At 39.2% G+C, this 102,866-nt stretch overlaps 1 protein-coding gene and 1 non-coding gene across 2 annotated transcripts; one reads left to right on the top strand and one right to left on the bottom strand.

Annotated features, from left to right (window-relative positions):
* Nucleotides 1–365: 365 nt before the first annotated feature.
* GIPC2 (GIPC PDZ domain containing family member 2) lies at nt 366–83,193 on the top strand. The gene is made up of 6 exons (XM_032302201.1): nt 366–698; nt 35,854–36,039; nt 47,002–47,182; nt 65,870–65,976; nt 72,726–72,807; nt 81,621–83,193. Exons 1-6 carry the CDS (start codon nt 459–461, stop codon nt 81,764–81,766), a joined length of 942 nt encoding a protein of 313 aa, XP_032158092.1. The 5' UTR covers nt 366–458; the 3' UTR covers nt 81,767–83,193.
* LOC116568355 lies at nt 39,134–39,240 on the bottom strand. Its single transcript, XR_004276573.1, has one exon. It is a non-coding gene; the product is annotated as a U6 spliceosomal RNA (small nuclear RNA).
* Nucleotides 83,194–102,866: the final 19,673 nt, after the last annotated feature.

The raw sequence follows: 102,866 nt of genomic DNA, 5'->3' as shown, positions 1-102,866 counted from the left end.
TTGACTTCTCCTTAAATTCCTATCCCCAGTGGCCCCATCCTTGTGATTCGTGAAAAGCCCCGAAAGCCCACCGTGTTTGTATTCTAAGACGTGTTCTGTAGCTTCAGCATCTTGAGGCTTTTACGGAAATAGAGCCCTTTTTTTTCTCCTTTCTTCTTCTTTTTTTAAGGCAAGGAGAGAAGCCGGGGAGATGAGATGCGGGTACGGGCCCAACTTTTCCTCTTTGCAGGTCTCCCCGGAGGGAGGGCAGGTGGCCGCTGCTGTCCAGGTGCCCCTCCTCGGGGCGGCGGAGGGGGCCCGGACCTGGCGCGGCCGGGCGGAAGCACCTCTGCCATTGGCCCAGCGGCGGCTTTTACCTGCGCGGCGCCCGGGGGCCCGAGCTCAAAGTCCGCGACATCCTGCGGGAGAGGCAGCCGCGGTTGGCAGTGCAGGTGGGCCCCCGCCCTCGGCCAGGCAAGATGCCCCTGGGGTTCCGGAGAAAGGTGAAAGCCAAGTCCAAGGAGGCCGCCCAGCTGGTGAAGGTCGAGGAGGTGGGCGCGGGCGGCGGCGGCCTCCCGGACCCCCCGCCTCCCACACGCAAGCTGGTTTTCTACACGCAGCTGGCCCACGGCAGCGCCACCGGCCGAGTGGAGAATTTCACCTGCATCCAGGAGCTCTACGCCAAGATCGCGGGAGTGTTCGGGATCTCGGCGTCCGAGGTAAGGGCTGGGCGCCCAGGCGGACGCGCGCGCCCCCCGCCCCTCCCACGTGCCGCGCCGGCTTAACCCGGCCGGGGCTGGAGGGGCGGCGCGGCGTCTGCCTGCAGCGCCCGCGGCGAAGTGAGGAGCTGAAAGGTAAGTCCGGGACCGCAGAAAGTTGCATTTCCTGGGCTCGTGACTTCTGGGAAGCCGGGCGACTTTTCTTCCCATGCAAATGAGTATGCTTCCCTTGTCCTGGAGTTCCTAGACGTTCCGGGCAGGAGCGCCTCCGCGGAGTGGAGAGCTGACTGGGCAAGGTAACACCCTCCGCTTCGCCTGGACGTCCCTTTCCTGCCTCTGCTGGGGGTAGCACCTCCCGGGTTAAGGAAGGGAGAGAAAAGGGCCTGCTGGGTGATAGCACAGCGAGGTCCCCTTAGCCCCTCAGGTGTGATGTCTGGCGCCCAACACCAGAGCCCCTTTGGTAGGGTCCCCAAGAATTTGATTATACCAAGGGTGCATAACGGAAGAGAATTAGAGCTCACTCCATGGGATGAGTTAACGACACGGTCCGAGGGGAAAGCGGCTCTAAATTTTACACCCTGTCCTTTAAAAGAGGCTGAACCTCGCCGTAGTTAGATTGACTGCATGCGTGCCCGGAACCGAAGTTTGCTACGGTTCGATGTGGAAAGCACTGGTGTGCGGATGTTCTCGGGACTGCTCTGTGCTTACCCCAGCGAACTGCAGATGCAGGAGAAGCTAGCCCAAGGAAGTCTTTTGTCCACACTGGAGGAAAAGCATAGGGTGTTGCCCCGGACTCCAGGAGTGTAGAGAGCTGCCTTGGAACGACACAGAGCTGCACTTGGATTTCTGTTCTTTAATGCTGTTTATCAGGTCTGCTCAAGTAAAACTGAGGAGGAGGTGAGAGAGAGCTTGAAGTGTAACCTTTTGTTCTTTCAGGGTTCCTCGGCACTGAGGGGCAAATCACAAACCCATTTTGTGAATGATTTGTGTTGACCTGGAGTAGTAACAGTATTTCACGCTCCTGTAGGACATTTCAGTTCAAAAGGCACTTTCATGGGACGAATGAATGTCCTTTTCTCTAGGAGAAGCAGGTGCATGTAGGTCATTGGGTAGCTAAAGGACAGGATTTGGAGACACCTAAGCCTGGATGTGAGTCCAAGTTCTACTACTTACTGGCTGAGTCGCCTTGAACAAGTTTAACTTTCTTCACTTTCAGCCATGTATAAAACAGATGAGAAGGGGGGTGCCTGGCTGGCTCGGTTGGTAGAGCCTGTGACTCTTGATCTCTGGTTGGTGAGTTCAAGCCCCACATTGGGTGTGGAGATTACTTAAACTTGAAATATAAATTCTTGAAAAACAACAACAAAAACAAAACCCAAATGAGAACGTCTGCCTTGAAGGGTTGTAAAGACTGGAGCTCATGAATAAACTTAAGAGATTGCATGGTGCATGGTCCATGCTTAACAAATTGTAACTAGTATTACCGATACCTAACAGTTAAGTGAGGAGCTGAGGTACAAAGTAATTGGGTCTTGGCCAAGGTCACATAATTAGCAAGAAAAAATCTGGAATGTTATTTAAACTTGAATATTCTGCTTTCTAAGCTAAGTGAGCTTGTTAACACACTTAACTGACAACTTTAAATGTCTCTTCCATAACCAGGGACTCCAGATTTAGTTGCTTCGTGTTAATAGCCCTCCTCATTATTCTGAGTTCAAGGTGCATGACTTTATTCAATCCACTTAATACAGGAAAAAAATATTATCAATATCACTGCTTCAGAGAGGAAACAGGCTTTGAGGTTCACAAACTTTTCAAAGTTATACATAGTAAGTAGCAGAACCTGGGTTTAAACTCAGGTGTGTTTGTTTTTTGTTTTCTGACTCCAAATTCCATGAACTTCTCTTCTGTATTGCTTCCCAAGTTCTCCATGGTCTCTGGGATAGCTGGGCAACCATTTTCAGTGTTTTCACTTTCCAACACACTGAATTAGGAGATAAAATTCTGAGATAATGTAATCCTGCTATATCAAAGTTCATATATTTTTATAACTCCAAATATATGTATTGGTATACTTATGCATGTAACCAACATTAACACAAGTTTTCTATTTGGATTAAGAATATTTAAGCATAAAAAAAAGAATATTTAAGCATATCCAAGATAAAGTATTGGTCATCATAGTATAGTATGTCCTAAATATTTCAATAGTCATTTTGAAACAAGTAACTTATTAAAACCATTTCTCGTGTCATTCCCCCAGCAAGGGGAATTATGGTATAAACTTTTGAGCTGTCAGTGGGAACAAAACAAATTTCCCCTCTTTAATAGTTTCAGTAGAGTATTAGCTCAGAATTCCTGCCTTTTTTTAGAGCAGTGGCTTTAGGATTATAAATAGCTCTGTATAGAATTGAACCTTCTTTCCTAAGGGGGAGAGGAAAAGGGAAGGGCTTGGCCTGATCTGATTTCAGGTGGGACAGATATACTGGGAGTTCATAATGTGCCCATGACTGTACTAGGCATGTAAGTAAGTCTGCAGCATGGTCATTCCATCCTCACCATAGCACCGAGGCTGGGGTTCTTTTCACTTTATAAAGCTAAGTGAGGCTCTGAGAAGTTAAGAAGCTTGCCCAGAGTCACTGAGCAGGTATGGGGCAGGGTCAGAATTTGAATGCAGGTTTCCTGGTTCCAAGTCCATTACATTGCAGCTATTAGGTTCTAAGTAACTGCATTCAAATTTCAAATACAAACCCAGGAAAACTTTTTTAAAACAAAGGGTCTCTTCAATTAAAGCCTCAGACCCCACTACAAAAATATTGCCTCAAAAAATGCTGTTGTGAAACTAATGCAGATTTCACCTATTTCAAGGTCCCTGAAGGAGGAAACTAAGGAAACTGAATCTAGGCTCTGAATTACTTTCAGGGTGCAGCCTGTGATCATTACATTGAAACAGATGGCCAATTATGCAGAAATCCCTTTGAGCTGGTACTTTTTTCTAAACCACTAAATGAGCAATTCAGCAAAAAGAACAAAGTAAATCTTGGTTAAAAGAGCGGTTAATTTCTGTAAGTGCAGGGACACTTTTACAAAAGTTTGATACCATTTTTTAAAATATTCAGGTTATACAAGGGAATTGAGCATTACACTCTTTGAGCTTTAGTGGTAACATTTACTGAAGGGGCATTCTGAATATGTGACCACTGTGATTGACAGTAGATGGTGCCATGACATGTTTTCTTAGTTCTTTATTATGTGGAAGGACTGTAGAAAAGAGTCATTCAAACAAGCTTTTAAGAAAATGAGTTTTGTAGTTCGATACCTCACATGTATGAAAGCTCAGTGTCTTTAAAGATTTAAGAAATTATTGGGATTCCTGGGTGACTCAGTTGGTTAAGTGTCTGACTTTGGCTCAGGTCATGATCCCAGGACCCTGGGATGGAATCCCACATTGGGCTCCTTGCTCGTCGGGGATCCTGCCTCTCCCCCTGCTTGTGCATGCTTGTGTGCTCACTCTCTCTGACAAATAAAATCCTTAAAATTTCCTTTGACTTGGTTGTATTCGTTCATATATGTGTAATACTAGTTCATTGACTGAATGGTTCAAGCAAATGTAGCCTCTTCTTTCTCAATACGTAAAGCAGTCCAAAAAAACCAGTATTCTTGGGAAGATCAGATTTTAATTTTGAGAACTGTGATTTTTTTTTTTTTAAGATTTTATTTATTTATTTGACAGACAGAGATTACAAGTAAGCAGAGAGGCAGGCAGAGAGAGAGGAGGAAGCAGGCTCCCTGCTGAGCAGAGAGCCTGATATGGGGCTCGATCCCAGGACGCTGGGATCATGACCTGAGCCGAAGGCAGAGGCTTTAACCCACTGAGCCACCCAGGCGCCCGAGAACTGTGATTTTTAATTTCAAGCTTTATATACAGTAGTTTATAAATAAGGTATGCTCTGATTTCTCTCAACAAAACAGCTCTTCCCTTTTCACCTGCTCCATCTCCTGCTCTTTCTCTTTTTTCTAGCAAAACTCACAAGTTGCTGTCTCCACTGAGACCTATCCTGTATCTTTTCTATCTGATCAGAACTCTCTAATAGCTCTCCATCTCACTTACAGCAAAAGCCAAAATCTTACAATGGGCTACAGGCCATGTTGCCTCTCTAATACCCTTATTCCTCCTGTTCCAGCCAGTCTGGCCTCCTAGCCATTCCTTGAACTCTGGAGCCCTGGGGCTGTTGTCTTTACCAGAACTTCTTCCTGAAGAATGCAGTTCCTTCTTTAAGACTACTTGAATATTGGGGCGCCTGGGTGGCTCAGTGGGTTGGGCCTCTGCCTTTGGCTCGGGTCATGGTCTCAGGTCCTGGGATCGAGCCCCACATCGGGCTCTCTGCTAAGTGGGGAGCCTGCTTTCCCTGCTTCTCTGCCTGCCTCTCTGCCTACTTGTGATCTCTCTCTGTCAAATAAGTGAAGGGGATCTTTAAAGAAAAAAAAAAAAAAAAAAGAAAAGAAAAAAAGAAAAGAAAAAAAGAAAGACTACTTGAATATCACCTTCTCCGGCTGGTACTGATCATCCCATTTAAAATTCCCCTCCTCACTTAATTTTCCTGCATAGCATACTCACATCCTATGTATATGTAACTGATTTGTCTTTTTCTTCTCCCATGTAGTAGAATATAAGCTCCACAAAGGCAAGGATTTTGTCTTTTTTTTTTTTTTTTTTTACTGATACAGCCCCAAAAGGTCTAGAACTCTACCTAAAACTTGATTGGAGCTCAAGTATTCATTGAATTAAAAAAATCTTCACACAGTAGTTAAAATCCTGTAGCTTCAGTATGCAGCTTTAGTACCAGTTAAAGATTTTTTTTAAAAGATTTTATTTATTTATTTATTTGTTTTTAAAAATTTTATTTATTTATTTGACAGAGATCACAAGTAGGCAGAGAGGCAGGCAGAGAAGCAGGCAGAGAGGGAGAAGCAGGCTCCCCGCTGAGCAGGGAGCCGATGCGGGGCTCTATCCCAGAAACCTGAGATCATGTCCTGAGCTGAAGGCAAAGGCTTAACCTACTGAGACACCCAGGTGCCCCACAATAATGATATCTTTTGTAGATGTTAACTTTTCCTACTGCTGTGTGAAGAAAGACTAGCTTTTGATGGTGGTAGGAATGAGAAGCATCATTTGTACTTTGAAGGGATGGGGAGTAAGAGGGTGAAGTATGGACACTGACTAGAAAGTATGGAAATGAAGATTTTTATGCATTTCTTGTATCTCTAAAAATTGCAGAAATTATGAAGTTGGAGACTCTGTTTACAAGCAGAATTGCTTCCTAGCTGAAATAGTGTACGGGGAGCTGCCTTGTAAAAGTTCCCAGAAACTGCTTCATTTTGTTTCCAAGTTGCTGGCATCTGCACTGAGCTCTTGTGAAAGTCAATATTCTGTACTTATGTGGCACTTCTGGAGAACATGAACTGCACTGTGGACTTTATCATTTCCCAGCAATGCAGCTAACTGGCTAGTGGAACCATGCCTTTCTGCTTCACAAATGTGAAATCCAGGAAGACTAGAGCAAAATGAGCTTCACTGACTTGCATATGGTCCCTCTCAGGAACAACAACAAACATACCAAATGAAGGAATTTGGGAATCCAGTGTGAATTTTTACCATTGAGCTATGAGAACTGTGAAACAAGCCCAAAAGAACTGAATAAAAGAGTGTAAGAGTGAGAAAAGCAGCCCCGGCCATCTGGGAGCTGGTTGACACTCATAGGTAGAAGTCGGCGTTCTCCTTTTGGGCATAAATGGTATCACAAAACATCAAAATCAGATAAGATCACTCTTTGACTGATGGGGCAGGTCAAAAGTAAGACTACCCTGGGGGTGCCTGGCTGGCTCAATTGGAAGAGCATGTGACTCTTGATCTTGAGGCTGTAAGTTCAAGCCCCAAGTTGTGTGTAAAGATTACTTTAAAAGAAAATCTTGGGGTACCTGGCTGGCTCAGTTCGAAGAGCATGTGACTCTTGATCTCAGGACTGTGAGTCTGAGCTCCACATTGAGATTACCTAAATAAAACTTAAAAATCTTTAAACAGAAACCAAAAACATCACTCTGGAATCCTGTCTGGACAGAAACCAAAACATGAATATTGTTCACACCTCAAAAATGGCCAGATTCGCACCCCTTTTCCCCCAGACCAGGTGACTGATAAAATCACTGCTGTTCCTTCCATAATCCTAGCATTTAGCTTTGATAACTTCTCCCACCTTACTAAGATAGTCCTAGAATTGCCCCACCTCCTGATGCTAACCTATCCAGGGCAAACCCATGTTTCCTTGCACGTACTCCCAAATCCTTTCTTTCTTTTTTTTTCCCCCCAAGTCCTTTCTAGCATCCCCTTACTCAGACCCCTCTGTGGTTCTCCATGACATGCTGTCTCCCTTGATGCTAGGAACAGTAAGCTAGAGGTGAGAAATCCTGGTGATCCTTGGCTGGAGGGCGTTGACAGTTGTTATTGTTGGATTATTACAATGTTGGATTATTACTGATGTGATTTTCCTGATCCTGCCCATCTTCTATTTTAATATTTTGATGGTCTGAGCAAACCTATTAGAAACCTTCAGAGCTCCCAATTACTTCCGGTCTTATTCCTTGTTGGCTGCTATAACAAAATCACTGTCTGGATAGCTTTTAAACAACACAAATTTATTGCTAACATTTCTAGAGCCTGGTGCATGATCACCTTCTGGTAATGCCCTTTCCTGGTTCATTGTTGGCACCTTCTTGCTGTGTCCCCACATGGTGGGGAGGGGCTGGTAATCTCTCTGGAACTTCTGGTAAGGCACTGATTCCATTCACAGGATCTACCCTTTGGCTTAAGCAACTTCCAAAGGCCCTACCTAATAATGCTGTCACCTGTGGGGATTCAACATTTGATTTTGGAAGGAAACACAAATATTCAGACAAAAGAACTTAACAAATAACCCCCAGTAGCTAAACAATGTCTTCTGTTCCTCCCTCTTGAGTTCTGTCCTGTGCCTGCTCCTCCGATCTCCTTTTCTAACCATTCCCTCTTTCTCTGTGCCTTTTCTCATACATTCTAACCATCCCCTCTTTCTCTGTGCCCTTTCTCATACTGTTCTCATTTTTTTAAAGTAGGCTCCATGCTGGGTGTGGGCTTGAACTCATGACCCCGAGTTCAAGACTTGAGATTGAGTTGGATGTTTAACTGACTAAGCCTTCTCATTTCTGGTAGCTCCTGTTCACCTTTCCAGTCTTAACTGCCACCTCTTCCAAGAAGCCTTCCTTGTGAATCTCTCAGTCTAGATTAGTTATAATATCCACTGTTGCATGATTTTAGCCTAGCATTAGCACACCGAGTTGAATTTAGTTATTCCTCTCTTCTGTCTCCCAGGATGGTTGGGGGAGGGAGGGCTTGGACTTTTTCTTTTCTTAAGTCCTGTCTTTACAGTAACTAGATGGTTTAGCTGCCCCATGGAAGTCTGATAAATAAATGACTGAATGGTGGATACAGTAGGAGCTGAAGATGGAGATGGTGAGACTATAAACATCCTTGAAGCTGTATAGATTTTGTTCTGTAAGCAATGAAAAGAACTCAAATGTTTTTCAGCAGTGGAATGATCACTGACTTCTGTTTATATAAAGCAGAAATACAATTTACCATTCATTTGCTATGTTTGTCTTACAAATGTTTGTAAGTTGAAAATGATAGTATTTTCTGGAATTGTAAAGTACCATCTGACGAATTCTAATATTATGATCATTATGTTTGCTATCCCTCATGGGCATCAGTTTTTTTTTTTTAAAGCTTCATTTTTAGATTAAAAACTGGAAACAAAAATCACTAACTTATCTTGAGAAGTGGGAGAGTCTAAGCAGCTGCCTTGTAGACCTCATTGCTATAAGGAAGATAAGAAATGAATAAAACTGTTGACTTTTGCTGGAAATCCCCTGAAGTTAGCATGTGAACAATCCTAGAGTAAAGTCTGAAACCCTGGGCAGAGGCCAACCACTCCTAGCGTGCTATGTCAGAGGCTGATAGCTAGCCTCTGCCTTCTTTCACTCCCTCCCACCACTCCCATTCTGAGTGGACATGGAAGGCTCTTGCAGATTGTAAGAGATGGAACACTCAGATTACCTTAGGCAATTTGAATGTATGTGTTTGTATCAGGATGTATAGGAAGGCAAAGAAGCTCAGGACAGCTTCTGTAGGTGGGTAGTCCCTTTCCATGCACAACTGTAGGATCATTCATGCTGTCCAGGTGAAAGCAGTAGCTTTAGACTTTGAAGAACCAAGAGCAAGTCTGTTTGTCCTTCACCTTCCATTTCAGCTTCTCTTTCTCTCTCCCTCTCCCCCCACAACTCTTCTTGACTGATGAATGCCTCTTATCCTTTTGATTTTGCTCCTTTTTATGTCCTGTTGTCTCATCTGTGTCTTTGTTTTGTTACTGCTCTACTTTCTGTGCCCCATTGTATCTCAAATTCAGACTCCCTGAGAGTGAGTCTCTGTGTTGGCAAGTCTGTGTACAGAACAGGTAGGACAGGACCTGGTGAGCCTGTGGATCAGGGGCTCATCTCTGGTCCAGCCTGTAAGGCATGTGGAACAAAAGCAGGTGAGCGGTACTTAAGGAGTTACACTGGAGAGGATTGTGGGCATGACAGGTATTCCGAAGACTACTTTAATTAGGGGAATGGTAGATCTCTTCCATGGCCTGTCCAGACTATCAAACTATTTTCAGTTCCCTCTGACTTTTTTAGTGCATTTTATTTTTTTAATTAAGCTTTACACCCAGCATGGGGCTCGAACTCACAACCCCAAGATCAAGAGTTGGAAGATCAGGAATGTTCCCAGCTGAGCCAGCCAGGGCCCCCCCCACCCCAAACCCTCCTCCCTTGATATTTATGCATTGTTTTTCTGGGTACCTGGGAATCTTTCCCTTCTCCTTCCCTATTAACTGCATTAAAAGATGAACTGAGGTATATTAAAAATCTTAAGGGTTTACTTGAGCAAAATCTATAGGAATTGAGCAGTGCCAAACCAGAAGTGATTAGAAGTGTTCCACAGACAGGAACTAGGGGCAGGGTTTTTGTAGAGGAGATGTGGAAACTAATGTTTGCATTACTGTAATTGGTTGTCTCTAGGTTTTTTTATTCTTAACCCAGAGGCATTTAGAGGCTTAGATTTTGGTTTGTTTACATAGGCTGCTGAGGTATTAGAACCACTTCAGTCTAAGAACCTCCTTGTTTAATTAAAGGACTTTTACTTATACTCAGGAGTTGCTACCTCAAGCTCCCCCCAAACCCGTCCGCCCCCATCTGCACCCCCCCACTCAAGGTTTCTTGTCTCTCCTCTGAGCTTCCATAACTCTTATAAACTGAATGATAACTGTTGACTTACTGTCTGTCTTTTCCATAAGGTGAGAGCTGCTCTAGGCAGGTACTAGTATGTATGAAGTAAATTTTTTTTTCATTTTAAAATTTTTATTATGGAGAAACTTAAATAAATGCAAAAGAAAAGAATGCGATACCTCCCAGGTGTCCAGCTTCAACAGTTATCAGCACTTGACAATATATTTTTTTTTTAAAGATTTTATTTATTTGTTTGACAGACAGCACAAGTCGGCAGAGAGGCAGGCAGAGAGAGAGGAGGAAGCAGGCTCCCTGCTGAGCAGAGAGCTCAATGTGGGGCTCAATCCCAGGACCCAGGGATCATGACCTGAGCCAGAGCCAGTTTAACCCACTAAGCCATCCAGGCGCCCCTTGACAATATTTTTTTAAATCTTCATTTAAATTTTTATTAAATATAGAACAGGTAGATAAAGGCATATAAAACAAATGTACAACTTCATGGATAAGTTGAACATCCTTGTAACCACACTCATGTCAGAAGATAGTCCTTGCCAGCCAACCCAGAACCTTCTAAATACCTCCTCCTATCTGTCCCCAACAAGTAATCACTATCCTTACTTATGGTAATTATCCCTTAAAAAAAGTTTTATCCCCTAGTGCTTTCCTAAACACCATAATCTAATTTTGGCTGCTTTTAAATGTCGTGTGAGTCTATTTTAAATATATGGTTCCTTTCATTCTCTATTTTCCCCTTCCAATGTATTTGTTGAAGAAGCCAAATAATTTATTCTGTGTAATTTTTCGGCTTGTATTTTGCTGATTGCGCCCTGTGGTATAGCTTCTCATCCGGTCATTTTGTTTCTTATAAATTGATAGTTGTATCTTAGGACTTAAGCAGATGATGTTTGATTCCCCGTCCTCCACCCCAAACCATGAGACCACCATATAAAAAGCATAGTTAAAATTTTTACTGGTTAAATTAATGAAACCCATAGGGAAAATAAATAAATTTCTATCTTTGCGGATGGCCTCAATATTTCTCCTGGAATAGAATCTAGTCTATTTTGAAAAGCCGCTTCTATGTTCTGTTTCTGTTGTCTGTACAGTGAAGCAATGGTGTCTTTCTACAATCGTTTGAATATATGGCTAGAACTATTTGGGTGCCCTTTATCTCAGATAAATCTTGCTAGCAGTGCACTTGGCAGAGCCAGATGGATTCCTTCCCACATTGGAATGCTAGCAAGGATTTTAATTCTTCAAAAGAAACCTCTGGGGAGGTATTCTTCCTGCTATTGTATAGAGAACCGAGTACTTTGGTTGATGCCCTTTAATGAGAGGTGTTTCTCATATAAAAATGCATATTTCCCTCATTTGTATATGTTATGAATTTATAGCAAGAGAGTATAATAGTTTTAAAATAGAAGATATACGTATTAGGACTGTCCAGTTTGATTAGAAGGCTTTTTGATTATTGACTTTGCCAGTCACTCCTCCAGATCTTGATATATATCGGTGAACAAAAGCAGGTCATAATCCCTACCCTTATGGAGTTGATAGTCCAGTCCTCCTGCCTATGAGATGGATACCTCTTGAGTCCATGACCAATACCAGCCAGACTGAGTACATTGGGCATTTGTTGGCCTATTCTCCGAGTTCTTACAAAGTAGGGTTCTTTTTTACATCCGTATTTCTTGCATTTTAAAAAAAGGGGACCTAGAAGCTTTGCTAAGGAGGATGAAAATATAAGCATGTGTATACTTTTTTCTGGACAACCCTCTGTGAGGTGGCTACTCTTCACTCCTCTGTGCTTGTACTCTTAAACTCTCCCTTGTCTAGAAGCATTGAATGCCCATATAGCTCAGTGTTTGGGAGTGCCACTTATTATCTGTGAGACTTTGGGCAAATTACTGGTTGCTCTGTTTCCCTTCCTCCCCTGTAAAATAGTGTTGATAGGAGTCAGCATAAAAGATTGTAAGGTATAAATGAAATAATTTTTGTGAACATACAGATCAATGGCAGGTATATATCAGATGCTTTTATAATTATGGAGTTGAGTGGGGTTTCATTGTATTCCAACTTTTTAACTTCTTTACCAACTAAACAACACATGCCTGATTACTTTTAACCAATATTTGCTGAAGGAGTCCATCTACCTGAGCACTTACTATGAGTCCAGTATTGTGTTTGACCTTGGAACATAAAGGCCTTTCTCCAGTTGAGTTCAGTTCAAAGATAAGAAACTTATCTAGTTTTTGGTTGAGCTAGAATTTTCTAAAATGTGTTCCAAGGAATACTAATCTCTTAAAAATTATTTTACAGAGCCTCAGCTTTTGCATAACTGGGAAATGTTATCTTGTAGACTTGTAATTTTATGTTAAAGGCCCTAAGAAGTCCACTAAAAATTTAAAAAGTTTGGTGTTTTTCATTCCTTACATTTATTTGACTGTGGAACCCCCCCTTTTCTTTTACCTGCACAATATCCTTTAGGCCAATATTCTAAGGTACATATTTAAAAAAAACCCTTACATATGTTTTAAAAAAGCTATTTGTCAGTTGTTATGTTCAGTGATAGAAAGGTTCTCTGATGATGATCTAGTTAATGCTTATCTTTTATTTCATTCTGAAGAACTTGGCCAGATAGTATCCATTTCATCATTGTCCTCTGCTGATCTTTTTGCTGTTCTGTTCACTTTGCTATTCAATGTTGGGGAAGTCTTCCATCTCATTGGGCTATAGTTTCTTCATATGTAATGTGGACTGGGTAGACTAGACCAGAGATTCCTAAACCTGGTTGCATCCCAGAATCACCTGGCAACCTTTTTAAAAGAACCCTGGTTTCTAGGCTCCACTTCTATAAATTTGGGCTAGGACCTGAATATTATGATTTTTGCGGTTCCCTGATATCCTTGGGCAGCTGACCTGTCATGTATTATTGGTAGATACGTGTTTGGGAACCATTGGGTTAAATGAGGAGATCCAAAGTGCTTTTCAGCTTGAATGTTTCTCCAGAGCTTGTGTACTCAAAAAGATTTACCCCAAAGATACAGATGTGAAAAGAGGGGCACATGCACCCCAATGTTCATAGCAGCAATGTCCACAATAGCCAAACTGCTGAAGGAGTCGAGATGTCCTTCCATAGATGAATAAAGATGTAGTTCATATATACAGTGGAATATTACTCAGCCATCAGAAAGGATGAATACTCTTGATTTGCATTGACATGGGTGGAACTGGAGGGAATTATGCTAAGTGAAATAAGCAGAGAAACACAATTATCATATGTTTTCACTCATATGTGGAACATAAAGAATGGCACAGAAGACCACAGGGTAAGGGAGGAAAAAATGGGAAGAAATCAGAGAGGGAGACAAACCATGAGAAACTCTGTGCTCTGGGAAACAGACTGAGGGTTACAGAAGGGAGCAGGTGGGAATATGGGGTATTAAGGGGGGCATGTGTTGTGATGAGCACTGGGTGTTAAATGCAACTAATGAGTCATTGAGCACTACATCAAAAACTAATGATGTGCTATATGCTGGCTAACTAAACATAATAAGAGTGTTCTCTTTATGTACAAAGTATTAAAATACACACAAAGGTTACTAAGTGCCATTTCCTGGAGCTAACAATGTACAGGTGTGGTGGTAACAAGGTCAACTAAGACAAGTATACATATGCTGATAATGCAAGGTAGAGAATGAAGAATGTTGCCAGAGACACCAAATATACAGATGGGGATAAGGTAGGTGGAGATCAAAGAAAGGGGAGCTGGAATGTGGCTGAGAAAGTTATGGTAAAGCCTCAGAGTATTGAGTCATGTGTATATTTACTGCTTAATGTATATACCTAGCATGCCATTTTGATTCCACAAATGCAAAACTGTAACTATATAGCAAAGTGTACTAATGAAACAATAAACAAGACTTCAAGCAAGAGGCTTTTTCTTTCTTTCTTTCTTTACATTTTTAAAATTCTAAACAAAACAGCAAAAGTTCTGTCTGCTTTGCAAGTGGTTGCACTATAGAATCCTAGAAATTGAAGAGACACTGGTGTATTTAAATGACCATTTAGAGACCATTTCCTTCTTGTTAAAGAAGTTCTGGAAGAGAGCACAAGACAGAAACACTAACAGTGCTCCCTTTTAGATAAATAAATAAAAAATGAAAGTGTTTTGAACTCCATTTCAGAAAATAGAATCCCATGTATATGATTCAGTAAGGTGCAGTAATATAAACTTAAAATTTTAGAATTTAGGGTATATTTTTTGGTTTCGTGGCCTCAAATATATTGCTTGGAAATTTGGGATGGTGACATCACACAAGTTCTTTTGTAGTTGCCTCAGACTGTTTGGATATAAGCAGGATAGTTATGATCAATTTGTACCATTTATTTCTAATACAGTGTGTCTAGTCTTGCCTTCCTCTTACTGTTATTAATCACACCCTACCTCTTAGGTCCTCCTTTTCCTAACTCTACATGTTGGCTCTCAGTTAAGAGTATCCATAATATTTGACCAAAGGGAAGTGGTCTCTTTTAATTTTGTTTCATTCTTTCACTGAATCTACTAGCAGAAATTATTCTCTGTAAAGCAGAAGTCCACAGGGGAGCTACATAGTAAATACTGTTATTTAAAACCAGTTTTTACAGGTGCCTGACTGGCTCAGTCAGTAGAGCATGCAACTCTTTATCTTGTGGTTGTGGGTTTGAGTCCCACATTGGGTGTAGAAACTACTTTAAAAACGGACTTTATTTTTTTAAAGATTTTTTTGTTTACTTGAAAAATAATAGATGCACGTGATAAAGATAAGGCAGGGGCAGGGAGGGGAAGTGGGTCACCCAGAGCCACCATTCCGTAGTCTTCTTCCCCAGAAGCATCTGTTGTGGACACTTTCTTGACTATCTTTACAGAAAAATACTCTATGAATTTGTGTGTGTATGTGTGAAAGTACATGCATATCTGTGAGTATAAGCCTTTCCTTTGACTTTTATTTATTTTTGAGAGCAAGAGTGCACTTGGGCACACCCATGTGAGTAGGGGAGGGGAAGAGAGAGAATCTTGAGCAGGCTCCATGTACAGTGCAAGCCTGGATCTCACAACCCTGAGATAATGGCCTGAACTGAAATCAAAAGTCTGACACTTGACTGACTGAGCCACCCACGTGCCCCCAAATAATAGAATTACTATTTATTTATTGATTGATTGATTTATAGTAGGCTTCACGCTGGGCATGACTAATAGCAAGGAGGTCATGTGGCTACTAGAGATAAGTGAAAGGCCAGAAGGGATCTTAGACCTTATCAATGATAGAATATTTGTTTTTAGAAATCTATGGCCATCCATAAGTGGTGGTTAAGAGACTCAAGAACTCAAGCATTTAAAAAGTGTTTTTGTTATTCTATTAAAAAAAATTCCCTGGAAATAAAGAACATGTAGAGAACAGTTTCAACTGTTTCTCTCTCTTTTAACTACTACTACTGTTTTCATTTTATTAAGTAAACTCTACCTCCATCATGGGGCTTGAACTCATGACCCCCAAGATTGAGTCACTTGCTCTACAGGCTGAGACAGCTGTGTACCCCTCAACTCTTTTTTTTTAATGGCTAAAATCCAGGATAATCTTGTAGATCATCTCCATCTATAAAAGTCACAGATTCTTAAAATGTAGTGTTAAATTTACGAGGCCTTAAAGGGATATACAGTAACAAGGCTGAGGAAATCATAATTTTGTTTCTATTCTTGAGACAACTCACCTATCCACATACTGCATTAATATAGTAGTAGTTTCTGTGATTGGCATTAACACTATGTCCTTGATGACCCAGGGCCAGAATCTTAATTTAACTTCTTGTGGCTTCTCACATTTGGTACTAACAGTTTGTTCTGGGTGTGGCTGGGTATTAGGGGCTGGTCATGATTCCTGTTACTTTCTTCTGTTTTCTTTATACTTCCCCATTCCTGTCTTAATTTTCCTGTCTTTATGTGGAGGTGTGTGGGGGAAAGGGAAATATATCTTGAACTGAGAAGGGAATTTTTGTTGAATATCAAAACTTAACCCATGCCATCCTATGGGAAATGACAGTTCCTATCCAAAGCCTTAGAGATGGCTACAATCCGTAGATGAGGCAACTGGAGCTCAGAGCAAAAGTAAACTATTCAAGTCATGCAGTCTAAAGGGATGTCTTTGATCTTAGGTTTGTCTGGCCCCAAAGCCCATACCTTTTCCTTTTATATGGTGGTTCTTAACCTTGTTGGACTTGAAGTAACACCCTTTTTATTACTCTGAAATAAAATTTTACCAACCTATACACATAATTGAAAAAATTATATTAAATCTAATATTTATTTTTAGAGTGAGCATGCACACATGCCTGTAGGGGATGGGGAGGGGCAGAGGGGGAGAGAGAGACTCTCCAGCAGACTCCCCACCAAGTGTGGAGCCCCATGCAGGGTTTGATCTCATGACCCCGAGATCATGACCTGAGTGAGCCAAAATCAAGAATCAGATGCTTAACCAACTGAGCCACCCTGGTGCCCCTTAACTCTAATATTAGAAACAAATATGGGGACACCTGGGTGGCTCAGTGTGTTAAGCCGCTGCCTTCGGCTCAGGTCATGATCTCAGGGTCCTGGGATCGAGCCTCGCATCGGGCTCTCTGCTCAGCAGGGAGCCTGCTTCCTCCTCTCTCTCTCTGCCTGCCTCTATGCCTACTTGTGATCTCTGTCTGTCAAATAAATAAATAAAATCTTTAAAAAAAAAAAAAGAAACAAATATGGATTTCAGTATGGGCAAAACTACCATAGAAGACCTAATGGGGCAGTTAGGTGCTTGTATCTACTTGTAGTGAATAAGTTTGGATTTAAAGAATAAGACAATATTCAACTGAATGTTTTGACTTTCTTTATATAATGTGTAAAGAAATAAGGGGTAAATGATATTTGTTGATGTTTGTAGAATTACTGTAATGTAACAATGGGAATAGAATGATATTTGAATTTTTAACATAAAAATGTGAATAGCATTGTTGTGAGTGCCTTGGTTTTCTAAAATGATAAACCGTGCTTGGTAAATTTTAGCACAAACAGGTTAAGTCTTTTCTTTGATTTACATGTTAATTATAGTCCAGGAAAGTGATAACCAAAAATACTTCAGCTGTAACACACCTAGGGTTTAGGCTTAAATAAATCTTTGTTTGTATTCCTCTCCCCAAAGTGAATGTCTGGAGGACATTTAAAAATCACGTGGAATGCCAAACAGTTCTTAACTGAGCTGGGCGTCTGTGTTAGAGTTCATACAGTATCCCTACATCAGCCTCTGTCTCCCAGATGCCAGCAGGGTCACACAATCATTTTAGCAACCAAAAAGGCCTCCACAAAATTTCAGATTGTTTCATTAGGGGCCAAAATCCCCCCTTCCCACCAGCAACATTGCTTTATAACCAGTTGCTTGAGATAAAGTACTTGCTTTACGTGTGAAATTAGGTGCTAAAGGCGAAAAAGGTGGGAAAGAAAGAAGGGAAAAACCAGCAGAAAGACCTGTTGGTTTTATATATTCAGTTTTAGGATTAATCTTATAGGGTTGTAATTATGTAGAGTGGAGAGTGGTTTCTTAGATTTGTGACATTTTAGGCTTTTATATCTTATCTTTTTTTCAAAGATTATTTATTTATTTATTTATTTGACAGACAGATCACAAGCAGGCAGAGAGGCAGCAGAGAGAGAGGAAAGGAAGCAGGCTCCCCAGAGAGAGCTCAATGTGGGCTTGATCCCAGGACTCCAGGACCATGACCTGAGCCGAAGGCAGAGACTTTAACCCACTGAGCCAACCAGGTGCCCCTAAGCTTTTATATCTTAAAGCAACATATGTTACTGTGGCTTTTTGAAGGGTTCATGGCATCCTTTGAGAGACAGGGAGTCAAGGTGGCATGATAGAAAAGCTTTCAGGACCATACAGTGGGGGGTGGGCTTCAGGGTGGTGTGGTGTGCCCTGGGTTTGACTCCTGGAGATGCCACCTTCTAGCCTAAATTTTCTCTCTGGCAAAATGTACCTGGCAAAAAAATGTCACTGGCAAAATAATACCTGCTTTTTGTGATTTGTTGTAACAGTTGAATGAAATAGCAGGTTAGGTATCTTCTTTTCCTTAAACAAGATACATTTTTTTTTTTTACAACTCTTTGGATACTTTTTTTAATTTTTAAATTTTTCTCTTCTAGACCTATACATTAAAAAAATATTTTTATTAACATATAACGTACTATTTGCCCCAGGGGTACAGGTCTGTGAATCATTAGGTTTCCACATTTCACAGCACTCACCATAGCACATACCCTCCCCAATGTCCATAACCCAACCAGCCTCTCCCTAGCCCCCCACCCCCAGCAACCCTCAGTTTGTTTCCTGAGATTAAGAATCTCTTATGGTTTTTATCCCTCCTGATCCTGTCTTGTTTCATTTTTTCCTTCCCTACCCACTAAACCCCCTGCCCTGCCTCTCAAATTACTCATATCAGAGAGATCATATAATTGTCTTTCTCTGATTGACTTATTTTGCTCAGCATAATACCCTCTAGTTCCATCCACTTCATTGCAAATGGCTAGATTTCATTTCTTTTGATGGCTGTGTAGTATTCCATTGTGTATATGTACTACATCTTCTTTTTCCATTCATCTGTTGATGGACATAGGTTCTTTCCATAGTTTGGCTATTTTGGACATTGCTGCTATAAACTTTCTGGTACACATGCCCCTTCAGATCACTACATTTGTATCTTTAGGATAAATACCCAGTAGTGCGATTGCTGGGTCATAGGGTAGCTCTATTTTCAACTCTTTGAGGAACCTCCATGCTGTTTTCCAGAGTGGTTGTACCAGCTTGCATTCCCACCAACAGTGCAGGAAGTTCCCCTTTCTCTGCATCCTCAGCAACATCTGTGGTATCTCATTGTGGTTTTGATTTGTATTTCCCTGATGCCGAGTGATGCTGAGCACTTTTTCATGTGTCTGTTGGCCATCTGGATGTCTTCTTTGCAGAAATATCTGTTCATGTTTTCTGCCCATTTCTTGATTGGATTGTTTGTTTGTTTGTTTGTTTGGATTATTTGTTCTTTGGGTGTTGAGTTTGATAAGTTATTTATAGATTTTGGATATAAGTCCTTCATCTGATATGTCATTTGCAAGTATCTTCTCCCATTCTGTCAATTGTCTTTTTGTTTCGTTGACTATTTACTTTGCTGTGCAAAAGCTTTTGATCTTGATGAAGTCCCAGTAGTTCATTTTTGCCCTTGCTTCCCTTGCCTTTGGTGGTGTTTCTAGAAAGAAGTTGCTGCAACTGAGATCAAAGAGGTTTCTGCTCTGTGTTCTTCTCAAGGATTTTGATGGATTGCTGTCTCACATTGAGATCTTTCATCCATTTTCAGTCTATTTTTGTGTGTGGTGTAAAGAAATGGTCCAGTTTCATTTTCTGAATGTGGATGTCCAATTTTTCCCAACACCATTTGTTGGAAAGGCTGTCTTTTTTCCATTGGATGTTTTTTCCTGCTTTGTTGAAGATTAGTTGAGCATAGAGTTGAGGGTCCATTTCTGAGCTCTCTCTTCTGTTCCATTGATCTATGTGTCTGTTTTTGTGCCAGTACCATACTTTCTTGATGACAGCTTTGTAATAGAGCTCGAAGTCTGGAATTGTGATGCCACCAACTTTGGCTTTCCTTTTCAACATTCCTCTGGCTATTCAAGGTCTTTTCTGGTTCCATATAAATTTGAGGATTATTTGTTACATTTCTTTGAAAAACATTGATGGTATTTTGATAGGGATTGCATTAAATGTGTAGATTGCTTTTGTTCTTTTTTTTTTTTTTTAAAGATTTTATTTATTTATTTGACAGAGAGAGAGATCACAAATAGGCAGAGAGACAGACAGAGAGAGAGATGAGGAGAAGCAGGCTCCCTGCTGAGCAGAGAGCCCCATGCGGGACTCGATCCCAGGCCCCTGGGATCATGACCTGAGCTGAAGGTAGAGGCTTAACCCACTGAGCCACCCAGGCGCCCCTAGATTGCTTTTGATAGCATAGACATTTTTACAGTATGTGTTCTTCCATTCCATGGGTATGGAACGTTTTTCCATTTCTTTGTGTCTTCCTCAATTTCTTTCATGAGTACATTATAGTTTTCTGAGTACAAATTCTTTGCCTCTTTGGTTATGTTTATTCCTAGGTATCTTATGGCTTTGGATGCAGTTGTAAACAGGATTGCTGTTGGTGTGTAGAAAGACAACTGATTTCTGTGCATTGATTTTATATCCTGAGACTTTACTGAATTCCTGTATGAGTTCTAGCAGTTTTGTAGTGGATGGAGCCTTTTGGGTTTTCCACATAAAGCATCACATCATCTGCAAAGAGTGAGAGTTTGACTTCTTCTTTGCCAATTTGGATGCCTTTTATTTCTTTTTGTTGTCTGATTGCTGAAGCTAGGATTTCTAGTACTATGTGGAATAGCAGTGGAGATTGTGGGCATCCCTGCTGTGTTCCTGACCTTAGGCGAAAAGCTCTCAGTTTTTCCCCATTGAGAATGATATTCGCTGTGGGTTTTTCATAGATGACTTTGATGATATTGAGGTATGTACCCTTTATCCCTATATTTTGAAGAGTTTTGATCAAGAAAAGATGCTGTACTTTGTCAAATGCTTTTTCAGCATCTATTGAGAGTATCATATGGTTCTTGTTCTTTATTTTATTAATGTATTGTATCACATTGATTGATTTATGGATGTTGAACCAAGCTTGCAGCCCAGGAATAAATCCCACTTGGTCGTGGTGAATAATCCTTTTAATGTACTGTTGGATCCTATTGGCTAGTATTTTGGTGAGAATTTTCACATCTGGGTTCATCAGGGATATTGGTAATTCTCCTTTTTGGTGAGGTCTTTTTCTGGTTTTGGGATCAAGGTAATGCTGGCTTCATAAAATGAGTTTGAAAGTTTTCCTTCCATTTCTATTTTTTGGAACAGTTTCAGAAGAGTACGTATTAATTCTTTTTTAAATGTTTGGTAGAATTCCCCTGTAAGCTGTCTGGCCCTGGGCTCTTGTTTGTTGGGAGATTTTTTATGACTGCTTCAATCTTCTTGCTGGTTATGGGTCTCTTCAGGTTTTCTATTTCTTCCGGGTTCAATTTTGGTAGATTTTATTTCTCTAGGAATGCATCCATTTCTTCCAGATTGTCAAATTTGCTGGCGTATAGTTGCTCATAATATGTTCTTCTAATTGTTTGTATTTCCTTGGTGTTGGTTGTGATCTCTTCTCTTTCATTCATGATTTTATTAATTTGGGTCCTTTCTCTTTTTGATAAATCTGTCTAGGGGTTTATCAATTTTATTAATTCTTTCAGAGAACCAGCTCCTGGTTTTGTTCATTTGTTCTATTGTTCTTTTGGTTTCTATTCTATTGATTTCTGCTCTGATCTTTATGATTCTCTTCCCCTCCTGGGTTTAGGCTTTATTTGCTGTTCTTTCTCCAGCTCCGTTAGGTATAGGGTTAGGTTGTGTACTTGAGATCTTTCTTGTTTCTTTCTTTCTTTTTTTTTTTTTTTTTTAAAGATTTTATTTATTTATTTGACAGAGAGAGATCACAAGTAGGCAGAGAGGCAGGCAGAGAGAGAGAGATGGAAGCGGGCTCCCTGCTGAGCAGAGAGCCCGATGCAGGACTTGATCCCCTGACCTGAGATCATGACCTGAGCCGAAGGCAATGGCTTAATCCACTGAGCCACCCAGGCGCCCACCTTTCTTGTTTCTTGAGAAAGGCTTGTATCGCTATATACTTTCCTCTCAGGACTGCCTTTGCTGTGTCCCAAAGATTTTGATTAGTTGTATTTTCATTATCATTTGTTTCCATGAATTTTTTCAATTCTTCTTTAATTTCCTGGCTGACCCATTCATTCTTTAGTAGGAGGCTGTTTAGTCTCCATGTATTTGGGTTCTTTCCAAATTTCTGTCTCCTACTCCTCTGCCATGTTGCTTCCACCTAGCTCTGTACCTTTTTCATTCTCCTGTCCTTGGCCAAATCCCCCCAGATAAGGAAGGCTCATCTAAAGGTATATCCCTATACATGATCCTCAAACTAAGTTATCTCAGTGTGGAAATCTGTGTTATAGTAACTAATCTGGACCTTTCTGATGAGGGCTTCTTCTAAAAGCTTAGTATAAACATAATAAATGATGTTCATTTATTACTTCAACAAAGTTGAAGATCTCAGTTAAACTTGAGAAATAGTAAATATACCAGTTAATTCAGGATTGCTCTGGCAATGTTTCTCATGTGCCAAAAATAACTCTTTAATAATATCTGTATTTCTTTGTGTCCTATGCATAGAGCATACCTGTAGCAGAATTTGTCTCAGCATATAATTATATTTTACCCTTTTCTCTCACCGAACACATAGAGCTCAACTCTCCGCACATGCAAGTCTCCTAGGATCTTAATTGTGTGCAAGTCCTAGATGCTGATATTTTCCTTCCAAGTAGCTTCTAGGAAAGATTACTTAGATGTTAAAGGATAGAGGAATAACTCTACCACTGCTGTTCTTCAACATCCAAATTTATCTTTTTCCTTTTATTCCATGCTGTCTTTACTCATGCCATTCTGAAATGGGAATATGCTTATTTGATCAGCTTAATAGGAGATGTATTATAAATAGATGGCCAAAAAATTTATATTCCAAATCCAGGCACTTCAGAGGGTGACAGGGATGATAGTAAGAATTACTGTGATGGGTGGTGGTGGGGGTGTTGCTGGCTTAGTTGCTAGAGCATGAGACTCTTGATCATAGGGTCTTGAGTTCAAGCCTCACACTGGGCATGCAGCCTACTTATAAAATAAAAAAAATTACTCTGGGACAATAGTAGTAAACTGGGACCTGCAGTCTGCCTAATTGTAACCAAATTGACTACTAGAAAAGGAGAAAGAAGAAAAATGTAAGAACATTTCATACATTTGCCAATTAAGCACCAACAATAAACATGCCAGTTTCCTAGGCAGTAAGGAAGTTTTTGAATTATAGGCATTCGGAGAGGGGGTGGGGAGAGGATAGTGTGGTTATAAAAATAGAAGCCGAGAGTGAGGGCGCAGTGTCAGCAGCAAGCCTGGAGCCGGGAGATGCTGGTACTCCTCGTCCTGGCTCTGACTGGGTGACACATTCCTGGGAGTCGAGGAGAGAACCCTGTGGTAGCTTGCCAGCTTCTTCGGGAAGCCTCTGGACACTGCTGGGTTCTCCTCCCCTCTTAAACTGTTCTGCCTGCTCTAGTCCCAGGAGTTTTATAGGCCAGAATGGCAGTAATGTTGGCAAGCAGAGGGTGGGAAGGAGCTGCTTAGAGCAGGGGAGTAGGAACTACTCATAAACTAATCCAAGCAGAGGGGAGAGTTTTCCAGCTAGGGTTGTGCCTAAGTGTCTCTGAGTCTGTGACATAATTCTACTCTTGGCAATGCCTTTCCACTTTTTCCCAGTCTCTGTTCTTGGGACTCTCATTCCCTGGGTGGGAGATGGTTCAGGATTAAGCAAGCTGAGCCTAGAAGAAGCTTCATGCCCACTATGTGTACACATGCACGCACAAACACACTCTCACACATATACTCAGTTCTTCTAAATTTAAGACTGTACATACTTGTGTCACACTGACCCTACCCGTGGAGGTTTTTCTTTTGTTTTGTTCTGTCCACCCCGCCATGTTTCTCCAACTTGCTAATGAACAATTTAAGTGTCTGAGGTCGTCATTGGATTTGTCTTCCCCCAATCCTTTGTTACTTCTCATCTAGGGAACCCTGTAGTACATTTTCTTCTGTCACCTTTCACCCTATCACCTTGTACAATTTCCTGTCTTTCTAGGTGTCCTACTTTAGAATAAAAATCAGTTTCAGTCTCTCTCAAGATGTTTATAGTTTTTCAAATGGCCCACTTTTTACATAAAGTGCTCATCTCTTTCAGAATTTCTGTCCTAGGAAATAGTAGGGAATAGACCACCTTCCCTTGTCCCTCCCACTTGATACCTCCTTGGCTCACCGTGCTTGCTTTCCAGTTTCCCATGATTTATATGGGTGTCTTCTATTTTAGTGCTTTTTTTTTTTAAAGATTTTATTTATTTATTTGACAGACATAGACCACAAGTAGGCAGAAAGGCAGAGAGAGAGGGGGAAGCAGGCTCCCCACTGAGCAGAGAGCCTGATGCGGCGCTCGATCCCAGGACCCTGAGATCATGACCTGAACCGAAGGCAGAGGCTTAACCCACTGAGCCACCCAGGTGCCCCTTTTAGTACTTTTTAAAAGTAAGCTGCACTCAACATAGGGCTCAAACTCATAGCCCTGAGACCGAGAGTTGCTTGCTCTACTGACTGAACCAACCAGGCATCCCCATTTAGGTGGTATGTTTGTATATATATATTTATTTAAATTAACTAATTAAAAAGATTTAACTTATTTATTTGATAGAGAGTGGCATAGTGAGAGAGGGAACACAAGCAGGGAAAGTGGGTGAGGGAGAAGCCGGTTTCCCGCTGAGCAGGGAGCCCGATGCGGGCTCAATCCCAGGACCCTGGGATCATTACCTGAGCCTGAGGCAGATGCCTAATGACTGAGCCACATAGATACCCCTATTTAGGGTTTTTTTAAATATAACATGCTTGTAGTCATTTCATTGTAAGGGTTGTAAGTCTGCTGCCTGGGTTAATATGAACATAGTGTTACATGAGCATTCTGCCAAACACATCTTACAATTTTGATTAGGGTTCCTTTTGAGATATAATGGCCATCTTTTATAAATTACGTTTTGTATTTGATAAACTGGAAAGCTTAACCATAAATCTCTTTATTAATGTAATTTATAATATTTTACAAGCCACCTTACTACATTGTTCTTAGATATAAAATGTCTCCTTGTTATAGTCTTTGTCTTTTTATGTTCTTTTCCATTTCATGTGTCAAATAAGAGGAGGCTTTTAAGAAGATAAGTAGGTTTAGGAAGCTGGAAAATTTGAGACAGCACCTGACCAGGGGAATAGCAGTGATTTATGATGTCTTTAAAATTGGCACGTAACCTTGCAGCATTAATAGACTAGGATAAAGTTCTGTCTGGAAGAATATTGTGGAAAAGGATGATATATATAGCCATACACATTTGATTTATCTTACTCAGTTTAGTATTTCTGTAATGTCCACAAAGGCAAGACTAAAACCTCTCCTTATCCTTTTAAACTTATGTTTCAAGAATTGCTTTGAGATTTTTGACTTTTTTGGTCACATAGTTGCTTCGGTTAGCTTTCATTAGCAAAAGAAAATGTTCTTTTGGTTACTGTGGGAAGTCATTTGGTAGATTAACAAATATAAATCTGTTTTTCTTTTTTTGGATAAAATTATTTTTGTGCTATTATTTTGCTGGCTAAGAAGAAGAAGAGTACAAAGGATGATTCACCTTTTATTTAGGACTTGCCACTGCTGACCCAGGGCAGCTAATTTAGAAGTGAATCATTTATAGAAAGTTCTACACAGTTCGAGGCAGGGCTTTGTACAATATCCTCATGAAGGTCTAAATAGAGCATACAGTATCAGGTTTCTAAATATCTGTCTTGTTGCCAATTTTATCTTTTGCAAATGCTGGAACTTGTTTCTAGATGACTATAGCCATTGACGAGGTGAAGGTAGGGGCACTATATATATAAAATCAAATATATTTTAAAAACAAATCTTAGAAATTTAGTACATATGTTATGCTGGGAAAATAATAAGTTTGAGATTTTAAATGCCTATTTATAGTACAAAGAAACAAATGTAACTAGTCAGTTTCAAAATTATCTGGAAGAAATAATTTTAAACTTACAGTAAATCAAATCAAACAATGTGTTAGTATTTTGATATTTACTGATCATCTAATATTTGATTTTTAAAGTCCAATTACAAATAGTTCCTTTTTGCAATCTATTTTAACTCCTTTTAGGAAGTGGGTGGTTTATTAGATAAATGGTATTATTTGGCTCTATATAGAACACAAAATATATAGTTTCTGCCTTTGTTTTAAATTCAAAGCTGAATTTATGTTTATATTAGTTATAGTATCATGGGTTAGAAAAAGCCAGAAGTTTGAATTCTTGTTTTGTCATTCATTAGCTATGTGACCTTAGATAAATCACTTAATGGGTCTGAGCTGGTTTTCTCCTCTGCACAGGGTGTAGTGATACCTGCCCCCATGACCTGACTCACAAGGATTAGTTGAGCTAATGCCTTGGGAAGTGATCAGTAACTTTGGTGTCTCTCTGCAGATATCAGATGTCAAGTGAGGTAACATTGCAGGGAAAATAACTCAGACATCCAGGGTTGGAATCTCATTTGTACCACATAGTACTGATGTGACCCTATAAGCCTTTTCTTTATTTTATTTTATTTTTTTTGAGATATAATTGGCAGATAATATTATTAGTTTCAGGTATCTAATGATTCAATATTTATATATATGACAAAATTATCACCACAATATCTAGTTAATATCCATCAACACAAATAGTTATGATTTCTAGTGATGAGAGCTTTTAAGATCTCTCTTAGCAACTTCCAAATATACAATGCTGTATTAGCTATAGTTGCTATACTGTATATCACATCCTGATGACTTGTTAATTTTATCACTAGAAGCTTGTAACTTTTGACTACCTTCACCTGTTTTGCCTTCCTTTACCTATCCCTATTGCTGGCAACCATTAGTTTGTTCTGTATCTTTGAAGTTTGTTTTTTTTTTTTTTAGATTTTATGCATATGTGTGATCATACAGTATTTGTCTTTCTTGGTCAGATTTATTTCACTTAGTGTAAGGCCCCCAAGTTCCATCCATATTGTTGCAAATGGTGCCATTTCTAAGCCTTTATTTTTTAGTCCATATATATATATGGTGGTAATATAATACCTCTCACCTAGAATTACCATAGGGAATAAAGGAAGTAATTTATGAAAGTGCCTGGTGCATGTAATGTTTCTTGGGCCTTGAATTTTGATTTTATTTTCCATTCTTCCAGAGCTATCTCCTCAGTTACTTCACTTTCCAAGTGTTTTTCTGGAAGCGAAGTCAGTATCCAATCTGTACAGTTAAGAGGGGATGAACAGGTGGCCCAGTTTAGGACTATAATTGAAGAATGGAATTTTAGAAGTTATTTGATACAGTACATTTACCACATATTTTTGGGGTACCATAAGACACCTGTCAGAGCTTTTGAAAGTTTTTGGTTTTTAGTAGGCTCCGTGCATGCCTAATGTGGGGCTTGAACTCACAACCCTGAGATCAAGAGTCTCATGCTATACTGACTGAGATAGGCACGCACCCTGGAAGAGTAATGAGTAACAATTTGTCACGGGCTTGGTTAGAGCTACTCCCTTCTGTTCAAGGACTCAGGGTAATTGGGTAACGCTCTTCCCTCCTCTCCATAATTATTTTGTTCTTAGTTTGATCTTAATTCCTGCTATTTTAAGGATAATTAACTAATGGAGGTATAATAATTTTTTTTGATTGTATATTTTGTTTAATACTTGCATTTTTAAAAATTTTTTTTTAATTGATGAAAAAGTCTTTGAGACTTAGATAATGAGAACAGCCCAGAGAAAACCATAGTCATTAACACAGGAAATAATCCAAGTGGTGTTCTTATGGATAAAGACAAGATATTAACTCCTGATGGAAGTATGGCCAAGTTGGGGTGCCTGGCTGGCTCAGTCCGTAGAGCATATGACCCCTAATCTTAGAGTCATGAGTTTGAGCCCCATATTGGCTGCAGAGATTACTTAAGAAAACTTTTTTAAATTTATGGTTTAATTATTAGATTTGTCATTATGTACTTTCTCTTTATTTTCTATAATATTGGTATTTCTATAATGCTTATTTTAGAAAGTATGTAAAAAGTAGCAAGATTCTTGGGATAGATTGAGATGTAGGAAAGTAGTTGTATTAAAATATTAATACTGCTACTTTAGATAAACTTTAAGAGGTTACAGTTCCAGTTACTTACTAAAATCACATCCACTAGTAATGTAATGCCAGCTACACAAGCCCATAACTTCTTCCAGAGGTTTTTGGAACATGTGGGATCTTTGGCCAGCTCAGTTCCTGTTTAAGGAAGGCATCAAACAAAAGAAAGTTGGAAATGGGCTTCCTGGATTAAAAAAAAAAAAAAAAAAAAAAAGGTGGGAGGTGGCATTTAATGTGTTTTTAGAGATATCTGTGGTAATAGAAACATCAATGACAAATGATTTATTTAACCTTACATAAAGCACATTGTAAAGTATATAATGGAGAGAAAAGACAATATTTAATTTATATTAATGATTCTATATAGTTGTTCAGACTTATCATCCTAGCCGAGTTTTAAGGGTGAATGATAATAACCACATGGTAAGAACAGGAGGATAACAGTTCAGATATTATGCATGGTAAGAACACTGTCCATGAGTTACTCTTCAACAACAAAGTTGAGGGATAATGTAATTTATGGGAGAAAAAGAAATCCCTCCTGGTGATGACATTAAAAAGGAGCATAATCTGATCTCCTCAGGAAAACTTATGCAATATAAGCAGCTTGTAAGCTGCTTGTAAGTGTAAATATTACTGTTCAAGAAGCACTTATATTCCAGGAATAATAACCTTAAAAATAGGCTTTTAGTTTAAAAAGTATATATAGTGTCTTATTGAGTTTTTTTTTTTTTTTTTTTTAAATAACAACTGCATGATGTAGACCGAGCTTTAATGATGCTGTGATGTACCTGAGGACTATGGAGGTCAAATAACAGCTCACTGAGTACAGAAGTGGGACTAGATTCAAGTCTCTTACATCTTTTTTTTTTTTTTTAAAGCTTATTAAAAAAAATTACACACAATGTGGGGCTCAAACTTACGACCCTGAGATCAAAAGTTGCATGTTCTTCTGACGAAGCCAGACAGGCACCCCAAGTTGCTTACCCCTTAATCCATTGGTTGTTTTTTGTTTGTTTGTTTGTTTCTGGTTTTGTTTCGAGACACCTGCCTACGGGTGGCGCTCGCATGTGCGCGCGCGAGCACACGATTATGGGTGGGGAGGGGCAGAGGGAGAAGTTTTTTTTTTTTAAGATTTTATTTATTGGACAGCGCTAGAAAGGGAACACAAGTAGGCGGAGTGGTAGAGGGAGAAGCAGGCTTCCTACTAAGCAGAGAGCGGGATGTGGGACTCAATCCCAGGTCCCTGGGACCATGACCTCAGCCAAAGGTAGAGGCTTAACGATTAAGCCTCCCAGGCACCTGGGAGAGAGAATCTTTTTTTTTTTTTTTTTTTTAAAGATTATTTATTTATTTATTTATTTGACAGAGATCACAAGCAGGCAGAGAGGCCGCGGAGAGAGAGGAGGAAGCAGGCTCCCCGCTGAGCAGAGAACCTGATGCGGGGCTTGATCCCAGCACCCTGGGATCATGACCTGAGCTGAAGGCAGAGGCTCAGCCCACTGAGCCATCCAGGTGCCCCTGGGAGAGAGAATCTTAAAGCAGGTTCCACACCCAGCATGGAGCCCAGTCTCACAACCCTGAAATCATGATCTGAGCCCAAATCAAGAGTCTGTTACTTAACCAATTGAACCACCTAGGTGTGCCCCTCCCTGCCTTAAAATTTTTTTTTTTTTGCTTCTATTGGAAGGGGGAACAACTTTTCTGTGCCTGAAATTTCTTCTTCTTCTTTTTTTTTTTTTAATATTTTATTTGTCAGAGGGTGTGCAGAAGCAGCAGGGAACTGCAGGCAGAGGGAGAAGCAGTCTCCCTGCTGAGGAAGGAGCCTGATGTGGTACTCGATTCCAGGACGCCAGAATCATGACCTAAGCTGAAGTGAAGACAGTTAACCAACTGAGCCACCCAGGTGTCCATGTGCCTAAAATTTTTGATAGGGGGAATAGGATGTGAAATTACTATAAGGATGCATACAGTCAATGTATTAAACACAATTTACCATCTACTTTACTGAGTTTAAGGATAAAATGAGATAATAGTAGGTAGAACTTTTAAACTGAAGAATTATAAAGATAAAAAATATAATGAATGATTCTAGAGTTTAGTTGGAAACAACAAAATCTAATCTAGAATGGGTTGGTGAAATTATTGGTTTGTGTAACTAAATATTCTGAGAGAGGACTATGTATCAGACAGCTGTTGATCTTGGAGTCATGAGTTAGAGCCCCCCATTGGATGTAGACTTTACTTCAAAATCTTTAAAAAAAAAAAAAAAGTTAGCCTAGGATAATAATAATAGAAAATGTAGCAGACTTTATTGGATGGGAATGATTTTGACATATACTGGATTTAGAAGTTGGGTTTTGGCTATGTCATTTTTGGTTAAGGAAATGCCATGTGCAGATACAGGGAGATGGGGAAAATACAAAGTATAAAATTGATGAAGACAGGATATTTTAGAACTGAGCTGCCCCATGTGGTAGCTAGTAGCAAACTATAGATCCTGGACACTCTGGCTAGTTCAAATTGAGTAAGATCTTAAAAATTTAAAAAATGTAAGCTATCTCAATTTTTGTATTATCTATTTGAAACAATGTATTAGATATATGGATTATATAATTAATAAACATCTATTAATAAGTTAATAAATTAACATCTGTTTTTACTTTTGTTAATGCAGCTATGAGAAAATTTAAAATTCTGTGGCTTGTTACATATCTGTTGGTCAGTGCTGCTTTAGGAAATGAAATTGTCATGAGTATTCCATTTATCTTTTTTTCCTTTAAACCCAATGTATTTATTTACTACAATGGCTCAATCTTAAGGGCTTAATTTAAAAAACAAAAACAAGTGGTGCCTGGGTGGCTCAGATGGTTAAGCCTTTGCCTTTGGCTCAGGTCATGAAATCAGGGTCCTTGGATCGAGCCCTGCTTTGGGTTCCCTGCTCAGCAGAGAGTCTGCTTCTCCCTCTCCCTCTGCCCCTCCCCACTGCTTGTGTGCTTTCTCTCTCTCAAATGAATAAATAAAATCTTTAAAAACAAAACAAAAATGACACCACAGCTTAAGATGCAGAGTTTTAGATAGGAATGAAGACCATCTAAAGAAAAACTAAAAAGACAACACAAGGAGAGAGGCTAGGCAGTCAGGGATCTTGATGGAGACCTGCTTTGAATAGGTTCTTTGCAGATACTTCTTAAAGGCTGTGGGGTTTTTCCAGAGTTCAGCAGCACATGTGTTCAAAGGTCTATCAATGTTAAGTTCTTCTAGCAGGCTTAGGATGGACAGGAGGATGGTCCTGACATCATACAGGATAGACCACTGTCCTTCAGGATGTCCAGGCAGAAATTAGCCTGGGTGTTGTGCTGGGGTGGTAGTGGGGTGTGAGGAGTTTCACCATATGGGTCATTGTAAGGGTAGTCACTGGTGAACTCCAGGGAGAACGTGTACCTCAGGTGTTCATATACTGTGCCAGCTACTCCATGATGGTCCCCACCCATTTGAAGAGGTGGTCTGATTCAGGGAAGGTAGAAAAAAGGGTCATAAGTGTCATCAGCTTTTGATGCAGCTTCTTGCCCATGGGGTCCAATGTAGTGTCCCCACTGGGCTTGACTCCTTTGTGGGTAGCGGTGGCTGGCAGCAGTAGGGTGGCACTCCTGGGAGGCCATCTGGTATCTGCTCAGGGAGCCAGGAACTTAGAGAGTTCAACTGCAAAACTAGAATATTCCATTTATTTAATGAAAATGGACAATGGTAGTAAAGCACTAAATGCGGATACCTCAGAAGACATTAAGGATTTCATTTTACAGTTAAAAAAAAAAACCCACCAGAAATCTTTTTATCTAATGGATGACTCACCTTATAATATGATACCTTGCCCTGAGTTTACTTTCTTTTGATTTAGTTTAGTTTGTTCACGAGAAGGTATAGAATACACTAAATACTTACTGTCTTACTGTCTTTTATCTAGTATACTTACAGTGGAAGCAGTATTTCTTAAAGGAACAGAGATATGACTTGAACAGTGCATCATTTTTTTTTTCTATCCTAACAATAAACGTTTATTAGCTGTGTTCATTGGATAAAATCACAATTTTCTTATCTGCAAAATGAGGACAATAAAACCTGGTATACATGTATATTATATCAAATGAGGTAAATGAATGTATGCTGTCAATGCCATTCAGATACAAAGGGAGTGGGGTGCTTGTTAGCTATTGTAGGAGAAAGAAGACAAGACAAGATCTCTCAGGGTGAGGATGACAAATACATGTGTTAAAGCAGCAAGAATCCAAGGCAAGGTGACTTAGACTGTTGAATGAGTTACTAGATTGAAATGATGTGAGCAAAGTGGAAAGATTGATTCCATCTGGGCAGTTACATTTGAGCAGAGTCTCAATAGGTAAGGGTATTATAGGGGTGGAATGGGTGCCTGCATTTTAGATTTTGGATTGAGGGAAATATATGAATGAAATAGGAAACCTCAAGATATGTATTTGAGTTTCTTTTTGGCTTAAAATATTCATAGCTTTTGCTCTCTTTCAGTTGAATCATGTTGCCTTACTATACCTCAGTGCAGTATATGAGCCTGGGATTTCCTGGTATAGGGACTGCGTGTCTTTACATACATAGTGTGCAATTTTGTGTGGTTTTAAGAAGTGAATCTATTAATGTGTTCACAGTGGATCCCAAACACCATTAATATAAAAGCAAGTTATCAGTTAGGAAATAAAACACTAAAATCTAAATGATGGGGAGCACCTGGGTGGCTCAGTCAGTTAAATGTCTGCCTTCAGCTCAGGTCATGATCTCAGGGTCCTGGGATTGAGCCCCATGGGCTCCCCACTCAGCAGGGAGTCTGCTTCTCCCTCTCCCTCTACTTTCCCCAGAATCTGGGGAAAAGCAGGTATTTAATCGATGATTGGTGGGTGGATGAATAAGCAAGAATTTTGCAGCATTCAGAAAGCACTATATCACTTATTTTTCAGCGAGGATGTGTTTGAATTTCTAACCCTTTATCACATACTTACAGATATATGTGCTGATGGTTGTGTGTTGAGATCCTATGAGTGTTAGGTTTTTATTCTCCCACAGAGATCTGACCTGAAGTTAGGGCGTTTTTTTACTTGCTGTTGTAGAGGGCTTGCACTCTCCCTCTCAGTGACCGTTACTTTCCTGCAGGTTTTCAGCACAGCCTCTTGTGGAGCTCTGTTCTGTGAAGGATGTAGCTGGCTCCACTTCTTCCGGGGGAAGGGGGGAAGATACCTTGCCTGCAAACTTTTGGCTGTCTGGAATGGAACGTTCTTCTGCAAGGGAGGAAGCACGGTGAAAGGGATCATACCTACAGGAAATCTAATATTTGCTTTGCAGTGAAATGTGAAAAATTGAAAGAAAGGAAGCAACATAGTGACTAGAAGTCCACTCTGTGTGGGATTTCCTTTTTGGGGCTTTTCTCCTACCCTGTTACATCATCATTGTGTGTGTGTGTGTGTGTGTGTGTGTGTGTGTGTGTTTTAAGATTTTACTATTTGACAGAGAAAGGGAGCAGAGGGAGAGTGCGAGCAGGAGAAAGTAGAGGGAGAGGGAGAAGCAGACTCCCTGCTGAGTGGGGAGCCCATGGGGCTCAATCCCAGGACCCTGAGATCATGACCTGAGCTGAAGGCAGACATTTAACTGACTGAGCCACCCAGGTGCTCCCCATCATTTAGATTTTAGTGTTTTATTTCCTAACTGATAACTTGCTTTTATATTAATGGTGTTTGGGATCCACTGTGAACACATTAATAGATTCACTTCTTAAAACCACACAAAACAAAACTGTTTCTTCACCTTCCCATCATTGTTTGAGAAAGGAAATCAGAATAGCTGTTTACTCTGCATATTCCCTTGGCCATTTACCCACACTATTCATGATTTTTGTAAGTGGACTAATTATACATTGATTTCACAGTTAGAATAATAATAGGGGCCATTCTTTTTTTTTAATTCATTTAAGATTTTATAGATTTCACAGAGAGAGGGAGAAAGGGAGGGAACACAAGCAGAGGGAGTGGGAGAGGGAGAGGGAGAAGCAGGCTTCTCAGTGAGCAGGGAGCCTGATGCAGGTGTGGGGCTCGGTGCGAGGCTCAGTCCCAGGACCCTGGGCTCACGTTCTGATCGCCAAATATATTACGCCCTGCCCAGGAACACAAAGGGTTAAATCAAACATCCATCAGTTAGCACAACTCACCACAGATGAAAAAGGGAAAGGGTGGGGACACCAGTTTTTCTTTGTAAGCCTTTATTCTTTGGTACCCAGTTGCCTCTTGTCCTCATCACTAGCTCCTTTCATACACTTCTCAGATTTGATCAGAGTTTTGCTGACCATGCTGGACCTTTTGGCCGTGTGACAGAACTCTTCCTACTCAGACACATTCTGATATAGCTTAAAGGGCCATTTGATAAGTAGTAGTTGCACCATTTCTGAACCTTATGAGGCTTATGGACGTGTTAAGGCTTAAGTTCGAGTGGGAATCAGGAATGGTGTGAAACCCAGGGATACAGGGAAAGGGTTGAAAGGGAGGACTGAAGCAAGGCTCAGGTTTGGAGGAAGGGCTGGAAACATCTGTGGCAAAATTACTTGACAGTAAAAAAGAAAAAAAAATTCCATTTAGCCATTTTGATATAACACACCTGTATAAAAAAATAAAAAATTAAAATGTTTTCCTTTGGGACATATGTACTCAGGAAATGTTTATTGAACTTAATTTTTGAACCAATGACATGTTTTCAACCCCCTTTCTCCTACTGTTCTGTAATTTTATATTTGGGCCCCAGACCATGGTGAACAAACTTTGAGCTGCCCTGCAGATTTTAGTAAAATGAATCCTGTTTTTGAAGGAAAATGAGCTTCAATAAAGACATGGTGACATGAGTCGCTTTAGAATCTCTACACCACTTTTTACTATTCCAGTTCTTCATGCTGTTTCTACCATTACATGAATTTTTTTTTAAAAGATTTTATTTATTTGCCAGAGAGAGAGAGAGTACACTGAAGCAGGCAGAAAGGCAGGCAGAGGCAGCGAGAGAAGCAGGCTCCTTGCTGAGCAAGGAGCCCCATGCGGGACTCGATCCCAGGACCCTGGGATCATGACCTGACCTGAAGGCAGTGGCTTAACCAACTCAGCCACCAAGGTGTCCCTACCATCATGTGGATTTGACCAAACTGCATTCATCTCTCCATACTTCAGTTCCTTTATTTTGAAAATTAAGGAACTGGATTTGTGGTCTTTAAGGTCTGTTTTAGACCTCTTCATTTTAGTACCTCATTCATTACTTTTCTCAAGCACTATAATGTGATAAATAATTTTCCTCATTAAAAAAAAATCACCAGTTTTCAGAAACAGTCTTGCTTATATTTTCATTGTGGTAAACATGTCATGGCCTTGCCTTTGAGAACACAACTTTTGGTTTTAGCATTGTAAATGACAGGTAATGTAGGTGTTAAATCACTATGATCCGAACTCAGAATTTGGCTCTTGACAAACACAGGCTTTGTGACCTTAGGCAAATTACTTTCTTTCAGTAGCCTAAAATTCATCCTCTATAATTTGGAGGTGATAATGTATTTCTAAAGTCAATGTGAGGATTAAATAAGATAAGATCATGGCTGTCAATTGTTTAGAACACAGCCTTGCCTATAGGAAGGACTCCGTATATATTATCTGAGGTTAATGATGTAACTTCTTAGATCATAAATCGAGGACTGGTTCACTCAAATATTGTATCTAATGATCAGAATGCTTTGTGATGGAAACTGAGCTAACCTATTTTTCTTTCTTACAGATCTTATATTGCACTTTAAACACACCTAAAGTTGATATGGAAAATCTCTTAGGATCGTATGTAGGCCTTGAAGATTTCATATTTGCCCATGTGAAAGGGAACCAAAAAGAAGTGAATGTATATAAATCTGAGGACTCACTTGGTCTCACCATTACAGAAAATGGAACTGGCTATGCTTTTATAAAGGTGAGTCTTAAAAAATAACTATGTGACTTAACCGAGGGTAATATTTAAGAAAATCTACCAGGTCAAAGAAATCTTCAGATTGGAAAGCTAGCTTAGCAGGGATGTTTTGATAAGGTTTCATTTAAAAAAGCTTGCAAAGACCTCATTTTTTGTTTACCCTTTGCTTGAATTTCTTATTTTCAGTTTAAACTTCCTCTAGAATTTAGAACTTAATGAAAAGGAAAGCCAGATCTTGGTGCCCATTCATCCATATGAGCTCTTGTAGGTCTGTAGCTCATTAATATCTGATGACTTCTGTGTTGATTTCCAGTAGTTTTTTTAGGGTAATTTCCAAGTGTGAGAGAGAGAGAGAGTGAGAGAATACTTTTTTTTTTTTTTTTAAAGTAATCTCTAGGGGCGCCTGGGTGGCTCAGTGAGTTAAAGCCTCTGCCTTCGGCTCAGGTCATGATCCCAGGGTCCTGGGATTGAACCCTGTGTTGGAGTTCTCTGCTTGGCAGGGAGCCTGCTTCTCTTTCTCTCTCTCTGCCTGCCTCTCTGCCTGCTTGTGATCTCTGTGTGTCAAATAAATAGATAAAATCTTTAAAAAAATGTAATCTCTAGATGCAGTGTGGGGCTCAGACTCACAACCCTGAGATCAAGAGTTGAATGCTCTACCAGCTGAGCCAGGCAGGCACCCTAAGTGTAAACATATTTTTAAAAAATATTTTATTTATTTCTTTGAAAGAGAGAAAGAGAGAGCATGTTAGAGTGTGAGGGTATGTAATTTCTTTATTTAGGCACAAGGAGAGCAATATAGAGCTGCAAAGATGAGAGAAGGTTTGAGATAGTATGAAAAAACTAAGAACTGAGGAATAGTAAAAAGGAAAGTAGATTTATCTTTTTTTGTTTTGTTTTTGGTTTTTTATTTTTTTATTTTTTTAATAGAGAAAGCGAGCAGGGGGTGGGGCAGAGGGAGAAGCAGACTTCCACTGAGCAGGGAGTCTAATGTGGGACTTGATCCCAGGATGCTGGGATTATGACCTGAACCGAAGGTAGATGCTTAACTAACTGAGCCACTCAGACACCCAGGCTCATTTCTTAAATCCTTCTATTAAATAGTTGCAAAACAGCTGACTTCTATTGAATGCTTATCATGTACTATGCACTTTATGTACTTTTTCTCAATTCTCACAGTTCAATTTGATACTATGTTTTTTCTTATTAATGTACAACAAATTTTTAATGTATAGCTTACTGTACTCATACCTGTGTAACCACCACCTAGATCAAGGGAAACTTCATTTCTACCACCCAGAAGTCTCCCTGGTGACTTCCTAGTCACTCTGCTTCCCTGCCAAAGGCAGCCACTATTCTGACTTCTAATGCCATAGTTTTGCTTTTTCTTGAACTTCATTAAGTAGAATCCTATGCTTTATTGTTTCTGGCTTCTTTTTTTCAATATGGTATCTGGGAGATTGACCTGTGGGTAGGCAGTATTATTAACCTCTGTTTTAAAAATACAGAACCAGGATCAGGGAGGTTAAGTAGCTTACTTCAAAGTCATGTAGCTGAAAAACTCAGGATTTGAATTCAAGAGATCTGGTTCCAGAGCTGACTGACATTCCTATCCACTTCACTAAGAATTAGTTATAAATTTCATAAGCAAAACATATTTCATGTTTTTATTTTGCCCAAATCTTTGCTGACGCATTGTCATCATTAAGAAAAAGTCTTAAGGAAGCTATCTTTTTAACTGTAAATAGTACTTTATTTAACTTCCCATTTAATAGAGTGGTTATTTTTAGCTCTGCAAAAGATAGGACTGTGCCGAAGGTTGAGTGGGTGACCAAATGGAAAATCGTGAGTCGGGCAAGTCATGTGGGATTATCTGGGGGAAGCTTAGGACATGAAGCACATGCAGCAATGCCTTTCTAATGTCAGCAGGGAAGGGCTTAAAAGTTTTGCAAGCACGTGTGGATTTTTTAGATCTTAACCTCTGATGTTCAGAGCTTGTGTTCTTTATTTTTTTAATGCCTCTTTGAACATGTGCCTGCCTCTGTACTTGTTACTAGTCATGTGAGAAAGTACGTGATGGCAAAGAGAAAGTGGAGCATAAGCCAACTACTGACATATAATTCAACTTAGAGAAATGAATATCTTACTGTGTATATGGTTAATATGACTTTAAAAATCGAGGGGGGTGGTAATTTAAAACTTACTGTTTTAAAGATTGTAAGACTTCCATAATACCCTTGACACATTTCTTCAGTTTTTTACCATGTGCCATATTTGCTGTTTTGTTCTTTCATATGCATGTGTATATGTATATTAAATTCAAATACATACAATTTTTCTGAACTACTTGAAAAAGTGGATTGTATGTATTACGCCTATTTTGCCCTTACTGTTTTAAGAATATACTTACTAAGCGCAGGGTTTTTCCTCTATATAGCTATAGTATCATAGTGAAATTCAGAAAATCTAATATTGATAAAACTACAGTATGGACATTAGTTTAAAATTATTTTATCAGTTGCCCAATATCCCATTTAAATGAAATGTACATATATAAACAAAGTATTCTTTTTTTTTTTTTAAAGATTTTATTTATTTATTTGTTAGAGAGAGAGCGTGTGCAAACACAGGCAGAGTGGCAGAAAGAGGCAGAGGGAGAAGCAGGCTCCCTGCCAAGCAAGGAGCCTGATGTGGGACTTGATCCCAGGACACTGGGATCATGACCTGAGCTGAAAGCAGCCACTTAACCAACTCCACCACCCAGGCGTCCCTAAACAAAGTATTGTATTCAGAGGTTACTTGGAATAGGTGCTTTCCTGCCCCTTTTCCCACTAGGTAATTGTTATTTATTTGAAATGCTGTTGAATCCATTTGCTTCTCTTTGAATTGGACTTCACCCCCCATCCTTGTTTTTTTTCTGAATACATAAAATATTAACATGATTCAAAAGTTAAAACTATACTAAAAGACATTCAGAGATCTGTCACTCTTTCCCCTAACCCTCTATCCCATTACTCATTTCTCCCACTCCTTTTAAGTGATCATTTTCATTAATTTTTGGCTCACCCTTTCAGTGTTTATTTTTGCCAAGATAAGTAAAAAAATAATGAAACATTCCAAGAGTTTGTATGTCATTCTCATTCAGGGACTGTGTTAAACTTTTCTGTATGGTTCCAATTTTAGTGTATGTGCTGCTGAAGTGAGTACATGATATCCTTTCAGTAGTGGCTAGAAATCAGTAGGTTAGAGTAGGACGGTGTGGTATAGATTCAGAAAAGGGTAAGGAGGAAGAATTCCATGACTAGGAGGCAGTGTATTGTGATGCATGGGAACATGGGCTTTAGAATGACACAGGCCTAGGGCGCCTGGGTGGCTCAGTTAGTTGGGCATCTGATTCTTGATTTTGGCTTAGGTTGTGATTTCAGGATCCTGGGATTAAGCCCTGTGTTGGGCTCCATGCCTTTTTCCCCCCTAAAGATTTTTTTGAGAAAGACGATGAATGAATGAGAGCACAAGCAGGGGGAGGGTCAGAGAGAAGGGGAGAAGCAGATTGTCTGCTAAGCAGGGAGTTGGATGCAGGGCTGGATCCCAGGACCCTAGGGTCGTGACCTGAGATAAAGGCAGGGACTTAACCCATTGAATCAGCCAGGTGCCCCCAAAAAGCAGTTTTAAGAGGGAAGTTCATAGAGATAAATGCTTACCTCAAGAAACAAGTTTCAACCTAATTTTATACCTCAAGGAACTAGAAAAAGAACAAATGAAGCCCAAAGTTAGTAGAAAGAAGGGAATAACAATGATTAGAGCAAAAATACAGATTGGGAATATCCAGAGGCACTGGATAGCTCCTGGGTAGCTCAGTTGGTTAAGCATCTGCCTATTGATGTCGGTTTAGGTTATGACTGCAGGGTTGTGAGATCAACCCACATGTTGGGGGGATTGTTGCTTGGGATTTTGTCTCTTGTCTGTCCCCTCCCAAAAGAAAGAGTCTGAGAAGACAATAGAGAAGATCAATGAAACTAAGTGTTGGTTCTTTGAAAAACATTTGACAGGCCTTTAGCTAGATTTACCAAAAAGGACTCAAAACCAGAACTGAAAGATGTTACACTGGTTACCAGAGAAATGCAGATGATCATAAGTGACTATTATGAACAGTTACACCTAACCTATTGGACAGCATATAAGGAATGGATAAATTCCTAGAAACCTACAACCCACAAAGACTGATAAAGAAATAAATCTGAACAGATGGATTTAATCTCCTTTATAGTAGTGAAAAAATTCCCAACAACAAAAGTTTAGGACTGGATGCCTTCACTGGCAAATTCTACCAAATATTCAGAGAGAAGAATTAATACCAATTCTTCTCAAATTCTTCTAAAAATTAGAAGAGTGAACTCTTCCAAACTCACTTTATTAAGTCAGCATCACCTTGCTACCAAAACCAGAAAAGAATGATACAAGAAGAGCCAGTATTTGTAATAACATAAATGCAAAAATCCTCAACAAAACATTAGCAATCATATTCAATACATTCAATACATTAAAAGGATCCTACCTCATGACCAAATGGGGTTTATTCCAGGGATGGTTCACCATCCACAAATCAATGTAGATACCACATTAACAAAGTGAAGGATAAAAATTATCTCAGTAGATGAGAAAAAATATTTGACAGAATTCAACATCTGTTTATGGTGAAAACTCAGCAAAGTGCATATAGAGGAAACATACCTCAATGTGATAAGGGTCCTATAGGACAAGCCAACAGCTAACATCACACTTAGGGGAAAAGCTTTGAGCTTTTCACCACTAAGAATAGGAACAAGGCAAGGATGCCCACTCTTGCCAATTCTATTCAACACAGTATTGGAAGTTCTAGTCAGAGCATTTAGGCAAGGAAAAGATATAAAAGGTGTCCCTGTTGGAGAGGAAGAAGTAAAATGGTCACTGTTTGGAGATGGTATATACACAAAACTCAAGATTGTATCCAGAAAACTGTTAGAACTAATACATTCAGTAAAGTTGCAGGATATAAAATTGGTATGCTAAAATGTTACATTTCTATATGCTAATAATGAAATATCAGAAAAATTAAAAAATAATTCCATTTATAGTTGCATCAAAAAGAATAAAGTACCAAGGAATAAATTTAACCAAGGAAGATAATAGCATATTGAAAACTACAAGATGTCAGTGTAAGAAATTGAAGACAAATAAATGAAAACCTATTCCATGCTCATGGATTGGAAGAATTAATATTGTTAAAATGTCTGTACTACCCAAAGTAATATTACAGAGTCAGTGCCATCCCTATCAAAATTCCAATGACACTTTTCATGCAAATAGAACAAGTAGTCCTAAAACTTATGTGGAACCAACCATAGAAGACCCTGAGTAGCCAAGCAAGGTTTAGAAAGAAGAACAAAGCTGGAGGCAGCACACTCCCTGATTTCAAGGTATATTACAAAGCTATGGTAATTAAAACAGTGTGGTATTGGCATAAAAACAAACCTTGATCAATGGGGCAGAATAGAAAGCCCAGAAATAAAACTCTTGCATATATGACCAATTTATAACAGAGGAGCTAAGAGTATACAAAGGAGGAGGGGACACTCTATTTTGTTTATTTATTTACTCTGGGATACTCTTTAATAAATGGTGTGGGAAATATGAGATTGCCAATAATGGGAAAATTGGACAGCCACATGCAACAGAATGAAACTGGATCATTATCTCACATGATATACAAAAATTAATCCAGAATGGATTAAAGAATTGACTTAAAACCTGAAACCACAAAATAGAAGAAAACATAGGCAGTAAGCTCTCTGACATAGGTTTTGGTGATGATTTTTGAACCTGAAAACAGAAGCAACAGAAGGAAAAATAAAAAGTGGGACTATCTAACTAAAATACAGTTGGATTTAAAAAAATGGGCAGAAGATCTGAATAGACATTTGTCCAAAGAAGATCTACAGGTACATGAAAAGATGTTTTAGGGCATTAATCATCAGGGAAATGCAAATCAAAACCACAGTGAGATACCACCTTGCACCTGTTAGAATGGCTATTCTCAAAAGGGCTAGAAATAACAAATGTTGGTGAGGATGTGGAAAAAAGGGAACCCTTGTGCACTGTTGGTAGGAATGTAAATTGGTACAACCACTATGGAAAACAATATGGTGTTTTCTCAAAAAAATTAAAACTGTAACTACCATACAATTGAACAGTTCCATTTCTCAATATTTTAGGAGGAGAATGAAAATGCTAATTCAGAAAGCTAAATGAACAGGAATGCTTTGGTGGCTCAGTTGGTTAAGATCTAACTCTTGATTTTGGCTCAGGTCATGATCTCAGTGTGGTGGGATCAAGTCCTGCATCTGGCTCTGTGCTTCATCTGCTTGTCCCTCTGTCTCTGCTCCTCCCTCTGCACACTTTCTCTCTCTAAAATAAATAAAATCATAAAGACAAATGTACCATGCATTTGTGTATGGTGTTCACTGCAGTATTACTTATAGTAGTCAGGATGTGAAAGCAACCTACATGCCTATCCACTGATGAATGGATAAAGATGTGTACACACACACACACACACACACACACACACACACACACACACACACAATGGAGTATTAGCTGAATAAGAGAATGAAATCCTCCCATTTGTGGCAATATGGATGGATCTCAAGGGCATTATCCTAAGTGAAATGTCGGAGAAACACCTATACCGTATGATCTATCTTCTATGTAGAATCTATTTGTCTGTGTTTTTTTTTTTTTTAAATTGAATTAAAAGACAGTAATGCATGGTTCTCACAGAACCATCTTTACAGATGAAAAGACAACAGACTTAAACATTTGTGATTTTAGATTTTGCAAGACTCAATTTCCCAGAATCAGTATATAAATAACCTAATCAGAAGATTCAGAGTATACTTTTTAACAAAATCCGAAATTCCTAGAGTGGTTTAAGATGAGTTGGCAAACATTTATATAAAGGGACAGATGGTAACTATTTTAGACCTTGTTATAATTCAGGGTTATGTAGTCTTTTGGTACCACCTCTGTTTGAATCCCAATTCTGTCGTTTGTTGTGTTCTTTTGATCAGGCCATGTAATCACTGTACCTTGATATTCTCCTCTGTTAATGGAATGAGGCTTGCTTTGAAGGCTAAATGAACGAGCTATTTGCAGTTATGAATGTTTATTAGAACATCATTTGAGGACAGTGTTGGGAGGATCAGCAGCACAGATCTCAGGGCTGCTGACCATGGCAGTAAGGCATGCAGCTCAGACAACCTTGAATCTGATACCTAGGCTGTGCGGAGGGTGGGATGATGCCCTTGAGTTCTGCTGCTGTCTGTGATGAACAGACATTTCTGTAAGTGTATGCAGTGAAATAATGGAAAATACTATCATAATGGTCTGACATGATTGGGAACCTCTGAGTTTAAGAAGCTTGTGACTCCCATCTTTTAAAAAATATTTGTCTTCTCTGCATTTTGCAATATCAAGCTCTTAAGCTAGATGAGACAAAGTTCTAAGTGTCATAGAGAAATATACTCAGTGACTCTGTAAATATAAGCGTAGAACTAACACCTTTCTTTTCCAGTTCTTTGTGTTTGAGTAGCACTTTTAGCAATGTTATTCTCTTTCATGTTAAGATTTTCAAAGCATAGAGTTTACTTATTTATGTAAGAGAGAGTGTATGCATGGGAGAGAGAGAATCTGAAGCAGACACTGCACTGAGCCCAGAGCCTAAGGTGGGGCTTGATCCCACAACCCTGGAAGCATGACCTGAGCCGAAATCAAGAGTCAGATGTTTAATCAACTGAGCCACACAGGCATCCCTTTGCTTCTGGATTTTATTTCCCTCATGGTGTTCTTCAAGTTTCTTACAGCATTTTCCCCATCTCTTTATCCCAGATCCTCATCTGCTACCTCTGATGATTACCCATGCTTTGATGTTTTTCTTGCCCACCTGGGTTCTTACCCAGCTACTTTCTCTGACTTCTGACTTCTGGTGACGGCCTTTCCTCCTTCGGTCTTGACAGTCTTCTAGTCACCTCTGTGGCTCCTCACAGGTCCAGCACAGCCTAGATTTTTGTTACTCTGACCTTTAATTTACTGGTAAGATTTATATGTGTCTGTAAAGTTTTACATTTTAAAAAAAGTTTTATTTATTTAATCTCTGCATTCCACATGGGGGCTCGAACTCATAACTCTGAGATTAAGCATTTCTTGCTTTTCTGACTGAGCCAGCCATGTGCCCTGTAAAGTCTTTCATTTAATTAATTTTATATGCTGCTTACTTTTAATAAAATTGTGACAAGTCTTAAAAATAAGAGGTGGAACACTGAAATTTATATGGTGTTGTTGATCAAAGGAAAAAAAATAAGTTGAGAAGTCATTAAGAGAAATTAGAATAAAAATCAAGGAAGTGAGAGTTATATTTAGATTTTCACATTCTCGAATGGCTTTTTTTTTTTTTAAAGATTTTATTTATTTATTTGACAGACAGAGATCACAAGTAGGAAGAGAGACAGGCAAAGAGAGAGAGAGAGAAGAGAAAGCAGGCTCCCTGGTGAGCAGAGAGCCCAATGTAGGGGTCGATCCCAGGGGCTTGATCCCAGGACCCTGGGATCATGACCTGAGCCAAAGGCAGAAGCTTTAACCCACTGAGCCACCCAGGCACCCTGAATGGCTTGTTTTTAAAAAGATTTTATTTTGTTAATTTGAAAGAGAGAACATGAGAGAGAGAGCATGAGAGGGGAGAAGGTCAGAGGGAGAATCAGACGCCCCATGGAGCTGGGAGGCCGATGTAGGACTTGATTCCTGGACTCTGGGATCATGACCTCAGCTGAATGCAGTTGCTTAACCAACCCAGCCACCCAGATGCGCACATTCTAGAATGGCTTAAGAATGGGTAGATGTGGCGCGCTTGGGTGGCTCAGTGGGTTAAGCTTCTGCCTTTGACTCGGGTCATGATCTCTGGGTCCTGGGACCGAGCCCCTTGTTGGGCTCTCTGCTCGGTGGGGAGCCTGCTTCCTCCTCTCTCTTTGCCTGCCTCTCTGCCTACTTGTGATCTATCTCTGTCAAATAAATAAATAAATAAAATCTTAAAAAAAAAAGAGAGAGATCTTTAAGAGATCTTAAGATCTTTAAGAGATCTTAAAAAACAAAGATGAGGGGCGCCTGGGTGGCTCAGTGGGTTAAGCCACTGCCTTCGGCTCAGGTCATGATCTCAGGGTCCTGGGATTGAGCCCTACATCGGGCTCTCTGCTCAGCAGGGAGCCTGCTTCCTCCTCTCTCTCTGTCTGCCTCTCTGCCTGCTTGTGATCTCTCTGTCAAATAAATAAAATCTTAAAAAAAAAAAAAACAAAGATGATAGGCTATTTAATAGTCTTTTTGTTTGGTTTTTTAGACTCTAGTTTTCTTTTAAATCTTGCTTATTTTTCTGTAACCCTTTAGAAAACCCAGTTGCACTTGGTTGTATGTTGTAGTAACTCTTAATTCTGTTATAATGGTAATATCAAATCCTAATAAAACAGTATCAGATTATGAAACTTTTTCATTTTTTTATATTTCACTTTTGTAATGATAATGAGCTCTGAATTGACATTATTTCACTTGCATAAAGCATATTAATAGTTACTATTTTAATGAAAATAGGAATGTTCTTAAAATTTGGGGGTAAAAAAGAAACTGAGTTTTGGTATAGCAATTAAACTTAAAACTTCAAGTCCAACCTTCCTAGAAGAGTCTTTTACAGTTTTCTTTATTCCGTTGATATTATGGAGATGCTAGGGTACGTGAGATCAGTTTTCCTCTTAACTCTTAGATGCAGTGGTTACCCTACTGATTCAGAAGATGTTATTCTCCCACCTGGGGAATGGCACAGGCTTTTGTTATACATCTAGTAGCCTCTCATATTTCTATCCTGTCTGCCCACATGAAAGATTTGACTCCTGAGGCAGACTGCGGCTTTTCTTTTGCCCTATTCCTCACAACTGTGGAAGAAGTGAACTGTGCAGGGCTGTTACCTGTGCAGTTTTTTCTGGGCCTCTTATCCCTAGAATTGTTCCATAAAATCTTAGTACTATCTTAGGGAGTGTTAGGTCTCCTTTTGATACTCTGCACTATAGATTTATTGTATAGAAGTAAAATAGATTTAAGAAAGACCGATTTAAAGTTTTCCTGTGAGTCCTAAGTTCTCCTTATCTAAAATGTATAAATGAAAAATGATAGTATAAAATCACTCTTACTGGCTTCCTAAATGGTAACCACATCTGTGTCTTATTAGTTATCAATGTTATTAGCTGAGGTTGTACCAGTTCTTGAATCACTACATTTGTTACTAAGGTTTAAAAAATGTAGCCAGTAAGCAAACAAACAAACACCTTAAGGTCTATTCTCATGTATTGGGTTTCATTTTGAAATGATTCAACAACCATTTTTGGAGGGATTTTTCTGTGTAGTACTGTGTTAGACACAGAGCATATAATGGTGAATAACACCATCTCTGTCTCCAAGGATATTACAGTTTTGGTAATGGAGATTGAGAAGTGAATGAACAATTGCTCTATAGTATGCTGAACTGGCAAATTATTTGATCTTCCCAAGCTTCAATTTTTCTGATCTATGACATGAGACTCTCATAAAGGTTGTTAAAATTAAATGAGATGGCAGCTTAGAGCTCAGAATATGTAGCAAGACCCACTTTAGAGCATGAGAGTGACATCGTGACCATTCTTGGGGGTGTCCCCCCCAGGGGATGTCAGAAATTTCTCGGAGAAGTTGTTGATCACTGATGGAGCATAATTCTGAATGAGGTAAGATGGTTGTCCTTTATTGTTTGGTCTTTCATCTTTAACTGAGCATTAAGCTGTGTTGTTAATATGTCAACATATATAAGTAATGTTATGCAGTTCCATTTTGTGTTATGTGTTATCCTTAATTTTCTTCCAGAGAATTAAAGATGGTAGCCTAATTGACGCAGTTAAAACCATCTGTGTGGGGGATCATATTGAATCCATAAATGGAGAAAATATCACTGGGTGGCGTCATTATGATGTTGCAAAAAAATTAAAGGAATTAAAAAAAGGTGAATCCTTTACCTTGAAGTTAATAGAGCCTAAGAAGGCATTTGGTAAGTTGGGTGTGGGTGTGTATGAGTATAAAGTGTTCCCTTCCGTGCCTTTCTTTCTTTCTTTTTTTTTTTTTTAAAGATTTTATTTATTTATTTGACAGAGAGAGATCACAAGTAGGCAGAGAGGCAGGCAGAGAGAGAGAGAGGAGGAAGCAGGCTCCCTGCTGAGCAGAGAGCCCGATGTGGGACTCGATCCCAGGGCCCTGAGATCATTACCTGAGCTGAAGGCAGTGGCTTAACCCACTGAGCCACCCAGGCGCCCCCGTGCCTTGTCTTTCTAAAGGTAGTAAGTTCTGAGGTGTGATGCCATGTGATACAGCGTGTCCATTGAGACTGTAGAGAATAGCAGCACTACTGACAAGGGGAACAACAATTCAAGGAGAAAAAAGTTGTGTAAAAGGACAATTTCTGAAAGACCTTTGGAGTTACAAAGTCTCACGTCCAGTGACTTTGTGGCTGTTCCAAACACCAAGAGGAGCACATTGTATTACATTTATCTTACTGAGCAATAAAATTCTTGATTGAGCTCTCTAAGCCATAATAACTGTTGGTTCATGGACCTCAACAGCAAAAACTTCAGTTACACACAGAATTGGTATTTAAAATAGTTATCTAGTCTATTTTAAAGGCTTCCTTCAATACTTTTCCTCTGTTGGCATTTTGGATTTGGCAACTCGGATGGTATGAAATTGCTTCCACTTTGGTGACATCTGTACTCGCTTGGTTTTAGCCACGGCAGCTGTGTCCCAACTGTTCAAACCCCAAGGGGCATCTCATCTACAGGAAAATGTGCCAGCTTCTCTCTCACTACCCAGCACTATTTTAATAAGCCAAATGACGGCCTAGTGTTCATCAGTGTTGAAATATCTTCAGCAGAATCCTTCTAGGCTGCCCTTACTCATCCATGACCCCACCCAACTTATGTTCTTTCCTTTGCTCACAGTACATAAATATTCCTTATAGTTTGTCTCTAATGAATGTTTTTTCAGGGCAGGTAATAAAAATGATGGGGGAAAACAATGGATCTGGGCAATTACATTTTTCCCTCCCTTAGCAAGTAAGGGACAGATACTAACCATATGGAAATGTAAATTCTCCTCTGCTTCCAAGGGTTTCTGTGCCATTTAATAGAAATACAGTGTAGATTATATGACTTGGGGGAGAAAGAGTTCCATAGAAGGTGTAAGAAAAGAATGCTTTGCACTGAGCTATGTATAGATTTGTTGAATCCCTGTATTGCATGCCTGAAGCTAATAGAACACTGTATGTTAACTATACTGGATTATACTGGAATTAAAATAAGAAAGCAACCCCAAAAAGAGAACACGGGGTGGCAGGGGATCGGGGGAGGGAGAATGCCTTATGCCAGTGCTGTTCCTGGAGGGGATCAATCTAGGAGACCGGACTACAGAAACTGTGATTCTGCATGGAGTACAGCCCAGCTTCTGAGCTCGCTTGTCACAGAGTTCTGTCTATGCTCCTTTTGAAGTGGTTGTTTTGCTAACCAACTCCCTGATTATTGTATAAACTGATAGGATGTAAGCAGTTTGAGCTATTTTTATTTGATTTAGACTCTTTGTAAATCAGTCATTCTCAATACAACTCGAGTATAATTTTTTTCCACCTTTATTTCTACCACTTAGTCTATTTTTCAAAGCTAATCTTTTTCTATTTTTTTCTTAATCTCTGCATCTAAATCTTGTGGTCCCTGTATCTTGATAGAAAGTTGCTGGTATACTTTAACTTGGATGCTTTGTTGATATTAGTCTTGGCCGTTACAGAGATAATTGTATTTGGCTATTATTGCTCCATGATTAGATTTTTTTCCTTCAGTACCTGAGACACGTGTAGATGGTTGGGGTGCTGCTCTGCCTTATGTGCCTGACTACTATTGAACCTGCTCTCTGTTGCCCCATAGGAATTCCATACATTTGAGAAGGACACTGGGTAGGATTTTCTTAGTGGGGGTATATTATTTTAGCATCCCAAATCCTGGTGGTGCTGTGGGTTAGGATATGTGCAAATTGATTTTGGAGCAATGATAGGTTTTTATCTTCTGAAGTTCCTCTGATAGCTTAACTCAGCCCAACTTAAATCTGCTGGGCCATATGCATTTTCCATTCTGGGTTGGAACTTGACTTTGGGCCATAGCTTGGGGATTTCCCTCTTAGAAGTAGGCCTTGCTGCTCTGCCCATACTTCTGCCTCAGTTTTGCTGATTTTTGCCTTGGGATAAAGGCAATGCTAGTTTGTTTTTCATCCTTTGACTTCATCCCAGTGCTTCATGCTTTTCTTGGAAGGGAGTATACATTAAAGGTACTCGAGGGATTTAGCTTCCCCCAGTTCTCTTGGTTCTAATCTTATTTTTTTCTGTTTCCTTCCTTCCTGTGTTTTCTAGCATTATCATGAATGAACTGATTCAAATTCCTAGTCCTTCATGATTATCTGTCTCTCATTGCCTTGGATTCCTAGAGGAGAAAAGGACCAATGTAGGTGAGGCTGAATGTTCTGGTCTCTGTGATCAGACAGGCCATCTAGGCTGAAGTGAAGTCAATTCTAGGATTTTACCAAAAGCTGTTGAAATAGCCATACACTCTAGTAGCTTGTCATTTCCTTACCAACTTCCCTAAAGATTTCACCTGGGGAGTCATGTGGACTGTGTCCTAAAATACAAGTAGTAGTATGGTTGGTTGCTTTGGAATGGTATAACAAGGATGATGAACACAACTTTCAGCCGTGGAAAGGGAAATCTTTACAGCCTGCTCCTATTTGCATATTTTTGGTCCACCACCAGTCACATTCCACTTCCAGGAGCCATTATGTGAGCTAAGATTCTTTGAGAGGTATAGAATAAACGCTTCCCAGGTTAATGAAAGGGCATTTTTTTTGGGTAGACTATCAAGTAGGTCTCAGAAACAAAGACTGTGTCAGTCATGCCTTGGGAAGGTCAGGAATAAAGGCCATTTCAGGAATGTATGAACCAGGCACCTTTCATGGCCCTGGCCTGATTAACTCCTTCCCGTTATTTCCTATCTTTATATCACTTCACTTAGGATTCAAATTTCTGGGAGAGCAGGGTAAACTGATTAGGTCATGTCCTATCTTGATAGTGGGAAGGCAGGCATGGTTAATAGGGCCACCAAAATCATGCAGAACAGTGAGGGAGAAGTTTCCTTTTGGGTAGGAAAAAAGTAGCAGATGTCTTTTTTTGACATTTCTCCTAAGTTAATATACCTTGTTTAGTGGAGTGTGTTGGTTTTCTCTTGACTTTGAGTCTGGCTGTATGCATGCATGATACTGTCAGTCTGGATATATCAGAATGGATCTGGAGGGAGGCAGGGTATTGTCAGCTGGCTTTGGGTGTCTGGTCTTACAGAATTTTTTTTCCTGTTTGTGTTGGGTGCTGCGTAAATGGCATTTTGGCAATGGACTCTCTGGAGGTACTGATAGCATTAAGTTTTTAAAAGATTTTATGTAATCTCTACACCCAACATGGGACTTGAACTTACAACTCTGAGATCAAGAGTTACATATTCTACTGACAGAGCCAGCCAGGCTGTATCAGGCTTTCTTTAAGGCAGAGTAAAAGCCAAGTTTTCTTGGTGCTGGCCACCAGATTTGGAAAGGACAACAATCCAGATTGGGACTGTACTCCTGGGATGGTCTTTCATTTATATCTCCCTCAAGAAGATTCTTGAGAAGCTTCTGTGTTCCATGTGCTCCATTAGGCCCAGTGGATACTAAGAAAGAAGACTATGCCATAGCTACTGCCTTTTGAGGAGCTCACAGTTTAGCAGAAGGCTGTTATTGACTGAATTGTGCCCTCCTAAAATTCATGTGTTGAAGTCCTAATCTCCACTACCTCAGAATGTGACTGTATTTGGAGATAAGTTCTTTAAGGAGGCATGAAGTTAAAATGAGATCATTAGGGTGGGCCCCGATCCAATGAGACTGATCTAAGAGGAGAAAATTTGGATACACATACACATAGCAGGAGAATGCCATGTGACCATGTAGACCTCTATAGACCAAGGAGAGAGGTCTTAGAAGAAAGCAACCCTCGGGATGACTGGATCTCTAGAACAGAGGAAATAGATTTCTTTTGTTTAAGCCATGTGGTCCTTTGTGGCAGCCCTAGGAAACTAACATAGAGGCCATCAGGCTTAAAGAAAAATCACAGTATAAATTCTTTGACTGTGGCAGTATGAAGGTCCCTAATAATCTAGAAGGTATAGATGGAATGTCTTAGCTGTCCTTGGCCTTGGGTATATGGCAGGAACATACTGATGTTTTCATTGAATAAATATTTGAGGAGTTAGTACATGCTAGTCTTAGAGTATTCGTTTTTGGAATAATAATAGTTTCTTGAACATCTACTGTATTCCATCACCATACTACCTGCCTGGTATATCACATGAATAAGAACTAGTCCCTGCCTTCAAGAAGCTCCTATCTGGTGGGAGGAGATGAATATGAAAAGAAATTCAGGGTCACCTTTGTGGCTCAGTGGGTTAAAGGCTCTGCCTTCGGCTCGGGTCATGATCCCAGGGTCCTGGGATTGAGCTGCACATTGGGCTCTCTGCTCAGCAGGGAGTCTGCTTCCTCCTCTCTCTCTCTGCCTGCCTCTCTGCCTGCTTGTGATCTCTGTCAAATAAATAAATCTTAAAAAAAAAATTCAATAAAGAGAATTAGTGGTGCCAACATGTACTAGAGGCATAAACGTTGGCCACATCAAGTTAACCTAAGGAGTTAAGAAAAAGCTTTCAGGAGAAAAGATTTGAGCTGGATCTTAAGAGGTGTGGTCAGTGAACAAATTAGGGAAGGTGGTCCCAGGGCGAGGGAGTAGGAATAGAATAAGCAAAGGTGTAGAGGTGTATAGCAGTATCCTGTGTTTGGGAATACCACGTATGTCTGTATGATTGGAATAGAGGTTCTAGGTGATTGTGTGGCAAGAGATGAAGCTCAAGGTCAGTAGAGACCAAATAATCAAGAGCCTTATATGTGACGATAAAGAGTGGGCAATGAAGGGGTTTAAGCCGGTGGATGATACTTGGCTTTTAGAGAGAGGGTTTGGAGACTATGTCACATGTGATGTTTATAAGCTCAGGTGGCCAAGGAAATCCTTGAAGATTCTATTGTGTAGGTTGAGGAGAGAGAAGATGAAATCCTAAATGAAGGCAGAAGCATAGGTATAGACATGAGAAACAGATTGGAGGAATAGACAGTGGTGTGCTGGAGCCATTTGTTTACATCTTTTCCAAACTCCATGTTCAGTGACCTCATGTTAGGGGCTTGAAATTGGCTGTGGTGGCTTGTTTATATCACAGACACAGACAAGTACAGCAAATTTGATTTTTAATTTTTTTCCTGGAGAGCTGATGGTTACACATTTATTTGCATACCACTGAATATTAAGAAGGTAGAGTTGGAAGGTTGGAATATTAAGAAGGTGGAGTTGTAAATTCATTGAATGTAGAAGTAAAATAGATTGCAAATGATGACCCACAGATTTGTGGCTTGGGTGAGGAATGGAATGGAGTGCTTTTCTTTAAGATGAGGAAAACTGGAAGAGAAATAGATTTGGGTGAAGACTTAGAAAAGAGACACTGTACTTACAATATAATTTTAGGTCTGCTGAGTTTGACATCTGTGAGAGAATTTAGTTGGAAATGTGTAAGAGGTAGACAAGTGTCAGAGAACTAGAGCCTAGGGAATGGGATTTATGAGTAATTTGAAGCTGTGGAAATCTGATCACTCAGAATAGTAAGAAAAAGACCAAGCCTGGAGTTGTGGAGGAAGCCCACCATTAAGGAGAAGAAAGAGGAGGAGCCTGCATAGTGAGGAACGGCCAGACACAGAAGAGACAGCCTCTGGATGGCCTTTTCCCAAGCACTCAAGGACCTATTACTTGTCCCAAGAGCAGGTGCTTCAATTCACTACAGCTTTCCTAAGTTGGTAACAGGCTCTGAGGGAGAAATAAAGGCTGCTTTAAGACACACCCTCAGATTGTCTTGTGTTGATCAGAGTTTATATCACTGTTTTTCATCTAGTGGATCTCAATCTCTGTGTTTAAAACAGGGAGTAGAATTGAAAACTTCATAGTGCTTTGTGCCTAGTAAGGGTAGGTTACAGTGTACATAAAAGTTACATGTGTTTTTGTATATTTGTGTTCCAGATATATATGTGTGTGCATCTGTATAATTGTGTTATGATATAATGTATATATTTCCCATTGTGAGTCATAGCAAAAAATAAAATTTGGAAGCCACTGGTTTAAATGATTCCCTTGTTAAAAATTTGTAGTTTGGGAAATCTTTCCCATACCTAACATGGTTTCTCCTGGTCAGCTGCTTTCTGATCCAAATTCTCCCCCTTCTAGCCATGAGTTGATGGCAGCCTTCCCAGTCCTTATCAAGTATCGGGTGGAATGTCTCTGGTGGTATTTTTTTTAGGGCATGGCTCACTTCCTTTCCCTTTTGCCAATGAAAAGGAACATGTCTCCACAATGAGCTCAACCTTGCAGGGTTTGCCCTGTAAACCTACACTTTCCCAAGGCCATGAAAACCCACTCTTCTTAACTTAAACTCTAGGATCAGACTAGTTCAACTGGTTTGTTTCCTGTGAGGACTTTTAATTGCAGAAAAATAACTATTAAATCTATGAAACTTAGGCTGTTTTACTTGGATGAGTCTGTATTTATCCTGGAGAAGTTCTTTTGTTTGTAAGTGTTGCCCTTTATGGAAAGATGTTTATAGAAGGAGACCCAAAATATTTTTGTAAATTGTTTCCAAAATCCAAGGGAGTTGAAAGAAAAAGTTTACCTCCTAAAATGTTGGTAGTCTTTATTTTGGGGTTAGATTTTGTAATAGAACTCTGGACTATGTCTTCTTTTAGAGGATTCATTTCTGTGCTATGTGTCTATTGGAATAGGATGTTCAGTATGTGAAGTACGTCTGAGTCCTTTGAGTCATTCACAGCTGGAAAACTCGGACCTCATCTTCGTGATTCAGCTCACTGATATACTTGTTTTCAAAGATGAAATCTATTTTATATCAAGAGAGAAACTTTGGCTTTTAAGTTTTAGATGACTTTTTAGATAGAAAGTATTAAATATTTGAAAAGTCTATTTTTCATGCTATTTCTAGTGAGAAAGTTTCAACCAACAAATATGTTTTGTGCCTTTTCATGTATACTGAATTCTACAAAATATACTGGGGAATATGATAAAAGTTACTAAAGAAGAAGAAAGGAAAAGTAGTTAAGTGTATAGGCTCTGTCCTATATGGGTTGTGTGATAATGTGGCATTGGATGAATTACTTAAACTTTCTGTGGCTTGGTTTCTTCATACCAAAAGAGAAAATGGTAATAGTATTTATCACATTGAGGATTAAATGATTAAACACACACAAAAAATCATAGATTAATTTGTGACACAGGGTACTGTTCAATAAAAGTGTTATTACTCTTATTATGAAGGTGTAGCCTTTCTTGAAGTTGTTCATGAACAGCAGTGCAGGTGAGTTGGTTAGCAAGTATTTGTTGGGAAATCTGGCACGGTTCCAGATCACATCTCCTATCAAATATGTCCTAATAGTAGCTACCCGCCATTCTGTTTTCTAAGTACTTTCTAAGTAGAAATTCATGTAATCCTTTCACCCATGCTAAAAGATTTAGCCATTTGTTTAAGGTTTCAGAGCCAGCTAGTGCGTGACCGAGGCAGGCTTCTAACCCATGCAGGGAACTTTCAGAGCCAGCTCTCGAACAGCTGTTTTGGATAAGTCTGTCTGTTTGCTGTCCTCAAGGAGCTTAAAATTTATATAAGGATGTAGGTACATTAAGAATCATGTAATTCTATTAATTACAGTAATAGCTGCCATTTATTGAATGCTTATAAGAAGCAATAAAGAGCATAGACTCTGAGACAAATTGCTTGGGTGTAATTCCTGTCTCTGCTGCTTATTACCTATGTGATTTTGGACCACTTACTTCCTCTGTTCCTGTTTCCTTATCCATAAAGTGTTGTGAGGATTAAATGAGTTAATATATGTAAAACACTTAAAATAGTGCTTGGCACATGGTGCTGTATAAATGTAAGTCATTCCTTAATAGGACTACTGTTAAGGTCTGTTTTAATCCTCCTGCCTTACCCGAGAGGGATTTTCAGATAAGACTGAGACTTTGGGCTGTTAAATACTTTGCTGAGGTCACCCAGTGGTGGACAGGAAGTACAAGTATGGTACTTCATTCCTGTTTGTTCCTGAGGCTTGTAGTCTTTTTTTTTTTTGAAGATTTTTATTTATTTATTTGACAGGCAGACATCACAAGTAGGCGGGGGGAGAGAGAAAGAGAGGTGGAAGCAGGCTCCTCGCTGAGTAGAGAGCCCGATGTGGGGCTCGATCCCAGGACCCTGAGACCATGACCCGAGCTGAAGGCAGAGGCTTAACCCACTGAGCCACCCAGGCGCCCCATGACGCATGTATTCTTAACAGCATATGGCACTGACTCTCTAGAATACGATGTGAGCTAGGACATGTACTGTCTGTATGACTTAAACAAAGTGTGCTTCAGCTGAGAGCAGAGCTGACTTCTCCATGACTGGGAAGTGTTCTAAAGCTTAGAGAGTGCTGGGGGCTGGAAGAAATGGTAAGATTGGGATGATACTTTCCCAAAGAGAAAGCCATGGTTTTCAGTAGGTCTCAACAGTATCAGGAGACAGTGTCCTATTTCCATGGAACTCCCCACGAGAGGTGACAGGACAGTCTTAAGAACTGTGCACAGGGGTGCCTGGGTAGCCAGTGGGTTAAAGCCTCTGCCTTCGGCTTAGGTCATGGTCTCAGGGTCCTGGGATCGAGCCCTGCATTGGGCTCTCTGCTCAGCAGGGAGTCTGCTTCCCTTCTTCTCAAATAAATAAAATCTTAAAAACAAAACAAAACTGTGCACAGCCTTGCAATCTGAGGTGAAGGACACCTGTGTCCTGGGCTTGGGTTGCAAGTGGACCCATTGAATTGGACATAGAGTTTCAGAGTAGGGTTTGCATTGGATTGAGCATATTAGCCCTCTTGTTCCTCAGAGAGGAAGATAGATTTACATAACAAAAAGCCAGTTTCTCACCAAGCCTTGAGTGGGGGACTCAAAGTTTGGTTTAATCTGACATTTCTTATACCCAGAATTGTGGAGTAAAATTTTAAATCCATTTTTTTCCAGAAATTTAAATTGGTGTTCAGAGGAGGGAAAGATAGGAGTAGGCTGGACTCATTGAGAAAGATTCCTAGAGAAGATTGCATTTGAACTTGACCTTGGTAGATAAAAGTATAGACAAGGAGGGTTTTCTGGGGGAAGCGTTCAGGACAGTGAAGAGGTTGTAGGAATTGGAGCAAATCAGGTTGCAAAAGCAGTTTCTGGGTTCTTTTTCTTTAATTTTTAAATTTAAGTTCAATTTAACTAATATACACTGTAGTATTAGTTTCAGAGGTAGAATCTAGTGATTTATCAGTTGCATACAACACACGGTGCTCATCACTTCAAGTGCCCTCCTGACACAGAGGGAGACAAATGATGGGAGACTTTTTTTTTTAAGATTTTATTTATTTGACAGACAGAGAGAGAAAGAGAGCACAAGCAGGGGGAGTGGGAGAGGAAGAAGCAGGCTTCCCGCTGAGCAGGGAGCCCGATGTGGGACTTGATCCCAGGACCCTGGGCTCATGATCTGAGCTGAAGGCAGACACCTAAAGACTGAGCCACCCAGGCACCTTATAGGCAGTAGGCTGAGGGTTGCTGGAAGGGAGGTGGGTGAGCGGATGGAGTGGTTGGGCTTTTTAAAGAAGAGCTCCAAAAACTAGGTGGGGAATCTGAGCTTGTTTTTGAGCCCAATAGGGAGTCATTTAGGTATTAGAACTGAAGAATGATATGATGAAGTAGATTTTTAGGGAATTAAGCCTAGAAAAACAATGTGACCATACTTTATAGAGGAGAAACTGTAGCAGGCTCCTGTATCAGTGCCGGAGTGAGGGATAAGGGCTGGGATTAGAGGAGTTTGAAGGAGAGAAAAAAGCCTGAGTAATATTGCCAAGGCAGAAATGGCGGTTAGGGGGTGGACCTATGCTGCTTAAAGGAGAAGAGTGAAGAGAAGAGCATGCTGAGAAGCAAACGTCACTCCCAAGATGTCTATCCGCGGAGCCCCTGTAATAAGAGTGATCAGAAATGTGGTGGTTTGGATGTGGAAATTGTTTGGGGGCAAGTCAGTGAGAGATGTTCAGCTTTTGATATTTTGCATTTTATCTGACAGTGGCACTCTCTTTCATGTATTTTTTTTTTTTTTTTTGGCAAAGGTTTAAAGTCTTCACAAAGATAAATTGGGGTATAGAACATGCCATTTAATCATTTTTTTATGTCGTAGTTTGTTCTGTCCTTCTCTCCAGCTAGATGTGGTTTGGCATTTACCACAAAGTTACTATGGGAGAAGATAAATGAGGAGCTAAGTTCTGTTTTATTGGGGGTGTGGCAGATGTGTTAGATGAATACTGAGTGTAACTGATAAATGTGTTTTCAGCTGAATAAAGACTCAGGCTAAATATGTACTCTTTCCATTCTAGTTGTAAACTGTCATTAAAAGAAAATTTATTGGGGGCGCCTGGGTGGCTCAGTGGGTTAAAGCCTCTGCCTTCGGCTTGGGTCATGGTCCCAGGGTCCTGGGATCGGACCCCACATCGGGCTCTCCTCTTCTTGGGGAGCCTGCTTTCTCCTCTCTCTCTCTGCCTGCCTCTCTGCCTACTTGTGATCTCTGTCTGTCAAATAAATAAATAAAATCTTTACAAAAAAAACCAAAAGTAAAAAATAAAGCAAATTAAAAAAAAGAAAACTTATTAAATGCTGACATATTTAATTGAGAAAAGAGAAATTATAATCCACAATACTAAAAACTGTGTAATCTGTTATCCCAGACACTAACCCTAAACAGTGATTGGTTTCTTAGAACTATAATGTTTCAGGAGCATTTGGAGTTAACAACAACCATGAATAGAAGACATAACTGTTTTCAACTGGTCTTTTTTTTTTTTTAAGATTTTATTTATTTATTTGACAGGGGGATAGAGAGTACAAGTAGACAGAGTGGCATGCAGAAGGAGAGGGAGAGCAGACCGAGCAGGGAGCCCCATACAGGGCTCGATCCCAGGACCTTGGGATCATGACCTGAGCTGAAGGCAGCTGCTCAACAGACTGAGCCACCCAGCAACCCCTGTTTTCAACTACTCTTAAACTTAGTAATAACAGTATAGGAGGAAGGGGGAAAAACGATGCTAAAATGTAAGTGGCTTCCTTAATATGGCTGAATAATATGAATATAATGTAACTTATAAAATGAATATAATCTAACTTATTAGAAAAACAGCAATTATAGCAATAATACATATTCTGCCAGAGTATTTGTACAATGAGAGCTATCATATAATTACAGGAAAATGGATCTAACAAATTGTGCTCAAAATTGTGGTAAGAGTATGTTTACAGAAAAAGTTAGGGAGATTATCCCGTTTGCGTATGGAAAATGATTGATAAATGAAAAGGCAGATTATAAAAATAATGGGTGGTAATATCCCATTTCTGTAAAAATGATCTTTAAATGTAGAAGAAAAATGAATTGCAGTGTATGTATATTGAAATTTAATGGTTTAGGTGGTGAGTTTGACTTCTTTCTTTAGGATTCTTGTATTTTTTTGCATATTTGATATAAAATAAGCATACTAACTTTCATAACCAGAAAATAATTATTTAGAAAAAGAGGATAACATTTCTGTCTAGGAAGTAGGGAAACTGAATCATTCTACTTTAATGGTTTTATAATTTTTAATTATAGGATTCTCATTTTTTAAAAAGATTTTATTTGAGAGAGTGTGCACATGAAAGAGAGAGAGAGAGAGTGTGTGTGTATGCACACGCGCTCACTCAGGGACAGGGACAAGGGGCTGAGGGAGAGGGAGAAGCAGGCTCCCCCTGAGCAGGAAGAGAGAACTGGAAGTGGGGCTCTATCCCAGGGCCCTGGGATCATGATCTGAAATGAAGGCAGGTGCTTAACCCACTAAGCCACCCAGGTACCCTGATTATTCTCATTTTAAACAGTTTTCTTTAATATTATAAATGGTTCTATGTTAGAAATGTGGTAGAATATTCCATTGTATTATTTTAAATTGAGATTTCTAAAAAAAAATTTATTTATTTATTTGGCAGAGAGAGAGAGAGAGAGAGAGAGAGATCACAAGTAGGCAGAGAGGCAGGCAGAGAGAGAGGGGAAAGCAGGCTCCCCCCTGAGCAGAGAGCCCGATGCGGGGATCGATCCCAGGACCCTGAGATCATGACCTGAGCTGAAGGCAGAGGCTTAACCCACTGAGCCATGCAGGTGCCCCAAGTATGTTTTTATAACTACTTTTCATACCTTTTTTTTAAAGCTGGTAGAAAAATATGTAGTAAATCAGTAATAAAAGTAAACAATAACTCTTGATTTTTAAAAAATTCTTATGATAAAATCATACTGTGGAATAAAATAAATTTAAAAGGGTTAATGTCTTTTAGACAGCACTTAAGTTTTTTGCCCTCCTATTTTCCAATAGGAGGTTTGTAATTTCTTTTGTAACAAAGTCCCCTCTGGATTAAAGCTACAAACCTTCCCAGAGGTACACATTAATTTTTGCCTGTAATTTCAAAGAGTGTTAAAAACAAGGCTGAGTTTCTCTTAAATGACCTCCTAACTAAGGAACAAGATTTCGGTCACAGTTATTCCATTTCTCATAAATGTCATGCACTGTTCAGTCTCATCAGTGAAACAGTTAAAATCAACTGTGTGTGTGTATGTGTGTGTGTGTGTGTGTGTACATGTGTTTTGTGGGGTTGGTTCATGGGTTGCCAGCCCTTTTGATCCAGTGGACAACTGTTGCCTTGTGCATGTAGCACCTACTTCATTCTTTTTATCTGCCCAGCACCCTACCAACTGAGTTATTCTAAAGGAGTCTGAGAAATGTTGTTGAGAGGAAGGATACATGGGAAAGAGGGACGTACGGTTAAAATTTTAGATTCTGGGACACAAGCTAGATTTTAGCCAGTTGTGCCAAGAAGTGTGCGTTTGTGCATGTGTGAGTTGGGGTTTGGAAATAGGGTAGGGAGCACTTAGGCTGTTTACAGACAGTTCCGTCTGTGTGTGTCTAAGCATTGGAGGGCCTGTTTAGAAGTTGCTTTACTGCTTAGACAGAATTCTGCATTGTGAGATGGCTTTTAGCTGGAGACAGTAGAAAACCTTCCAAGCTGGCTTGTGCAGAAAAGAGAATCTTATAAATCAATTGTCCATGAGTGATGCTGACATTAGTAAAACTCTGTGGGGCCTGTATAATGTGATCGGAACTCAGTTTCCTGCTCTTTTTTTTCTGCAGTGCTGCCTGAGGTATCTGTTTTATAATTCATGTATCATTTTTTTTTCATGTATCATTTTAAGGTTAGTTTGACACTGTGTCCCAAGGTGCTGGTCAGCAACTGTTGGGACTGTGTGCTTCCTTATTCATGTAGAATAAAAAAGGAGAGTGTGCTTATCTCATAATTTCTAGCAAAACTCCTCAGGTTCATTCTGGCTTACCTGACTTTGGTCACATGCCAAAGTCACACACCCCTGAAATAGTGACTTGTGATGAAGGGAATCCATTGGGTTTTTCATCCCTGAAGCTGGGAGCAGTTAGCTTCCCCTGAACCACAGTGATCCTCAAATAATTGGTAGATACTGAGAAAATGACCAATGGGGTGGACGCTGGAGGGGCTCCATACGGAGTGCCCCCATGAGGGGTGGGTCTAATCTCAGCCACTTTGGAGAATCTGAGTGGAGCCGTGGGATGGGCATGTGCTGTTTACACCCTCCTGTAAACTGAAGGTGGGGGGAAGGATAGTTTTATGGAAAAGATTAAATAGAATAAAAAAGAGACCTCTGTATTTGAAGTGACCTTTTCCTGAACATTCTTAGAAAACCAGTGCAAATACTTCCAATGGGGAGGGAGTTCGGGAAGAGCAGATTTCTCCTCTCCAGACTGAAATGTATCAGCAGAAGCATTCTATAATACGAACCAGGCCACTGGGCTGAGCACATTTTATACATTAGCCATGCGAATGTTTAAAACCATACCATATTTAGGTGTTTTTCTCATTTTCCGGATTAGGGCTTATTCAAGTTCACATAGTTTGTAAACAGAAGTGGGTTTTAAACTCACATTTTTGGATTCTGAAGTCCATCTTGTTCCCTGAGCAAGTGTTGGATGTAGCTGAGTTTGCCTGTGCCCACCTCTTGTTGAAATCCTGGCTCTGTTCCTGCTTATGAAAGTGATGATCCGTATTCTACCCTTACCCAGCTAGGGCCCTCATGGAACCAGAACAGACCTCGTTCTGTGCAGAAGTATTCCCCACTGTGTCACCCTGGGTCAGTTGGGGATCTAGGTCATGTTGTATGTGCTCCTTCTGAAAATGGGGCTTTAATTTCTGTCAGCCCCTCTTATTTCTCTAGAGGTCAGGGTGGGACTAGAGACAGATCTCTTTCTGTCTTTTCTGCTTCCCATTTTCTCCACTTTACCTTGAAAATGCCACTTAAAATGGAATATAATAAAGAATGATACAAATGTGTATAAAGATCTTATTTTAAAACCTATATATTCTTTTAGGGTTTTTTTTTTTCTTTTTTAACATAAAACCCCCTTTTGGAGTGGAGGACACAATGGAGTTCTGTGAAGTCTTATAATTATAACCTTAATGCAAGCCTGCGGGTTCGGTTTCACTTTTAAAAACTAGATATATGAAATGCTGTATGTTTAAAGAAATTTTTCGTAATCTAGTGCTGTCTTGCCCACACCTAATTTTTTTTTTTTTTGATCTTGGCCTCATGGAATCTTTCCAAAGCAGTTAACCTACTTTTCCTAGCAATAATAACTCTTTGGTTCACATTTTTTTTTCATCAGGGCATGTACTTTTAAATTAAATTGCGTAATTAGAGTAACAGATACAATCTCCACAAAAGGGGCTGGAGAACAAATGTGACTCCATCTTGGTGCCATCCACTTCAGCTATGGGAGCAGCCACACCCCACACGCTGTGTGTTTTGTGCCCTCCGTGACCAGCAGGTGGGTAGGATGTGTGCTTCAGCCGAGTGAGGAGCCCTGCATCTAGTGACTCCAGCCGTCTGCAGGCTGGTTTCTAGTGTCTGCCTTATGAGCTTCATCCCTCTCCTCACTCGGCCCCAGAAGAGGCCCCAGGTAAACTTGTTCATGGAAAGTGAAGGGACTGATTTAGGGCTTGGCCTGGTTGGTTAGACATGCTGAGGCCAGTACCCCAAAAGTAGGCCAGATGAGAGAGAAACATTCACAACCTTCAAAACACTCAGCACGGATGTACAGAACTTTTTTTTTTTTTTAAAATTTTATTTATTTATTTGACAGAGAGGGAGAGATCACAAGTAGGCAGAGCAGCAGGCAGAGAGAGAGGGGAAAGCAGGCTCCCTGCTGAACAGAGAGCCTGATTTGGGGCTCTATCCCAGGACCCTGAGATTATGACCTGAGCCAAAGGCAGAGGCTTAACCCACTGAGCCACTGACGCGCCCCCAGAACTTGTATTTTTTTCCCCTGTGGGTGAACAGGACCATCTAGCCTGTTTTCATGTATAAACTGGTTGATTTACATCCTTAAATCATAGGATCATAGAGAAACATGGCTTCTGTTTCCTCAGCTATGAAGGGCAGGTTTCTGGAGCCTGGGCCAAGACAGAACTTAAAATTTAACTTTTGGTGCCACCAAGTGGTTGATTTTGAGATAACTACTGTAATGGAGAAGGATGGTTTGACAAATAATGACTGAAAAAAAAGCTGGGGTGAATCGGCGAAGCATATAGGATTTTTAGGATAATGAAACGATTCTGGATGCTGTAGTCATGGTGGATCTAGGTCACGACATTTCCCAAACCCGCAGAATGTACAGCACCAAGAGTGAAGCCTACCGTAAACCGCGGACTTCAGGTAATGATGTCAGCGTAGGCCTGTTGATTGTAACAAATGTACCCCTGTGCTGGTGGACGGGGATAATGGGGGACGCTGTACATATGGGGGGGCAGAAGGTATATGGGAAATCTGTCTTTAAGTTTTGCTGTGAACCTACAATTGCCTTAAAAAAATAAAGCTTATTAAAAAAAATCTTCCATTCTACATTTTCCCTTCTAGCTACTGGTGTTGCAAGTAAGAGCAAGGCAAGATAGAGCCGTCATCTCGGGGGTTGGCTGACTTCTCCAGCATTGATGACAGTCCCTTGATAGAGTTCCCACATTCCAGAGGCTGGGTGCTTAGTTTTGTAAATCTCAAAAACCTTTTATTTTTTTTTTTTTACTATTTCCAGAGTTGTTCAGTTTTCCAGAGTTATATCATGCTCACTAAACTTCTAAGAAACTTGTTAAGTCAGAATGCTAGTGTAATACTTTACAATTAGAAATGTGTATGTAGTGGGAGACCAAAACACAGGTGTTAGCTGAGCAGTTCATTTTCTACCCTATAGGAAATTTGTATGGGAAGACGGATTATACTGAGTAGGTTGCTTGGTGAAGTCACCGGGGTGGTGTGTGTGTGTCGTAGAGGGAGTGGGGGGTGTAAGGTTGTTTATCTTGAAGGTTAGTATCGTTAAGCTGAAGCTGCCTTTCTTTTCTTAAGATTTTATTTAATGGAAGGAAAGAGAGTCTGAGTGCACGCACAGGCAAGAGCAGCAGGAGGGAGAAGCAGGCTCCCCGCTGAGCAGGGAGCCCAATGCAGGACTTGATCCCAGGACCGTGGGACCATGACCTGAGCAGAACACAGATGCTTAACCTCAAGCTGAGACTGTCTTGGGCACTTTAGGTCTATGTGGGACTCAGAGCTGGGAATACATTGTGGGCAGTGCTGATGACAGACTGACCTCATCTTTTCCTCTGGGCACTCTTCCGGGAACTCTGTGCAGAACATCTTGCTTCCATTAACTCGTTCTTCCCTCAGGGCATAGTATGACTGGCAGGGCAAATGCTGTGCACTTGCCAATAAAGCTTTAGTCTCTGGAGACTGTCTGAGCACCATAATTAGCATTAGCATCATTAGCCCTCACTCAAAGGTTTTTGCTTGGGAAAACGGGTCTCTTTGTTGCGTTTTTGTTGATTTTTTATAGTAAAAATTTTAATTTTTTGTACATTTATAATGAATTGTATAGAAATTTTAATAATTTCATTCTCAGAAGAAGACTTGTTTTATGTTTTGGTGATTGTTTCCCCAAATGCAGGTTAAAATTAATATGTAAAATCCTTAATCGCTTTGGAGTAGATTCCCAGTAGTAAAACAGCGCTTGCTGAAGGCCGGTATTATTCTGGGTTCTAGGTCAGTTAGAACACATTTCTGTGGTTCACTTGATGTCTGTCTTGAGACGTCTGTCTCACTATCTACTTGCATGTACCAGCGCGTCCTGTAGTTCCTCATTGGAGCTCTATTATCTGCAGTTCTTGGTATGGCCTCTCCCTGCCCCCATTTCTGTCCCTTGTCCCAAACTGCTGCCACATAGAGTCCTAGTACTCAGGGGATATTTGCAAAGTTATAAATTGGTAGCCTATAGCCAGAATTGGATCCCCAGATCTTTTACTTTTGCCAATATGTTGTTTTTAAAAGTTTGACTTATTTGACAAAACTTAAAAATGAGGAGATTCGTAGAGAACTCTGAGTATCCAGTTTCTTTGCATACATGTCCCTCCAGTTATGCAGGGCCTATGTTTCCCCAGGGCAGTGTGTTTTTGGAGTGGCCTAGAAAGGTCCTGAACCTTGGAGTTATCCTTGGGCCCCACCCTACCTAGCCTTTCATTCATTTGTTACTACTTGGTCTTGGGGAAGGAGGTGACTCTTGGTGCATAGGAAAAATAAAAGACAACAGGCCTAAGGAAAGCAGTGGTTTTCCATGGATATTTTGCTTCCTGTTCTTTTGCCTGCCTTCTGAGGGGAATTCCTTCCTAACTTGGTCCTAGCCTCTATAGAATCCTGCTTCTCTCAGTATGACACCTCTGAATATGTCCCCTGTGGTTGCAAGAGGGACAGTGTTGGAGTGTCACTGGGAAAAGCATACAGACTTTGGTGTCACAAGACCTGGATTTGAATCCCTGCTCTGCTTCTTATGGAGTTCAGTTTCCTTTTCAGTAAAAGGAGAGCTATAACTTATCTCCTGGGTTGATAGGAGTATTAAATGGGATTTTGTATATAGAACGTCATGCAGAAGGTAGGTACTCAAACAGTGGCACCTCCATTCCTCTCTTCTATCAAAACATGACTTTTCCTTCTCATGACCTTAAAGAAGTCTGGCTGAATTATTTGCCACTGTTCTCCTCTTCCTTTACACCCCTTTAAGCTTATAATAAAGCTAACTTTCTATTCCTTATAATTTCCAGTCTTTCCCAACTGTACACTTCAAATCGTTCCCTTTTCTTTTTGTAGCTGGACTGTATGTGGAATATAAGAATGATGGCAGGAGAATTTACTTTGTTTAGGAAATTATATAAGAAGGCATACCTTCTATCAGATCTCTAATTATATATATAGTTTTATGATAGAAACTACATTTGTTTTTATAGCAATCTGTTGAAACTGAGTATACACACCTTTCTTCCTCCATTGTATGTTTATAGAAGTAGAGCCAAGGTCAAAAGCTGGAAAATCATCAGCAGAAAAAATTGGTACTGGAAGAGAGACACTTCGCCTGAGATCAAAGGGTTCTGCCTCCATGGAAGACATGGTAGGTTATGTTTATTTAATTCCCATTCTTCTTGGAAATGTGTGTGGATGTTCATGTTTATTAGAGATGGAAATAAAGGTAAAGCCACAAAGTTAAACAAAATACCATATACCCTATTAAAGTATGGACTTTAATTCATTGCCTACCTAAACAATGTGAAAGTTACTGAAAGCATTTAAGAAGGAAATGTAGAAAATAGATACAAGAGAAGAAATTAGGATGTATAGCCAACTTCAGCTATCTATTTTTTATTATCAGCAGAAAATGTTTGCTAGAATCTGTAAACATCTAGACTGGCTCAAAAACTTAACCAAAATGCTCTGAGGGCCAAGAGAAAGTCTCTTGGCTATCTATAGTAGCAGTCATAGTTAAGATTTTTTTTTTTATAGTTAAGATTTTCATAGTGAAAGATATTCATGAACTCCAGTCTCCTCAGGTAAAACATTCTGTAGTCATCTTTGACTCTTCTCTTTCATGTTCCATGTCCCTTTCATTAACAAACCCTGGTGGGTCTACCTCCATCATAGACCAGAATCCAGCAACTTCTCACTATCTCTGCCCTCATCACTGTGGCCCAAGGCACCTACATCTTGTCCTGAATATTGCAGTCACTTGTATTTAGTCTTCCTGCGCTCACCCTTCCCTCTTTCCCTCTGTGCTCAGAACAATAGCCAGAATTTAAAAACACAAGTGGTTACTTTTTTGTCTACACTCTCCAGTGGTTTCCCATGCCACTCAAGATAAAAGCTAAAGTTCTCAGAGTGACGAACATGATCTGACTCTGCATCTCTTCTCTGATCTCATTTCCCACCACTCTCCTCTTGGCTCACGCTGCTTCAGCCACATGGGTCTCCTTGCTGTCCCTAAATACTTTGGATGTGTCACAACTCAGGGTCTCTGTACTGCTGTTCCCTCTATCTGAAAGCCTTGCCCATTTCAGGACATGGCTCTACTAACTTTTTCAGGTTTCTGTCCACAGATCACCTTATCTAAAAGGCCTTTGAGTATCTTGCATAACTAGCAATTCCTGCAACCCTTCCCCCTGCCCAATCTTGCTTACCATTAATTTTCTTTAAAGCATTAAGCACAATAGGACATATTGTATCTTTGTTTCTTGTCTGTTTAGTTCCTTTGCTCACATCTTGTTCACTGCTGTCACCCCAGCACCTAGAACAGTACCCAGCACATCAAAGGAATTCACGTCTTTGTTGAATTAATTAATAAATGATGCATTTAAACTTGAGAAGAATAGAGTTTTGTGATTGACTCAGTTTTTGAGTGAAAAATGCCAAAAGGGGAATAGAGAAACGGAGGGAGGAAAGGTAGAAGGAGAAAACAGTAGGGGTTAAGGGAGACAGGGTAAGGACTCAAGGTGGCAAGTGGTGGTCTGCTTAGCCAGTGAAGACAGTGGTGATGAAGCTGTCCTATAGGCAGAGGGGGCGTCAGGCCTGTGTCTGAGGCTAGGGAGTTCCTGTAGGCAGAGGGTACAATGCTACAGAGCGGGATCCCAGAGCTTATTGGGTGATGATGTCCAGGGTCAGTCATGGGGGTGGTTTGTTGGAACAGACACTCAAGGAACCATGAGGCTGAGGTGGTTTTGAATGTTTGAGTCAACCATTATGTTGTCAGCAGGGGAGAATCCAGAGGAGGACTCAGTTGCGTTCCTGGGTACTGGGTAGTTAAGTGAAGGGATTGACATGGAGGCAAGGAAGAGACCTAGGAGGACCAGAAGCGTTTTGCAAATGAGATATGAAGAGGTATGTGAAACGCTCAGGGCAGGGACATCCGGCCAATCTGAGTCTCTGCTTGCCTGGTGTCCTGCATACGCTGAGGCATGTTGCTGCGTGAATGAATAAACCTGCGTCGAAGAAAGGACTCTGGAGGAGAATGGAAGATCAGTGAGAGGGGGCTGGCAGTGGGGAGCCCGGAGAATGCCAACTGCTTCCCATTCCAGGCTGGGAGGAACAAATGGAAGATCTTAAAACCACTTACAGAGGTGGCAGAGGCGATGGGGAAAACTCCGTGTTCCTTCAGAAGGCGGGTCATTGAATAGTTAGTATAATTGATATGCGTACAGCACCTGCTATGTATAAGGTGCTAGGGTGAGAAAGGGAAGCTGAAGATCTCTCTGGGGAGGTAGGAAAGATTCATTTAAAGATAAACATCTAAAACACCATTCCTATTTGCATGGCCTGTTTCATTAAATAGGGTAAATGAAAGTAACTTGTAATAAAAGGAAAACGCTAGTTTGGTACTCATGTTAATTTTTTGCAAATGACTTATCATCTAAAGAATTTATAGATTCGAAACAAGTCACCCTCTTATAACCCAGCACAAATCCTGAAAACTGTGGAAGAATTCCACCTGCATATCTCATAAATTATTCAGTATATGTTTCTTGAGACAGACACAGTCCAGGTGCTGGTGATACAAAGATAAATAAAGACCTTGTTTCTCCTTTAAGGGGAAAGAGGTGTTGAAAGAAGCTTTTGAAAACCAGGGAATAGGTTTAATGTCACAGAGGAGGGCTCATCAGCTGCTGTCAGGGATGGGGGAAGAGAGAGAGGTGGGGAAATTTCCGTCCTGAAGAAATGATTGAGTTGATTAAAGATGGGGGGAAGAATGTTCTAGGCCTGAAACAATGATGGGCTTGGGGAACCTTGTGAGCGTCCATGGGATTGGAGTGTGGAGGGACCTGATGGGGCGTGAGAGACCTGGGTCAGAATGGGAAAGATCTTGGAAATGGGGGAGCCATTTAAGAATTATGAGGAGAGCAGCATGGTCAGTTTTGCATTTTAGAAAAATCCCTTGGTTCTAGCAGATGGATTGTTAAGCAGGGTGGATTTGAGGGGGGTGAAGATTGCAGGCAGGGAGAAAAATTAGAAAACTTCTGCAAATACCAAAAAATGAGAGCTGAACCCAGGCAATCAGAATGTGAGTGGAGAAGAGGTGATGAGCTCAAGAGCTATTTAGGAGGTAAAATGGTAACATATTGATGTTTGATTATGTATGCAAAGTACTGACGTTTGTTATGAAAACTTACACTATGGCTGGTTGGATACAAAGGTGGACATCCAAGTTTCTTTGCATAACCAACTTGCTTTATACAGCACATCCGAAATATACCATAAAGAAGGCAAGAGTGGTATATTGTACCTGTTACTGTTTTTAAGGCTTAGTTCATATAATTAAGAACATGAGAAAATTGTAATAAAATCCACAAGGAAATAAAAATTCACATTTATAATAAAAAATGCATATTTCTAATAAGTTTGGAGAACACAAAGCAACATGTATTTATAACAGTATTAAAAGTACTATGAATTTCTTACAAGCTAATCTTGAATTCTGCACTTGCACTGATAGTTGATTATTTCACATCTTTGGGTAATTTCTTTTTCAGCTAGGAAGCCATTTATTTTTATTTATTTATTTATTTTTTAAGATTTTATTTATTTTTTTGACAGACAGAGATCACAAACAGGCAGAGAGGCAGGCAGAGAGAGAGAGAGGAGGAAGCAGGCTCCCTGCTGAGCAGAGAGCCCGATGTGGGGCTTGATCCCAAAATCCTTGGATCATGACCTGAGCTGAAGGCAGAGGCTTTAACCCACTGAGCCACCCTGGCGCCCCTAGTTAGGAAGCCATTTATAACCAAGTGTTAAACTGAATGTAGAACCAGACTTTGCCAGCATTAAACCAAGATTTTCAAAGAATGATAAAATGCATCCAATTGTGCTTTTCACTGACACCTTTAGTAATAGTTTTAGGACGAACATAATTATTTTGGTACCATTAATACACAAAAATTACTTGAAAATTTTTGTTGGGGTGCCTGGGTGGCTCAGTTGGTTGGGCATCTGACTCTTGATTTCAGCTCTGGTCATGATCTCAGGGTCATGAGATCAAGCCCTTCATTGGGCTCCATGCTCAGTGAGGAGTCTGCTTGTCCCTTTACCTCCCCCTCAGGCCCTCTGCTTGCTGTCTCTCTCTCTTTCAAATAAATAAAATCTTAACAATAACAAAATGATTGTTTCATCATCTCATCCTTATAACATTTCTATTTTTTGTGTCTTTTTGTAATGTTTACAATATATTCATATAGTAATATGTATAGTTTATGAAAGATACATACTGTTAAAAAAAACAATTTAAGAAGGCGTGCCCGGCTGGCTCAGTCCATAGAGCATGTCGCTCTTCATCTTGGGGTTGTGAGTTCGAGCCCCACGTTGGGCATAAAGCTTACTTTAAAAAATAAACAAATACAATAGAATGTTATTAAAATTAAAAAGAATCCTTAAAGAAGACAATTTACGTGATACAAACAAACTTTATTCATGATGTGAATAGTCTTGGAGAATTGCAAAATGGGGTAGAAGGCAAGAAGTTTTGATAGGATAAAGATTAAAGAACAAGTGAGAGGAAAATAGAAAATATTTGACTGGCTGGGGCCACATAGTGGGTCTTACCTGGGGTGAGAAGTCCCAGAGCTTGCTTGTGTTTGTAGACTGGCCAACTGAATCATACTGTGTTTCTGATTAAGCAGAGCATTTATAGGGACAAAAAAGATAGATAACATGACACTTTGGACAGCGCAGATCCATCTTGGGCATAAAAGTGATTTCAACAATACAATAAAATTAAATAAAAGACAAATAATAAGAGTATGCATTCAGAAGTGTTCGAGTCACCTTGGGGTAAGCCATTGAAAGCTTCGGAGACCCTTCATCTGCAAGATGAAGGCCAAAGCTCTTTTCCTGGCACACAAGACCCCTTAAGACCTAGTCCTGTCTGGCTATACTCTTTTTTTTTTTTTTTTTAAAGATTTATTTATTTATTTGACAGACAGAGATCACAAGTAGGCAGAGAGGCAGGCAGAGAGAGAGGAGGAAGCAGGCTCCCTCCTGAGCAGAGAGCCTGATGTGGGGCTTGCTCCCAGGACCCTGAGACCATGACCTGAGCCGAAGTCAGAGGTTTTAACCTACTGAGCCACCCAGGTGCCCCCTGGCTATACTCTTTTTTTTTAAATTAATTAATTTATTTTCAGAAAAACAGTATTCATTATTTTTTCACCACACCCAGTGCTCCATGCAATCCGTGCCCTATAATACCCACCACCTGGTACCCCAACCTCCCACCCCCCCACCACTTCAAACCCCTCAGATTGTTTTTCAGAGTCCATAGTCTCTCATGGTTCACCTCCCCTTCCAATTTACCCCAACTCCCTTCTCCTCTCTAACACCCCTTGTCCTCCATGATATTTGTTATGCTCCACAAATAAGTGAATGATAATTGACTCTCTCTGCTTGACTTATTTCACTCAGCATAATCTCTTCTAGTCCCATCCATGTTGCTACAAAAGTTGGGTATTTATCCTTTCTGATGGAGGCATAATACTCCATAGTGTATATGGACCACATCTTCCTTATCCATTCGTCCGTTGAAGGGCATCTTGGTTCTTTCCATAGTTTGGCGACCGTGGCCATTGCTGCTATAAACATTGGGGTACAGATGGCCCTTCTTTTCACGACATCTGTATCTTTGGGGTAAATACCCAGGAGTGCAATTGCAGGGTCATAGGGAAGTTCAATTTTTAATTTCTTGAGGAATCTCCACACTGTTCTCCAAAGAGGCTGCACCAACTTGCATTCCCACCAACAGTGTAAGAGGGTTCCCCTTTCTCCACATCCTCTCCAACACATGCTGTTTCCTGTTTTGTTAATTTTGGCCATTCTAACTGGTGTAAGTTGATATCTCAATGTGGTTTTAATTTGAGTCTCCCTGAGGGCTAGTGATGATGAACATTTTTTCATGTGTCTGTACTCTTTATCAGACTCTGTGACCTCACATAGACATTGCATATCAATTGTAATACCTTTTTTTTTTTTTAAAAGATTTTGTTTTATTTTATTTCAAGATTGTATTTATTAATTTGACAGGGAGAGACACAGTGAGAGAGGGAACAGAAGCAGGGGTTGTGGGAGAAGCAAGCTTCCCACTGAGCAGGGAGCCAGATGTGGGGCTCAAACCCAGGATCCTGGGATCATGACCTGAGCTGAAGGCAGACACTTAACTGACTGAGCCACCCAGGCGCCCCTAAAGATTTTATTTTTAAGTGATCTCTATACCCACTGTGGGGCTTGAACTCACAATTCTGCTATCAAAAGTCACATGCTCCACCGACTGAGCCAGCCAGGCATTCCTGTTGTATACTTCTATTTGCAGCACCCTCTCCTGCTTATCTTCCACCAGTGTATCTTTGAAAAGAGTTTTTAAGTCCCCTTTCTCAAGTCTTCTGTGACTCTTAAGATATTTAAATTTACTTTGCCTGAGATAGCTCTTATATCCTTGAAAAATTTTTCCTTATTATTACATAGTTATTTATTTTCACAGATTTGTTAAGATATTTAAATTTACTTTGCCTGAGATGGCTCTTATATCCTTGAAAATGTTTTCCTTATTATTACATAGTTATTTATTTTCACAGATTTGTCTCCCTTTCTAGACTTGGAGACTCTGTTCTGGCTTTTCTTCTTTGAATCCATAACACTTAACACTAACAGTAAAAATAAGTATTTGCTGTATTGATTTGTATTGAGCTACAGAGCACACTGTAGATCTGTTTCCATCCAAATGAGCTGATGATGTATACAACCATGAACTGACTCCAAATCAGATTTTCCCTTACCCTTAGCCTTGACATTCAAGAGATTTCATGTAAAAATATCTCATTTCTCTTTTCTTTGATAAAGCCCTCCGAAACCAAGACAAAAGCAATTGAAAAGATTGATGATCTTCTTGAATTGTACATGGGAATTCAAGATATCGATTTAGGTAAGAAGATATTATTTTTTTTAAGTCTCTATATTTCTTAATTGAATTTAGTGCTTCTTTGTTTTGCTTGCATTTACACTCAGTGATCCTTTTCAAGGTAAATACTGGAAAGTGATGAGAAAATTGTAATGAAAATAAGGATATAAAACATAAAAGAATAATGAATAAAGACCTGGCCCTTACCCTTTTACTAGCTGCGAGTTAAATCTACTTTTCTAAACTTGTTTTTAATCTTAAAACTATAAACTATGATAATAGCCTTCAAAGCCTTGTTTTATGGATTTAAAAGTTACAGTATGAACAGATTTTGTAAATGACACATTTGGAATGTATTTGATACATCAGATCTACATTGATTAAATCATATGTTATGATATTGTGTGCACTTAATAGGATTACTGAGAGTCTGTGAGCAATAAATCAGAAAGAGGAAGAGAAAGGACTCAGCTGGTGTGTGACTGATCAGGGGAGTTGAGAAGTTGAATTGATGGGTATTTCTTATGTGGTCCTTAGGATATCAGGGTCTTGATTTATCAACTGCAGGTAACAAAATAGTAACAACAAACTGAATTCCAACTGACTTACAGGATAAAAGAGGGGAAATGTTTTGGTTCTTATACCTGAAAACTTCAGAGGTAGATCCTGGCTTCCAAAATGGCTAGATCCAGAGTTTTCATGCTATCACAGGATGTGGCTTCCCTTCTTTCCATTTAGGCTGCATTTTAGGCTCACTAGTATCCCTTGGCACCTTCAGACCCTCCCTCTTGGAGTCAAAATGATGGCAATGGTTCCATCCTCTACACCTTAGTGTCAAGCCTTTTCCAAGTCATTCAAACAAAATGCTTAGGATTGACCCTGACTGGTCTGATAGGCTCACTGAGGTGGTAGTGGTGGGGGTGATGCTTAGGTCTGGGTCAGATGCTCTCCTTCTGGAGCTGAGAGTGACTGAAATCCTAGGGCTGAGCTGGTGAAAAGTCCTGGCCCCTCCCATGTAGAAGCCAGAAGAAAGTGCCCTTGAGAAGGGCAGAGGGATGCTGGGTGGTAAAACAGTAACTGTGCCCTGGGGTGGGCTTCGTGTCTGCATGCACCCATGTGTGCATGGAGTATGTTTGTGTGTACCAGGTACTTCATCCATTTTTTTAAGCCGAACACTTGGACTGTTCTGTTTCCCCTGCTACCAGGTGTAAGGAATTTTACTTTAGCTCAGGTAGACTATTTGAAACTCATTATTCCACTTCTTCCATTCATTCTTACTTTTTTCTTATAGAGTCTGTTCTTATGTTTTTCTTACCTTTCTGAACTTTGAAAATAAAATTTCTATGGTGGATATACAGACGCTGTCTGTAATTGAAGAAATATTGATGCTCTTTTTTCTAATTCCTTGATTCAAAGTATAAAATTTGTATATAATAGGTACTTGCTCCACACAGACAAGAAGTTAAAGCTGAGATTATCCTGTAGAAAGACAGCATCTCTGGCGAGGATGCGGAGAAAGGGGAACCCTCCTACACTGTTTGTGGGAATACAAGCTGGTGCAACCACTCTGGAAAACAGCATGGAGGTTCCTCAAAATGTTGAAAATAGAACTACCCTATGACCCAGCAATTGCACTACTGGGAATTTACCCTAAAGATACAAACGTAGTGATCCGAAGGGGCACGTGCACCTGAATGTTTATAGCAGCAATGTCAATGTCAAGATTTCATTTCTTTTGATGGCTGCATAGTATTCCATTGTGTATATATGCCACATCTTCTTTATCCATTCATCTGTTGATGGACATCTAGGTTCTTTCCATAGTTTGGCTATGACATAGTATGACTTTGCTGCTATAAACATTCGGGTGCACATGCCCCTTCGGATCACTACATTTCTATCTTTAGGGTAAATACCCAGTAGTGCAATTGCTGGGTCATAGGATAGCTCTATTTTCAAATTTTTTGAGGAACCTCCATGCTGGGAGAACCACACTTTTCAAAGGGTGGAATTTAAAATAGTCTTTAGAACTTAATTTTGGGTATAGGCCTTATAGTTAATTAAGTATAAATTTGAAATAGTTAAATAAATTAATTTTGTTCTTTTGTTATTAAATTTATATGCGTGTACAATAGGGTGGCTGGGTGGCTCCATTGTTAAGGGTCTGCCTTCAGCTCAGGTCATGAGCCGAAGGACATATCCAGTGGGATATGTCTCCATCGGATGTCCCCATCGGGCTCCCTGCTCAGCAGGAAGCCTGCTTCTCCCTCTCCCACCTCCCCTGCTTGTGTTCCTTCTCTTGCTGTCTCTCTGTCAATTAAATACATGAATAGAATCTTAAAAAAAATAAATATGTATAAGTATACATGGAAGAACAATGGACAGTGGAGTAATTCTAGGTGAATTAAGGAACAGGTGTTTAAGAATCCATTTATTTCACTTTGACAAATTCAGGGCACTAAACATTCCTCACAAATTCCTTGTAAATTAACTTGTAATCCCACTGTAAAGTTAATTAATCATCTGTAGCAAGTTCCTCCAATGACATGGAAAGTCATTATCATTGTACATGATTAGCAATGTGATCAGTCATCTAGGGAGGTAAAGTTTAAGGAAAGTAATTATTTGAAGAATGTCAACCATTGTTAAATTAGGAATTTCTGTCATTCAGATCTGATTAGCATGAAATAGAAATCACAAATGTGGTACTGATTCAATAGAGAAATGAATATATTTGCTTGTTTTTGTTCTGTGTTCTTAACTGTCAGAAATGTTAAGTCTTAAGGCAAATTGTAGCCACATCATGTTATTCCAGAGTTGTTAATATAAATTTACATTAAAAAGTGAGAAAGGTAATCTGCAATAAAATGACCAAAACCAAAACACTATCTTCACAAAGCTTTGGGATGTATTTACCACTTGAAAATGGAAAATAATTGAAATGAGTTTAGGAAGAAACCCTGCAGATGACAGGGCTTTATTTGGTTGTAGAGCTAGGCTGTGAACTGACTTTTCTACTGACCCAATGCCAACATGTGTTGCCTTGGAATGTTATCCATGGTGGGAGAAAAATGGATTCTGGAAGATTCTGAGTCCTGTAGCATATTTTAGGAGATTGAGGTAACTTAATGAAAAAGTTGTATCCTATAAGTTTTCTTATGAATATTTAAGACAATTGTGTTAATTATATATTGAACTATACTATGTCCTGATGATACCAGCTTAGGAGTTTGGAGCTCATCCTAGCCATGTCAGAATTTTAGGATTTCTAATTTATTAAGAGGTCATAAATGTGTGGAAAAGAAATTTGAACGATAGATTCTAAGTTATTTTTTCTTATAAAATCTTTTTTAGCTCCTTTAAAAAATACAATGATATTTTAATAGAGATAATTATATTTCTTCTTAGGATGATTTCCTTTCTTCTGTGAATTCAAAACAGTGAATACTGTAGAAAGTCATCCATCTTAGGTAAAGCCAATGATTTTGGAAATAGGTTTTCACTAACAAAAAACCATATTCAACATTGGTCATGTTTTTATTATTTTTATTTTTATTTTTATTTTTTTAAGATTTATTTATTTATTTATTTATTTATTTGACAGACAGAGATCACAAGTAGGCAGAGAGGCAGGCAGAGAGAGAGGAGGAAGCAGGCTCCCTGCTGAGCAGAGAGCCCGACGTGGGACTCGATCCCAGGACCCTGAGATCATGACCTGAGCCGAAGGCAGCGGCTTAACCCACTGAGCCACCCAGGCGCCCCTGGTCATGTTTTTAATGTTTGATTCCTGTCTGAGTTCCTTGAAATGGAACACTTATTTAACATTTATTTCACATTTATTTCCCACAGACTTTTCATAAAGACCTCCCGTAGGAGGTACAACTATAGATTTAATGGTTAACAGTGTTTAGGACTAATCTTTATTCAGTCCTGCTATGTGTCATTTTATAGATTTGAAAACAGATTCAGAGACGTTTGGTTACTTGTCCAAAGTCAGCTAACAAATTAAAAGCTGAGATTCAATTCTGGAATTTTTTTATGCCAAGATTTTTCATCTGCAGTAGTATCTTATGTTTAAAAGTTCAGTTTAGGTATTTAAAAACTTAGTGGGAAGTATGGATTGCCCTATATCACAACAATAAATTTGTTGTTAATAAATGATGTGGAAGTTCAGTTGTGGAAATGATACAAAGGTATTTTCAAAATGGCCAGTAGAGGTCAGCACTTAGTTGCTGTATGTGATACAACAATTCTATCCTTTCAGGGGATCCCCCCCCCCATTGCATTTAGGTGTTAAATATTATTGCAGTGTATTGCAGATCCATTATAGGTGAAAAGTATTTTAGTAGCTATCATATTAATGTGATATGACTTAATAAAAAGTGCTTCTTTTTGCTAAAAGCTTCATTTTGCTTTTCTCTTAAAGATACAGTTTTTTAAAAGATACAGTTTTAATAAAAAAAAGATAAAATTATACCTGTTTACTTCTCTTTTAAGAATTTTCAAAATATGTGTCTATACTTAATTTTTTAAAAAATTTTATTTATTTATTTGACAGAGATCACAAGTAGTCAGAGAGGCAGGCGGGGGGTAGGGGAAGCAGGCTCACTGCTGAGCAGAGAGCCCGATGCAGGGCTCGATCCCGGGACCCTGAGATCATGACCTGAGCCAAAGGCAGAGGCTTTAATCCACTGAGCCACCCAGGCGCCCCTATACTTTATTCATTAGGAAAAATTTGTGCATGTTTTAATGCATGCTCCATTCTTAATTTCTTTGAAAATTCATATAGCAAATTACTGTATTTTAAAAGATTTATGGGACACTTTGTTACATATATATTTCTAACACCTTAATGAAGCTGCCTAATTGATATTTTGGTTACTTTTACCCGACCTAATTGATAATTTTGTTAATTACTTGTTCTAACACTTCATTAAGGTGTTAGAAATACATATGTAACACAGTGTCCCAAGGAACTACTGACATTTTAGTTCCTTGAGGGCAGATACTGTACTGCTTTTAATCTCAGCTCCTACTACAGTACTCCTAGAGTAAATATTTGGTAAATGTTTATTAATGGACTGTGTAGAGGCACAAATATAGTGAATTCACTGGGAGTATGAATCCTAACTTCATAAGTTTGAAACTTTAGCTTTTGGGCACATTATTAAATTCAAACCTTAATTTCCACATATTTTTAAAAGAGGTGTAATAAAAACCTTAGAGGGTTTCCAACACACTAAATTAAATAATATGTATAAAGTTCCTGTTACATCATAAATAATAGGTGCAGCTATTATTATTTTTAGCATTGATCACTAATAATAATAATTATTATTATTATTATTTTTAAAGATTTTATTTATTTATTTGACAGAGAGAAATCACAAGTAGATGGAGAGGCAGGCAGAGAGAGAGAGAGAGGGAAGCAGGCTCCCCGCTGAGCAGAGCGCCCGATGCGGGACTCGATCCCAGGACCCTGAGATCATGACCTGAGCCGAAGGCAGCAGCTTAACCCACTGAGCCACCCAGGCGCCCCTGATCACTAATAATTATTACTAGTACTAATGGTAGTGGTAATAGAGGTAGGACTGTATCCCTGGAGGTCTGACCAACTCTGGGACTGTGTTTAGTGTGGAAGTTTTACTTTTCTGCTGTGCCAGCATGAGCGCATAGTGAGATTACAGAGTTTGGATTGTGGTTGGAGGTTGTGGTATGGGCCCCTTAGACCATCATTTTTCTCATTTTGTAACTGAGGAACCTAAGGAACCCAAGCCAGAGATTTCAAGTCAGAGTAGGCAAGGTCCAGAATATATCATTCCTGGCCTCAGTGCACTAGACAATGCTGCTGAGCTTCCCGAGGTACCAAACATTCTTCTTCTTCTTCTTCTTCTTCTTCTTCTTCTTCTTCTTCTTCCTTCTTCCCTCTTCCCTCTTCCCTCTTCCCTCTTCCCTCTTCCCTTTCTTCCTTCTTCTCTCTTCCTCTTTTTTTTTTTTTTTTAATTTTAAGATATTTATTTGAGAGCACACAAGCAGGGACAGAGGGAGAGGGAGAAGCAGACTTCCCACTGAGCAGGGAGCCTGATGCGGGGCTTGATCTCAGGACCCTGAGATCATGACCTAAGCTGAAGGCAGATGCTTAGCTGACTGAGCCACCTAGGTGCCCCTATTTATTTATTATTTTAGAGAACAAGTACAGAGGGAGAGAGAGACAGAGGGACAGAGGGAGAGAGAGAGAAAGCATCTCAAGCAGACCCCCCTCTGAGCATGGAGCCTGTCTTAGGGACTTGATGCCATGACCCTGAGATCATGACCTGAGCCAAAATCAAGAGTCAGATGCTGAACCAATTGAGCCACCCAGGTGCCCCTAGGATGTGAACATTTTTGAGGATTTTAACTGTACTTGTCAAATTGTTTTTCAGAAGCTAAGTTTATGAATTGAGCCTGTATGTATCTGAATGTTTGCTTCACTATATCCTGGCTAGCAACGGCATGCCATAGAAAACATATCTAAAAGTTGCAGTAAACCTGGCCAAACGTTTTGGCTGGAGCTGAACTGAAGTCTTCTTCCTCTTTGAAGTATTTGTTTCTAGACTGAAAATGAATGCAAAAGCTTTTGGGTCAGGGCTGGGGCCAGAGGCAGAATAAGAGAGAGAGAGAGAGAGAGAGAGAGAGAGAGAGAATGATGAGAAAGAATCAATTCCTCCTCACTCATAACTGCTTTTTACAAGTATTTTTAAGGCAGGGCACCTGGGTGGGCTCAGTGGGTTAAGCCTCTGCCTTCTGCTCAGGTCATGATCTCAGCGTGGTGAGGTCGAGCCCTGCATCAGGCTCTGTTCGGCGGGGAGCCTGCTTCCCCCTCTCTCTCTGCCTGCCTCTCTGCTTACTTGTGATCTCTCTCTCTCTGTCAAATAAATAAATAAAGTCTTTAAAAAAAAATAAAAGTATTTTTAAGGCAATCTTAAACATTGAAAAAGGTTATAAGTATAGCACAAAGACTTTTTTTTCTCCTTGAACATGGGAATAAATGAACAATATTTATTACCCCCAAATACTTTAGTACATATTTCTCATGAACAAATATATTCTCCTAGCTAAGCACAGTATAAGCAAGAATCATGAAATTAGCATTGATATATTACTATCCCCTATTAATCATGTGTTATGTTTCACTAAATGCATTAACATCCCTTATAGCAGAAGTGCATGTTCAAAATATAGGTTAGTTTTATTTATATCAATTTGGAACAGTTTCCCACTCTCAATTTTAATGATCTTGATGCTTTTGGAGGGTACAAGTTGTTATTTTATAGAATGTTCCTCAATTCTGGCTTGCCTGATTTTTTTTTTTTTTTTGGAATTATGTTTATGTCATACCTCTTGCAAAAATATCTAATGTGATCTTCATTCTTTTCATTTACATTTTACCAGGAGGCATAGGATTTGGTTTGTTCTATTTCTGATATTGTTCATGTTGATGGCTTAAAGTGGTGTTTGCTAATTGTCTCCATTATAAAGTTATTCTCCGTAATAAGTATTTGGTGGAGAGATACTTTGAAACTATGTAAATATCCTGTTCTTCATGATCCTACCTTCGTTCCTTCCTTCTGTCCATTTGTTAGCCATTTCTTTGAGCCACATCTCCTCCTTTCCCTTTGGCCTGTGTTAGTACAGAGCTGTTTGAGACAAGGCACAGTTTTTATTTTTATTTTTTATTATTTTTTTAAAGATTTATTTAATTTATTTGACAGAGATCACAAGTAGGCAGAGAGGCAGGCAGAGAGAGAGGGAGGAAGCGGGCTTCCTGCTGAGCAGAGAGCCCGATGCGGGGCTCGATCCCAGGACCTGAGATCATGACCTGAGCCGAAGGCAGAGGCTTAACCCACTGAGCCACCCAGGCGCCCCAAGGCACAGTTTTTAAATGCTTTTAAGAGCCCTAGTGGATTTTAGCTTAAAGACCAGACCTCTTGGTTCATTGAGAGAATTCCTACAAGTGTTGAATTGTTTAGCCTTAACCTGGGAGGAACGGAGATGCTGAGATTGGGTGGTTGTTCTTTTTTTTTTTTAACCTAGAGTTTCTTCATCCAAGTTCTAAATCACATCCACACTGTCTCTTTCCAGTTGCTTATAAGGGGCTGAGAAAAAAAAGCTCAGCCTCATGGGCTCCCAGCCAGTTGGGGCAGGTCCCGTGAGAATGTGCACTCTTGAAGTTGCTGGTTCCCCAGATGTAAGAACCGGGCCTAGGCATTTACTAGAAAAACAGAACACAGGTGCCACATTCACTTTCTATCTCAAACTAGAAAGGGGCTCAGGAAAAGTTAGCTTGATTCCATTAGTAGACCAATACCTTCTTCTTCACCCTAGCTTGATTTTCCCATTGCGAACTGTTATCCTTCGTCTTTGTTCTTTGGAGGGACAGGGAGTACTGGGTTCCATTATAGTTGGCAGTGGGGTACTGGTAGAGGGGGCAGAGAGAGCTAGTGACTGTGGGCAGGTGGAAGAGGGATGCCGTACCCTGACTTTCCTGGCAGGGTTATCCACAGGGTTTCCTTTCTGGAGGAATACCAGTAGTTCTTGACTGGTGGGCTTCAAGGTGGAGGAGAGGCCAGGGGTGACCAATCTGGGTGCAGTGGACAAACTGTTTAAATGCTTCCCTGACAGATGTTAGTATATTAGTATGTTACTGTTAGTATGTTGTTAGTATGTTACTGTTATAACTTGTGCTAGAAACAGATCTATGCATGTAACACTGAGAAAGTAATTTTTCTGGTGCCATTTTTGTCAGTTCTCTGATATCATCTCATGTATCATTAATTTTTAAAAATTGTTTTTGATAGCTACCACAATGTTTGAAGCTGGAAAGGACAAAGGTAATCCAGATGAATTTGCTGTGGCACTTGACGAAACTCTTGGAGACTTTGCGTTCCCAGATGAATTTGTCTTTGATGTTTGGGGAGTCATTGGTGATGCGAAACGAGAATGACGATGACATGGATGATCCGTCTCTGGAGAAATGAACATTCTTTTAAAAAATATCCACAGGATCTTATTTTTAGGCACTGTTACAGACTCTGGTTTGGTCTGATGTATATGGAATACATTCTTTGAAATACACTTTTGGTTTCTGGGTACCTTTTAATGTGGTTCCAGATGTGGTATGCTTAAAATAAATCACCTAAAATATGATCAATTTTAATATTCATTCAAGAGTCTTTTTAAAGTAAGTTTTAGGAAGTATTTCTAGAGAGGATTTTGCTCCCCATAAACGTCTGTGTTTTCTTTTCTACCCACATGCAAATAGCTGATTGCAATAGCTCTGTAGCTCTTTTTAAAAATCTTAATGCAGGGAAATTGGGATTAGAGTATGATTTGCCTCCGAGCATCTTCATTTTTGTTATACCAGCCTGATCTAGGTGTGTTCAGGAAGTGAAGTGTGAATTATGCCCTCTCTGGGTCTAGAAAGCGTTTTTTTTTTTTTTAAATCCACTGAGTAAGGGGAGAAAGATTCCTACAATCTCTTGATATCTGTGGCCTTCTTTCTTCTTAAAGCAAGGACTGATTTACTTATTTATTTTTTTGGTTCTTTGTAATTGCTCCTTTTTAAAAACTTGTTAAAATCTATTATACTGTGTATGTGTTTGCTTGCGTGGAAGAAGGGGGAAAAGGCAGATAGGGTAGAAAGCACTTAAATTTGATTTTTTTAAAAAGCAGTTCTTAAAGCATTCTTTTTCCACTCATACCCACTTTTATGTTATGCTTCATAAGCACTCCAGGGAAGGTTTTTACAGTCTTTGTAGAACTTTTCTTTTGAAAGATATTTACTCAGAAAATAACTGTGTTTGAGAACTTTTTTTTTTTTTTTTTTTGGGTGAAAGAGCAACGTTTTAAGCCCCCTAAACTTTAGCGGAGATGCTATCAGAAATCGATTTCCCCCAGTGGAAAAAAAGGAGGACGGAGGAATTGAGAAAATATATTAGTCTATTATTTTAGAGTTCTAACATACTTTCTCTAAAACCTTACATTATTGAGAAAATTGAGGGCAAATGACTGTCTTATCACTCTTACGTGACATTTTATGGCTGTCAGAGAATGGAAATGAATGGTTTCAGCATAGATCATTTAATAAGGCAGAGCATGGTGTGACCAAGCATTCTCCTAAAGTGTTAGGTGGAAAATGTTGTGTGCTGCCATGGTAATCAGAAATAATGACCCATGAGGGCTGTAGTCCAGGAGATCAGAAGTAGTTCCCTTTTCATGGTGAGTTAATGCTTCGGTAACTGTTGTTTTCCTGTGCAACTTTACTTTTGCTAACATCCACTCCTCTTTCACAGAAGTTTAATGCTTTGAAGCGGATACTCTTTGTCTCATTAATCTGAGTCCTGTACAGAAGCCCTGTTTTAGTCATTAATGTGTAACTAAAGGAGTTAGAACATGGATTGTCTTAATGCGCTTGCCCATCATTTGAAAATGGGACCTAACTCGGGCTGTAATTTGTTGTTATTCGTTTCATGGATTTCTTTGAGAGCTCTCCAAATATCTATTAATTATTTTTTAAAAAATTATTTTTAATTTTTGATTTTAATTTCTATTTTTAAGATATCTACTGATTCTTAATACCTCCTCTCTTAGGAGGACACCCAAAGAGTGGATATTTCTGAAGATGAGAAAGTTGAGACCCATAGAAGCACTTTAGTTTAACAAAAAAAAATTTCCTAACTAGATGTTAAATTTGAAATGAAGAGTCATTGTTTATTGTTGATGAATGTCTTTTTCCTCCTTCATTTTTGGGCATGCAGGATTCTGGGCACACGGATTCTATGTGATTTATGGTATCTCATATTCACAAAGTGAACTGTGCTCACCATGATTTTTCTAGAATCTCAACATGTAAGGTACCAGTGTCCATGTACAGTGGTAACTCTGCTTCCCTGTTAGGGTTAAATGGTAGTTATCATCATTCAGGGCTTCAGCTGGGCACAGGTTCTTTAATCCTAATAGGTTTTTCCTTGAAATGTCTTTCTCTCTCACCTCTGTTGCTAAGCTGATAACAAGGTCAGTTTCTTTGTATTATTTTGTTCCCCTCCCTGAAAATATATCTGTTTGTGAACTTCCTGCCGTTCGGTAACTCTCGGTGCACAAAAAGAACAAGGTCTCATTTTAGTTGTCACCGTCTACAGTGTGGGTTACCCTTCTACCCTTCTGCTACAAGGAGACAAGACTATTTTCTTTTTTCATTAAACATGCTATTTCATTGATACCAGTAAAACATTTCCAGAAGGCCTCTGTTGTTTTATTTTGTTATTTGTTATTTTTATTTGTTAGAGCAAGACTATTTTATTTTTGATTTCCCTCCATGCAAAATTGCATTTTTCAGGGGCAACTAAGAGCACACTGTGTGTTCTCTGCGGCACAGTATGTAGGTGGGGACCGATCGTTGGGCTCAATGGGGCCTTGAACATAACTTGCTCCTGATCAAGTATACACATTCTGGTAATTCCAAATAAGTATATTTTGGGTTTCTGTGATGTTTCAAAAATGTATAATTACATGAGGTGAAACTTCTTCAGAATTCAATTATAAAAGCACTAATCCGTTAACCTCTACTTAGGGCCTCTGTATCCAATATTGTAATGTTAACAGGTAATTAAAGATAACTTACTTTTTCCAAATGACTATTTTGCTGTGTTTCCCCCATATCTTTAACAAATAGAGATTTTTTCCAAGTAAAGCACACTTTCTTTAGGTCCACATTATTGCTCGACCTTCATCAAGTCTAGAGAAAGCCTTCCTGGCATCCTTTCTCTAGCAGAGCTGCAAAATGAATGTCATCTGCAAGTAGAGTTTTCAAAATAATGGTTCTTCTAAATAGGGCACAGTTCTCTGCCAAAGATGTAACAGATCGATCATATAATGACCCTTTCACCCTCTGATACAACTAGCAATATATGAATACTGATAGCATTGTTATTATTTTGGTGGAAGTAATGGGTTAGAAGGACCGTTCGGTGTTCTACCTAAGCTATGAGTGAATAAAAAGGAGATGCTGTTCAGCATCTAAAGCTGAACTAATGCAAGAACTAATGCTTTGTGTAAAATGTACATTTATTATCTTCTTGATACAGATTGAAAGGGACATCAGAGTAATTACAAGTCCTTACGCATGTCATGGTTATAAAATGTTTCTAAGATTTTGAAGTGTACAAATGGCACAGCCTGTCCCCACCTTTTACCTGAAAACCTAGTTCTAAGAAAAGATTCATGGTTATTATCTGCTGGGAGGGTGAAAATCGCATATGACATCCTTATCTCAATTTGAGATATTAAGCTTCTATAAAACTTAAGTATAGCCACAGATATTTTTTAAAGCCATAACAAAAAGAAAACAAATTTTCTAATAGTTTTAAATATTTTATATTTTGAACTATTTGTGTCATGCACTGGTATAGACTCTATGCAGATAAAATATTCTGTTTTGGGAGGAAAAAAACTTCTGTCTTTTGTAAAAATCATAGCATATACTTTAAAATGTTTTTGAGATTGAATTTTGGAAATTTATTAATTTGCAAAATTATAACATATTTTATTTAAAACATTACTGTTTATCTACTTATAGATTGTACAGATGTTTATGTATTGATCAAACAGTGAATTATTATAGAGGCATAATTTATAATATTTAAAATATAGCTCCTTAAAATAACCTTTTCATGAAAAAATGATGAATGTTTTTATGAAAAAAATATTAGAGGTTTTAAATGTTTGACTTTTTAGTTTTATTTAAATAAATGATTTACAGATAACACAAGTAAATGTCTAGGTCTTTTTTTTTTATTTTTGAAGATTTTTTATTAGAGAGAGTGCGCACTCGCACCGAATGGGGGAGGGGCAGGAGGAGAGGGAGTAGTAGATTCCCTGTTGAGCAGGGACCCAGACATGGGGCTCAATCCCAGGACCCTGGTATTATGACCTGAGCTGAAGGCAGATGCTTACCTGACTGGGCCACCCAGGTGCCTGGACCTTTATGTTTTTAATACATTTTCGTATTATTTTTCTCAGTGTATTTCATATGAGTATAATACCTAAGGTCTCTTAGTTTTAAAACCCCAAAATTAAGTGTTTTGATTCAGTAAAAATATATGAGCTACGTACTGCCAGAATACTCTAAGGTAAAATAGTCATAAGTTGTTTCTGTTTATAAAGTAGAGTTTTACCCGGGGTGACACTTTCTTCTTTATTCAACCAATTTTATGGCAGTAGTTTCCAAACAATAGCATAAGTAGAAGAAATACCAGCCTGTAGCTCTTAGGTGGTTATGCCTTTTGGATTCATTTCTCCTTGATGCATTTTGAAGGCTCTCTTAGAGCTGTTAGAAATCCTTAAAAATATACTAATTCCAACTGTTGGGAGGTGGGGTCCAGAAATGGGCATTTTGACCTATCCTCCAGATGATTCCAAAGGAAGTGAATCCTAGACCTTTGCTTTGAGATCCTTGACAATCAGGACCAGCACTGGGTAGGAACAACAGACATGACTTCAAGAACTCAGCATCTGTCAAGATAGAGATTTCATAGAGCTCTCCAAGAGGATTAGGTAAGTGCTAAAATGGATGTAAAATTGTATGGGAAGAAGCTATCTATGGCAGTAAGATTTCTTTTAATTTCACCAAGTGGGTGATTTTCTAAATGTAAATTGGTATGCTAGAGAACTTTAGACTAACCAATTGGTACACTATGGATTAATCCACATGATAGTTTTGTCTTTGTTTATATGTAATATCTGATGCTTACCAGTGATATAATAATAAATAAAATAAAATAAAATAAATATTGGCTCTTTATCTTGCCCTTATTAGGAATTCTCTTCTAGTTTTGTAGATAAAGATCCTCTTAGACACGGTTTTTAGAGTGGAATTGACATGCATGATGACTGATCTCTCTCAATGGGAGTAACCTGTGGTTATGCTGTGGTTTTGATCATGGAGAAACTAAGCTTATAAAAATGCTGCTTGTAGTCTCCTTTTGTGGATTTTTCTCTTAGGTTCCTTCATGTAGGGGGTAGAGTGAATATGATTCAGGCTTCATTATCTTATGTGTCACCTAAAAATATGTTGGGAATAATATTTATGATTAAGACAATTGTAGATCCAATGAATGAGTTTAGCTTTGAAAAAGTGGTTTCTCTAAGAATTTCTATCCCCCTCATTCAGATGTTGTTATAAAAATAATTAATTATATTTTTATGGCTTTCCAGTGAAAAGTAAATAGAGATATAAAAAATGAAGTAAACCAAACTCTTCCCCATAAAGCAAAAGGAATAGTTTTTCTTCTGCAATGGCACTGGAGAAAAATGAGGAAGTAAAATCCTGCAAGGTTAAGGAATGGTGGAAGAACTATAGGGTGCGTTAGCTTTGGGAAAGGGAAGATGGGAACGTAATATCCTTCCCTCTTCTCCATGCATCCCTTCCTGGGTCTTCCCTACCCACTCTCCATCCATGGGTCCTCAGGCCTCAGACTCTACCTTCTTTTCAGAGGACTCCTCTCTTCCTGCGGCTTTAAGCATCTTTATAGTTATAACTCCCAAACATATCTCCCATTTGTATCTCTCTTCTGAGCTCTATACTCAGATGTTCAACTGTTTCCTTGACATCTCAACTTGTATGTCAGAACTTGAACATGTCCAGGATGAAACTTAAATTTTTTTTAGGGAAGGGAGAGGGACAGAGGGGGAAGGAGGGGGTAAATCTTAAGCAGGCTCCCTGCCCAGTGTGGAGCCCAACATGGGGCTTGATCTCACAACCCTGAGGTCATGACCGAGCCAGAATTGAGTGGGATACTTAACCGACTAAGTCACCCAGGCAGCACCCAAGTTTTTTTGTCTTATTGTCTTCAATTTTCTCTGACAGAAAGTGGCATCATAATTCACTGTTTCTTTCTTCACCTACTTTGTCTAATTCTGCAGCAAGTACTTTTTGTTGCATCTCTGGAATTATCTCCCAAATATCTACTTCTTGCTTGTTTCAGTGTTACCTGTTCAATCCATGCCTCTTTTCCATCTGGGCTGCTGCTTCAGACTCTGCACTGCGGTCCCACCTTCCACTCCCGCCTTCCTCCTCCTGGTAATGCGAGTGCTCTGAAAACATTGATTTTAGGCCATGAGTGTTAAGCTTTCTTGAAAATGAAAATATCAGGGTCTCATTGTTTTCTTCTCTGGAGGGACTTAGTCTTATGCTCATTTTTGTCTTTGAGGGAAGGGGCACTAGTTTTTGGATGATTTTGCTTTTGCTAAAGGGCTCACAGAGACTAAAGGCTATGGGATGTATGGATGTGTTGGGGAAAGGGAGAGAGATGTCTTCAAAGGTCCTAACAGAGGAAGATGGTGCCTTGTTTTCTTGCAGTCTTGTGATGGCTTGATAGAGTTTTTAGACCAACTGGAACAAGAGCCTTCCAAAGATTCCTGGTGTCTCCTTATTGCAGAGGCAGTAAGACACACAGTTAAGGGTGGTGTTTGAGTACCCAATGCTCTTGTGGAAGCTTGAGTCATTGAACAGAGCCCATCAGCCTTCATAGAATCAGCACTTCCCATCCCCTATTTGTTTCTGTTAGTGTTTGTCCATAGTTTTGCCCATTATTGTCTAACAGGAGAGTCACCACAGCAGCCCAAATCTCTGGCTTATTCCTGTGCATGCCCTGTTCTCAGATTTTTTTTCTTTCTTCCATTTTGGGCGATGACCTGACCCACACATAAACTGTAGAAAAGAGAGACAGTCCCTTGCTTGTGTCTAGTGGAGTGTTGGGGGGTACCTTTGCTTTTATACTTGGAAAGATGAACTGCACCAGCACAAGAGCTTTGATGGGAACATGGGCATTTTTGCTAAATGCTAATGGGATCACACCACTTCTCTTCCAGCTTTTTTACAGTGGCCTTCAAAGCCTTACCCATGTCATTCACCATACTCATCCCAACTCGGTGCTCTGGTTACATTGAACTTGCTTTTCACTTCTAAGTTCTTCTTTTCTTAGAGCTTGTTCACTTGCTGTTTTCTGTCTTGAACCCTTCCTCCTATTTGGATGGCCAGGTCCTTGTCATCCTTCATTTATTAGTGTAAATGCCACTTTTTTGGCAAAGATGTTTTTGACCCTCTTCCTCTCCATATTTTTGATTTCAGTCCTTGTTTTCATCTTAGCTCATCATTATTTTAAATTATTAGTTTTATTCTATATTTCCCATTTGAATATCAGTTTCTTGGGAGTGGGGTTGTTTATATCTCTCACTGTTTTACCCTGGGCACTTAGCATGGAGTCTGGTACATATTAAACACTAACAGAATAATCATTAATGAGGAACTTTAACAAAGTTGAGTGCCTACTGTGTGCTCAATTACTGGACGTAGACCAACTCACTTAATCTTCAGCAACCCCTTGAAGAAGGTAATGCTTATTTTCATTTTAAAGATGAAGAAACAGGTCCAGAGAAATTAAATAACTTGCTCTAAGGTACAGGCTTCATTAGTGGCAAAGACAGGATTTGAACCCAGTTTTAAGTCCTGAGCTCTCTTCCAAATTGATCCTGTTAATACTTTACCAGAGAGCAATGTTCTGAGTCACTCAACTGAAGAAAGTTGTGGAGGAGATTCAAGCTGGGAGAACAAGTTTGTAGATTCAGTTAGCTGCTGTTGTCAGCCTGACTAAGGGAGCAGCTACTCTGAGGTTAGGCCAAGAAGTGGACTTAAATGGTTGAGTGATGGATTTTAGTTAGAAACCATGCGCTGAAAGAGTTTGGTGGTTCTTTAGGTTAAAAAATATATAACTGGCAATAGTTAAGTCTGGATTTTAAAAAAAAAAACATGGTAGTCACTGGCTTAATAAGTTCTTCCTGGTGTAACTAAGGAAAAAGAAAGATTAAGAAAGTTCTTGACCATTCTTAGAGAATGAGGATCAGTCTTAGAAATCCTTCAAATATGGTTAAATGATTTTGTGGTTTAGTTGTTTTGACTTGGGTTGTGGGTATTTTGTTTCTGGAGTCATTATTGTTTCAGAAAACTACTAAGGGATGATTACTGCGTTCTTTAGTTTTTTTTATTTTTAATATTGTGAAACAAATTTGAATAAGGCTGCTTGTTATCAAATGCTCTGTGTGCCATTTACTGTTTGAGAATATAATTAGCATTTGAGGTTTCATGGAGCATGGAATTTTGTCATTAACCATTTTTAAAAAAAATTTATTTATTTATTTGACAGATAGAGAGTACACGTAGGCAGAGCAGTAGGCAGAGGGAGAAGCAGACTCCCCGCCAAGCAGGGAGTCCGATGTGGGGCTCGATCCCAGGACCCTGGGATCATGACCCAAGCCGAAGGCAGTCACCCAACAGACTGAGCCACCCAGGCGCCCCAATCATTAACCATTTTTAAGACTAAGATACTTGAGTTCTGAGAAATGAATTGGAAAGTTATATTGCTCCAAACATCCATTTCTGGAAAAAAATTCTAATTTGTATGCCAAAGGGATGGGTTTACAGACATGATTATAAATACCCTGAATATATTCCCTTTCAGTTCTTTTCTGTACAGAAGAGTGGTCAGTTTCAACATATTAACTTATGAGTTAGTGAGTAAGGAATATTTGTGAGGCTTCCCTCAATCTTAAACCCAAAGTAAGACTATTTGTAACTGTAGTAATTTAAAAAATGAAGTCAATCATGTACCTTTCCAGAAGATCTTTAAATAATCTTTTAAAAAAATAAATGAGGTCCAAGGTGTGTCTTTGTGACTCAGTTAAATGTCCAACTCTTGATACCAGCTCAGGTCTTGATCTCAGGGTTATAAGTTTAAGCCCTGTGTTGAACCTTCTTTTTTTTTTTTTTTAAATTTTTAGAGATTTTATTTATTAATTTGACAGCACAACAGGAGGAACAGCAGGGGGAAAGAGAGGGAGAGAGGGAGAGAAAGACAAAGAGAATGAGAATGAAGCTGTTTCCTCACTGAGGTGGGGAGCCTGATGTGGGGTTTGATCCCAGGACCCCAGAATCATGACCTGAGCTGAAGGCAGACACTTAACTGACTGAGCCACCCAGGTGCCCCTTGAGCCTTCTTTAAAAAGAAAATGAGGTCCAAGGAAATTCTGAAGATGATATACTGACTGAAATAGAGATAGGTGGTGTTTTCAGGACTGATCATTTTAAAATTCTAGAGTATGTCTGTGACTCTCCTTTCTGACTTTTTTGATAAACATTGTTAGTCACCTTGGTGTAATATTTTAAAATACATTAGTTAGCTTCCAGAAAGATTCCCCCAGGTGATATAGTGCTCAGAAGGAGACTACCAGCTTTTCACCACCTTGTCACTTGATGGCAGAAGGGAATTCACCAGGCAGTTTAAAAAATTTACCTCCTCTGACCAGTAGGTGGCATTGCCTGCCCTTGTGGCTACCTTTTTTCCATCTGCTGCTTCTGTAACCCTCAATACCAAGTCAGGTATTTTATATTCTTCTTGTAACTGTTCTGACTTGTCCAGCCTGATTTTTGAGCTCTTTTGTAATTTTACTAAGGGTAACTTTTTGACAGTGGAATTGTCTTGGAAACCTATATACTTTCTCCTCAGAATCTTGGAGTTTATATCATGTGGTCTGCGAGAGTGTTCAGAGCAAATGACTAATTCTACAAAACCAACCAAGGCTCTTCTAGATCTGAGAGGCAAAGAAATGACTGGGCACCGACGTACCATAGGAGGTGATTATGGTTAATATCCTGTGAAAGTTATAGACAGCTTCATACCAAGCATAAAATTAGGTACATTAAAAACTTTAAAACCTTATTCATGACTTCAAAAACTTTTAAACAAGTTTCAAGCAAACAGTTAATAGTGAATTTGTTCTTTACCTGGATGAATAAAGCAAGCTTTTTTATATTTAGTAATTAACATTGTGTGGATGATTCACATCATGAAAAGACCTTCTTTCCATGGAGGTAGATTTCTGGTCAGATACTGATTTATATACTACTGTTTAAACAGCTGCCATTTGAACAAACTTGTCTTCTCTCTAATGTTTTTTACATTTAGGCAATTTGCCAATACTTATGAGGTATGATACTTTGTACTTATCATAGGATATTTTCCCCTTAATAATTGTATATCCTATCTATGATCAACTGTGTTATTCAGGACACTCATTAGCTACAGTTAAAATGACATTTGTTAGAAACAAGACTTTTTAAAGTTGGAATTGTAAATTTTCCTGTAATTATAATAATAAGAACTGCTTCCTTATAGATCATCCTTGTCAGTTCAGATTCAGGGTCTATATGAGTAATTTCCTGCTGGTGTATGAAGTAGAGTGGCCCATGAAAGAAGCTGCTGAATCACAATTAAAAATACTTTATCTGGGCTTTATAAACTGGTCACAGTATAATAGAGGCTCACAGGGAAGAGCAGAGATATTAAACCAAAGGGGAAGTTGGAAGGAATCAGTGGCTTCTAGAAAATGTCCCTTTATTAGACTCCCTGAAAAGCCCTGTTGTAAGCATTAGTCTTATTTTAAATGCCCAAATTCTTCATGTTGCCTTGATAGTAAGGATTTCATAACCTCTGGAGCTTAGTAATTGATTCCAGGAAAAACATAGACAATTAGGTGGTGAATGTCAGTCATTAATCTATTGTTAGATTCCTTAATGTAGCTGATTTGTGGCTCATCTTTGCACTTCTGTTTATTTCCTCTGTCCGCAATATTTTATTAATATGGCATGTTCCACATGGTTGAAACCAAATATACAAACCAAATGTTGGACTTGGATTTCACTAGCCTGTGAAAGACCATGTCTCTGATTGACACTCATAGAAGTCTATCTATGTGCCTCATTTTCTGCAGATCTGGGGGATTATGGTTCATCTCTTCAAGCTCTCCACTTCGAGCTTCCATCTCAATTGTCTTGGTGAGAGAGTGCCTCTCCTGATGGATGACCTGAGACATCTCATTTTGGTTGGGTCTCTCTAGGTTGAATTTTATATAAGTTATCCTGTTAGTCAGGATTCAGTTACAGAGAACATAATCTGTTGTACTGTTGTACACAGAAAGTGATGTAATATGGTTTATTGGATAGGCCCCAGAGTTGTTAGGACTCAAGAGTCAAGTCTCTAGGCTGAGGAGGCAATCACAAGGATGAATCCCCAAAGCTTTCTTCCTCAACTGGGTTGCTGGTGGAGCTGCTGCCATGGTCAGGAAACTGTTTCTGCTAAATCTGTGACAACTCTGGGCCATACCACTTCTGCTGTATCTGCCTCAGCACAAACGATGTCACGTGCCCTGCTTCTCTCACAGGTAACCTTCTGAATTCAAATCTTGAATGCATGTGATTGGCAGACCTAAGTCATATCCAGAATCTGTAGCTACAAGGGACCCTGGGGAAAAAAGTTTTTTGGCCATTGTAGAATCAGAAGGATAACACAGTGAGATTGGAATAGATGTTGAGCAAGCCAACCCACGATATTTGCTACTACCAATAGTTTCTATTTAAGTCAGACTTCTCTTTAAGCAACCCAGCTCCTCTAGTTGGTAAAAACAAACAAGAAACCAGCCAGACTTTTTTGGCATGATGCATAGTAAGCAGATAGCCCAAATATATTTATATATATTGGTAAACTAGTTTTTAAAAGTCAGTGCTGTTTTTTAAACATCAGTAGTTTAATGAATAAGAAATAGCTAACATCTTTTATTGAGGCTTATGTGAACGTTGGTGAAATATTGGACATAGAATAAAACAATACCACCCAGCCAATCCTATTGCCTTGCAACAACATAATCTATGTTAGAGGATTTTATTCTTGAAGACATGAAGTAAAAGTGAGTTTTGTAGATTGTTGAGTTGCTTGGCATGAGGGAACCTGGTAGTACACTCCTTCCTCTGCATTTCTTGTTGGTGATATGGCCCATTTCATGGCTGCTTATTAGTTGGGGACTCAGTGGGCAATCATCCACTGTATTTTTGTTTCATTTGCATTTTACTTTCCCTACTGGATGATTGGAATGTTCCAATTTTCTTTTCCTTAAAAAAAAATCCTTTGTTCCTACACAAATGATGGTTTGCTTGAAAGAATTTTATTAGGCTTACTTCATTATTATAGTGTCTTGGTGCAAAAGAAATAGACAAATCATATTAAGGAACTAATAGACTGTTAATTGATCTAAATGAACAAATGGCTTTTTTTTGGCCTCCCTTTTGTGTATTTTTAAAGCATCTTTTCAATGAATTACATATTTCTTTCCAATTGGATTTTTTTTCCAATTGGATTTTATAAGCACTGCTAAATGTATGATTTTTCCTTTATTTGTGCTAAGTACTGATCTCCGTAAATACTTACTGTTCTTTGTCACTTACTTTTTTTTTTTTTTAAGAGATTTTTATTTATTTATCTGACAGACACAGCAAGAGAGGAAACGCAAGCAGGGAGAGTGGGGAAGGGAGAAGCAGGCTTCCCGCTGAGCTGGGAGCCCAATGCAGGGCTCTATCCCTGGAGCCTGGGATCATGACCTGAGAGAAAGGCAGACACTTAATGACTGAGCCACCCAGGTGCCCCTTGTCACTGGCTTTTAGTATAATTCCATCCCTCATTGTTTGGTTGTTGAGACACTCATTCAGCCATTCTCATAATACGTATTTTTACTTTTGTTTTAAAAACTGTAGATAGTTGGGGCACTTAGGTATCTCAGTCGGTTGGACATCTGACTCTTGATTTTGGATTGGGTCATGGTCTCAGAGACCTGAGATCTGAGCCCCGTGTCTGGCTCTGTGCTCAGTGCAGAGTCTGCTTGAAATTCTCTTTACCTCTGCCCTTCCTCCTTGTTCTCTCTCTCCTTCCCTCTGTCTTTCTAGAATGAATGAATATTTGGAAAAAAATGTAGATAATTAATGTTTTAAATGTTCCATCTCATGATGTTCAATCTCATGACAAGTGCCCTCCCTAATTCCCGTCACCAACTTCTCCCAGCCCCTTGCACCTCTCCCCTATGGTAACCATCAGTTTGTTTTCTATATTTAAAAGTCTGTTTCTTGGTTTCTCTCTTTTTCTCCCCTTTGCTCATTTATTTCTTAAATTCCAAATATGAATGAAACCATACAGTATTTGTCTTTCTCTGACTTACTTTGCTTAGCATAATACTCTCTGACTCCATCCATGTTGTTGTAAATGGCAAAATTTCATTCTTTTTTATGGCTGAATAATATTCCATTGTGTAAATATACCACATCTTCTCTATCCATTCGTCAGTCGATGGGCACTTGGGCTGCTTCCGTATCTTGGCTGTTGTAAATAATGCTGCTTTAAACTTTGGGGGACATGTATCCCTTTGAATTAGTGATTTTGTATTCTTTGCCTAAATACCCAATAGTGCAATTGCTGGATCATAGGGTAAACCCATTTTTAACTTTTTGAGGAGCCTCCATACTGTTTTCCACAGTGACTGCAGCAGTTTGCATCCCTACCAATAGTGCAAGAGCGTTCCTTTTTCTCCACATCACCGCACCTGTTGCTTCTTGTGTCATTAATTGTAGCCATTCTGACAGGTGTGAGGTGGTATCTCATTGCAGTTTTTGATTTGTATTTCCCTGATGATCAGTGATGTTGAGCACTTTTTCATGGGTCTGTTAGCCATCTGGATGTCTTTGGAGAAATGTCTGTTTATGTCTTCTGCTCATTTGTTAATTGGATTATATGTTTTTTCGGTGTTGAGTTTTAGAAGTTCTTTGTACGTTTTGGATATTGACCCTTTATTGGATATGTCATTTGCAAATACCTTCTCTCATTCCATAGGTTGTTTTTTAATTTTCTTGATTATTTCCTTTGCTGTGCAAAAGCTTTTTATTTTGATATAGTCCCAATAGTTTATTTTTGCTTTTGGTTCCCTTGGCCGAAAGGTTATCTAGAAAGAAGCTGCTACAGAGTAAAAAACAAACAAACTATGAAACAAAGGTAATAATATAAATACAAACAATAGTAAAATCTGGGCAGTACAGTTTTTCTTCCTTGTACCTTTATTTTCCAAATCTCAACAATGATTATGTATTATTTCTATGGTCAGAAAAGGAACATTATTCAAAAAGAAGACAGTGGCTGTATCAAAATATAGTCATGAAGGATATAATAAAACTGATAATATTTATGAGTAAAGATTGGTTAGACAATTTCACTTGTTTAACTTTATCCTCAGAGAGCTTTGGAAAGTTTGTCCTTTAGTTTTTTGCTTCATTTTCTATTTAGTTCCTTAAAAAATTAAAAAAAGAATTTTTTTAAGCAAATGAGTTTTATCTGTTAAAAGTTGTGGAGGAACTGAATTTGGAATTTAACAGTGTTCTCTAGGTGATTAGTGGGCTTTCTGTTTTAATTTTTTGGTCTGATCCCTTCTCATAATGTGACAAAAATGGAAGAAGTTTGGCTTATTGAAAATTGAAAAGCAAGTGACTTCTATCAAAAGTTCAAGGTAGGGGGATGCCTGGGTGGCTCAGTCGATTAAGTGTCTGCCTTTGGCTCAGGTCATGATCTCAGGGTCATGGGATCGAGTTCTGTATTGGGCTCCTTGCTCAGCGGGGAGCCTGCTTCTCCCTCTGCCTGCTGCTCCCCCTGCTTGTGCTCTCTCTCTTTCTCTGACAAATCTTAAAAAAAAAAAGTTTAAGGTAGGGACAAAAATTCAATACTTTAATTAGGAAATGTTAGACATTTAAAAAAGGATTTAATCAACTGAGCCAGCCAGATACCCCAGCTAAAAAGGATTTATAATAGCAAATAGGATAATTCTACATGGATCTTGGATTTTATGTTCCCGAGTTAACAAATTGAATTTAGAGCTTTAGAGGTACCTAGATGCACACAATAGACATTCAAATAATATATGAAAAAAATTTGTTTGAAAGCTATATTAATTTATACTCTACTCACCTCATGCTCCAAGAGATTTAATCTGGAAGAATTCTAGAGTATTTATTGTCCTTTTTGTTCTCAGTATTAACAGATAATACTCTCTTTGCTGTATAAGATCATTGTAGCTTTCTTAGTATTCTGAGAAAGAAAAAAAATGTTTGAGAAAAATGTTTGAGAGAGAGCAAGAGAGACCATGCATGCACAAACAGGGGGAGTGGCAGAGGGAGAGGGAGGAGCAGGCAACCCGCTGAGCAGGGAGTTTGATGGACCCTGGGATCATGACCTGAGCTGAAGGCAGAAGCTGAACTGACTGAGTCACCCAGGCTTCCCAATATTCTACAACTTTTTAAAAAGATTTTATTTATTTATTTGACAGGGAGAGACACAGCGAGAGAGGGAACACAAGCTGGGGGAGTGAGAGAGGCAGAAGCAGGCTTCCACTGAGCAGGGAGCCTGATGTGGGGCTCGATCCCAGGACACAGATATCATGACCTGAGCCAAAGTTAGACACTTAATGACTGAGCCACCCAGGCTCCCAGTTTACAACTTTTAAAAGTGGGTGCCTGGGTGACTCAGTCACTTAAGCATCTGACTCTTGGGTTTGGCTCAGGTCATGATCTCAGGTTTATGAGATTGAGCCCTGTATTGAGCTTTGTGTTCAATGCAGAGTCTGCTTGAGATTCTGTGTCTTTCTTTTCCTCTACCCCTCCCTGCCCACATGTATGCTCTCTCTTTCTAAAATAAATAAATAACATTTAAAAAACTATTTTATTTATTTATTTGACAGACAGAGATCACAAGTAGGCAGAGAGGCAGACAGAGAGAGAGGGGGAGGCAGGTTCCCCACCGAGCAGGGAACCCGATGTGGGGCTCCATCCCAGGACCCTGAGATCATGACCTGAGCCGAAGGCAGAGACTTAACCCACTGAGCCACCCAGGTGCCCCAAGATAAATGACATTTTAAAAGATTTTCTCCCTTTGCCCCTCCCCACCCTGCGTGCTCTCTCTCTCAAAAAATCTGTATTACTTGAATTTCAAAACTGGTATTATAAGGATTGGCATTGTAAGGATTATTCAAAGATTCTATAGGAGTTCATGGATAATATTGATCACATGTATTAAATGCTCGCAATAAACATGTTAATTTTAGGTTTTACTTTGTTGACAGGAAAGAAGAAAACACTGACTTTTAAATAATAATAAATATAATAATTTAATTAAATATTCAGATTCTGAAGATAATGTGAAGGGGAAAAGTTACTTGAGATTTTAATGCTCAAAATTAAACATTGTTAATATTTTATTGTGCATACTTCCAGTAATATTCCTATTTGTTTACTTGTATATTTTAACAAATTATGATCATGCTCTCCATATTGCTTTAGATCTTGACTTCTTTTTTCATTTAACAATATAGAAGGTGTTTCTAATGTCACAAATGTTTTTCCACAACACAGTTTTAATTATGATGTCTTATTCCTTCTGATTACTGTATCACAATTTATATACACGGAAAATTGAAGTTTTTAAAATAGCTTGTCAGTATTACAAGTAAGATGGTGATAGTTCTTCTTTTTCCCATTAAAGGAATACAAAATCCCTGAAAGACCTACACATACAAAAAAATCCATCAATTTTTCATTAGAAAAATATTTTAAAATTATTTTTCTCTAAAATCCTTAAGATATGAAATAGAAAACTTGATTTTCGTTATATCTGGTTTTATAAATTTATAGTCTGTGAAGGAAGATATTTGAAAGAACTGATTCTAAGGTATGTTAGAGAAATTACACAAAGGTTAATTAGAAAGAATAATGTGGTAGGCAGACTTCTAAGATGATTCCCAGTGATTCTCACCTATTGGTGTTGTAGTCCCTGTTTTAATCTTCTCCCCTTGATCAAGGGCTGGACTTAATGACTTGGTTTTAAGCAATAGCTATGGCAGGATGATGGGCTGTCACTTCTGTGATTCAGTTACAAAATACGGTGACTTCCATCTTGCTAGAAAATCGTTTTTGTTGTCCTCTTGGCCTGACACTTTGATGAAGTAAGCTGCTGTATGGGAGAGGCATATGTGATGAGGAAATGAGAAATCTATGGCCAATGGCCAGCATGGAATTGAGGTCTTTAGCCCAACAGCCTGGGAGGAACTGAAGGCTGCTCACAAGCACTGAATGAGCTTGGCAAGTCGATCTTTCCCGGTTGAAACTTCAGGTGAGACTGTAGATCCTGGACCAACCCTGACTGACGGACCACGAAGCACAGGATCCAGATATGCTGTGCCCAGACTCACGAACCATGGCGACTATGAGATGATAAATGTGCATTGTTACAAGCTGCTTAACTTGGGGTAAGTTGTTACGTAGCATTAGAAAGTAATACAGATTTAATCAGGAAAAAGGGGCAATTCAAAGATCATAGAAAAGATACAGATATGAAGGTCATATGAAACACCGCAGCTTTTACTCTTTCGGGTATCTTTTGCTGAATGGATAATAGTGACTGTGTTTTATTTTTACAATTATTTTTGTCTATTTCATAAGCATTTCTATAGAAGTTAGCAAATATGGAAAAGTTTGAAGAAAAAGTAAAAAAATCACATATAATTTTATCACCCAAATAGAACTACAATTATTATTTTGGTGTACAGTCCTCTCCTTGTCTCTACAAAATCAGGATGATAGTTTAATAATGTTTTATAATAACCTGGTTTCTAACCTAAACACATATCACATTTTCCATTTCATTTTCTTCCACACATCTTTTAAATGGCTATAGAGTTGCTTGTTGTATGACATATTATAATTTATTTAACCAAATGTCTATTATTTGACACTTAATACTGTATTTTAATACATGAGGTTTGGACCATCCTAGAAAATCAAGGTTACATGGATAACATTTGTGTTTTGTTTCATGCTGTGCTTTATTTCTGAGACATAAATGATACATTTTCAGAGCTAAAGGGGGTCATAATTTCTAAGGCTAGTTCTCCCAGGCAAATAGCACTTTATTCTCCAGAAGATCTCATCAGGGCCATTTCTTTCCAGTATTAAACAAAAAGTCTTAAATAATTGAACCAAGTGACTGACAGTGGAAGTCATCTTAAGAAGTATTAAGCATCTATGACCTCCTCATTTAAACAAAGTCTTAGTTGGATTGCAGGGGAAAAACAAATCATCGTTTGAAATATAGCTGTTGTAAAGAAAAGGACAAATGTTATAATAAAATACTCCATCTGTTGGCTTTAGCAGAGCTTGAAGGATCAAGTAGCTGACCTTTATCAGTGGGGGAGAGATCTCACTGTGGGCATTAGAAGCAGCAGGGACGCACGTCATGATCATGTTTCACATTTAATATAGTAGTAATACACATAGCTTTTCCAGCCTTCTTCCTTACGATTTTTTTTCCATTTTTATAATTTTTATTTTTTATAAACATATATTTTTATCCCCAGGGATACAGGTCTGTGAATCACCAGGTTTACACACTTCACAGCACTCACCAAAGCACATACCCTCCCCAATGTCCATAATCCCACCTCCTTCTCCCAAACCCCCTCCCCCCAGCAACCCTCAGTTTGTTTTGTGAGATCAAGAGTCACTTATGGTTTGTCTCCCTCCCAATCCCATCTTGTTTCATTTATTCTTCTCCTACCCACTTAAGCCCCCATGTTGCATCACCACTTCCTCATATCAGGGAGATCATATGATAGTTGTCTTTCTCTGCTTGACTTATTTCGCTAAGCATGATACGCTCTATTCCTTACGATTTTTAATCTTGCCTCTTTCTCTGTTGTCTAAAATCAGTCTAAAAGTAGTTGGAAAATTAAAATAATTTAAATAACTATCTTCCTTAATGTTTCATACTTTGGTGGTTTTTGGCAGGTCATTCTTTTAAAATTCAAACTTCAAGTAAGAATGTCAATAACTTAAAAAATGCTAAATCCGTTTTTTTTTTTTTTTGCTTGTTTCCAAATACATTTCACTAAGCATAAGAATTGAATTAGCAAAATGTGGGTAGTCATATATCTGATGCAGTGTTTTGTCAAGAATCTAGACTATGTATTAACACCTTCTCTAATTCTAGAGATTCTGTGATTTCATTTGTAAAAGTGATTGGAAAAATGACTAATCTTCACACCCAATGTGGGGCTCGAACTCACAAACCCCGACTTGCATGCCCTACCATCTGAGCCAGCCAGGTGCTCCTGTATTTGCTGACTCTGTGTCCACATGATTGGCTGTGTGTATTCTCTCAGATGGAATATTGGAATTTGAAGGATCTCAAGGCACTTTTCTCAGATATAAAGATCTGGACCTTGTGTTTTAGGCAGGAAGTTCTATTCTTTCTCTGAAAGCTTTGAGACAATAACTTTGTTTAATGGCTGCTTTACCAATTTCTGTGGTTTATGGAACTTTTGGGTTTCTTCCCAGGAAATGTACTATACAAAGTGAAAAGGTTTTTAGATTGCTATATGTATGTCTACGTGAGAATTCTTGTGGCTTTGAAGGAATGTCTGATCTCTGATTGCATTGGGATTCCCATAATGCTGCACATAAAGAGAAGCTGAGTTTGCTTTTCTTTTTCTTTTTTTTTTTGAGTTAAGTTTTTTTTTTTTTTTTAAATTTCTTTTCAGGGTAGCAGAATTCATTGTTTATGCACCACACCCAGTGCTCCATGCCATATGTGCCCTCCATAATATCCACCACCTGAGGGGGGTTTGCTTTTCCAATCAGAACAGACTGACATTAATTGTAGTGTGTATGTTTCAAAAAAGAATTTTTTAAAGCCAAAAAAGCAAAACCCAAATATTTGAAGGTAGTAGAAATATTAGAAAAGGAGAATTGCAAATGAAGATTCTTTTTTCCTTAGTAACCTAGAGAGTTGCAAGTAAAGTAAAAAGGAAAGTAAAAAGCTAGTATAGAGTTACTCTTTAGTAGAGTTACTAGGTTTTTAAGGAAAAAAAAAAAGGCCTGTTAGGTGGGGAATGTAGTGGGGATTTTTAAATGACTAATTTTAGATATATTTTATTGCCAGAGGGAAGAATGTAAGCATTTCTTGAACTAAGTAAGCATTTCAAATCTTGGAAATGTGCCTTCATGTAAATCCTGCTTTGATAATCCAAAGAGGTCTTGGGATCTCAGTCTTTTTACCTAATAAGCCTATAACAAGCCATATCACATGCCTAGAGAGCATATGCCTTTCTTTTTTCTTTTATTCCATTTTCTAAATTACTTTCCTCCAAATATCTATTCTTTTTTTTTTTTTTTTTTTTACTTCAAAAGATTATTGAGCATCTATTATGCATGGCCCGTATTACATCTCATGTTGGGTGGAAGGGGAGACATAAAGATGTGATTCTTGCCTTAGGGAACATTAGCAATGAGACCTAGCCCTGACTCTTGCACTAACCCTTAGCTCTTGACAGCAAGGTGTAGGATTCACTGTTGGTTCTAGGTATCATTCTCATAGCTCTGAAGTTCTTTTTTTTTTTTTTTTAAACCAGGAATTCTGCTAATTGCTGTTTGTAATTTTGTCACTTCCTGATTTAAATAGCCCTTTCTGCTTCCTCAGAACTCATTTCCCTGACTGAGACATTTTTGCCCCTTATCTTTATCTCTATAGTAAATGCACAAAATAATAAAATTTACTTAAGTAAGTAAATTTTACTGCCTTCAGACTTCATCTTTATCAGAAAGAAGCTTAATTCTGAAAGCATTAATTTCAAATTTATGTCTTATTAAGTCTAGGAGTTCCCTGAGGACATAGCAATTGAAAGTCTACATTTAAAATCTAATTTAAAGTTTAAAAATAAGAGATACAAATGTAAATTATATCCCTAGTTGCTATAAAGGGAATTGTGGGTTCTTAAGTATTTGAGACTAAAAAGTACTTCTGTTAAATTCCAGACTAGTAAAGTATGTAAATCATAAAGGTACTGTAAGGATAAGAAAGGGTTGACAGAAAGTTCATTTTGAAAGTAATTGTGATGGTTAATTTATGTATCAATGTGACTGGGCCACAGGGTGCCCAGAATGTCATCAAATCTTATCTTGGGTATTTCTGCAAGGATATTTTTGGATGAGATTAATATTTTAAGGGGTTAAGTCTTTTGCCTTCTATAATGTGGGTGGGTATTATCCAATCAGTTGAAGGTCTAAATGGCATAACAAGATT

This window comes from Mustela erminea, chromosome 10 (genome assembly GCF_009829155.1).
Source record: "Mustela erminea isolate mMusErm1 chromosome 10, mMusErm1.Pri, whole genome shotgun sequence".
In the NCBI taxonomy this organism is placed as follows: Eukaryota; Metazoa; Chordata; class Mammalia; order Carnivora; family Mustelidae; genus Mustela; species Mustela erminea.
Note: the sequence above shows the minus strand (reverse complement) of the source record. Positions and strands in the feature narration are given on the sequence as shown.

Coding starts and splice junctions, on each gene's coding strand:
- GIPC2 (XM_032302201.1), top strand. CDS start 459: ATGCCCCTGGGGTTCCGGAGAAAGGTGAAAGCCAAGTCCAAGGAGGCC. Junction 47,183..65,869: donor AGAGCCTAAGAAGGCATTTG/GTAAGTTGGGTG, acceptor GTATGTTTATAG/AAGTAGAGCCAAGGTCAAAA. Junction 72,808..81,620: donor AATTCAAGATATCGATTTAG/GTAAGAAGATAT, acceptor TGTTTTTGATAG/CTACCACAATGTTTGAAGCT.